The sequence below is a fragment of the Xenopus laevis genome, chromosome 1L (genome assembly GCF_017654675.1).
Source record: "Xenopus laevis strain J_2021 chromosome 1L, Xenopus_laevis_v10.1, whole genome shotgun sequence".
NCBI classification, from domain to species: Eukaryota; Metazoa; Chordata; class Amphibia; order Anura; family Pipidae; genus Xenopus; species Xenopus laevis.
The window spans coordinates 99950934-100095112 of NC_054371.1; the positions used below are offsets into that span (position 1 = coordinate 99950934).

At 40.2% G+C, this 144179-nt stretch overlaps 2 protein-coding genes across 2 annotated transcripts; one reads left to right on the forward strand and one right to left on the reverse strand.

Moving 5' to 3' along the window:
* The first annotated feature begins 5242 nt into the window (after positions 1-5242).
* Positions 5243-96946, forward strand: tmprss9.L (transmembrane serine protease 9 L homeolog). The gene is made up of 20 exons (XM_018253950.2): positions 5243-5387; positions 17199-17353; positions 17796-17923; positions 19202-19269; positions 20185-20357; positions 25442-25483; positions 25838-25951; positions 37252-37423; positions 38761-39035; positions 39325-39461; positions 44457-44802; positions 50170-50341; positions 50913-51184; positions 52475-52611; positions 52789-53212; positions 55885-55998; positions 62772-62943; positions 63183-63448; positions 82072-82208; positions 96571-96946. The coding sequence occupies exons 2-20, from the start codon at positions 17212-17214 to the stop codon at positions 96730-96732; spliced, it is 3453 nt and encodes a 1150-aa protein (XP_018109439.1). The 5' UTR covers positions 5243-5387; positions 17199-17211; the 3' UTR covers positions 96733-96946.
* A 3596-nt stretch (positions 96947-100542) lies between these two features.
* On the reverse strand, positions 100543-116141 carry timm13.L (translocase of inner mitochondrial membrane 13 homolog L homeolog). The gene is given in 3 exon segments (NM_001099757.1): positions 100543-101262; positions 101507-101575; positions 115995-116141. Coding segments are annotated over 3 exon segments (291 nt in total). The 5' UTR covers positions 116118-116141; the 3' UTR covers positions 100543-101163.
* Between the last annotated feature and the right edge of the window lie 28038 nt (positions 116142-144179).

Sequence of the window (144179 nt, forward strand, 5' to 3'; positions counted from 1 at the left end):
CTGATTATGTCCAATAAATCCTTATTGTCTCTCTTGTGGTGTCATGCATCTCTCTCAGGGGCTGTTATCCTTTGTTCGCTTGCTGTGTCCTGAGTTTGATATACCGGTAAGACCGACCAGCCTTGGAGTGTGGTGTCTGACAGTCTCTAGCTTTAGGCAGTGTTAGGCTGTGGGGTTTGCTAACTTGAGTCCTAATTAGCCCAGTTATACAAGTTTGTATACCGGATGGTTTATTACTTACAGTTTCGTGTCTAAAGTCAGGCTTCTCTTGATTCCTCTCCGTTAGGTTCGTTTTGGAGCGTAGGTTTGAGATCCCCATACAGGTACATCTGCCAATGGGTTAAATCTAGTTTCGGCAGCCCTATTCGCTCACATAGCTGTGGTACTTCTTGAGGATCTTTAATTATATGAACCCGTCCCCCTGCAAATACATGTAGGGCGAAGGATAAGGTTCATTTGTATCTCACTTGCTTGTCGTGTAGCAGTGTGGTGAGCGGTTTAAGGAGCCGTCTCTGCAGAACTGTGGCGTAAGATAAGTCCTGGTAAATCATTATGTCATCCTCCTCTACTTTGAGTGTTTTGGCCACCCTGGACTTCTTCAGAATACGCTCCTATATGGCGTAATTGTGGAGGCAGCATAGCAGATCCCTCGGTTGCCCTTTCTTTGCCGCTGCGATCCTGTGTATGCGGTCGACCTGTGTATGACCTCTCTGTCCATTAGATGGTTGAAGAGCTGTATCAGCAGTCACTTGGCCTCGGGTAGGCCTCGGATCCTCAGGTTGCTTCGCTGGCTGCGATTCTCTGCATCTTCCAGCAACTGCTTCCAGTGTTCTGTAAGTACCTTCTCTTGGGGCCCTATCCGTTCCGCTAGAGTTCGGTGGTCGTCCTCCATAACTTCTTGCCAGGTTGCCAGTGTGTGAAGTTCTGCCTTAATTCCGGCCGTCTCCTGTTTCTGCGTAGCCTTTATTTCCTCTAAAGGTGCTTCAAGTCTCCTTTTTGTGGCAGTGCTGATAACGCTTCCAATAATTCGGCTGGAAGTTGAAAGTTTGGCTGCTCCTGTTGCATTGCTCCTCGTGGTTGTCCAACTGGGTACCCATTTTAGCAAAAAAAGTGTTTGTTCACTTTGTCTTTCCTTGCTTGTGGGGTGTGCTGTGCCGTTCCTGAGTTCTTAGGGAGATTTTGTCTCCTCATTCTGCTATATTTTTATTGTAAAATCTTGTCCTTTCTGGGACGGAGCTTCCTTTTGGTGCGTCTGCTCACTTTGGCATCTAGACACGCCCCCCATCATGTCACTATCATATTTCTTTTGAAGAATCAGAGAAGCATTGGGTATGATCCAGATACCAATGGGCGCATTTAAAATATAGAGTAAATCAAAATTTTCTGTAGTCAGATTGGCTGAAATTTTAGTGGGGGAACTGCACACTTGGGCCCTATTATATAACAAAGGTCAAGGCGAAACAGCATTGTTAATTTCAATTTAACAAGCATACAGACCTGTTTGCAAATAAGAAGAGGAACCTTAAATATTTGTTGAGTTATGTGGAAAATGCATGATGAAAATGCATGTTGCAGACATGCAACTTTTGGCACAGTAGTTGCGCAAATTTTAACCATTCCTTGTACCTCCGTATGCCACAGCTCCCATCAACTGTTACATTTTTTTTACAAAGTGCATATATTTACTCAAGGGAACCCTGGAGCTACCGCTATCTGGATAATATTCAAAGTAACTGTGTCTGATCCATGTTAAAGAACACATATTAGTTGTGCTTATTTTAATGCGCTGGTTGCAACTGAGTCAGGCACATTGACTCTTTCAGATACAATTACACTGGATATACAGGGAAAATGCTGCATTGTGGGTAAAATACATGGTTATTGAGTCCAAATTTGCAATTTGCAGACTGCACTAGTAAGGTAGGTAAATGATCCTTACTAGGTCTGCTCAGGTGCAGTAGCCCATATGAACCAACTGGTAGCATTTAATAGTCACATGTTTAAAAGCAAGCACCTAATTGGTTGCTGTGACTTACAGCACCTGTGGGACAACAATATATAAAACAACCTATAAAAATATTGATTAAATTGACACTGTAATATAAATTCCAAGATTTAAATGGAAAGCAAAATATCTACAGCATAATAGGAGTTCTGTCTTGCTTTGTTGGGATCAAGAGTTCAAATCTGGCCTGGGTGCTATCTACAAGGAGTATATATTTCCCCCCATACCTGAGAGGGTTTTTTCCGTTTATTCCAAATTCCTTCCTCAAAAACCATACAGGTAGATTTGATGAAACTGAAACTTGTGTGTGTGTGAATGTAGATATTGCTATATTTTTTTGCTGATGCGTGTCAGGTGACGTTTGCCAGTACAATAATCGGCATGAGGGCAAATGTTGCCAGAATAACCATGCATTTAAATGTGAACATGACACCATAAGTAGCTTTTGCAAAATATAATTTCATGTTACTTTGATATATTTATGTTACTTTATGCTTATTCAGCTATTTTAAAACTGCATCTTTACTTTTATATAATTAATACAAAAGTGATAAACATTTCTTGGTATTAAAAAATATTTTTTTAACCTAGCATTACGCTATTTGGAATTTTTTAATTCACCTTTCATGAAAGTACAGGAAGTGCAGGTGTTATCAGGTTAAAGTGAGAATTTCACAGGTCTTTGTTATTCAGTTTTACTCCCCTGAAACTCACTTACAAACAATACAGCAGTGAAAGCATAGAACTCTATGTCTACAATATTTAAACAAAAGGTTGGCAGGAATATGAATTGAGTCTGGAATATTTTAACAAGTTTTCTCTCAGGCACTTGGTATGTTTTATGGTCTGTCCCATTAATGTCACAGTTTTCCTTAGTACTGGGTTTAGGCTTTATATATATAAGCCAACAAAACCAGGGTTTCCAATTATTCGTGACCACAGGGCCAGAAGCTTTTCTTACTTTAGCCAAATGGCTAAATTACTCACTCACCTCCTCACCTCACTCACCTTTGTACTGACTACAAAAACAGAACAAATCTATATCAAATGCAAAAAAATATACTTTTCCACCTTTAAGGAGAGTAATATACAAAGGGGTCATTTATGTATCTCAGGAGTACAAGTGCTAAAGCAGTAAAAGGTACAAGAGCATGAAATGCTACATTCTGTCAAAGTCTGGCACCAGGTGCAAAGAGCAGCACCTAGTAGCAGTGAATTTTTCTAATTTGTAATCCCTTGACCTGCTGGCACCATGTGTGTCCGGGCAACTAACATTTAAGTGAATGGAGGGGCAAGTGTATTTTGCTGCCTGTGGTGATTTCGAACTTGGTGGGGGCCACAGCAAAATTCTCCAAATTGCCTCTCAGCTAGCATTTTGCTGCCTGCCCATTGAGCTGTCCTTCAGTTGGTCTTTTACTATGAGAGTGAGAGAGATTAAAGGTTACCTAAACAAACAAAGCCACTTAACTTTATATAACAATTAAATAAGAAACCAAAACAGTACTATTAATGGTTGGTTAAAAATGATTTAGAATAATAAAACAGGTACATATGTTAACTATATCCCTTTGATATGGAAAATGCATTTCAATGCATTTTGAATCGTTTTGATATATAACTGAATATTTATAAAGCATTACAATGTATTCATTGATAACAATATAAAGTTAAATAGCTATTGATAGGCAGCACTGCATATATACAGCTATGTTAACTGTGGCCATTACACACAAATCTGGTACTTTGTGTGTAAACATGGGCAATAAAGAGCACCAACAAGACATATATTTGTGAGTGGTTCCATAAAACAGACTGTGGAATATTGTTTGATTGCATTTCTTTTATTTCTGCAGTAATATGTAATTTGTGACATTAATTAGCATTGTGGTATGAGGGAAGTCAAAATTTGGGCGTGGTCTAAGTAAAACATTTTGGGCCATGGTTAGTATTCTGCACTTCTATATCTATATCCAGTTAAAATCTAGTAGCCTCATGGGGTGGGGAATACAGCTCTGCTTGTTAAACCCACACAAAAAGGCCCGGGCCTAGGTCAACAAAATATTAGTGGCAGTCTGCTGCCAAACCGCCTGCTGAGGAGCACTAGTGACGTGGAGCTCCCCAGTGCTCCAGAGCGTGCGATTGCATGGGGGTGTGCGTGTGCTAGGACACACGCCTAGGGGTGCCTGTGCATCAAAATCCGGCCCTAACACAAAGGCGGTCCACGTCATGTTTTTTACAAAAAGCAGACCGTCGTGTAAATATGCTAATCGGTTTCAAGTTTAGGTAATGGCACACTAACTAGCGCATTTAAGCGGTGGTCGGCTTTTTTAAAAACCGCGTTGTAAAAACGGATGTGTGTCCATGCCCTAAGGGCTGTCTGGGGGATAAATACCAGCCATACATGCTATGCTGAACAGAAGATAACATGAACACATAAACTGTTAGTTGGAACACCAAGGACAGGTTCTGTAAAGGTTCTGTAAAGTATTGTGTTGTAAAGAATGCTAGTAGTACCAAGCCCAGCAAGCCTTCTTCTATTTTTCATTCTATGACATAGAGGTACAAAGTAAGCAGTATGTCAGGTCTAACTCATAAAAGATACAAAAATGAAATTAGGCACATTCATCTATACCTGTATTTTAATACTTTATTGAAAATGCACAACAAATAAAGTATTCATGTCTATTTGAAATAGAGAAATGCTAACAAAAGCAATAACTAATTTTTTTATTGCCATATAATGCAAGTACACATTAGTGCCATTAAATTATGGTACATTTTTAACTACTGTACTATTGTATCGCAATAAATATGGTTACCTCTGAGTATAAAAATACAGATAGGTTCAGATTTACAAACTTATTCTCTGCACTACTTACAATCTACAATCTTATCCATGCATTGCCCTAAAAAATTTGCAGCAGGCATAAGGGAACAGTTCACTCCTTTGTGAGAGCACAGGTAGGCATAAGTGTTAAGTAAATACTATTAAATATAATGAAGACAAAGATTCAGTTATGAAAATGCTACATGTTTATAGGTAATCTGCATTTTGATAAAAGTATATTTCCTTTAGACAAGCAAATCATCTATGTATAAACCTTATTCCATGACAAAGGTGCTCCCCTCCACCCACCTTCCAAAAAAAAGGGGATTTGTTCTTTTTAGCAGCCAATCCAGGAAATCCTCAACTCTGAATATTCATAAGCCCACTAGCTCTCCACCCCCCTTCACCTTTCAGGACAAAAAGGATCGACTCAAGTAACAGAGACAGTCAATATAGAAGCTGACTTTTTATGGGACATAGCTGTGGAGTTAGGAACTACCCTTTTAGGATACAAAGGGGGCACCAGTAAACTGAGCACAAACACCAAAAGGATAGGTAAGAATATTGCTATTGTTATAATGTTTCATATAGGTACTTTATTGCACCTGTTCTGCCTTTTTATTTCAAGTTTGATGTGACTCTTAAAATCAGAGTCCATTTCTGTTTTCTCTACTATTTTAGAGTTTTTATTAGTAATCCCAGCTAATGTTGTACCAGCATTACATATTTTATGTGATGTTAAAGCAAAGTTCATGTTTTACATATCCAATTACAATGCTTGGTAAAGAGGCCAGATATTGGATTAGTTATCTGATTAAGCATTAGAGTAAAGGGAAGATCTGATTGACTGCTCTGTCCTTCAGTTTGTTCATAATCTGAAGAATAACATTAAACACACAACTGAATGTAAAGCTGTGCATTGCACTGGAGACAACAGTACAGATTACTGAACTACTACTGATTACAGAAGTAAATAAGAAAAACATATGTACTAATTCAATTCCAGAATTCCCCTTAGACTTCTTTTAAGTTTTCATGAGATAAACCAAAAGAATCTGGCCCAAAGTGAGAGAGTTAATTATAGTGCTTTGTAAGAATTAATTAGTTATTGAGAAAAACATCTAGAGAAATGTTGAGAAAAAAATCTAATAAATGTTACTTATAAGAACATGATATAACATATTGATGTGAAATTATACCCTTTTATTTTTTAAAGCAGCCTTATAGCAACGTAGAAATCTAGTATTTAAACTGTCTATCTCTTTTTATTTTAATTGAGCTGTCTGTCTAGGCTCCCCCCTCCCTAGCAGACATAGAAATAAAGTTCTATAAATGTTTATGTTTTTATTTGGGGTCAGGCCATATACCCTCTTAAGGCTAGAAGGGCAAATAATGGCATTTCCATAAGCAGCAACATCAATAGCAGCATGCTGGGGAGCACAATGGCACCGTGATAATACTGCAGCCTTGTAGTGCTGGGGTGCTAGGCTAGAAGTTTGTATGTTCTCGTATGTTGGTGGGGGTTTCCTCTGGCAACTCTGGTTTGTTCCTACCCTCCAAAACCACACAGGCAGGAAAATTGTTTCATATTGTGTGTGACTGTGAATAGTAGATAATTACAATTTTATTTTGGATTGGATATCTCAAGAAGTCTCTCTCAGAATTCGACTGAACATCATTATACATTATCTGTACTATTGTTTAGCTGTATTATAAATGTAATGAGTCTGCCAAGCCTTTATGGCCTAGACCATAAAATATGTTACATTTTATAACTAAACCAGTGAAGGCACAGAAACAGAAACATGAGGAGCACCTAGCATAAAATATGACATGGAGCCAAAGCTAAAGTAGTACCCAATATCCTCTAGAGCTCTGAGCAACAATTTCATGTATTTGAAATTAGATAATTTTGCAATGCTTAATTTTCTGGTGATGCTCTCATTCATCTAACTATACATCTTATTTATCAATCCACCAATAAACCCCTTAAATGGAAAGAAAACGAAATTAGTAAACAAAACAAAAACATACTATATATGGTCATTTTATACAGGTCACTGAACTGATAGTTATATTAATAAGCTTATGCTTTAGGGTAAGGGCAAACACTGTTATTTTCATGAAATTAGTCGCCAAGTGACAAATCGCTTCTTCTTCGGAATATTTTATACAGGTCACTGAACTGATAGTTATATTAATAAGCTTATGCTTTAGGGTAAGGGCAAACACTGTTATTTTCATGAAATTAGTCGCCAAGTGACAAATCGCTTCTTCTTCGGAAGATTTTATACAAGTCACTGAACTGATAGTTATACTAATAAGCTTATGCTTTCTGGTAAGAGCACACGCTGTTATTTAGGGAAATTAGTCGCCCATCGACAAATCGCTTCTTCTTTGGGCGACAATCGATTCTTTTCAGGCAATTTTATACAGGTCACTGAACTGATAGTTATACTAATAAGCTTATGCTTTAGGGTAAGTGCACACGCTGTTATTTCGGGAAATTATTTGCCCAGCAAACAAATCTCTTCTTCTTCGGGCTTTCATGTATTTGAAATTAGATAATTTTGCAATGCTAACAAAACAAAGACATACTATATATGATCATTTTATACAGGTCACTGAAATGATAGTTATACTAATAAGTTTATGCATTAGGGTAAGGGCACACGCTGTTATTTCGGGAAATTAGTCACCAATCGACAAATCGCTTCTTCTATGGGCAACTAATCTCCCTGAACTGCTTTCCCGCCGACTAGAATGTAAATCGCCGGCGGGATGGCACTCGGAGTGCTTCATTTTCCAAAGTCGGCCGAAGTTGCCTCACAAGGAAACTTCTTGCGACTTCAGAAAGCCGATGCGATCCGACTGCCATCCCACCGCCATTTACATTCTAGCCAGTGGGAAGGCAGTTCGGGGAGATTAGTCACCAAAGAAGAATTGATTTGTCACTGGGTGACTAATTTCCCGAAATAGCAGCGTGTGCCCTGGCCCTTAAATTATGTGCCACACCTTGTGTTTGTAACTTGTTTGGATGAAGTTTGGATAAGCAGTGGAGACACCTATGACTAAGTCCCGGAGGGTACGAAACGCGTAAGGTGGACCATGTGGGGTCAGTATGTATCTAATATTTTAATGCAATCTTGAATAAACATTTTGTTTTTACTAATGAAAAGCCTTGGGACATATATCTTTGGATATAACCTTTTGTTTGTTGATTGCCTGGGAACTGGGGCAAGTCCCTTTGGTTTGACTAACGATATACAGAGATCAGGCATGGATTCCCGACACAATATTGATGGATAAACAGTGGCACAATTAACCAAGCATTGATTACAATTGATGACATAATTAAGAATTAGTTATAAGGATATATTTTACAGTATATGCAGTATTCTTGGGTGTTATATACACAACTTTACAGTAAAACTAAACAGGTATACTTGATTAAAGTATAGTCAAAACTGTAGGTGTCAAGTGTTGGACTCCAGTGCGCAGTAGGCTCGACACATGGTTAGTCTGCCATACACATCTTTACTTCCTACATTATCCTCTGCTGCTTAATGTGGAGCTTAGCCAACTTGTGCCTAAATTATTGACATAAAATTTGGCAACGAATGCAGTATAAAAATATATAGAATAAGGAAATGCACGTTGGTTAAAAAAAAGCACCACAAAAAATACCTATCTATATATTATGTGCTAGCTGTACAATGGCCAGCACTGAAGTAATTTTAAGTTAGCTGTTACAGTACTATTCCTAATGTGCCAGTTATTGTATGTTTTGTATGTTCAACACAGGACAAAGTAAAATACTCTGATATGAATATTACAGTCACAAACATGGGAACTTTCTTGGATTGACCCTGAAATATAGAAGTTTAATCAGATATTTAAGATAGTGGGTCTTAAGAGGGCCTTCATAATTCCAACAGCTTTTTCATCAGGTTAAAATGTCATTTTTGTTAAGATCATCACAAACCCTGACGTGCACTGGGGTTCATTTGGAAGGGTTGAATATGATGGACTTTTGTATTGTTTCAACCTAAATGTACTATGTAACTTGATGAAATTACTGTACATTCCTTGGAATATAAAGTGTCTGGTGTGATTTATCCTTGTAGTCTAACTCTAATTTTCTATTTTTAAAAGAGAACTAGAGAACCCCCCACCAACAAAAGCCCCCATTCACTGCCCTCCATCAGCCCCCCTCCCTTCCTACAGAGTCTATTACAAGAAAAAGTCACATCCGGGTAAACCTGACATATAGATGCTTCTTCTTTATATTTTAATCTTCCTTTGTCGCTTTGCTGATGGACAGATTTTTCTGGCACATGCGCAGTAACTAATCCTGGACTATCTTGCGCATGCACCAGAAATCTTAGAGTTGGTAATCCAATAGAAAAAAAACTGCAGATACAGAAGATGGTGCCTCTGCACTATTCTGCTTTTATATATTAGGTTTACATACAGTGCAGCTTTTTCACGTAATGGACTTTGTGAGGAGGGAGGGGGTTGATGGAGGGCAGTGGATGGGGGCTTTTGTTTTTTAGGGGGAGGTTACTTCTCCTTTATTAAAGGGGTTTAAGTTAACTTTTAGGGGGTTATTTACCTGAATGCAAAAATCCCGAAAAATTCATGATTTTTTTAATAAAATCAGACTTAAAAATAATCACAAATTTTTCGGAATTTATTAAACCCCGAGGATGGAAAAGTCTGAATCTGAAAATCCGTCATCTCAGACCTGTCGAGGTTGCATATAAGTCAATGGGAGAAGTACCAATGATGTTTTGATGTGCACTGGGTTTCAGGCAATACCTCAAATTTTTCGGGTGAAAATTACGGAAAAATCGTGAAAATCGGATGATGTTCGAAAAATTCACGAGAATCTGATTTTTTCCCGCAAAGCAAATTTTCGGGAAAATGTAACAGTTTGAGTGAAAGACACTTGCTTAAAGAAAATGGACAGAGTGATCAAACCACTTGTGTACTATGAGTAATGATATGCAATGTAAGGGAGAACAAGGATTGGCCAACTGGTATACACTGTTTTAAATCAAACAAAAATGCTTAGAAATATGTGTCACGGCCCAAAAATAATGTTTGTGCTACTTCATTTTAAAATTCTAAATTGAGTAAGTTAGAGATAGGACCATTGTGAAATGCCAGTATAAATAAATAATCCCATAGAGAAATGAAAATATGCCATGTAAAAGCAAGCTATTAAATCACATACATTAGTTGTACCTTGCTGAAAGGCTTACAAAATATCTACAATATATGCAAAATATAATGCCATAATGCTAAGTGGAGAACTATACTTATTGTAGGGAAACATACGGTATATACAGTTTTAAAGGAAATACCAGGTATAGCAATATAGCAGGTAAGGAATAAATAGCATAGCACAGTATACTGGTAAACATAACATGAATATTTACACTATTTATTGCACTGTAATGTCCTACCTGTCCATAAGTATAATATAGACCTTTAGGGGCAAATTTACTAAAGGGCAAAGTGACTAACGTTAGCGAAAATTCACTTCGGATTTTAGTGAATTAGCAGTGCCCTGGCGAAACTTCGCCTGGCGAAGCCAACACTGGCTCAACTTCGAAGGTAAGTAAATTTGCCCCTTAACCTTTATTATTAGATGCAACATTGCAGACTAATTCTAACCTATCCCAAAAAAAACAACTGTTTTATATCCAGTAAATATATATATATATATATATATATATATATATATATATATATATATATATATATATATATATATATATATATATATATATATATATATATATAGAGCTCCATGGAAGGCAATCTTTTTGTAGCTTTTAGAGCTGCACGATATCCTGGTTGATGGGTGCCTATGTAAGAGAGTTATAGCAGTAACATACATAGCATGCTAATAAAAAAAACACATTTGACCAATTAAACTTAGACAAAGATTAAAATGTTTTGTACATTTTTTATAAACACATTTGTGCTCACGTTTGTATTCAGTTTTTTTGTGAATGTTTCCCAGGAATTGGGACATGCTAAAAGATAGCAGCCAGTTCCAGACTGATTATTGTCAGTGGTCATCTTAAACTCCCATAGGGCTTCTTGGTAAATATACTTTGAACTAAACAGGTTAAAATTTTGTACCAAAGAGGAGTTCCCATGGGTTTTCAGTTCACTCTCTGTTCTCAAACAAAAGCAATTGATGTTGAAAGGACTGGGATCATAATATGGCAGCCACAGATCCTGCCTCATCCTTTTGTTTGATGATATTTAGCTTCAAGGTTTCTTTTTATCTGAAAATAGGTTTTATTTCACAATCACTCCAAGATAGCTGAGACACAGGACCAGTGTCCCCATGATGATTAAAGGGCAATTCTTGAGTTAAGTGACCAGTTCAGTCTTTTATTAGAGAGTAGAATGTAGAATACATTGGTTATTAAGATGACCTTTTCATTATGAAATTCATGAGATAAAAAGAGGTAATGACAAGTGATGTTCACAAAATAAACTAAAATTGTAGACCAGGAAAAATATATCCTGTTTAAGTAGAAGTGCATCTTGTGTGTCTTAAAGAGATATTGACATATGAGAGCAAAACATAGTTTTGGAAAAAGTCCATGCTCTAGAATAGATATTTGTATTCATAAAACATGAACAAGATCTAAAATTTAGCTTGTCTTGGCTAAAGCCTTTTAATGCCTGTTACCATAGTGTTACTGTTCTACTAAAGCAACTATTCAGAAAAAAAAATTTGCATGCACTACAAGCAATGTGCACACATTTTACTTTCTAAAAGAAATAATAAAATAGATTATTCCCTGTTTATAAATTGCAGTTATACTGTTATATTATTGTTATTATTATTATTATCTCTAGGAAGGTCTCATTTATATTGCACATCTGGCATCTGGTAAGATGGATTTATCATGTTCATGATAAATTCTGAAAGGCGTAGTTCACATTTTAGTTAATCAGTAGCATGTTATAGAATGGCCTATTCTTACCAACCTCCTTATTTTTTACCTTTTATATTGGCTCCCATTTAAATATTGGAAAGTAGCAGACTACTTTCCAATATTTAAATGGGAGTTACTGACCCCAGCAGACAAAAATACTATTACTCTATGAGGCTACAGTTTTAGTTACTTTTTATTGCTTATTTTTCTATTCAGGACTTTTTGTTTTCATCTTCTGGTGTCTCACTAAAACCCTTGCCTGGTTGCTAGGGTAAATAGGATCCTAGCAATGAGATAGCTACTGAATAAAAAGCTAAATAATTTAAAAAAATATACAAAAATAGAAACTGAAGACGAACTGCAAATCATCTCAGAATATCACTGTATGCATAGTGCTTAAAGTTAATATAAATGTAAACAAGCTGAATTTAATTAATAGAAAAGATTTGGTAATCACATCGAACTGTAACCAAAATATTATGTAAAGAAACTTTTAAAGTGTATATATGTACTTTATTAAAATCAAAGGTTAAGACAGATTTCAGGTTTCAACAAGGACTCATTTCATCTTGTACACAATGTTCTTTTTGCCTTTATCGGCCCTAAATCCTTGTGATATTTCCATATAAGCTTCCCTTGTGTGCATAAATACAAATTGTCAGCTCATAAACTGTAGACTGTAGAGCTATATAGCAAGAGGAATTCAGCTGCAGTCTAAGGTTTTATATTACAATCATTTGCAAAATGTGAAAGAATGTGTAGCAATGCACTTTATGGTCTGTGACTTTAGGTAGTGCAAATACCTGCATCTCAGAATGACCGGTTTAAAATTTCAATATCTCATGCCCGCACAAGTTACATATTTGTAATATTTGTAAACATTGTTTTAAATTACCTCAATGCCATTGAGGTATTAATGTATACATAATATACAATAATATTATAAAAAGTTCATGAACATAGGTAAAACTTTTTGCCATGCTTAAACATTGCACTAAAACTCCTGAATTTGAATTATGCTATCAAAAACTCAAATGTACAATATTTTTTAACAGAAATTTTCTTTTTACAATGCGAATGTAAAACTTACGAATCTAAAAGCTGTTGAGTTGATGTAGAAGTCAATGGGAGCTGTCTATGGCAAATATAAAGTATTTGTTACAAATTCAAAGTATTCAGGTTTTTTCCACAATTTTATTTAATCAAATTTTTTTAAATTCAGATTTTTTAAAAACTAAACAAACATTCCAGTTTGATGGAAATTCAAGTTTATTTGAAGTAGTTAAAACCTTTAACATTACACAAATCTGATTTTGCTAAATAGGCCTTCCAGTATTTTAAGCTGTGGATTTAGTAATATGAATAAAATATATCCTAAACAGACATCTTGGTTTTGTTAGATTTGTTTCTGAAAATTTCAAAAACTTTTTTTTATACATATTCCAAGTTAACTGGAGATTTTTAGCCTCATTGAAAATGAGCAACATTTCTTCTGCTACAAACTTTCAAATTTCAGCTTGACTTTTTTCTAAAATAAGTTAACATTGAAGGGGAGAAACTAATTTTATTTTTCTCAGCCTCAAAAAATAGTAAAACAGTTACATGTTCTATTCACACAATAAGCAAAAAGTACTTTTATTAATTATTTAAAAATAAATGATATGATAAAATGTGTCTTGTGGTGACCATGTTCGGCCTACTTTATGTTTATTTGTATAATTTGACTTGTATGGCCTAAATGCAGTCATCTGACCATTTAGTTTGCATGGCAATCAGGTCCATAGTTGGCCCAGTTTTTGGTTTGACTGATCACCTATTTTCTGATTAAAGAAGAGTTTGATGTAAAAAACAGGGGGCTATATAAGTAAACATAATTATGTTCAACATATGCAAAGCTTCATTTTTGTTGTTAAAGTACTGTACATTGGATCATATACTAAGCAAATCATTTGGGATCATAAACAGTGACATAAAAAGGTTGTATTACTATTTTAAAAGTCTTTAGTAGCTCAACGGGTTTTAGTTGGTGAGGTGTTTATTTCAAATGTCTCTTTAATTTGATAAATCTTGGTTTAAAATAATGGTAGTGCTTTTTTTGCAGCAACTTTCTCCAAAAATAATCCCTATAGTATACAGTAACTGAAACAAAATAAACATTGTAACAAGAATGTATTACTCACACTATAGTAAAAAACATGACTGGCCAACCTACCAATTTAGAAAACAATTAATAAAACAAGGTTTTTTCTATATGCATACACCATCTATATGCATACATTCTTGACATAATTTTTTTTAGTACAAAGCAATTTTATTTACCTCTTTATAGAGGTGAATAGTTTGTTGCGACGTAAGGTTCTCAAAAACCTGGTAGTTCACTTTAACTGGCCACAATATTTTTATATTTTTATTAACAATGTGCCTGGTTCAACATAATTTTAGGCAGTATGATAGCATTTTCATAGAATATTCATAACTGGAAGTCTTGGTCAGTGTTGAGTATGACTCTATTTATGAGTCTGTTTTATTCGTTTTTCATAAAATTAGCCAGGCAAGGGAAAGGTAGCAGACAGGAGGGGGGGAGGGTTACCTACGTGCCTCCCCATCATGAATACAGAGCTGCCCAATGCTGCCAAAGGGGTTATCTTGTCAATGGAACCATGGCTGCACAAATATGCACATGGATAAAACAAACTTTTCATAATAATCTAGGCCACAATATTATTATTATACTTTATCTATATTGCACTTATACTTTCCACCTTGCTTTACAAATCTGTAGGTTCTGGCAAATGCCAAAAGCTCTGCTTCAGACAATCACTATTTAGTGAGCTGGTAGGGGCTGTATGGGCCTCTGTGTGCTTGAATTGTCAGGGGTTATTTTGTATTCCAGTCCGGTCTGAATAAGATGCAATGGATATAAATTTAAAATATAAGTTTATATTATATTTATACAATAGTATTAATTAGTGTAGTTACTGGAGATTTCCTAAAGGTACAATGTTATTGTTCTACATCAGCACAAGCCTTACATCTGGCATAATTATGTTATTCAACCGTTAGAGGCCATCACTGCAAAAAATTTACTAAATAAAACTAGGACTCAATTAATTTTTCTTTTAAATATTGTGTATGCTTTGTAATTTCTAACTCATAAACAATTCATTTAACATTAATTGATTGTTAAATTACTAAAAATCAACTAAAACACCAATAAGGGTGATAAAGTGCCAACAGATTGTGATCAATTCACTTGTAAATCAACTAAAGTGCAAATATGCTATTTAATGCTATTTAATTAAGGTCAAGCACTAGCACTTTGTGGGACTACTTAACAAGGGGGGAACCAATATATATAGAATAACGAGATCAAATGGTTTAACTGAAATCAAATGATATAGTGATAACATATATTTTCTTGTGTGTTTTTTCTGATCAAAAAGACGGGGATACTTTCTTTCTTTTCTCCTATATAAAAATTCAAATACTGACAGAAGTCAGATTCCCTCCTTTTAATCAATTTTATATATCTGAAGATAGATCATTCCTTTTTTATTGACATATTGTAAGCCAATCTGCTATAATATCCAAATTCATGGAACATACACTCAAAAAGACCCAATTTAAATCTGATTTTCAACAATTGCTTGTACTGAAAATGATGGAAAACATGGTAGGATGGCTATTTGATTGCAAATACTTATTGAATATGATCATTGACCAAATGGTCTGTTATTGATCGGTGCCCCAGTTATCTGGTTACACTGCCAGATACTGCAAGTCTAGAACAGTGCATGTAAAGGCAAATTTGGCACTAGATATCTGTCAATATTGTTCACAAATTAATGTATTTGGTGATTAGGCTTAATTGAGCAAGTGTGACAGTAAGTGACCAATAATGACCTAGTTATGTTTCCTCTATTAGTTATGTGTGGCTTTTAGACATAGTCAATTAATCTCAATTTATTATAAGTTGTATGGTGCAGAGACTCACCATGCCTCATATAGTCAATGGATGCATTTCACTAGTGTCTCTAAATATAAAATAATAGTAATAATTAGAATTGCATGTAAACTTGTTGACCCAATCAGAGTTAATTAATGTAAAAATAACTACTAGCTAGTCCAGCCAACAGATACTGATATCAGATGGAATCATATCATTGTTGAGAAGGAACCAGACCAAACAAAGTCCTGTTTTTTGACCACATAATGTCTTGTTAAGTTTAATTTAACTCTGTCAGGTTAAGGACAGAATTCCTGTGATATAATGCCAACACTTTGACATGCTTCCTCTATTTGGCTGCAGTGTCAGAATATATAATTTTACATCTTTAAAAAATTTATGTCAGCTAATTCTAACTTCTAGTTCTAACTTGTCGAGCCTTTTCAATCTAATAATAAAATTCTTTACATTTATCTTGAGTGAGATAAAATTACAGTATGAAGTTGCCCCCATATACCACAGTTTTGTAAAAATGTGAGTTTGCAATGTTACTTGCTGGTCTGTAACTGCTCTGTGCAGTTAATAGATCCAACCCATAGTTCCCAATAGCAGGTGAATCTGCAATAATTCCTCTTTTTTTCTTGGCCTGTGATAAAATCTGCAGCAGAGGGGAGGAGATGTCTGGAATTTAGGTATTTCCATCGAACAGCACAACACTTTAACAAAGACCCTATTGTACCCCTATGGTCAGCCTCAATACAACTGCAGACTGTAAACAGAGCTGTTTTTTAAATACTTAAGTAGAGATCAAACATAGATTTTTCACTACTAGCACTACCACTAGCATAATAAAATGGAATTGGTAACCATATGTACAGTGACCAAGGACAGCCTTCCCATTAATTTGCTTTGTTTAATGCAATGTTATATGCTAAAACATCATCCCCAAACATACTGTTAAAAACCAACAGCAACCTGTTGTCATTTGCTTATTGGGTTAAGGTGAAGGTTCAGAACTGCCAAAAAAAAAATCTACCAAATTTTATTTTGAACATTTGGGCTGATTTCACATTTTGAAAATTGCCCAACAACATATGATCTTATTGCTCAGCCTAAGTCATTACTTAATTGGGGACTTATATTTTTTATATTTCATAATACTCATGTGGTTCAACTTTCTTTCAGAAACTAGCAGCCCTGTAATACCGTATCATACATTATAAGAGACTATCCGATAAGAGTGAAGCAAATGCTTTATTTACTTGCTTGACAAATTTGTACTTTGCACTGTTTTATTACAAAACTATGGATCTGGTTGCTGCTTCTAGTGAAAAAGTAACTGCAGCTAACTATATACAGTTTGCAATGTTAAATACGCCTTTTCCATAGAGTTATAAGGTAACAATGAGATGACATGAGCATAAGCAACAGTTATGTAATTTCCCTTGGTAGATCTCCTGTTACTATGGCAGAGAAGAATGTGGATATTGAGCCAGTGCTGAATGTTCAGAAGGCCAATTTTCTAGGCACACCTTGCTGCAGGTGGACTGTAGCCTGTCTACTTTTTGGAGGTGTTATCATCAGCATCACAGCAGCATTATTAATAAGTAAGTTGAAGTGCCTGAGTTACAACTGCTACTGTTAGTTGCCATTTGGCTAGGTCTACAGTATACAGGTATGGGACTTGTTATCCAGAATGCAGTGTACCTGGGGTTTTCCAAATAAGGGATCTTCCTGTAATTTGAATCTCCATTCAAGTTACAAAAAAATCATTAAAACATTAATTAAACCCAATATAATTGTTTATCCTTAAATAATAAGTAGTTCTGTATTATTACAGAAAAAAGTTTTTTGTTTTTTTAATTATTTTTATTAAAATAGAGTTTATGGGAGATGGCCTTCCCATAATTTGGAACTGGATAACGGATCCTATAACTATAGTGTAAAAGTACCTTTATTATTCTAGAAACATATTCTATGTTATTCTGATTCTTTTACCTCTTCTGTTAAGATAAACAATTTAAATATCACTGTACACCTCCATTTTAGTGTATTTAACAACTCATAGCCTCATTGTGACACATACTCTGGAGGTACAAGGACTTCAGTATGATGCCAGTCTACAGAATAGAACCTCATTGTACCACAGGTCATTAACCAATACACTGCAGAGGCTGGTAAGTGCAAAGTACCTACTATAGCTAACACAGATATTGAATGTTTTCCATGTATTATTATGTAAGTCAAAGCCAGTATTGTCTAATGTGAGGATTAATATTTAGTGCAAATATACAATAAACCTGCTCATAGCTTATTCAGATGTCAATACATCTATGTGAAAGGTGCTATCTGAGATATATATATATATATATATATATATATATATATATATATAATATATATATAGATATAGATATAGATATACACACATATGTTTTATTTTATAGTTTAGTTTTTTTGACACAAATACTGTATATGTTATTCCTGAGATGAAATCATGACAGTCTGCCTCTGACTTACAGGGACTATTCCCTCAACACCCCTTAAAGGAGATGTAAAGCCTACATTTTCCTACCATGTATATAAGTTGGGCACATCTCCCCCACCCAAATGGCATTATTTGTACTGCGTACATCCCCTCTGTTTGCCAGCGCCATTACATTTCCCTTAAACAAATAGCAGCTTTCACCTGGGGAACATTTTCCCTCGGACACATCATCAAACTGCACAAATGCGATGTAAAGTTCATGCAATTAAAGAATGCAGACTAACACAGCCAGAATTTACTATGATGACATGTTCTGCTTGGATTGAGCACTGTAATGGTTACTCAGGAGCTCAGGCGCTCAGGAGAGGGGTTGAGGGACTTGAAGTTCCTCTCCTTTCTATGTTGGGCACTGCACAGATTTTCTGGAAAGCAGAGGGGATTAAAGCTCTAAGTGTGGGAGAAGTTCAAGAGTGATGTCTCCTCTCTTTAATTTATAGGTTGAGTTTAGGGTGGGTTTCAATCCTGTAAATTAATGTCTTATTAGACAGTAGAAAACAGCTCATAACAGATTCTACTAATTCACTTTGGCAGTTTAAAAGTTGAAATAACTGGACATATTACTTTTTTAAAATTATCATCTACTGTGTAACACTGTCTCTATAGATTAATAAATAGTGGTGTTTATTCTAGGAAAACACTGACCATCTTCAGGCCTGTGAGGCCTACAGCTAGATGCTAGATGCATCGAAGGATGCTCATGGCCCCATGTCTACTCAGGAGCCTCTAATACTTCTACATGGCCCCATATATACTCAAGAGCTTCTAATACTTCTTTGTTTGACATAATCATTTTAATATAATGAAATTAATATTTGCCCAATAATCATCCCACCATATGCAAAAAGTATATAACTGTATGAACCTCTAACAGAAGGACAGTCATTGTGTTTCTCTAATGCTTTTGTAGTTAAGAAGCAGTTTCAGGAACACTGTTGCAGAAGAAATCTATGTTGGATGTACAATTTTACAATACAGGTAAGCAGATTTAATTCTGCTGCAAGCTAGAAACTGGAGCAACCAGGCTTGTGGATACGTATGCATATATTTTTTTTTTATTTGTATAGCGCTTCTTGAGGGAAAAGCACTGTACAATAGAGCAATAAATTAGTAGAACAAACAGGGGGTCATTGCAATAATAAATACCAATAAGTACATTATAAAAATACAATTCACATAAATATAAAGTATAGTTATAATACAGATAGGGTTGCCACCTGGCCGGTAAAAATGATGGTTAATCCCAATGTTATTAATAGGGAAAAAAGATAAATATATAGAAAGGCCGGTATTTTTTTCCAGAAAAGGTGGCAACCCTAAATACAGATTAAGTGCTCAGTGTCAAGGAGACAAAAGGATGGAGGTTCCTGCTCTGTAGGGCTTACAGTCTAAATGGCAGGGTAACTTACAGACACAATTTGAAGGGGTATTGCGCGCTGCAGGTTACAGTGTGTGACATTGCCATATAAGTGCCAGTTCCCAGTTCATGTGTCATGCGAGTGTTCCAAGAGGTAGTCTTTGAGTTTAGTTCTGAAAACTTGTCTCCGGAGAGATTCAGGAAAGGCATTCCAAATATAAGGAGCAGCAAGACAGAAGTGTTTTAATGCGGGAAACAGCAGTAGTAGTGGGGGTGCAACTAGAGGAGCAGAGCTTTCAGCCAGGAACATAGAGAGATGAGATATAGAAGTAACTAATGTTTCAATCTTGTGTACTTCACTAAAGGTATATTTATTCTGACAAAACTGCATACATCCCTCTGAGCAACAAACAACCTACCGCTATAGTTCCAATAATTATAGTTAAGAGACATTTATTTACATAAATATTATCTCATTTCTGATAGCACAGATGTTGTTGTCTCTGTTTCTCAGATTCAAACACTTTTTTTTGCAGACAAGGAAATGAAAGCATTATAGCTTACTTAAAGTTACAGTTCCTTGCTTCCATCCACTTCCCTGGCAACGAGGAGATAGAAGAACTTCTTAGACAGGGCCTGGCTTCTTTCTTAAGAGGGAACATTATTCCACTACCCACATTTGGAAACATCTCTTCAGCTGTACTTACAGGTACACTTAGTTATATTTGTTTATATGTAATTTTCTTTTTTACTACATATCCCTTAGAATCAGATGTACAATGACATTGTCAAGGAACTAACAAATGTTAAGACTTAATAATATTTAATAAATTGATCAATGGGATAGATAATTCTAAAACTGAACTTTGTGCCTTATGATTGAAAAAACAGGCCCAGTTTGTTTCTGTTGGAACACATATTCCTCAGTTACCTTTTTATTAAACATCTGGTATCTTTACTATAAAATCACCATTTTTTACCCACAATACAGCATTTTATCCAGAATTGCAGCATTATTGTGGGAGTGGACACCCACTATCCAGAAAGCTCTAAAATACAGGAATGCAAATATTTTACAGAGCACAAGAAAAGGAAGGACAAGGAAAGTTAAATAATGGAGGGGGGAGCAGTTTGTTAGGCACCTACCAGTTAATACAATTTCTAATTTTAGACCCCATGTCAAGTTTTTCTCTTTGCCGAAAAACACATACGCCTGGGGTACGTATTCTGCACCATCTCTGTTTTTTTTTTGCTTGTTTTTAATCACCAGGGATCCCTTGTGGCTGCACATGAAGTCAGTGCAGGGGTCTGAAACAAAAAAAAAGTATTTATATTCACTGGAATTGTTCCTAACAAATTAGCACTTCCAACAATTAAATCTTTCCATGTCCTTTTAAGGGCATTTAAAGGCAAAAAATAAAATCCCATTTTTGCTTTCTTTAATTAAAAAGAAACCTATCACCAATATACTTTAATTAAAAAATCTGTACCGTTTTTATAAGAAACCTATATGCAGTGAAATTCTCCCTTCATTTACTGCTTTGGATAGGAATTGTCAGATGTCCTGCTCTGCTCTGCAGGGAAACAATCATACTTATGAACAGTAGGGGAGCCCGAGCCCGCCCCCCCCCCCCCACTTTCCAGCCATGCAGAACTCAAGTAGCTTTAATTGTTCCCCTGTAAAGCAGTTGGCGACTGTGTAGCGATTCATATTGGATTTCATTTTTGCCTTTACATCCCCAGGGGTGCTTCGCCAATGAGGCAAGTTGAGGCAGCAGCGCCCCACTAGGTACCAGGGGCAGCAAAAATGCTGCTCCTGGTACTTTAAGAGCAAATTTCCGGGGGAGGGGGGCAGCAGAAACTGCTGCTGCCTCAGGCGGCGGAGGGGCCAGGATCACCCCTGTACATCCCCTTTACTGTTTCCAACTCCAGTTGCAGGGACAAAGATCATGGAGCCAGATTTAAACAGATAAACTGGGATTCTATTTGGAGGATTATTTTGCTGCAGCCACTGGTTCTGCAGAGTTGGAAAAAGTTTGTATGAAAAAATTACAAGATGGTGAACCCCCTGTGGCCAACTTTGAAAGCATAAATCATTTGTTTGATTAGGCTTGTGGTGCAGTAAGTTCATGTTTATGTTTAGTATATAAAATACAGCATTTCTAGCCTGATACTATTTTAGACTTTACTTCCCCTTTAATCGTACACGTCTTATTTCTTGACCGATTTCCTATTTATTTGTAACAATAAGACAGTACCTTGTACTTGATGTTAACTTATCTAGCATTATCTGAATTTTTTTAGTCCCATTAAGAAATATATGTTTTAAATGAGAGTATGATGCCTTTATACAGAAAACGCCATGTTGCAAGCATTTCAGATAATATATGCCATACAAATATAGGCCACTGATTTTAGTTATTTTTGTGTAGTTTGAGAAAAATATGCCTGAGCCTTTTTTTATATACTCTTTATCAACAATAGCCTTTTGGGCCTTTTAGTCTCCTTAATATAAAATGTAAAAAAGATTCAGTTTATGCTAATCTATTATAAATCTGAGGTACTTTTAGCTTGATCATCTTTCCTAATTTAATTTTTGAACCTTTATGTGTTCCTATCTTGTGATTTAATGCCACATTGTTTTACAGGTTAAAGACAGATGTAAGAATTTTCTTGTTTATGCTTCTTGCACTGAATCAGTGTGCAGTCATTGTTACTCTAGACTTTTAAAAATATGTCCTTTGTTTTCTGTCTCAAAGGAAAACAGTTTGTTTATATATTTGATTAGCATATTGTTTTTTTATTAGTTCTTTTCTTAGTTTTATGAGATTTTTTACTGCTGTGTTGCTTCAGTCTAACATTTGCTAGACATGCCAATCTCATTGATCCCTGATATGTGTCTCCAAAAGTCAGCTGGATGCAGCAGAGGAAACATAATTTGGCTGCACCAAGGAAACTACTGTTGACTAAGTAGACATCCAGTTGTGAACCAAGTGCCCTGTCCCTGGGAACAAATGCAAATCAAGCTTGTTCTTGCCAATTAATAGAAAGGAAAGACAGAAATATAGGAAGGCGGCTATATTTTTCCAGGAAAGCTGTCAACCCTATGAGGAGGTTAAGGTTTTTATATGTTGACTGATTGATCAACATTTCTGGTAAATCCTCAAATGTCTTTTCTACTTATCTACTGCCAATCCTTATCCTTCGTCTGCCTTTATCACACCTTACACTAACATGGTATGTGCCTACCATGACTGATGCAGTGTGACAGTGTAAGTGACTACTGGCATAGACAGAGAAAATTGAAAACTCTCCTCAAGGCTCTTTGGTAACCTTACCACACTAGACATTTTTTTGGCTGCAAATAAGAAGTTTGCCAGGACATTATTATCAAGAAGCTGATTTCTGGCCACACTTTAAATACCCAAAGCTATGCCTTCTTGCACACAGCAGAAGCTTGCTATTTGCCCAACTGTGGGTGCAAATAAGTCAGGGAGGTATAACTGCCAGGTCTGACATTAAACTGGTTAATGACCCTAAGCCCGTTAATTTAAAAAAAAAACCATTCATATGACTGGGCCATACTTTGTTTCTTGGGCCCTATTCTGTTACTCATGTTTGTCTAATATATTCCATAAGTAGGGTTAATTGCTACAAGTTCAATTTAGGAGTGGCAAAGTAGTTGATTATCAGCCAACATAGCCCTGTAATCCGAGTGATGGCAAAGTAGAGCGGCTCTTTTTACAGATGCCAAGAGCGATTGAAGTAAATGAAGAAAATGATTAAAAAAGGAGAAGGCTGAAAATTACAGAGAGATGATTAAGGACCGTCATGTACATGGGCATTTTGTATGGGAGAACAATAACTCTCTTTCTAATAACAGCTGAAGGAAGGTTAAAGTATTTGATGTCTGAGCACAGCAGTAAACTTTTTTTTTAACCTGCCCTTCTACATACAATGGATATAATAGCTAGTTTTTACATACAATTCTAAATAATTATGGAATTATGTTTATTATGTTTTCATAGGAATGATCATGATATTATAAGGGGTCATTTTTTAAAGGGATACTTTCATAATTACAAATGTTTACATTTGCCTGAAAATCTGAAATATTATATAAATAAAATCTTTAATGCAACAGAACATGATACATCATTATTAAACTTTAAAGGGACTCATTCCAGCATTTAAAATATTATTATTCAACCAATAAATGTATTTTTTTTGTTGTAATATTGGTGTGTAGGCAGCCATCTCAGGTCATTGTGCCTGGTCATGTGCTTTCATAAAGAGCCAGCACTTCATGATGGAACTGCTTTCAAATAAACAATTGTTTCTCCAACTCAATGTAACTGAAGGAGTTGCAAAATGGGTTAGCCGGACTTGGATTTTTACTATTGAGTGCTTTTCTCATATCTACCATTAGGTGGGGCATGGGAGTATTTTTAAAAATGCAGGTGTCAGGGAGCTGTTGAGGAAAATGAAGGAGGGGTTATATCAACTTGCCGTGCAGCAGAAAAGAGTGACTGAAGTTTATCAGAGCACAATTCCCATGACTAAGGGAACCTGGGAAACACGACTAGCCGTAGTCATATTTCAAAATTAAATATAAAACATTTGTCTGCTCTTTTAAAGGGGACCTGTCAACCAGACATAAAAAGCTGTGTAATAAAAGTCCTTTACAAATTGAACACGAAACACAAATATTTTTTTTTTATTAAGACATCCATACCTATTATAAACTAATTTAAAAATCTCAGCTGTCAATCATATATTGTCTGTCCCTCGGGGTGGGCAATTACTTTCACTTTCCATTCTGCACATCCTAGATTTCGCTGCACTCCTCACCTTCCCTCTCCCTCCTCATTGTCTAATTGTGCAGCCAGTGAGTGCATTGGCATGTGCATCAAGCCCCCCATTCTGACAAACAAACAAGATTTTGGGAGGAGGCAAAGCTTGCTTTAATAACAGTGTTCACAAAATAGCACCTGCTTGTTGTGATTGTGAATTCCGAGACTGAAGATTTAAGTAATTTATATGATGTAAGTAAAGTTTATTTTACTTGACCAACATGATAAAATAGAATTCGGTATTATTGCTTAGCGTAACAGCTCCCCTTTAATAAATGGATTTTAATGCTTGATTCTACTGGAGGGGCGCTATTAACTGATTTTATAAAAAAAACACTTGCAGAGCAGGTTTCAAATTGCAAAAAAGGGTGCAAATCACCATGTTCTTTGCACATTTTCAGAATTGCAGTGGCAGCACTATATTCCTGGTACATAGGAGCGCACTGCTGCAACCCTATCTGTGTCCTGTAAATTTGAGAACACCAGGGGGTGCATCCTGCTATAATAAACTTTCCACAAGTTTTTCAGATCTCAGCAAATGTGACCTCTAAGAAGATGATATGTCAAAAAGGATTCATGAATGCATGTTTTTAGATTTATACATAATTAATTTATCTCCAATGTAATGCGATGTATTGAGAACTTGTTGGTGCATAATGGAACTCATAATGGAAAATGGAAATAATGATATTACAAAATATGCTTTACAAGTGTAATTTATGTTAATTAAAATATGATCATCAGGAAAAAACTTTATTTTCTAATAAAGTGTTTTTGGAGATTGATACTGTATATCAACCCTCAGGAGAAATTGGTAAAAAAAAAACTTCCTTCCTTCTTTTCAGTAAGGGTGTTTTACTTGTATAATAGCTATCCCATGTCTCATTGCTGTAAACTAAATATGTGGCTTAACCTGAGCAGGTTCTTATCATCATTTTAGATAACCACGGGCTGTCCTTCTACTCCATAGGCCTCAAGTCAGGTAAAAACTTTCCCAGGCTCTGATTAATGATGATTTAATATACAGTATAGATATGCTTCCCTCTTTAACTTTGTAACCCACTTTCAGTCTTTTGCCCTTTTTATAATCTCATTAATTCTAATAATTAATTATGTGATTTTCTTGCAATACTAAAACGAGCTTTCTTTTTGCATTTTTTGTCTTTATCTCTGTTTTTTTCTGGGTTTTTTTCTGTATCCACTCATTTATCTTTTTTCCTACTTGCACCCTTCTAGCATCACTATTTTTTCACTGTAGGTGGATGATCAGCATGCCAAGCCTTTCCCTTGCACTGGACTAACTGCATAGTGATTCAAATTCTGCCTTTTTACACAGGAAGTTGCCCAGCTCATGTTTTTGCTTGCAAGAACACTCAGTGCATTGTAAAGCAAAACCCAGAGTGTGATAATAGTCGAGACTGTAAAGACGGATCAGATGAAAAGAACTGCAGTAAGTGATGAATCTTTCCTTCAATGGTGGCTTTGACAAGCAGCAGCTAAAAGTCTGATGATCTCTGCCTACACACAGAATAATAAAAAATGTTTGGTGCAGATTGTTGCTCTGACCCTACTACTGAATTTTCATAAAATGTTGCTGATAATTACTGCTGATAAATATTTATATATTTTTTATAGTGATTCACATACTGTATATAGGTATATTTATTGTTTATTTAATAAGTTTCTTGTAATTTTAGGGATAACATTAGGAGGCACATTTATCAATGGTTGAATTTCAAAATCATGTGAGTTTTAAAAACTCCTCTAAACTCCCATAAAATCGAAATTCAACCAATTTATTATTAAAATCGAATTGAATTCGGATGAATTGAAACACGAAAATTCAAGTCAAATTCGATCAAACTTGATTCGAGTTTTTTCTCCGAAAAGTCCTGTTGACTTAAGCAACAATTTGCCAGGATTTAGGTGGTGAATAGTCTAATTTGAATAACTCCCTAGTCGAATTTGACAGTTTTGACCATAAAAAAAAATTAGAAAATTCAAATTAGAATTTTCAAATCGACCCTTAATAAATCTGCTGCATAATGTGAATAACATATAAACAATTTTTATTTCAGATATTTTAATATATCTACCAAGTAAGTAATTACTACCCCCACTCTAAGATGAAATCACTTTTGCTTATACTTCGCCTTCAGAAATAATCTGAAGTAAGCCAAAGGTTAAGCACATACAGACCTAATACATTATCATATTCTAATATTCCCACTTGCAAAAATATAATTGACACACCCAGTAGAACTAGAGCTTTGCACTGAAAGCAATGCAGACTATACACATGGGATCCAAAATGTATTCACTGCATCAGTATCATGAGATAAACTTTAACAGTGTGGAACACAGTGTAGCAATGTGTTATAGGGCCCCATCATTGTTGCCTACATTGTATACAGCACTAATTCAGGAATATCAACAACTAAATGAATATCTCTGGAACACCTTTGTCCCATGGCTGTTGTTCTGCAAGTGCTTTTCATTTACCTTTAAAATTCTTTTGTTTTTGGTTATATTTTGGTACCCGAGGATGAGTAGAGTATAACAGTGCTTTATTAACAGGTTCATGCAGCCATTACACTTCAACAGTAACTTAAACTCATATACTTTTAAGCAGTATAGAAAGTACTAAGTATACTCAATATAACTATTGTGCACTATAAAACCTACAGGCCCTTTGTATAAACACCACATATTCCCCCTACAGTAGGAAAGCATTTGGGCAAGTGTAATAAACAGCAACAATTAAACAGTATGCATCTTAAAGCAATATTATGCATTATTTACATCACATAGTCCTTGGTCCATGCAGGTAGTATTTTGATTCCCTCAGTATGCCTTATAGGTTCATTTTCTTCGGGTCTATTGCAGTTGGCATCAGGAGTAGGAAAAAGTCTATAAGGCTTTATGCGGATCAGTTAGTAGAAGAGGGCTCACAAGCAGCTTTCACCAGCGACAGACTAACCTGAGGATGGAACAGGAAGAATGCGCTGTGAAAAGAGGCCGGAGAGTCCAAACGAAGTAACAGGAGTATGAAGGCTGAGGTCAAACAGGTCCGGGTTAGAGGCAGGCAGCTCAGGTTCATAAACGGGCTCGGGCCGGGGTCAGATGCAGGCAGAATAGGTTCGTAGTCAAGTCAGGCCGAGGTCGGGTGCAGGCAGAGTTCAAGCGAGTCAGGAATAGCCGGGTCAACAACAGGAGATCAAATCTATAACGCTGGGGTCTCTTGGAAGTGAACTAAGATAACCTAGCAGTTTGTTTGTATGTCAACTGAGTTGATATAGGCCTGGCGTGAACTCGCATGCACAAAAACGCCGGGCGACGCAACGCACGCACGAACATACGCATCGCGCGCAAAGACGCGCGCGCGACAATGCGCACGCCCGCGCACAGACGCACAGGCGCGCTTTCGCCGGTGACTGCGACAAACTACTTGCCTGCAAGGACGGACAGAACCAGACATCCCTTCCACACAACGGTGAGTGGCCTTACAGTGCCTCCCCCCAAGGAGCGGCCTCAGGACGCGAAACGAACCTGGCTTCTCTGGATGAGCTCGATGAAACCTCTGAAGAAGACTGGGAGTATGGAGATTAGATGCGGGTTCCCAAGAGTTCTCTTCCATACCATAACCCTTCCATTTGACAAGATACTGGATTTGTTTACCTCGAAATCTTGAATCCAAAATTTTCTCCACTTCAAACTCCTCCTGACCATCAACCAAAACCGCAGGAGGAGGAGGAATAGTCCATTCTTGAAAGATGTTAGGAATCACAGGTTTAAGAAAAGCCATATGAAAAACAGGATGTATCTTCCAAGAGCACGGTAGCTCAAGTTGAAATGTAACAGAATTAATCTGTTTAATAATGGAAAAAGGTCCCAGGTATTTCTGACCCAACTTCTTACTAGGGCAAGTTAGTCTCAAATTTACAGAAGACAACCATACCTTATCTCCGACTTTGAAGTTTGGCCCCGAAGAACGTCTACGGTCCGCATAATCTTTATAATCACGTTGTGCCTTGGCCATTGTCTCCTGTAGAGTTTTGAAATTTGAAGACAAAAAAGCAAGGCGATCCTGGACTGCAGGAACAGGTACTTCAGGTACAGAAGCTGGAAACATAGCCGGGTCAAGACCAAAATTTGCAAAAAATGGTGATTGTTGTATCGAAGAATTCTGCCAGAGGTAATAACGTTACCCAATCATCCTGAGCAAAGGAAGAAAAACATCGTAGATACTGCTCAAGAGTCTGGTTAGTCCTCTCCGTCTGTCCATTAGATTGTGGATGAAAGGCAGAGGATAATGAAACTTTGATCTGAAGTGCCTTACATAGTGCTCTCCAAAATTGGGAAGTGAACTGAACACCACGGTCAGACACAATTTCATCAGGAACTCCATGTAGACGAATCACCTCTCTAATGAAAGTTTCAGCCGTGACTGCGGCCGAAGGTAATTTATGTAATGATGAAAAATGTGCCATCTTGGTTAATCTGTCGACACAAACAAAAATCGTAGTTTGTCCTTGTGAAGGTGGCAACTCAGAAATAAAGTCCACTGAAACGGATCCCCAAGGACGCATTGGGATAGGAAGAGGTTGAAGTAACCCCAGTGGCTTGGAACGTGGACTCTTGAATCTAGCACAAGTCTCGCATGATGCCGTGCAATCTTTGGCTAAAGTTGGCCACCAAAAGAATCTTTTAGCTAAAATAATAGTCTTTTTAATACCAGGATGACCAGCAAGTTTTGAATCATGAACAGTTTTGAGAACATCGAGCCGAATCTCACTTGGTACAAAAATCTTTGCTCCAAAAAATAATAAATTAGACCTTCGAGACAAGAAATATCGACCGGAAATAACATCAGGTACCGAAGATGATGCTCTCTTTAAACGATCCATTAAAGATTCTTGAAGGAGAGAGAAAAAATTACTTGATTTCAGAATTGTTTCAGAAGAGGAGTTTGGAGTTGGGTCTGTGGAAAACATGCGAGAAAGGGCATCAGCTTTAACATTTTTACTACCTGGACGATAAGTAATGTGAAAACAGAATCTCATAAAAAACATTGCCCAACGAGCCTGTCTTGGTCTGAGACGTTTAGCGGAACGTAAATATTCAAGATTTCGATGATCTGTATATACGATGACTGGATGTTTAGCACCCTCAAGCAAGAATCTCCATTCCTCAAATGTGAGTTTAATCGCCAACAGTTCTCTGTCAGAGACATCATAGTTTTGTTCCGCTTTATTCAATTTCCTAGAAAAAAAAGCAACAGGATGTAGCTCCTCCTTGACTGTAGTTCTTTGAGACAAAATGGCTCCCACTGCAGATTCTGATGCATCTACCTCAACCACAAAAGGTAGAGTTGGATCAGGATGACACAAAATAGGGGCAGAAGTAAAAGTCTTCTTCAGAATGGAAAAGGCTACTTGTGCTTCGTCAGTTCAAACAAATTTTTTATTGGAACATGTAAGTTTAGTTATAGGAAGAATAATTTGAGAAAATTTTTTGATAAATTTCCTATAAAAATTTGAAAATCCTATAAAACTCTGAACAGACCGGCGATTAGTAGGGATTGGCCAGTCCAGAATGGCAGAGACCTTCTTGTGATCCATTTGAATTCCTTTAGACGAGATGATGAAACCCAAAAATTCCACAGATTCTCTTTCAAATTCACACTTCTCTAATTTCACATACAGACGATGGGTTCTGAGACGAGTGAAGACTTTTTTCATATGGATTCGATGCTCCTGAAGTGACTGTGAAAAAATAAGAATATCATCCAAATAAACAACTGCAAAAATATCAAGAAAGTCCCGTAAAACATCATTTGCAAAATGCTGAAATGTTGCGGGCGCGTTGCAAAGCCCGAATGGCATAACCAGATATTCGAAATGCCCATATCGGGTACGAAAAGCAGTCTTCCACTCATCTCCCTTGCGGATCCTCACTAAATTATAGGCTCCTCGCAGATCAAGTTTTGAAAAAATCTTTGCACCTCGAAGCTGTTGTACCAGTTCTGGAACAAGAGGAAGCGGATATCGATTTTTAATGGTTATTTTGTTCAATTCCCTGTAATCAATACATGGCCTTAATGAACCATCCTTCTTCCCTACAAAAAAAATACCAGCTCCTGCTGGGGACGTAGAATATCTTATGAACCCTTTGGCCAGGTTCTCGTCCACATAATCCTTCAGAGTCTTTAGTTCTGGCTCGGATAGCGGATAAATACGTCCAAAGGGTACTTGACTGCCAGGCAAAAGTTCAATCGGACAATCATATATTCTGTGAGGAGGTAATATGTCCGCACCTTTCTTGTCAAAAATATCTGCGAATTCTTGGTACTGTTCCGGAAGAGGATTAAGTTGGATACTTGAAGGCACTGCACATAACTGTTTCCCAAGGGGTTGTAGACAAGACGTTTCACAAAGTTCAGAGTAAAAGGTTACTTTTCCGGAGACCCAATCAATAACAGGATTATGCTTACGAAGCCACAGAAGACCTAAGATGACTGCAAATAATGGGGAGGCCACAACATCAAAACTCAATTGCTCAAAGTGAATTTTATTCAAACAAGTGATCAGGCAAATAGTCTCTTGAGTCACAGGTCCGGAGCTTATTGCAGAACCGTCCGCGACTCTAATAAAGACAGGACTCTCTTTAGACAGGGAGGAATGTGAAGATTATCCACTACTTGAGAGTCAATAAAGCACCCACTTGCACCAGAATCAACAAGGACTGGAAGATTCACCTGTTCCTCTCCCCACTGTAAATAAAGAGATACAATCAGTAAAGGGGAGTAGCTTAATGACTGATTAGTAACGGAAAAGGAAGTTCTTTTACTTGGGGAAGCTGGACGAATAGGGCAGGTTCGAAGAAGATGTCCTGCTTGCCCACAATAGAAGCATAAGTTAAGCCTTCGTCTTCTCAATCTCTCCTCAGTCGAAAGAGTGGGTCTGATAGTCCCGATTTGCATTGGCTCAGGGTCAGGAAGCACAGGAATGTTTCTCACTGGAGGAGGAGCTCTGGGAGTGACCCAAGAAGGAGAGGTCTCAGCAACTCTTTCAGTTCTCCTTTCGCGCAGTCTTATGTCCAATTGTACGGCCAGAAGAATCAATTCCTCCAGGGAGCCAGGAATTCCCACACGAGCAACCTCATCTTTTAAACCTATGGATAATCCCAACCGAAATTGATGTTTGAGTGCTGCATAATTCCACTCAGTCTCCACAGCAAGTTCCCGAAACTCCATAGCATAGTCCTCTACAGGCTGTCGGCCCTGAGAGAGAGCTCTTAATGCAGCTTCAGCAGTCTCAGTACGATGTGGATCGTCATAAATGACAGCCATGGCAGAAAAGAAGGTTTCCACAGATGAGAGTGCAGGGTTTTGTTGTTCCATAAGACGAAAGGCCCAGGACTGAGGTTGACCTTGAAGCAAGGAAATAATAAACCCCACCTTCACTTGATCTGTCGGATAAGATAAGGGTTTTAACGTAAAAAACAACTTGCAATTGTTAACAAAAAGTCTGAATTTCTTCCGGTCACCGGAAAATTTCTCTGGGAGAGATAACTTTGGCTCAGCAGCAGCGGAAGAGGCAGAAGTACTGGGTTGCTGTATATTTATAACAGGAGGTGGTCCAGCAGCAGGTTGCACATTCTGCAGCTGGTCCTGGAGTTGATTGTATCCTCCTTGTAGTTCTTGGACTGCTTGGGTGAGAGCAGCCAGTTTCTGTGTCATTTGACTTAACACAGATTCCTCTTCTTCTTGATCCATGGCTAGGTTATACTATAAGGCTTTATGCGGATTAGTTAGTAGAAGAGGGCTCACAAGCAGCTTTCACCAGCGACAGACTAACCTGAGGATGGAACAGGAAGAATGCGCTGTGAAAAGAGGCCGGAGAGTCCAAACGAAGTAACAGGAGTATGAAGGCTGAGGTCAAACAGGTCCGGGTTAGAGGCAGGCAGCTCAGGTTCATAAACGGGCTCGGGCCGGGGTCAGATGCAGGCAGAATAGGTTCGTAGTCAAGTCAGGCCGAGGTCGGGTGCAGGCAGACTTCAAGCGAGTCAGGAATAGCCGGGTCAACAACAGGAGATCAAATCTATAACGCTGGGGTCTCTTGGAAGTGAACTAAGATAACCTAGCAGTTTGTTTGTATGTCAACTGAGTTGACATACAACTCGCATGCGCAAAAACGCCGGGCGACACAACGCACGCATGAACATACGCAGCGCGCGCAAAGACGCGCGCGCGACAATGCGCACGCACATCAAAGCGCACGCACTACTTGCCTGCAAGGACGGACAGAACCAGACATCCCTTCCACACAACGGTGAGTGGCCTTACAAAGTCCTTCATCAAATGGAGCTTCTCCAAAGTCATTCCTCACAGGAGCAAGACGACTTGCATTCCATATGCGTCCATCAAACAGTTCATATGTGTATGGTTACTGGCGTCTCACGTGGTGTAGTAAATTTAGATTGGCCTTGTTTCAGTATTCCTGGTTTCTTAATTCTGACTAAAGATCCAGGCTGAAAGTGCACTTCATTGCACTACATTTTCTGTCCGTATAAGCCTTGCATTTGGCTTGTTGACATTTGACATGTCAGCAGTATATGATTTTGTAGGCAAAGTATTTCGTGGAAGTTTGATGTCTGCAACATGTAACTTAGTGTGCATCTGTCTGTCATGTAATAATTCAGCTGGAGATGATTGGGTTGCTGCATGGCGCGTTGTGCTGTAGTTATGTAGGAACTCTGTTGTAAATACTTTCCAAGATTTTCCAGTAAGATTTGCTGTCTGTAGTGCTTCTTTCAGACTTCTGTTGAATCGCTCGATTTCTCCATTTCCAATGCACAATATTCCTCTCTCTCAGAAAGAATTCAAACTCAGATAAGACAAACTGTGGTCTGTTGTCTGATATTAACTCCTTTGGATTACCTCCTCTGCTGAAGACTGTAGACAGAAATGTTATTACTGTAGTTGATGTTATATGAGAAACAAATGCAATTTAGGCCATTTACTGTAATAGTCTATCAAGGTTATAGCAAATCTACAGTCTATAGGAGCATCTGTAAAAGAACCCACAATATCAATAGCAAGTTTTCCCCATGCTGAATCAGGAACTGGTACTGGCTGAAGTGGTGGTGTATGTATGATAGCTGTTTTGCCATGATTTTGACAAGTAACACAAGAATGAATGACAGTTACCACATCAGCATCCATTGTTGGCCACCAGTATAGTTCTCATAGTCTTTGTTTTGTACGTACAATTCCTTAATGACTCTTATGTGCAAGTTGTATGCGCTTTTTTTGCAAGGTCTCTGGTACCAATAAGCGTGAGCTCCACGGACAACGCAGCCATCTACTAAGGACAGTTCATGTCTAATCCTGTAGTAAGGTTGAAGATCAGGACTGAATTTCTTCTTAGCATTTGGCCATTTGCTTTGTAAGATGTCCCGTAGTTTTACTTGAATTGGACATGTGAGGTAAGCTTGCTTAAAATCAGCAGCTGTAACTGTAAATGATAGTAAATCAATAGTCAATGCTACAACTTCTATGTCCTCACCCAGTATATCAGAAGCTGCAGGTAAAGGTAAACATGACAAACAATCAGCAGTAACATTTTTCAAACCTGGTTTGTATTGCATTTTGTAGTTGAAATTCGTAACCTTGCTGACCTAGCTATACGCATTCCAGCTCTTCCTAGTCCCTTTGTTGTAAGCAGTGTAGTTAAAGGGCTATGATCAATGCATAAGGCAAATTCTCTACCCCATAGGTGGGTTCTCCATTTTTCTGTTGCCCAAACACACGCTAGAGCTACTTTTTCAACAGTTGAATACTTACACTCTGCCTCTGTAAGTGTTCTGGATGCAAATGCAACAGTTTTCTCTGCATGATCAGCATGGATCTGTGTGAGAATTGCACCAACGCCATAGTCTGAAGCATCTGTAGTAACCATAGTGGGTAGTGCAGGATCAAATAAAGCTAGGGCTGGACTGTTCACAATTAGCTGTTTCACTATTTCAAAGCTATGTTGAGCAGACTCTGACCACACCAGACTTAAAGTTCCACGTAGTAATGCTCTTAGTGGCTCCACAACTGAAGAATAGTTGGAAATAAACTTAGAATACCAGGAAGTAAGACCTAAGAAAGCTCGTAAGGTCTGGAAATGAGGTGGAGTAGGTGCTTGTGAAACAGAGTTGACATGGTCAGGGTCAGGCAGTAATCCATCTTGTGAAATTATATGACCCAGAAATGACAGCGGAGTTTGTCTGAAGTGGCATTTGGAAAGGTTCCGTTTCCGTTCAGAACATTTTTTAGGTACTTGTCATGAATATCCATAGTTGGAGCGCAGAAAATTATATCATCCAAGTAGCATTGTACACCAGGTATGCCATGGAGTATATAAGACATCAGTCTTTGAAAACAACTTGGTGCTGAAGCCAGTCCATAAGGTACTCGCTTGAACCGAAACAAACCATCATGGGTGATAAATGCATCAATACTTGATGATAAGCACTCTGAAGATCCAGGGTAGAAAATAATTTTCCTCCTCAGAGTTCTGAAAATATTTCTTCTATGTGTGGCAACGGATGATTATTCATAATAACTGTTTCATTAGGTTCACAGAGATCAACACACAATCAATACCTCCAGTTTTCTTCATTGTTACAACAATTGGTGAAACCCATTCGGAGGATTCTGATTTTTCAATCACATCTTGCTCTACCAGTTTCTTTAGTTCCTGTGAGACAGTCTTCCTTATAGGGGCAGATTCACTAAAGGGCGAAGTGACTAACGCTGGCGAAAATTCGCCAGCGTGACGTCTTTTTGACACTTTGCCAATTTACTAAAGGTAGCTGGCATAAATTTCGCTAAGGAGATAGATTCTGGCGCAACTTCGCACTCTAACGCCAGGCGAATTTACGGCCTGGCGAAAGAGCGTTACTACACAAATTCACTAAGTTTTTGATTTTACTGACCCTTACCTCTATCGCCAGACTTGCCTTCGCCACCTCAGACCAGGCGAAGTGCAATAGAGTAGATAGGAGTTCCTCAAAAAAAAGTTTAAAAAAAAAGTCCCAAAAAACACTGGCGTTTTTTCCTATTTAAAGGGTGATAAACTGAAAAAGACCGTAAATTTTTTTTCCAGGTATCCTCCTTCCCCCCTACATTTGCTAACATATGGCACCTAAACTATACTGTGGGCACATGTGTAGGGCATTGTAACAACTTTTATATAAAGCCATCGCTGGCTATTGAGGCGATTGCCCCATAGAGTAGGGCAATCACCTCAATTTCAGGCAAACTGTTTTTACATCTGGTCTCAACTTAACTTTGTGTACAAAGTTCTTTGCACAGCCCAGTGAAGTGTTGCTTTGTGGATAAATGTAAAAGTCACATTTTGCAGTATTTGATTCAAATTGTACAGTCACTGGCAAGCAACCAAGAACAGGGATTGGATCCTTTAAGTAACTGACCAGTCTCAGGGCAGGTGCAACAAGTGGATCTTTTGCAAAGTATTTCAAGAAAACATCCTTTGGTAGTATAGAAACAGCTGAAGCTGTATCAAGCATCAGGTTAATGGAGTGTCCCTTGTCAGCAGAAGCAGTATTGACATTGACAGTGCATATAAACTTGTCTGAAATAAATGTATCAGCTTTAGCCACACTTAATACCATAAAATTTGAAGCAGTGACTTCATGAACATGTTTAGCAGAACTACGGCAGATCTCAGCAAAATGTCCTACTTTTTTGCATTTGCGGCACTGTACAGCTTTTGCAGGACATGTAACATGATTTGCAGTATGTTGTATTGAACCACAGTGGAAGCAGTATTTTTTTATTTGTATTTGTTGCAGTGTATTTGAATCTCTTTCCTTAGCACTGTATTTTGCCTGTGACTGTGCATTATTAGGCCATATTGCTGGATTCACAATCTGTACATTCCCAGCAGTTCCCTGACTGAGAGTTTTAGCCTGTGCAATTTGTCTAGCAACTGTAATAGCCTTTGCAAGGGTTAAATCCTGCTCTAGGAGCAGTCTCTCTCTCTCTCTCATGTGAGGTGAGTTTGTTTTTTCCACTATTTGGAATTCATCTTAGAATTTCATCTGTTAGATTCCCAAAGTCACAGGTAACAACCAGCTCTCTCAAATCTGCTACAAATTATTCTGTGGATTTGCCATTATGTTGTCCATGTTGGTGGAATTTATATCTTTCAGCCACCACACTTACACTTGGCACGAAAAAGTTCTTTATAGCAGTAAGTGCAGTTTCATAAGTATTATTAGCTAACGGTAATGTATAGAATATACACTGTCCCTCTGCTCCCAGGCAGTGAATAAGTAAAGCACGCTTTCTAGCAGCAGAAATCTCCCCTTGGTCAGCAGCAATAATGTAATTTTCAAACATACGGATCCAAGTAGTAAAAGGTATGGTAGGCTCACCAGGGTTTGGGAGAAAAGGTGCAGGCTGCGGCAGAGGTAGAAGAGACATCTCATCGCCAATTTGTTATGTTTTGGTAGCCGAGGATGAGTAGAGTATAACTCTGCTTTATTAGCAGGTTCATGCAGCCATTACACTTCAACAGTAACTTCAACTCTAATACTTTTAAGCAGTATAGAAAGTATTATGTATACACAGTATAACTCTTGTGCACAGTGACACCTACAGGCCCTTTGTATAAACACCACATTTTTCCTTAATATATTTTCTTGATTATCTGGTAATCCCTGTGCCTCTTTTAGATTGCGGTAACCGGCCCGCCATGCAGAAAACCAACAGAATAGTTGGTGGATCAGATGCTACTAAAGGAGAATTTCCTTGGCAGGTCAGCCTAAGGGAGAACAATGAACACTTCTGCGGAGCAACCATTATTGGTGACAAGTGGCTGGTGTCTGCAGCTCATTGCTTCAATGAGTAAGCACCAAAAATCTAAATACACCTTTTCATATTCCAAGAACTATGCCTTTTTACCCTTTCCTTTCCTGCTTGTGCTCCATTTCTCATCAAATGAAGTTTAAGTATACAAAAGTTAATTAACTGTTAACCTTTAGGGGCATATTTATTATGTGGTGTAAAAAACAGAGGAATAATTTGCCACACATCCCCAGGGCTGGATGTACATAGACGGCACCTGCCATAGTTTGTTGCCCCATCCCTTCCCTTTATTCACACAATTTTTCAAATCGTATCTCCTGTGCATCCACAGTGTTTCTGAACCAATATGCCACCCCCTAAAATCCTGCCCTAGGCCCTGGGCCCTGGTGGCCTTTCCACAAATCCAGATCTGCACAGTGCCATCACAGCACCACTGTGTAAAAATGGCATAAAAATTGTGTAATTTTTTTTGCGTTTTTCTTTGAGCAAAATCAAGAGCAAAAGTAAATCTGGCATTCACATGGCGTAAAATAAACCTTGATAAGTTCTCCATTAATTTTACACAGCTTTTTCCAAAGTTTTCTCTGCAAATTTCATTTTACACAGCATAATAAATAGGCCCCTTAGTGTATGTATACCGTATCTTAAGACTGCTCAATCACATGTACTTGTAAGATAATTTAACCATACTTTCAACAAGAAATTCTTTCATTGTCTACCTATTTAAAACATAGCAAAACTAAATGACATTGATTGATCTATGCCATGCTCACTTCATAATTACCAAATCTTGTTTTGTGCAGGTTACTTCTACCCAAAAATGTTCTTTCTATTCATGAGCAACCTTATTTTGAAAGTCCCATATTGCCCAGAGGGCAATGTGTCCATTTTAGGGAGTATTTTTCCACAATCTATATTTTGAACTAAAAATACAAAACATATTATTACTTATTATTACAAATAATTATACAATTATTATTATATAAACATATATATATATATATATATATATATATATATATAATTTCCATACATATACTATCAAACACAATCGTGGATTGATAGATAGATAGATAGATAGATAGATAGATAGATAGATAGATAGATAGATAGATATACTTATTTTTTATATCTATATAATAGAAAACTCACATGTAGCACTATGTGCTCTTGGACATTCAAAATAGTATTTGCTGCACCATGCTACTGATATGAACCAGACACTCATGAGATAAGTCTGCAATTTTTTGCTTGGATTGTGCTACTACTTTATTTCACAAAAAATCTTACACATACTAAACACTGAGATATCTCCCAGTACATGAAAACATTTTGCAGAAACAAGATTTTGACAATGTTTTTTAAAACTTTTTTAGCTTCCAGGACCCAGCAGTGTGGGTAGCTTACATAGCAACTACCTCTCTGAGTGGCACAGACAGCAGCACAGTTAAGGCCACAATTAAGAACATCATCAAGCACCCTTCTTATAACCCAGACACAGCTGATTATGATGTGGCTGTATTAGAACTGGATTCAGCGCTCAAGTTCAATAAGTACACTCAACAAGTCTGCCTCCCAGATCCAACTCATGTATTCCCAGTTGGCAAGAAATGTATTATCACTGGATGGGGCTACCTTAAGGAGGACAACTGTAAGACTCTTTCATTTGTTTCTCATTTTATTTTTCAAATTATATTCCTCTGCAGTTAAAAATCTCTGTCATTGAGTAGAACTATTTGTAAGGAAAAAGTGTAAGAGATTATAGCGTTAAGCACTGTTTAATCGTTTATAAACTATGTGAGATAAACAGTATTCAAGAACTGTAATATTTTTAGTGCTTAACTTCTTCAATTAACAGTTTTATTTCTTAATACAGTGAAAATATGCGGCAATAGTGGTCTGAAGGAAAATAATGACTGTTTTGTTTTTTTTAAATTAAGTGGTAAAGCCTGAAGTTCTACAAAAAGCAACTGTTGCCATTATGGACCAATCCCTGTGCAATAGCCTCTACAGCAATGTGGTGACAGAAAGAATGCTGTGTGCTGGTTACATGGAGGGAAAGATTGATTCCTGCCAGGTAAGACAAGAACAAATCTGTTATTAAATATCATTTACTAGGAAGGTGAATAATTGTTTGACATGAATACAAAAGAAAACAAAAGTAGTGGGCAGTAGTGTATAACTGTAACAATGTGTGTTTAATTATAGATAAAAAGGAAGCATAAAAAAAAATAAAATAAATGAAAGTCATGCTGACACATGGGGAAAATAGCCAAATACTAAACTGTATGTTCTAAGTTTTATTAAAAACATATAATTAATGACTCATAAAATAAACTCTCACTTAATGCAGATTTCCTTTAAACTCTATCCCTTGTCAGTTCATCACACACATCCTTCAAAACAAATAACAAAAAAGGCATATATATATATATATATATATATATATATATATATATATATATATATATATATTATTCAAAATTATTTTAAAAAACTCACTTGCTTTCTGTTTGACAGACTTTTCAATACTGTATGTATAACACAAGGCCAAGGTAAAACTGAAGTGGCCCAAGAACAGGTGATGGTAAATGCCCTACAATGTCAAAGCTTTGAATCCATCTAGGAATCTATCTGTTCTGTCTGGCATGCACAACTACCATCAAAATAACCTAACAATCTAATTTGAGATTTAATGCTTTGAAATAAAAATAACGCAGAGTACAAAATTTAACTGTTGCATTTGATATTCAGTAAAATTAGAGAATTGGCCAATGGTCTAAATACTTTTGCAGTTTATATAACAGAGAAAAAGTGAATTTGAATAACAGAGTAAAGAATTAAGAATTGTATGTGAGAAAGCAAAGACACAAGTAGATAAGTAATAGCTGTATAAAAGTGTGGTGTACAGACAAAAAGCCTCCAAAATTGTAGAGTAAGAAGCAATGTACAAGAGGCAGTGTGTACAGTATGCCAGAGAATGCAAGAATAGGTGTGAATAGAACTGTAAGACGAGCAGGGACTGCCCTGAATCTGTGACCCTGCTGTGCACTGGGGCTGTGAATTCAGCAAACGAGCAGCAATGCCAAAGACAGCTGAACAGCTTCCTCATGATTACCGAAGATGAGGCCCATGAAACTGCCAAAAAAAACAATGGTTCTACTGAACATTATTTGTGGTAGTCAACTACAATCCCCCCCCTTATGAAAAGTAATGTGTTTATTTGTTGCTTTGTAGGTTCATGTGTTTCTATAAACTACACTTCTCTGTGTGTTTACTTTTGGTTTTTTTTTTTTTTTAAAAGATTTTCTTTATTGATTTTCAATTAACATAAGATAGAAGAAAGAAGGAAAAAAAGGAAGAAAAGCAAGCAAGATGAACTTCTCCATTTACATAGAATTGCATCCCCTTTAAGTCACCCATATCTTACATTTGTTCAACCACCGACAAGTTATCATATCCATTTAAGGAATAGCCAGCCATTTGTCCCAGAGTTTCCCAAATTTTTCAGGGCAAACTCGGGCAGTATATGTCAGTTTGCCTAGGGAGGGTGTCATCTACTAATTTTTTCCAGAAGCCAAGAGTAGGAGGTTCAGGAGCTTTCCAAGTCAAGAGAAGGGCTTTCCTGGCATAGTAGAGCAACTGCTGTAAGCATAGTCTATCACTGGAGGGCATAGGAAGTCCTTCAAATAGTCCAAGAGACAAAATTCCGGAGACCTTATGTTAGGTAGTCCCAAAAATGTAGACATAAATCTAAGTACTGCGGCCCAGTATTGTTGAATCTTAAGACATACATCTGGATGCCCCTGATACATACGTGCCAGCCTGTATGGGGTTAAATACACCCTGTTTAAGAATTTAATGTGAATAAAGCGATCTCTGATACATATATTAGTTTCTGAAATCTGTTCAAGTATATCTGCCCATGTTTCTTCATCTAGTGATGGGAAATCAGAGGCCCATTTCCTACACACCTGACGTATGGGATTAAAGTTCCCTTGGAGCACAATTGCATAGAACCATCTAAGGGGCTTTGTTAATTCGGGCCTACGGAGGTAGCGTTCAAGGGTAGACTCAGCTATCCATGGGGACCCCTCCGGAAATTGGGTCTGAAAAGTGTGTCTTAATTGTAGGAATCTAAAGAACATCTGGTTATGGGGGCCATATTCCTCCTTGAGCTGAGCAAACTGTTTCAGTTCACCAGCTCCAATTATATCCCCTAAGTATTTCACTTTGGCATTAGCCCAGAAACTAAACTCAGGCAAGGTTCTGAATTCTCCTAGTGCATTGTTACCCCAGAGGAGGGTTCATCTGGACCAGGTGTGAGATTTTTTATGCCTGACACTACAATCTTCTGAAACACCTGGATTACTGTTTTCATGGGGGGGGGGTCAATGGATACAATGCGGATAGACCTCTATAGAGCTGGTTGGCTAGAGCTTCGAAGGAAGAAATGACTGCCGCTTCTACTACTGTAGCTTGGTTACTGGGGTCCGGATGGAGCCACCACCATGCATATACCAACTGGCTAGCATAGAAATAATGTTGGACGTCAGGAAGAGATAGTCCCCCTTTCCTTACTGGAGCCTGCAACATTTGCATGCTAATCCTAGGCCTCTCCCCTGCCCAAATAAAGTCCCTGATACATGCCTCAGGCTGCTTAAACCACACTTTCAGGAGTGTAATTGGTGCATTGTTTAACGCATAAATGAACTTTGGGAGGAATATCATTTTAAGGATATTGACCCGACCTGGGAGGGATAAGGGTAAATTACCCCAATGCTATATTTTAGTTTTCAGGCATCTAATTATCAGGGCTAAGTTCAGTTCTACATATTTCTAAGGGTCATTGTGGATTCTGATCCCCAAGTAAGTGAATGAGGAGACCCATTGAAGTTGCGTGTCTTGGTCTCTTTGGATGCCCGAATCTATCGGGAATATAATTGACTTCGCCCAATTGACCCTGAGACCTGAAAGCGTTCCGAACGCAGCAATTTCTTGCAACAGTACTGAGAGGGAATTTTTTGCGTTTGCCAAAGTCCCTCAATATTAGGGTTATTCCGAATTCTAATGGCTATTGGTTCTCTGGCCAGCACAAAGAGCAGAGGTAAGAGCGGACACCCCTGTCTCATGCTCCTCGCCAACGCAAACTCCTGTGACAGTTCCGCATTCACCAATATTCTGGCTCTGGGTGAGTCATACAGTGCTTTAACCCAAGTAACAAACTCATCTCCCAGCCCATATCTAGTCAAAAGTGGCCATAGATAGGGCCACTCCACAGTGTCAAAAGCTTTTTCAGTGTCCAGTGACACAACAACTCTTTCATCCATAACATCATGCGTAGCGCACAAATTTGTGAATATGCGCCGTATGTTGACATCAGTGGCCCTGTTCGGCATAAACCCTGTTTGATCTGGGTGGATCAGGCTTTCAATAACCCCCTTCAGTCTATTTGCAAGTATTTTGGCTAATATTTTAACATCTGAATTTAATAGGGAAATGGGCCAATAGGATGCACACTTATCCGCTGGTTTCCCATCCTTTAGTATTAGGGTGATTGTAGCCAGTTTGGAGCTATCCGGCAACTGAGCCCCCCGTGGGATTGCATAAAAATTGAACTGAGCTTGGGTCCCAATAGTTCCTTATTAGCCTTGTACCATGGGGAGCCCGTCTGGACCTGGGGTCTTACCATTGGGAAACATTCCTATTGCCTCAACCACCTCGTCAGAGGTTATCTGTTTGTTAAGACCCTCTGCCTCCTCCGGAGAGAGTCTAGGAATAGGGGTACTACGTAGGAAATGGTCCAAAGTATCTGGCGTACTCTCACTCTTAGAACTATATAGCTTAGTGTAGAAATTAACAAATTCCTCTAGGATCTGATCCTGCCCTCGAATTTCATGGCCCCCTTCAGCTATCAACCTAAGGATTGAAGAATGTCTAGAAGTTTCCCACTTTTATCCCTTTTATCATACCAGAAAGCGGCTCTCTGAAGTTCCCCCTGCAAATACTTATTGACATATGCCAAATTAACCTCCCTCTGCGCAGCCGCCAGGACTGCTCCCAGTGAATCATTCTTTTATAAATTCTGGTTCTGCCTCTCCCAGCTTCCCTTGAAGAGACTCCAGTGCAGCATCCTGTTTAACTCTAGCTGCCTTAATTAGCGAGACATAGGCCCCTCTCACAAATGCCTTGCCTGCGTCCCAAACTACTTGGTCTTGGGTGGAACCCTGATTAAGTGTCCAATACTCTTTAAACTGTATTTCGAAGGCGTCCTTAACCTGCTCATGACTAATCCACTTTGGAGGCAGTCTCCATTGCTGCAGTCTACCCCTCCCTCCCAGCTGCAATTCTACCTGAAGGGGAGCATGGTCAGAGCAAATTCTTGGGATGAAGGAGATGGAATGTATTTTAGAAAGAGCTTGAGGAGATGCTACAGCCAAATCTATTCTGGACAGCACTGAGGTGGACGTGGTATAACACAAATATTGCTTCTCTGCTGGATAAGCCCATCTCCACACATCCGTAAAATTTGTGGCATTAAGCCAGTCCCCCAGAGCCCCAGACTCCACCGAGTGGCCTGAGCCTATCCATCTCTGGGTCCGGAACCGCATTAAAGTCCCCCATCCAAAGGTTGGGATGGTCCCCTAAGTCTGCTATCTTCAGTAGTATGTCCTGCAAAAGAGATATCTCTCCGGGTGGGGGGGGGGAGTACATTTTAACCCATAACAGGGTCTGTTGTACAGTAGTTAATTTGAGAATAATGAACCTCCCATTTCTATCAGACACCACAGTTTCAATGTTAACTCTAACTGTTTTCCTGATGAGGATGGCCACCCCCCGGGAGTACGGAGAATATTCTGCATGAAGAGTATGACTTAACCACCTTCTTTTCAACGCCTGGACCATTTGGCCTATCAAAGTGTCTCCAGGAGTAGAAGAATATCTGCCTCCTGTTTCCTAAGAATTACTTTTGTTTCTGATTTTGATTTCTTAATTAGCTAGTACAGAGAAACACACATATTAAAACAGATGCATATGAAAAGATATTATAATCTTTTGCTTTTTCTTACAGGGTGATTCTGGTGGTCCACTGGTGTGTGAGGAGCCATCAGGAAAGTTTTTTTTGGCAGGAATAGTGAGCTGGGGTGTAGGCTGTGCAGAAGCCAGGAGGCCTGGTGTTTACGTGAGAGTAAGCAAGATCAGAAACTGGATTATGGATATCATTTCCTCATCTGTTGCTCTAGATCCACAAACAAGTTTACCAAGCACTACGACTACCACCACCACCACCACCACTGGTGGAAAGAAAACAACTAACGCAAAAGCCACCACTGCCCGACCATTCACCAAGCATTCAACTACCAGAGCCAAACCGGTGATCAGCACTTTACCATCTAAACCTACACAAAAGCCTCAAGGTATAGTGGCCAGAAGGAAGTGAAGACTGATCTAGATGAGGGATAGCTGGCTACACTTGCTGTGAGTTATAGTTGACCAATGGCTGATGTGCAACACGTTGTCTTGTGTTTGGCAGCAGTAACCTAATTCTTTGTACACTAACGTTAAAACACTGTTGGCAATATGTTAACCAAGGGATGAGGTGAATTGTACCCTCTGGCCACCAGCCATGTAAAATTGATAGCTATGTTGCTGTTTCATTCAAGAGACAGAGGGCAATTGCATACACTGAAAGGTCTCAAACAGCACAATAACATTTTAATTCAAGAGAACCCTTTTTTATACTGTGGATGTTAGCCTCATATAATATGTTCTTTTCAGTTATAAAATGAAAGTATCCCCCATCAAAATAGTCATCACTAAACATTCTCACACTTCAAAGCAATCTCAGAAATACCTGGCAATACTGCATAACAAAGTCAGCCAAGAAACACAGCCTTATATGCTGTAAAAAAAAAATTCGATTTTTAATTTAGTTAATGTTTAATTACTGAACAGGCTTAATATAGACTTCACTGTTATATTAAGCCTGTCATTCTCAGATGAGACCATTCTCTAAAAGTTTACAGAGCTGTCTCAGTCACTAGATCAGAATTGTTATATGGCTGACACTCACAAGCATATATAAAGCACCATCATGTTCAATAGAATATTGCTTTCATATAACATATAGTTACATATAATAACTATCAGGAAGTAATGAGGATCCTGTTCATTACAACGTATACAGGCCCTAAGTCCTTTATGTTCATTATTTGCAGAACACTTTACAAATTGATCCAGATTAAGGTAAACAAACACTTGGGGGGTTATTTATCAAATTTCGAATTTATGTGAATTTTTTTTTCTCTAACAAATTCGAATGTACTCACAACTCTAATGGGAGGTTATTTATGCTAATTCAACTTCAAATAGGGTGGCTGGGGGAAATGATCCCCTCTTCCTAAATAGCAAAACATTATGCTGTGGATCAACTATTACCACTACTTATTGTAACCATGTAATTTTGGGGTAAGGATGGGTTTTTTCGTTGTGAGGTTGAATTGGCAAATGTCTTCTTTCCCTCGCATCTGTTTGCTGAATGCTTTGGACAGACTGAATTCATTGGACAAAGTTTTAAGCATGGTGGATTCCAAATTGCGTTCTTTTGAACTGGCTGACATATTGACATCTGTATGGGACCAAAAACAATAAGCTTTTCGACGGATATTTAATCAGTGTCTGCTCAAATGTGAAATAGGCAGTGCAGAAAATATATTAAGCCAAGTAGCTCTTCATTGGCCATTCATGTTATCTGATTTTTGGCCATAACTTCAAAAATTTCAATCAACCTGATTAGACCCAATGCTTAGGTTGCCAGTATGGGCAGCTTTACAATGATACTGTGTTAATAAATAAGTCCCTTTTTCCCATTTCAATCACTTTTGAACATAAAAGGTGAATCAGCTGTTACCACCTTAGTTTAAACAAATTATTTTCCCCATACTGCAGAAGAAACTTCAATGGTGTCGTCTTGTCCCGTGCAACAAATAGACATTTTATATTATATCCAGTTTAAGGCACACATTTTAAAGTGAGAATACAGTCATTTGTCAAGCCTTTCTTTGTAAATTACAATAATCATCCAATCTTGTAATTAGTATGACTGCCATTTTTTAAATCTTTAAAATTTTTCTAATACTGTATATTTTTTGCAAATGGTGCCCAAAACTGTAACCATCTTTACAATGCAAACCAACCAATTATAATGGTGTTATTTATTAAAAATAAGATCCACTGATACTTCTAGTGCAATCTGCGCTTACATAAAATTACTTTTATCCTACACATACTTGCTTGAGAAAAGTATTTATACAATATTGGTGGCAAACCGTATTCAGAAGCACAACTGCACAAATACTCATACAATTTATATTAACGTTTCAATTATAGGGGCACATTTATAAAATCACGTTTATAAATATAAAAATTATTTTCCATTTGAATTGGTCCTTATGACTTCAGCGGGTTAGTGGTAAGTCTAAAGCGGATTATTTGTGTCGTTCTTATGCAGGCCATTAATTAACATGTAAGGACAAGAATGGAGCTTTTATAAATACACGGTTTATTTTACACCAACTTTTGACATAAAATATTTTCCACACCTTTTTAAATATTTCCCTAAATGCACAGTTTTGTATAGAATGTTCATTTTGAATTAGTCTTGTATTGTATCTATTTGAAAAGACTTTACATGTTGCACTACCTGATCCTTGGTTGTCTATCACTACCTTGTTAATAAAACTGTATATATCTTGTTTATATTCATACATGTGCTTCTGCATATTTATAATTGCAAAATTGCATGGTGTTTAATTATTTTTGTTATATATGTATAGGGGTCTGTTTAGTAGACTGCAATGTAATGTGGGCTAAAGTTCTGCAAGAATAGAAACACGCTGGCACACAAGAATCTTGTTGCTGGTTAAACCATGCACAAATTTTTAATGCGTAAGTCCGTTGCAACGTTTCGGGCCACGCCCCTTTCGCAAGCATGCTTGAGAAAGGGGCGAGTACTCTTCCTTTTACATTAAAATTCTGCAATACATTGCTGCTGTATTTTGTTTGGCACTTATTGCACTTGCAGGATTATTAAACTGAGCTTTAGCAGATTCTCTGTGTAATATCAGTATTTATTACAGGCAGTGTTCCCTCCGTCTTGGCTATGTGTGCAAAAAAAATTTTGTTCACACATTTTAAACGGGTGTGTGCATTTTTAATAAATGTACTCAGGTCAGAATGGATATAAAATGTTGTATTTTCACACAAAATTCTTTGTGCACACCACAATTTGTTGTTTGGGCTGGCCTCAAACTTTGTGTGCACACACATGAGTGCACAGCTCAGAGAGAACATTGATTGAGGGCAGGTTTTTACATTTACCACACAAACTTTAATATTCCAAAACGAAGACTAAGCAGTACTTTTAATCAGTCACTTCCACACAACCCTTTCAATGATATTTGTTGAGAATAAAATGGAAGGGAGAATCATTCTCTTTAAACAACCATTTTTTTAGTGGGTAGTAAACATTTTTTCACCTCTACCCAATGTCTGTTGAGTTTAATTAAATACCTAAAAAAAGAAGTGAGCCCTAATTGTTATCTTAAAGGAGAAGGAAACCCCCTGGGCGCAAAACCCCTCCCCCCCTCCCCTGTGTTGCCCCCCCTCCCTCCTCCCCCCTGGCCTACCTGTCCCCCTAGGCAAATGCCCCTAACTTGTTACTCACCCCTCTGCGCAGGTCCTGTCCACGGAGTTCACAGTCGGCATCTTCTCCCACGCGCGTCTTCTTCCTGCTTTGACCAGCGTCTTCTGGCGCATGCGCAGTAGGAACATGCGCCAAATGTCACTAAGTGAAATCGGAAAACTTTGTGACATTCGGCGCATGCGCAGTAGATCCGTACCGGTAACTGTTCCTACTGCGCATGCGCAAGAAGACGCCGGTCAAAGCAGGAAGAAGACGCGCGGGGGAGAAGATGGTGACTGTGAACTCCGTGGACAGGACCTGCGCAGAGGGGTGAGTAACAAGTTAGGGGCATTTGCCCAGGGGGACAGGTAGGCCAGGGGGGAAACACAGGGGAGGGGGGAGGGGTTTTGCGCCCAGGGGGTTTCCTTCTCCTTTAAGTCTGTGAACATGAGGGGTCATTCACTGACTACCTCATCCCCTGGTACCTGGTTTTTGGGAGAATAGAGTAAATAGTTGTCTCCCCATCTATATTAATGATATGGTAAAATAAAATCTAACTGTATTCTCCTATCTCTATATTTAACCACAAACTCCTTGAACTTGGTGAAGAAACGATAGCTTCAAATAAAGTATAAAAAAATTCCTATATTTCGTCATATGACAACCTTTTTGTTCCCTACCTATGACTCCATCCCCTAAACTAGCTAAATACATGATCCATCCTTACTTGGGACCCCATATACCCCTAAGCAGATGGGCCAGTGGTCCTACAATGAACTACTAAAAAGCTATTTTGTCAGCCAACAGTTAATGAATTACCCTGCAAAGGCAAAGTTTAGATGCCCTTGTTTGATAATGGGTTGGGGGTCAGGACCAACCCCAATTTTATTTTAACTGACTCTTTACCCCTGTTTGTGTGTGGCTTCATACCTGTGGGATAATTAAAGGAAAACTATACCCCCCCAAACAATGTAGGTCTCTATTAAAAGATACTGAGTAAAACAGCTCATGTGTAAATGAACCATTATCATAATAATATACTTTTTTAGTAGTATGTGCCATTGGGTAATCATAAATAGAAAATTGCCATTTTAAAAAATAAGGGCCACCCCCTGAGATCGTAAGATTCACTGTGCACACATACAAACCACATGTAAGGTCACATGAGCCAATTAACAGACAGAGTTCTGCCTTTTGCTTCCTCACTTCTTCCTGTTACAGTTAGTGTTGTAGTATTTCTGGTCAGGTGATCTCTGAGGCAGCACAGATAGAGTCACAAAATGGTAGCTCAAGGCAAGAGATGTAAAAGGGCAATATTTATGTAAATATACATTCCAGTTTGGTAAGATTCTTTAATATGTCATTCAATTTGATATAAACTATCTGTTGCTTAAGTATTCATTTTGGGGGTATAGTTTTCCTTTAAGAATCCCTAATACCTTGGGGTTGGCAACTATTAAGTAGCCCAGCACAAGTATTAGGTACAGGAAGAGTACTCAAGGGTATGAACCCATTAGGGTTTTTATTCAATAGGTAAGTGTTTAGCAACCATGTTTTACATTCACAACCTCTGAGATGGATGATTTTAAAATTATTTGAAACGTGGTATTTTTGTTGGCCATGCTATATTGTCTATATCTGTAGTACAAATACTTTTTGTTTTGTTTTGAGCAATTTAGTAAAGGCTGTAAAAAGCCCCCCCCCCAAAAAAAGCAGAAAAACAACAGAGATAAAATTAGAATTCTTTGTGTATTTTTAAGCTGCTTCTTTTGCAATTTATCTAGATTGTGCTGTATCTTACATATGACACTTTGACAAACAAACACCAAAATGGTAAGACATATTTTAAAATGTTATGGTGTAAAATGAGGCAGTGATGGTAGGTACATTATAGCTTCACTGCTTTAAGAGGAACCCTCAGAAGGTTTCACCAAGCAGTAGCCATTGTTGTAGCAGTTATATATGTTTAAATATGCAGGCATTTGTTGAATTGTTGAAGGTAATCAATTAAACATGTAAAGTAACATTAACTAGTATTATTTAACTTTATTTGGTGTTAACCCTTCATTCTCTCATGGTTTTTTTTGTTTTTACTTTGCAGAATGTGGCAGCCGTCCTGGCCTTACAAAACCCAACAAAATAGTGGGGGGACTAGATGCTGTCAGAGGAGAGATTCCATGGCAAGCCAGCCTAAAAGAAGGTTCGCGGCATTTTTGTGGGGCCACAATAATTGGGGATCGGTGGCTAGTGTCTGCTGCTCACTGCTTTAACCAGTGAGTAACTTTTAAACTGTTGTGTGATTAACTAAATATCAGTTATGTGCATGGGATTATACCACAGATTTTATGATAAATACCTTAAACTGTCCAAACACAAGCCAATCTTTTAGAGCAGGGTCCCCAAACTTTTTTACCCGTGAGTCACATTTAATCATAAAAAGTTGGGGAGCAAGAGAAGAATGTGGTGAGCAATGCTGTAAATTGTTATTTGGTAGCCTCTCTGTGAACTGGCAGACTACAGCTGGTTCTGTTGGCAGTAAACATGGTCTTTCTGCCTCCAAATCAGAAATTTGAAACTGAATACCTGCTTTGAGGCCACTCGGAGCAACATCAAAGGACTTGGTGAGCAACATGTTTCTCACAAGCCACTGGTTGTGAATCACTGTTTTAGAGAAACCTGTATTGTTTATATCTTATTAAATTTTCAGTTATTTTAAAACGTAATCCTGTGTTTCTTCCTAATCTGGACAGGATAATTAAATGTATTTTATGTTGTAGTTCTTTTGCTATTAGCTTGTAATTTATCTTGTGATTGAGAAATCATTTAACACTTATGTATCTCCAGAACTAAAGTAGACCAAGTCACAGCTCACATGGGATCCACCGCACTAAGTGGAGTTGACACGATAGCTGTGAAGATCAATTTGAAGAGGGTAATCCAACATCCTCACTTCAATTCATTGACCTTGGACTTCGATGTGGCTGTGTTGGAATTGGCTAGCTCATTAACCTTCAATAAGTATGTTCAGCCTGTTTGCCTTCCCTCTGCCCTGCAGAAGTTTCCAGCTGGTTGGAAGTGCATGATATCTGGATGGGGAAACATAAAAGAAGGCAATGGTAGGAATACCATGTATGTGGGATAAGCTGGAAAACAGTTATTTGCACAAGTCTAAAAGAGCTAAAATAGTTTGTCATTGTTGTGGCTGAATGGCCAAAGTAGAAATCACATATTTTTATGTTTATTCATAAAAACTTCTGTGTCCAAAAACAATTTTGTTAAAATCATTGGTACTATTTAAATTCCATATGGGCACAACAGACTAAATGCAATGCATTTTTAAGATAAGACATTCTTATCACAGTAATGTACTAAGCATAATTTTGAGAGGAATTGTGTTACTAAAAACTTACCTTAAAGGGATACTGTCATGGGAAAAGAGCACCAGTTAATAGTGCTGCTCCAGCAGAATTCACTAAAATCCATTTCTCAAAAGAGCAAACCGATTTGTTTTATATTTAATTTTGAAATCTGACATGGGGCTAGACATAAAACTGGTACATCTAAGAACATCACTCAATAGTAAAATCCAGGTCCCACTGCAACACATGAAGTTACATTGAGTAGGAGAAACAACAGCCTGCCAGAGAGCAGTTCCATCCAAAATGCTGGCTCTTTCTGAAAGCATATGACCAGGAAAAATGACCTCAGATTGCTGCCTACACTCCAATATTACTAATAAAAAAATATACTTGCTGGTTCAGGAATTAAATTTTATATCGTAGAGTGAATTATTTGCAGTCTGAACAGTGTTATTTAGAAATAAAAACTGCATCATACAAATCAGGACAAAAATCCCTTTAATGCTTTAAACTAAAATGGTTCCTATGACATCTGCAGTCCCGTATATGCCACTTAAGCCTAACAGGTAAGCCACTTACAACAGTAACAGAATAATGGCCTCCAATGGCCATACGTCTTTGAATGGAAGGCTGCAAGGCATTATTTATTTGAAAAAACAGTGGAGCATCTTACCCTGGGTTGTTGTAACATTTCTTACTCTAAGCTCTTGAATCATCTTAATAATTGACACAGGCCAATTATTAAGCAAGAGGCTCTTTTTGCTGGGCATACAAATAAATATTTATACAACAAAACAACTGTTCTTAACAAAACTGTATGCTTCTTAGTGAGTATGCGGATACCCTGGCTAAGCAGTTTGGCTGATGAAACTCTGTGCCATAGATAACAAGCCATAAAGAAAACCAGACCAACAGATGACCATATGTGTGCATTCAGACTTCTACTGCAAATGGCATGCTGTGTGTCGAGTTACAGCACATCCTATCTGTATTTTCACATATTACTTTTTGTTAAACTGCTAATCAGATTTTTTTTTTCTTGCTCAGTGTCCAAACCTGAGGTCCTACAGAAGGCCTCTGTAGGGATAATTGACCAGAAAATATGCAGCGTCCTTTACAACTTTTCCATTACGGAGCGGATGATTTGTGCAGGGTTTCTAGATGGAAAAGTGGATTCTTGTCAGGTGAGAGATACTCAAATGCAGGGAGAATGGCTGGGGTCAAAACCACAATTGGCACTAGGGCCCCTTCACAAAGAACCAAAGAATGCCGGATATAAGTGTCATTGTATGTAATTCTCAATTAGTTTGGTTCTGTCTTATGATTTTTATATATTCCTTCATATGTTCATCTTTTTAAAGGGTGACTCTGGTGGTCCTTTGGCATGTGAGGAAAGTCCAGGCATATTCTTTCTGGCAGGAATTGTAAGCTGGGGTATTGGATGTGCTCAGGCAAAGAAACCTGGAGTCTATAGCCGAGTCACTAAACTTAAGGACTGGATTTTGGACACCGTAGCTCCTGTCTTGAGGACAACAGACAGTGGAATGAACCTTCCTAGATCATCATCCCTACCTATTACTACAATAAGACCATCTACTTTTCAGCCAGCAACCTCCATTGGTCACAGAACAACAACTTTATCAAGGCCCACTTTGTCTCACACCAAAAGCACAAGGAGCACACCCAAGTCCACTACAAAATATACTAGCAAAAGGACAACTACTGCCAAGACCAGCACAACAGCATTAAGAATTACAGAACCTGCCAGATCCACACAAAGACCAGGTAAGGCAAAATCATCTCCTAGTTTACTCTTGCAGATATACAAGGCCGATGAAAATATTACCAAACACTCCGGTGTATGTGATTGCCATTTACCATGGAAATGCATAGTTAAAATTTGCCAAGCAATGTGTATAGTTTCTTCCCGAGAAATAAGAAATTGTTTTCCATAGTAAGGCACAAATTTTTTTTTTTTTTTTAACTTTTGCATTTTACAAAAAAAAGTAAAGAATGAAGAGAGAAAGCAGAAGGGAAAAATAGAGTAGAGCAGGGGTGCCCAAAAGGTAGATCTGGATCTACCAGTAGATCTCAAGACACTGCCAATAAACAGCTCATATAAACCACCCTCCTATTTCATGCTTTTTGTTCAGATATTTATTACATTAGGGTTACATAAGAAATAGTTATTTGTTAAATATAGCAATATTCTTTTTCTCATAAATCAATATTAAAGTAATATTTTCCATGAACCAATGTTTTATGGATGTAGATCATAATAGGACAACATTACATAGCGTAGACCCTGTATTAGTAAATTATGGGCTCTCCTGGAGTAGTGTGAGAAGAAAGGTAGTCACTGGAGCCGGTGAGTCATATAACCAAAGTTATACAGTTGGGGTACCTCATGGGAGGCTAACCAAGGGCCCCAGGCAGTCTCAAACATTTTGGGGCAGCATCCTGCCAGATAATTATGCTTTTGGTTTGGAAGGCTATTGTTTCTCTAGAAAGAAAAGAGGAGCTGTGTATTTTCAATGGAGTAAAATAGCCTTTTTGACATAGTAGAGAGGTTGAAGAAAGCAGAGTTTGGCGTGGAGTCCAAGGTTGTTGCTCAAAGCAACCAATCAGATCTTTGCTTCTATTTTCTAACTATTGAAATCTAATTGCTGATTGGTTGCTTTGGGCAACAATGCTTCATTCCACTTTTTACACAGCATTATAAATAGGCCCCATGGTGTACAACATCTCTCCAAAAGCACTGAATAGTTGGACAGCTCCAGAACACATGGATATATGAGCAACAATTCAAAAACAATCTGGATGTACCTCTGTATGTATCTCTTACTGACATATTTATGTAAAATTTGTTTAAAGCACGCATTTGCACATGTCGCAAACCCCTATATATCTCCAAACATAGACCCAGAAAAGGTATGGCATTTGAAAAGTACTAATAAGGATTTAAGTCTGGCATTAATATAAAAAAAGTATAGAAAAATCTAAACTTATGCACCGTTAACCATACATATGGTTCGATACTGTTTATATCAAATAGGTTCTATATAAATATAATTAAGACATAGAAACCATATTGGTGAAAAAGTTATGGAAAGTATTTACATTTACATAAAACATTCTCATTAATCTGTCAGACTGATGAATAAATAACCTTTTCATTAACTGGAATTGTAACTTACTAGATCATTAAATGAAAAGGGGAGTAAAAATTATACAGATGTTTCAAGACAACTTAATTGTCTTACATTTTGAAAGTACAAAATTGAATAATAAAAAGTACATTGCACTTGATACTAAGCTGCAGGAATCCATCCTGGTGGCAAAACAATCTCTATTGGGTTTATTTAATGTTTAAATGATTTTTAGCAAAGTATGTTGACAAAAATTCTGGAAAGATCTCTTATCCAGAAACCCCCAGGTCCCAAGCATTCTAAATAATTGATTCTAAACCTCTTTCAATGAATGTCGGTCTCTATATACTGTAAATAATTTTTGCCTATTTTAATGTTTAGATGTAATTTAATACACGTGGCTCCCATGTAACTCTGTAAAAGTACATATGTCTACTGTACCCATAAACGTCAAGTGATTGCATACAACATTGATATAAGTTAATGCATTACACTGGCCAGGACAGGAAGTAAAACAAATTAACAGACCACATATAAGTCTGTTACAGAGGTGTGACACATTACTTAAAATAGCAAAAATAAGGAAAATATTATTTGTTCAATTAGAAATAGGCAGAATACAATTTACATAGGTGTATACTGCAGAACGTGGAGAATAGGAGACCCACCAGCTGTGAAGGGACATGCAGTATAGTCCTGTAATTTGCCCATTACCCCCACACAATTGCACCCACAAGCCCAGTAGTGGCTTAACTACAATACAGGAGACCCTGCAGTCATGAAGGGATCTGGGGGCAGGATGCCCGAATTATAGGGGTCTGTAGTAGTAGTCTCCCCTCCCGAGCCCCTCTCCTACCTTAAACCACTAGTTTCCAACCGAGCCACAAACTAGTTCCTGTGGGAGGTTAGGGTTAATATCAGCAGACTGTGCGTGCCAAAGATTTTTATGTGGGGGGGAACCAGCACTTTCAATTAAGCCACTAGAGCCAAGCAATATAGTTTGCTAGGTGGAAGCAGGGTGCAAGATAATACCCCTTTATAGCTGGAGGACTACATTTGGTGGTAAACACACATGCTAACATACACACATGGAATTTTCACAGCTTTCTCTTGACTTGGGATTTTACAGGCCACATTTTTGAATATTAAAGTGAAAGTTTACTATAAATACGCCCATAATAATTCTCTACAAATTCTGTGGAATTTCATTCTGGTGAACTGTGGTAAACTCATTTTTTAACATTTGATAAATATTCCCCACAATGATATTTATTTGAACTTAACATTAATTTACTTGTGTTTTCATAGTTCCGTGCTCTGCCTCCACCTATAAATGCTCCAACAGAGTCTGCATAAGCAAATCCAATCCTGAGTGTGATGGGATCCAAGACTGCAATAATGGATCTGATGAGCATAACTGTGGTGAGTAACTTTGCTTTGTAGTAGACATTGAGACATTGCAGAATCCTCAGAATGTTAGTGACGTATTGCAGGAGTCTAACTTGTCATTCACTTTTAATTTTATATATATATATTGTTATTTAATGTGGATTTTTAAAGTTTTGTATCATCCTTGAAAAAGGTCCAAATGTGGACCGAAACGTCAGGTATTTGATACTACGCAACAATAAAATTACCAAGTTTTTAAAGGGAGTGCTGGTCTGAAGATACAGTATATATATATATATATATATATATATATATATATATATAATATATATATATATATATATATATATATGTATATATATATATAGGACCCGTTATCCAGAAAGATCCAAAGTACAGAAAGTTTGTCCCCCCATCAACTCAATTTTATCCAAATAATCCACATTTTTAAAAATAATTTCTTTCTCTCTGTAATAATAGAACAATACATTGTACTTGATCCAAACAAAGATATAAATAATCTTTATTGGAGGTATGAAGATCCAAATTACGGACAGATCCTGTTACGTTCACAGCGTGAAACCGCTGCAACGGGAGTTAAATTCACACTTGTGGTGGAAGCCCAGGGAAAAAGCCACAAATACTTGAAGCAGGCATGGTGAAATATATAGGATTTAATGGAACCGAAGCAAAACAGGAACAGGTCAAAAATAAAGTCTTTACCAGGCAGGCAATGAAAAGCTGGAACAAAAACACAGGAACAAGATTCAGGAACTTGGAATATCCAGGAACAAAACCAAACACATTCAGATTCACACACATTCAATGACTCCGCCCTGAGCGAGGCTCAGGGCGTGGTTTATAAAGGGCAATTGATTAGGGAACAGAAAAACAGGAAATTGTTTATACGTACCGTAATTTCTGTTTCCTGGTCACTTTCATGGCAGCATTCACCACATGGGTTAATTCTCCCTGCTGGCCAGCAGACAGGACCTCCCCCTAATAGTTCAAAGTTCTGCTTCCTCCTCTCCCCTTCGTCTTAGTATAAAAGCTGTCCCCTATAGGGTGGGAAACTCCCGCGTGAATGCTGCCATGAAAGTGACCAGGAAACAGAAATTACGGTACGTATAAACAATTTCCTGTTTTCCCCAGTCACCATGGCCAGCATTCACCACATGGGAAATTCCAAAGCTCAAGACAAAGGGCCGGACACAATATGCTTTAACAGAACTTTTTAATCAGTAGAATACACTACAGACTGCAAAACTTTTCTCCCAAATTTAGCTTCTTGGGAAGGCAAGATATCTAATTTGTAATGCTTTACAAATGTATTCAGTGACGACCATCTTGCTGACTTGCAGATGCTTTCTGGCGACTCCCTGGCTTGTGCCGCCCAGGAACTTGCCAATGCCCTGGTAGAATGAGCCTTTAACCCTTCAGGAACTCTCCTACCTGCCACATTATATGTCTTTGCAATCGCTGCCACGATCCAGGAACTAATCGTCCTTTTTGATGGGGCTTGACCTTTCCTGTATCCATTAGGAACTATGAACATTCGCTCTGACTTTCTCCAGGCTTTTGTTCTTTCCGAATAGATTTTTATAGCCCTTACTAGATCCAGGGTGTGCCACACTTTCTCTTGTGCAGACCTAGGATTTGGGAAGAAGGAGGGCAGAATTACCTCCAAATCCATATGGAACTTCGAGATTACCTTTGGTAGGAATCTGAATGCAGGTTTTAGTACCACTCTATCTTCAAAAATCACTGTATGTGGTTCAGACGCTGGCAAGGCTGATATCTCCCCAACTCTACAGGCTGATGTTATTGCCACCAAGAACACCACTTTCAATGTCAGATTCCAGACAGATGACTTTTCTAATGGCTCAAATGGAGCCTCAGTTAAGATCTTTAGCACAAAGGGAAGATCCCATGGTGGCAAACAATTTCTTTTCATTGGTCTAACTCTTAACATGGCATTAAAGAATCTCTTTACCAATGGCTCTTCTGCCCAGGTTTTCCCAGTTAGGGCTGAAATCGCCGACATTAGGCTTCTCAGTGTGCTGACATGTAACTTCTTCTCATATCCTGAGAATAAAAACTCTACTACCATTGTGGGTGATGGAAACAAAGGAATACCATCCTTTTCCTTGACAAATTCCACAAATTTTTCCCACACTTTGTAGTACTGACTAGAAGTGCTAGCTTTTCTTGATTTCAGGAAAAAATCAACGACTTCATCCTTCAAAGAGAGACGCTTAAGTCTCTCCCTCTCAACCGCCAGGCCATCAAGGACAGATGATTTCCCTCTTGAATCTGAACTTATCCCTGCGACAGCCAACCTGGAAAATTCGGAATCCGTATTGGTTCCTCTATGGCTAACTTCCAGAGAAGAGGAAACCAAGGTCTCCTGGGCCAGAAGGGAATTACTACGATAGCTTCCGCTCTGTCTCTTTTTATTTTCTACAATACTCTCCAGATTAAGGGAAAAGGTGGAAAGACATAAATCAAGTTTCCTGACCAATTCTGTCTCAAACCATCTATTGCCACTGCCTCCTTGCAGGGAAGTCTTGAGAAGAATCGAAGACATTTTCTGTTCTGTAGGGATGCCATCGCATCTATGTCTGGTAGCCCCCATTTTTCCACAATTTCTCCAAAAATGTCTTTGTGTAAACTCCACTCTCCCGAGTCTATTGTTGCCCGGCTGAGGAAGTCTGCTTTCCAGTTTTCTCTCCCTGGAAGATGTACTGCAGTTAACCCTTCTCACCAATTTTCTGCCCACTGGAATAGTGGCTTCACTTCTTCCATCAGAGTTACACTTTTGGTGCCTCCCTGTTTCACTATATAGGCAACTGCCGTTGTGTTGTAGGTCATGATCTTTACCTGTTTGTCTTTTAACAGGTGAGAAAAAGAAAAAAGGGATTGTTTTATGGCTCTTAATTCCAGAATATTTGAAGACACGTCTTTTCCTTTCCAAGTGCCTTGTACAAATATCTCGCCTATGTGGGCTCCCCAACCCACACTCGATGCATCGGTGGTCACTACCACCCATTCTGGTTCCTCCAGAGGAATTCCTCTTGCCAGATTTTTCCGACTGCACCACCAGGCTAGGGTTCTTTTCACTGGCTGTGGTACTTTTACTCTTTCCTGTAGGTGTAAGTGAGGCTGTTTGACCTTTCTTAGAAGGAAACTTTGTAAGGGCCTTGAATGCCATCTTGCCCACCTCACTATTTGAATGGTCGCCGACATGGATCCCAGTACCCTTAGGCATTGTTGCACGGATACTGTTTCCGGTCTCCTGAAATCTTTTATTAACCTGATCATGTTGTCCTGCCTTTCTACTGGCAGACTGACCAGATTTTGATCTGTTTGAAAAAGAGCCCCTAGATACTGTAGGGTTTGGGTAGAAATCAGATTGCTTTTTTCATGATTTATTATCCACCCATGGACTAGCAAAAAGTCTTTTACTCGAGCAGTATGAACCTCGGCTTCTGAGCTTGAATTTGTTACTATCAGGATATCGTCCAGATAATGGTATACAGCTAGACCTTCTTTTCTTAATTCCGCTATGAGCGTCACCAAAATCTTTGTAAACACTCGTGGGGATTGAGAAAGACCGAACGGTAGGCATCTGAACTGCACATGATGATCGTCCACCGAAAACCTTAGATATTTTCTGTGTTCTTGAGCAATCGGAACATGGAAATAAGCATCCTTTAAATCTATGCTTGTCAGCCAATCCCCCACTGAGACTGCTTGCATAATGGATGTTAAGGATTCCATCTTGAACTTCCTTGTTTGCAGGAATTTGTTCAGATTTCTCATATCTAGTACCGGTCTCCATGCACCTGACACCTTCTTTACTAGAAAAAGTCTTGAATAGAAGCCTTTGTATCTTTCCTGAGGATTTACGGTTTCTATTGCCCTTGAGTCGAATAACTGCTTTAGATATTCTTGGACAATCTTCATCTTTGATTTTTCTTTGAAATCGGACTCTACGAAAAAATCTTTTCTGGGTACTGACTTGAATTCTAGGGCAACCCCTGATTCTATAACCTTCTGTACCCATGCGTCTTGAATAGTCCTGGCCCAGACATGAGGGAATTCGGCTAATCTGCCTCCGACAATGTTCTGGGCCCTGCCACCTTCATTGTTGACTGGAGGTAGAAGGGGCGGAAGAAAAAACTTCTGGTCTCCTTGATGTTCCTCTAGAACCTGCACGACCTGATCTCCAAGAAGACTGCCTGGAGAATTCCCTACCGGGTTTGTACTGTCTGGAAGTTCTGAACGATTTATCCTTAGCTTTACCATAGCCGGAATCGTAACGAGCCTTCTTGGGCTGGTTTTCTTGAGGAAGAAACAAACTCTTGCCCCCTGATATTTTCTTGATGATAGCATCCAGCTTCTCCCCAAACAACATCTCTTCTTCAAATGGTAATTGACATAAGTTAGCCTTAGATGCTGTATCGGCTGCCCAAGACTTCAGCCATAGCGCTCTTCTGGCTGCCACTGACAACGCCATAGATCTAGCTGAAAAATTAACAAGATCAATTGAAGCTTCTGAGACGAATTCTGTTGCCATTTTACAATCCAATAACATTTCCAGGAGCTTTGGTCTTTTCACATTAGATGAAATTGCTTCACCTAATTCTGACAGCCACACCTTCAATGCTCTAGACACTCTAGACACTGACGTCAATGCCACGGCCAGCTTACAAGCTGCTCCTGCTGCTCCAAATGCTTTTCTTAAGTTAAATTCCATTTTCTTCTCCATTGGCTCTCTAAAAACAGCCGCATCATCCACTGGAAGAGTAGTTTTCTTAGCCAGCCTTACTACAGCTGCATCCACCTTTGGAGGGGAATCCCAGGCTTTTGACTCCTGCTCATCAAAAGGATATTTTTTATTAAATTTTCCTGCTGTCTGCGCTCTTTTTTCTGTTTTTTTCCATTCCGTTGCAATAATCTTCTTTATTGAAGAGTGTACCGGAAAAAATACAGATTTTTTCTTTGAAGAGGGAAAAAGCTTATCCGCTGATGACATCTTCGCAGATTCTGTGGGAAAAGTCAAGGTTTGCCTCACCGCTTTTATTAATGGATCAATTACGGAAAGATCAAATGAGGATTCTTCTTCCGAATCAATTTCTCCTTCCTCTGACCCTCCTTGCGACGGGATATCTGAGTCATCTGACAGATCTCCTTCAGATATATCTGACATAGGCTCCCCCTGTCTTGCATGATGTCTTGGCCTTTTTTTTAGAGCCAGATACCTCCTGGAATCCTTGTATGACTGCTTGCTTAATAACTGAAGCTAAGGACTCCGCAAACAATTGGTTCTCTTGTGACAAAGAAGGTCCAGCTTCCTGCTGTTTTTCACCAGACACTGTCGACTTTTCTGGAGACTTGTCTTTCCTAGCATCCGTGGCAGGAAGGCTATATAAAAAAGAATAACAATACTGTTAGTACTCCAGCCCCTGCTCTAGTCAAGGTCTCTGTCTCTCATACTTCACCTCTTTCCCTTAGGGTGTGAAGCTTTCCCCGTGCCAGGTTCTATTGGTAACTAATGAAGAGAGCAGACAAATTTAATCAGCTTCCTATCATAGTAAAAACTAGATTTTTTCAAGCTGAAAATGCCCCCACACATACCTGTAACAGGTGCTCTATCCTTTCAGTATTACTGCTTTTGAAATGGCACCCCACAGGAAGTGATCGATTTTTTAAATAGAGGCAGCAGCACTCTGGATACTTAAAACATCTTATTCCCCATGCTGCATAATTTAAAGTGAATCCTGCTCACAGGTAATGAACGCCTAATTTGGCGCCAATTTTCTGCTTCTGGCACTTCACACTGCTTAAGCGCGTATAAGCGCTATTTGCCCATAAACAAAATGGCCGACAGGCAACTTCCGCCGATGACGTAACTTCCGGCTGCGCCACAGTTACCGCACTCGCTCCAGAAACGGACCGGCTTCACAGCACTTACCCTGGCGCAGTCTCCCGAGCTTTCAGCATCGCCTGACCCGACAAGCGGGAGGACTTAGCCTTGCTCTTGGTCCTCCTAAGCGGCGCTCCAGCCTGCGACTCTGCTCAGGCACCCTTCCTGACCCGCAAGCGGGAGGAGGGTCCCGCTCTTGTAAGTAACCCAAGCTAACCCCAAACCTAGGGAGCTCTTTTAGGCTCTTCCTGAACTTGTGCAGAAAAAGAAATTTTCATTTTCTCTTCTCCTCTCCCTGGCCCAGACAGGACAAAAAAGACGAAGGGGAGAGGAGGAAGCAGAACTTTGAACTATTAGGGGGAGATCCTGTCCACTGGCCAGCAGGGGGAATTAACCCATGTGGTGAATGCTGGCCATGGTGACTGGGGAAACACATGAGGGTAACAAGAAGGGAGGAGACAAACTGGAAACGTAACAAGATACAGGATCACTACAACAGGATCAGGACCAGCCCCAAGAGCCTCCAGTGGCTCACTTGGTAAGTGCACTTAAAGTCCAGCAACCCCAGTCCCAAGTGTTCAAATCCCAGATGGTCCTTACAGATCCATTATCCAGAAAGGACCTGGTCCTGAGCATTCTGGATAACAGATCCCATACCTGTGCGCATATATATATATGCAGGTGACGGCACTCCCAGAGAAAACAAAAAATTTAAAAAGGCAATGTTGCTGATTATATCAGGTTTATTTTATCCGACGTTTCAGTTCCATACTAGAACCTTCCTCAGGGAAAAATATATACATGCATACATACACACATTTGTCTTAAATAAGCTCTTGTTTCTCTTTATTTCTCTATATCTACCCCTTTCTTTTAGATTGTGGCTTTGCACCTGTACTACCGTATAACAAGATAGTGGGTGGAAGTGGTTCTGTACGGGGAGAATGGCCTTGGCAAGTCAGCCTCTGGCTAAGGAGGAAGGAACATAAGTGTGGAGCAGTTCTGATTTCTGACCGTTGGCTGCTTTCTGTTGCTCACTGCTTTGACATGTAAGTTCAAAAGAGATTATGGTTGAAATAGATGGCCTGCAGAGCTAACAAAAATAATAAGCAAAATCAGTGAAAAAAAACCCAATGAAATAAAATGTCTGTATTTCAACAATATAATAATGCATTTTTTCCTTTTGTTATGATTTAATGACTGCAACAGGAGAAACCTCTATAGTCTGCATTGAGAGATTTCATAATATATATCTTGTCTTTTTTTTAATAAACTCAATCAATCACAGTTACAGTGACCCTAAGCTATGGGCAGCATATCTGGGTACTCCATTTCTAAATGGAGTGGAGGGAAGAGTAGAAAAGATCTTCCGCATTCACAAGCATCCATTCTACAATGTCTACACTCTGGATAATGATGTTGCCCTTCTGGAATTGCCTTCACCTCTCACCTACACAAACCTCATTAGGCCTATATGCCTTCCAGACACCAGCCATATCTTTCCAGAGGGAACTAGATGTTTCATCACAGGCTGGGGCTCTACCAAGGAAGGAGGTAAGCAAGAAAAGCACCCAAAGGCTAGCTATTCAAAGGTAATAGAAAGCTGTTAAAACAAAGGAGATAAACTTAGATGCCACCACTATAATTACGCAGTAGATGGGTTTATAATCATTTAGGCAACAAGTATTTCACAGTGCAAAAAATAGTTTTTTAACCATACTGCATTAAAATAGTTTTAAGCCAGAATGTGTTACATAGCAGACAGGTAGATGGCATATCCCACAAAACTGTCCTATTAAAACTATTTTAATGGCGTATGGTTATTAAAAAAAAATAAAAAAAAATACCAGGTCAGGTTTTCACTAATTTATACCATAGACATACAAAAATAGTTTTTACAAAATGTTGCATCCAACTTTGAGTCATATTTAACAAACAGTGAAACTAGCAGTCCACCAAAGGGTTAAAAGGGTTGGTCACCTTGCAAACACATTGTTTTTAGTTCCTTTGTTTCAATTAGAACAATAATTACTTTATTCAATTGATTCTTATTTTTTTTACCCTTTTTCTAAAACAAAAGTAACACGTTTTAATTTTTCACAATTTTATGTTTCCCAGGAACAGTTAAAGGACAAGGAAAGTGTATACATAAATCCTGCTTCAGATATAGGCATACCTTTTGTGTAGTCAGCCTTGCCTTCCAATCGTCTCTGTGTATAGCCTTTGGTGACATCTGCAGGCTGCTTACAGAAATAACCGCACAGTACTGTGTAAAAAAATCCCATGATGCATCCGATCTCAACACAGACAAAGGCAGAGGATTCTGCGCACTGAAAGCGTTCAAAGGGAGCGCATGCGCAGTAGAGCTCATATGTGAACAAGCTAACAGAGCAGGAGGACGTGCAAACTGTGCACGAAGCTTGTCCTTGTGCCCTCCCACTTGTATGCGCGCACCAATAGCAACACGTCTAAACGGTTGCTATGGTGACGCCTTGCCGGACTGCCTGTTACTTGTTAGGATCCGTTTTTTTTTTTTACTTTACTGTGACGCTCGCGCACGTGATGCGCGTAATAGATTTGGCGCATGCGCATATGAACAACCGGCGCCATCTTGAAGAAAGAAAATGTCGGCGCTGATAACGATGTGCTTCATTTACAGACTAGGATGCGGAACAGGAGAACAGAACGGATTTTGCACTAAAAAACCTAGCGACCAGGTACTTCATAGGGTGGACTTTACAATCATGGGGGATAAAAAAAAATACTTTCCTTGTCCTTTAAGTAAGAGGGAGTCGCTGACTCTCCAACTGTTAAAATTTGATACCTTCGTATTTCTTAAATGGGTTGTTCACCTTCCAAACACTATTTAGTTTAGTTGTTTTCAGATTGTTCATCAGAAATAAAGTGTAAGACGTGCCAGATTGGCAAGATCTCTTACCTCCCAGGACGTCTCTTCCATGCTGATGGTGCACAGGCGCGCACTTCCGCATTTCGGTCCCCAGTGATGTCTGCAATTGACGATAAGCATCATGACGCCTGCGTCGTGACGCAGAGCGCCATGACGTCACTTAAAGGCGCCAAATTTGAATTTCTGGTGCCAAAACTGCTTTAAAAGGCCAGTTTTCCATCTTGTAAATGCTCTAGCTGGTTCCAGTTTCTTCTGATCCTGCTGAAGCGTTGTATGTTTTTGAATTCCTGGTTTTTGCCTGACTCTTGACTATGATTTCCGCTGCCTGCCTTGAACCTTTTGCCCGACTTCGACTACGTCTTCTCTTCAACCCTGCCGGCACCTTGCTTACGGTTTAGCTCTGCACTTCCTTGTTGGATTACGCAGCAGAAAGCCCGGGGGCCCAAAAGAGCGTCGGTGAACACCTGTGCGTCCGCAAAGTACAGTCACTGAACAAGGTTCCTGACAACATGGTCATTACAGTTAGCTTGGGCCAATATGGAACCTTTCCAGGCTGCTGCTTCCTCGAAGAAGCGTCTGGACAGCCAGGAGACTCAACAGGCTCATCTCACTCAAGCATTACAGCACATAATGTCTCGTCTTGAGTCACTTCATATTTTGGGGTCTGCGGCTCACTCTTCTCAGTCTATGCCTGCTAAAGTACCCAAGATTCCTGCTCCATTTCATTTTGGGGGTGATCCGGATGTTTGTTGTGGTTTTCTGACGCAATGCAAAATCCCGTTCGATATGGCTCTGGATCAATTTACTTCTGAAAAGGCTGAAGTTTCCTATATTATCATCCTTCTGAAGGGGAAGGCCCTTGCTTGGGCTTCTCCGTTATTGGATAGAGACGACCCCCTGGTAAATGACTCCACGGCCTTTCTTTCCACTTTTCAGCAAATTTTTGATGTCCAGGGTCGGAAACTTAATGCCTTAGACAGGCTCGTGAAGATCGATCAAGGATCGAATACGGCCTCCGAATATACTATAAATTTCTGGACTGTGGCTGCAGAAGTGTCATGGAACAATGATGCGCTTATTGCAGCCTTCTGGAGGGGGCTTTGTGAGGACCTTAAAGACGAGCCAGTTACTCAAGATCTACGTTATTTTCATTGTTAAGATTTATTCCAGGATGAGGGAGAAGTCTTCACTTAAGCTTTGTGCCTGCAAACCTCTGGTTACAACCTTTGATCTGAGTTTCCTCCTCATGTGGCTCCCACACCACCGGTTTGTGATGAACCTATGTAGATTGGAGCTACGCACTTAACTCCCGAAGAGAGAATCAGTAGGAGAAACTCTGGTCTCTGTACGTATTGCGGCCTTACATGACATGCTTAGATCCTGTCCTACCAGACCTCAGAATCTCGTTCATTTCTCCCTGCTTCCCTGTCCACCTAATCTGGTACATTTTCCTGCCAAGCTCTTCTGGATTCCGGAGCAGCGGGAAACTTCATTGATAATTCCTTTGCTAAATCCTGTGGTCTGTGTCCTATTCCTCTTTCTGCACGGGCTGTGGATGGCAGACCAATTTCACCAGGTGTTCTCACCTTTGCCACTGCTCCTGTCCTAATTCCTGGGCAGTCTTCATGAAAAGGAGATCAATTTAACACCTGCGGCGCTCCTAGAGATGAGGTTACTGGGAATCACTGTTTGTTTCAATAATGTTAGTTTCCCCGCTCTGCAGCTTTTAGTGTTGGAGTACTCCCGCTCCAAGTATATAGAAATCTGTAGTAAAAGAAATAAAAAGGCAAAGAGACAAAGGATCTTTTCTAAGTGCAGTATTTAGTTGTAGTTCAACATACCCCTGCATAAAAAGTTACACTCACAGGATAAAAAATTTCAATATCGCATATAAATTTCTTATCTGTCCGTATGTGTTCTTCTCAGTCCCACTCTGTGTGTGTCCAGTGCTCGGAATCAGAACTGTGCCGGCAAATAATCTTTCTATGGTCAGGATCTCGAGCTCTCTTGTTTAACACTCATTTGCGGAGGGACTTCAGACAGATAAACGGACTCCTCGCTCTTGTCCAACGCGTTTCACGGAATTCGATCCGCTTTCTCAAGGACTGCATGTCTTCTACATCACTTTCTTTCCCCTTATACTGGTCATCATTAACCCTTACCATTGTTAACCCTTCCCTAAAATATTTTTATACATTTTATTGAATATCATAACCCCATCATAAATTAATTTAAAACCGATTAAATTCACTATTACATTTTCTTAAAACCATTTTAAAACATGTTCAAAATCAATTCATAGCACTAAACAATTAACTCACACCATACATGCTGCTAGGTCTATATCCACATTTAAAAAATATTCATATTCAATTACATAACACTAAACAATAAATTTAAACCATGGATGCTGCGAGATCTATATCCACATTCAAACCATTCGGCACCATTGTGTTTAATTTATAAATACAGTGGGTTTCCTGTCTCCTCAGCCTATTAACCCTATCTCCACCCCTCTCATTCTCATCAACCATTTCAATGCCCATTATTCTTAACCCCTCAGAACTTCCATTATGGCATTCTCTGCAGTGATTTGACAAGGAGTGGGTTTTTAGCCCTTTTTTTATATTTCTTAAATGTTCAGAGAACCTCATTTTCAGTTTCCTAATCATTCTCCCTACATATTACAGACCACACACACATTGTATCAAATATATCAACATACTATTACAATTTATTCTCTCCTTAATCACAAATTCCTGTTTGGTTACATTTGAAAAGGAGATCTCCTTCCTGCTAATTGATTGTCCTGAGACACCCATCATCTTGGGATTTCCTTGGCTCCAACTTCACAATCCTTCCATTTTTGGTTTTGGTTTGATTGGTCTACTGGGGAACTTATGGCCTGGAGCTCATTTTGCCTTTCCAATTGTATTTTCTCTGCTGTTATTCCTGTAGCCGTCTCTTCGCTGCTTCCAGCATCAAATCCTTCTCTTCCCGATGCCTAAAAAGATTTGGGGATGTGTTTGAGAAGAGGAATGCTGAAGTCCTACCTCCTCATTGTCCATATGATTCGATTGTCCTGTAGATCTGATTCCTGGCTCCATTCCTCCTAGGGGAAGGACATATCCCTTTTCCGTGCCTGAGACCTAAGCCATGAAAGAATACATTCAAGAAAATCTTTCTAAAGGGTTCATCAGGAAATCCACTTCTCCAGCCGGAGCTGGTTTCTTTTTTGTTCAGAAGAAGGATAGTACTCTTAGACCATACAATGATTTCCGGGCCTTGAACAAAATAACAGTAAAGAATCGTTATCCGTTACCTCTTGTTTGACAGACTAAAAGGAGCCAAAGTCTTCACCAAGCTAGACTTACGGGGCACAATGAACGTCGTTGCAAAGCAAAACCTTTTTGGTTCAATAGAAGTGTTGGTGTTGAGGAGGGTAAGAAAAGATGTGCTTTTAAGGCTTTCAAGTTAGCTGGGACAGGCGAATCATTTATAAGGTACAAGCAGGGCAATAAATCATGCAAAAAAGCTATAAGGCAAGCTAAAATTGATATGGGAAAGGATATTGCAGCAAGCAGTAAAAAGAATCACAAATTTTTTAAAAATATGTTAATAGTAAAAAAATGAAGCAGGAAGTGGTGGGACCTTTAGTATCAGAGGGGGGTCAGCTGTTTGATGAAAACAAAATAAAAGCGCAGATTCTGAAATATTTTTTTCTGTCTACACAAATGAGGAACCAGTTAATGAAGCTTTCCTTCTTAATAGTCCCAATTCTAGTAAAACAACTAATGATGCATGGTTCACACATGAGGAAATTCAAAAGAGACTAGAACATGTTAAGATAAACAAAGTCCTGGGGCCAGATGGTATTCATCCCAGGGTACTTAGCGAGCTTAGCTCTGTGATTGCCAAACCTCTTTACTTAATTTTTCAGGATTCATTGAGGTCTGGCATAGTGCAGAGAGACTGGCGAATTGCTAATGTGGTGCCTCTATTCAAAAAAGGATCCAGTTCACAGCCTCAAAACTAAAGGGCAGTTAGTCTGATGTCAGTGGTAGGAAAGCTTTTCGAAGGGTTAATAAAAGATAATACTGGACTTTATAGCAAATCATAATACTATGAGTGTGTACCAGCATGGTTTTATGCGTAATAGATCTTGCCAGACTAACTTAATTTCTTTTTATGAGAAGGTAAGCAGGGACCTTGATTCTGGGATGGCAGTGGATGTGATTTACATAGACTTTGCTAAAGCATTTGATACAATGCCACTCAAAAGGTTACTGGTTAAATTAAGGAATGTTGGCCTGGAACATAGTATTTGTACCTGGATAGAGAACTGGCTAAAATATAGACTACAAAGAGTGGTGGTAAATGGAACATTTTCTAATTGTTGTTAGTGGAGTACCGCAGGGCTCTGTACTAGGTCCCTTGCTTTTCAACTTGTTTATTAATGACCTTGTGATGGGCATTGAAAGTAATGTTTCTATTTTTGCAGATGATACTAAATTGTGCAGAACTATAGGTTCCATGCAGGATGCTGGAAACTGGGCAGCAAACTGGAAAATGAGGTTCAATGTTGATAAATGCAAGGTTATGCACTTTGGTAAAAATAATATAAATGCAAGTTATACACTAAATGCCAGTGTGTTGGGAGTTTCCTTAAATGAGAAGGATCTAGGGGTTTTTGTAGATAACAAGTTGTCTAATTCTGGGCAGTGTCATTCTGTGGCTACAAAAGCAAATGAAGTTCTGTCTTGCATTAAAAAAGGGCATTAATTCAAGGGATGAAAACATTATTATGTCTCTTTATAGGTCCCTGGTAAGGCCTCGTCTGGAGTATGCAGTGCAGTTTTGGACTCCAGTCCTTAAGAGGGATATAAATGAGCTGGAGAGAGTGCAGAGATGTGCAACTAAACTGGTTAGAGGGATGGAAGATTTAAATTATGAGGATAGACTGTCAAGGTTGGGGTTGTTTTCTCTGGAAAAAATGCGCTTGCAAGGGGACATGATTACACTTTACAAGTACATTAGAGGACATTATAGACAAATAGCAGGGGACCTTTTTACCCATGTGGATCACCATATAAGAGGCTACCCTTTTAGACTAGAAGAAAATAACTTTCATATGAAGCAATGTAGGGGGTTCTTCATAGTCAGGACAGTGAGGTTGTGGAATGCACTGCCAGGTGATGTTGTGATGGCTGATTCAGTTAATGCCTTTAAAGGACCAGTAACACCTTTCGAGAACCCAGACAAAGTTAATGTACTTACATTAATAACACCCAATTTGCAGCTGCATCCTGCTTTCTAGTAAGGAAAATGGAAAAAATTCAAACCGCAGCTTTCTCATGGAGTCCAAGGGGCCACGCCATCTTGTAGCACTAGAAAAGCATTTTCAACCCTGCCTGCGCGCCGCCGTGAGCCTCTTCCTGTTCTTTGGGTTCCAGCTTCCTGATTTGTGATGTCACTTCCGGAAGTGACGTCACATAGCAACCATTAGTTACCTGTAAGCATCTTATTGGCTGTCAAAGTCTAAGTGTTCTCCTTATACAGCCTTTCTCTCTACAAAGTGTTTCCTCAGCATTCCTCTCTCTCTCAGTCTTTCCCTCCACATACCACAGCTCCCCCCCTCACTCCATTCCTGTCTCCCAGCAGTTCCCTTCACAATTCACATACAGCAGCCTGCCCCCACCTCCGTTACTGTCTCTCTCAGCCTTTTCTTCCGCATGCTGCAGCCTTCCCCCACCTCCATTCTTGTCTCCCAGCAGTTCCCTTCACATACAGCAGCCTTCCCCCACCTCCGTTCCCTTCTCCCAGCAGTGCCCTTCACATACAGCAGCCTGCCGCCACCTCCGTTACTGTCTCCCTCAGTCTTTTCTTCCGCATGCTGCAGCCTTCCCCCACCTCCGTTCTTGTCTCCCAGCAGTTTCCTTCACATACAGCAGCCTTCCACCACCTCCGTTCCTATCTCCTAGCAGTGCCTTTCACATACAGCAGCCTTCTCCCACCTCCATACCCGTCTCTCTCTCAGCCTTCCCCCACCTCCTATCTCTCTCAACCTTCTTCCACATACTTTGGCAATCCTTTAATGCAGCCATTCCATCAGCTGTGCCTCTCCCCCGCGATCATCTGAAGCAGCCCTTACACGTGTGTGCCTCTCCCCCAGCCGTTCCGTGATCCACTGAAGCAGCCCTTCAATTTCCTTGTTCATGAAGCGACTTCCGGAAGTCCTGTGAGGAGACCTGTCGGCTGCGCGCTGATCACCTTTTCGCCTTTTTTCAAAATGCATTGAAGAGCATGGAGGCGATATTTTTTGGTCAATTTTATGCTTAATCTGAGGTAAATATACAACATGCAGTGGGACATAAGTATTATTTGGAGGGTGTAGTTTTTATTTTTTAAATAAAAAAAAATGGTGTTACTGGTCCTTTAAGAATGGCTTGGATGATTTTTTGGACAGACAAAATATCAAAGGCTATTGTGATACTAAACTCTATAGTTAGTATAGGTATGGGTATATATAATTTATGTGAAAGTATGGAGGGGGTGTGTGTATGGATGTTGGATTTTCATTTGGAGGGGTTGAACTTGATGGACTTTGTCTTTTTTCAACCCGATTTAACTATGTAACTAACTATGAAACTATGCATACAACCTTATTCGTATCTGCCAAGGCGATGAGTGGAAGACGGCCTTTAATACCCGGGATGGCCATTATGAGTGTCTGGTCATGCCCTTCGGCTTGTGCAACGCGCCCGTTGTCTTTCAAGACTTTTATTAATGATGTCCTTCGTGATTTTTTACAAACTTGTGGCATTGTCTATTTGGACGATACTCTGGTTTATTCTTCTTCTATATCTAATTATCTTTTCCAAGTAAAACAAGTCCTTCTCAAACTAAGGGAGAATTGTCTTTAAGCCAAGCTTGAAAAGTGTGAGTTTCACAGGTCCACTATCTCGTGATTTCTTCCTCCGGATTTGAGATGGATCCTGCTAAGGTTTCTGCTGTTCTGGATTGGCCCATTCTAAGAGGTTTGAAAGCTATCCAACATAAGTTCATCAAGAATTTTTCATCAAGACTGTGGCTCCTATTATGGCTCTCACAAAGAAACCTTTCAAACCTTCTTGGACTTCACAAGCTCAGGAGGCATTTTTGACTCTTAAAGATTGTTTGGTTCTGCTCCAATTCTTCTTCATCCTGACCCTGCCAGGCCCTTTATTTTGGAGGTCGATGCTTCTGAGTTGGGGCCGTTCCAAGGGACTCTTCATCCGTGTGCCTATTTCTCTCACAAATTGTAATGTGGGTAACCGCAAACTTTTGGCTGTTAAGCTTGCACTGGAGGAGTGGCGTCATTTGTTGAAGGGGCTAACGAGCATATCACCATCTTGACTGACCATAAGAACCTCAAATATATTTCTTCTGCTAGAAGACTCAATCCTCGTCAGGCCTGTTGGGCTTTGTTCTTCTCAAGACTCAATTTTTTCATATCGTCCTGGTGTGAAAAACACAAAGGCGAATGCTTTGTCAAGGTGTTTTGTTCAAGGTGAAGTGAATCCAATCCCACCCGCACCTATGATCTCCCCTAACTTAGTGGTGGCACCTACTTCTTTTTCTTGGTCAGACTTGTCTAATGCGGAACATCCTCCTGAGTGTCCTCCAGGCAAGATTTTTGTACTGCAACAAAGGGTTGCCCAAGTCCTCGAATGGGCACATTCTTCTAAAATTTCCGTACATCCTGGCATCAAGAAGACTCTTGACTTTGTTTCAAGGTATTGTTGGAGGCCTTCATTGACCAAAGATATTAAACTTTTTGTCTCAGCCTGCACTGTGTGCGCACAACAGAAGACACCTCGATCCTTACCTTGTGGTTTTCTTCAACCCTTACCCGTACCCACTCAACCCTTGTGTGATGTTTCCATGGACTTGCTGAAATCCTTGGATATGACTACTATTCTTGTAGTCGTTGATAGATTCTCTAAGATGGCTCATTTTATCCCTCTGAGAAAACTTCCTTCTGCTGCTGGGTTGGCTAAAATTTTCATTAAGGAGATTTTTCGTTTACATGGTGTCCCACAGTCCATTGTGTCAGATCGGGGGGTACAGTTTGTATCCAGATTCTGGTGTGCTTTTGCTAAACATTTGGGGATCAAATTTAATTTTTCCTCAGCTTACCATCCTCAAAGCAATGGCCAGACTGAAAGGACCAATCAAATCGTGGAACAGTTTTTACTATGCTTTATCTCTCGTAAACCAAGATGATTGGGTTGAACTTATTCCTTGGGCTGAGTTTGCTCACAACAATTTACGACATGACTCTCTGGGATCTTCTCCATTTTTCATTGTCTTTGGCTACAATCCTTCTGCCCTTCTGACTGAGATTACTGCGGCAGATGCTGTTGTTCGTGATTTCAGAACCATTTGATCCCAAGCCCACCAATCTCTTCTGAAAGCTTCTTCTTCTCAGAAAGTTTCGGCTGGAGACTTTGTCTGGCTTTCCACAAAACACATCAAACTTCGTTTACCTTCTCCCAAGTTTGGACCTTGTTATGTGGGTCACTTCAAGATTAAGGAGGTGATTAATCCTGCATCTTTTCGTTTAGAATTCCCTTCCACATGAACATTTCCAATTAGTTTCATGTGTCTTTGCTCAAGCCTCTTGTTAGGAATAATTTTTCGGTTGATCAACCTCCTCCGGCTCCCATTATTCTTCATGATCACCAAGAATTCGAGGTTCAAGAGATTCTGGATTCCAGGAGGGTGAGAGGCAGTATCCAATATTCATTCCATTGGAAGGGTTTTGAACCCAAAGTGAGATCTTGGGTAAGAGCTGCTGACATTTTCACAGGAAGTTTCCAGACAAGTGTTGGGAGCCCCCGGATGATACTCCTGAAGGGGGGGTACTGTAAGATGCGCCGGGAGATTGGCAAGATTGCTTACCTCCCAGCGCATCTCTTCCAGGCTAAGGTGCACAGGCGCAGAGGCCGCAGAGCGTCATGATGCCACTCAAAGGCGCCAAATTTGAATTTCTGGTGCCAGAACTGCTTTAAAAGGCCAGTTTTCCATTTTGTAAATGCCCAAGCTGGTTCCAGTTTCTTCTGATCCTGCTGAAGCATTGTATATTTTTGAATTCCTGGTTTTTGACTTTTTGCCTGACTCTTGACTACAATTTCTGCTGCCTGCATTGAACCTTTTGCCCGACTTCGACTACGTCTTCTCTACAACCCTGCTGGTACCTCGCTTACGGTTTTGCTATGCACTTCCTTGTTGGATTCCGCAGCAGAAAGCCCGGGGCCCCAAAAGGGCGTTGATGAACACCAGTTCACCTGTGCGTCCGCAAGGTACAGTCACTGAGCAAGGTTCCTGACAACATGGTCATTACATAAAGGCTCTTTTTAATTGCTTTTCATTTTTTCTTTTTTTACTGTTTTTCCAAAATGTAAGTTTTTTATGTCAATAAGTTTTTATTGTTTTACAACATTGATATAGAAGACAATTTGTAACAATAAACATCTTGAAAACAAAATCGCGTCTAGTTGCAATCTTAAGAACATATCTGTTATGATACAAACAAACGTTTAGCAACATAAATGGTTGAAAAAATAAAAAGGAGACAGGACAAAAATTAAATAAGTAAATAAATAAAATTAAAATAAAATTTAGAAGCAAGACTTCAACTCTGACTTTGAAAATACCCTGGTAGACATTTACAGAGAAAAGGGAATATTAGATATATCGACCCCATGTCGATATACCAACCAAGGACCCCATGTCAACAAAAATTTCTCATAAGACTCTAGCAAAATGCTTGTCATTTTGTCTTGAGACATCATCCAGTCTACCCTATTTTTAACTGGATCTATTGGAATCAATCTTTGTTTCCAAGCCCCAGCCAAAGTTCTCTTAGCTGCTGTCATAATGGAAGTGAAAAGACGAAACTGTGCATTGTTTAGGTTTTGGGGTCTTAAGCCTAGCAAAACTATTCCAGGGTCTCTGGGAATGGAAACACCAAAAACAGAAAACATCATAGTGAGAATTCTAATCCAGAACCTCGGGGCGTTAGGGCACGTCCACCAAACATGAATCATTGTACCTGTTTCCCCACACCCTCGGAAACAGTGGGGGCTAGCTGAGGAGGAGAATTTCGCGATTCAAGCTGGGACCAGGTACCAACGAAGAAGTACTTTATAATTAGCCTCCTGTAAGGACACATTATTAGAAGATTTCCGAACTGTAGTCCAAATCTGATCCCAGTCCTCAGGGTTTAATTCTCTATTTAAGTCCCTATGCCACGCTAAAATGTACGGTAGCTCTTGGGGTAAAGAAGGGTCAAAAAATTTACTATATGGACATGAAACTGCCTTCGGAGGATTAGGGGATCGAAGGCACCATCTCTCAAAAAACGTTTCAAATTTATCTGGACTATTAACTGGGTGCCATTGAGAGTGGACAAAATGGGATATTTGCCGTAAACGGAAAAGCCCCCTTTCAGGGACAGAGAACTTCTCTAAAAGTTGTTGTAAAGTATAAGGCCCAGAGGCGGAACAAAGTTGACCTATAACCCGGACATTCTGGTCGGCCCACCATTGGAATTGACAAATCTGGATACCAGGAGCAAACTGTGGATTGCCAAATAGTGGGGCCACCGGTGTGTGAGGAGATCTCAGGTTTAATTTCGTGTGTAATGAGTCCCAAAGTTTTAAAGTGCATTGTAAGCATCTACTGGCTTCCGTAGGTCTCGCCTTCAAAGAGCACCAAATCAAGGCTACAGGAGAGACAGGGTAGGTAAAGGTAGCTTCCAAGGAAACCCAATGAGGACTGTCGTCCACTGTGTGAAGAGTCAAGATCTAAGACAGTTGAGCAGCTTTATAGTAATATAAAAGTTTAGGAAGTCCCAAGCCCCCCTTGTGTTTAGGCCGATAGAGAGTGGATTTGTTCACCCTGGGGTTTTTTTTCGCCCATACAAACTTTAATATTGCGGACTCAAAGTGATCCAAGTGGGCTCTAGGAATTAAAACCGGAAGAGTTCTAAACAGATATAATAGTTTTCCATTTCGCCAATAGGTCGGATAAAGTTTTAAACATCGCCGGATAATTAAACTTATAGAGAGAATCGTAAGAGTTGGTCAATTTAATTCCCAATAGAGAGATATAGTGAGGTCGCCAATTAAATTCAAAATTAAGGTGTAGAAGCTTTTCTATGTCTTTCGACAAGTTAATATTAAGGGCTTCTGTTTTGTCATGATTGATGTGGAGACCAGAAATTATGCTAAATGTGTCTAGTAGATTATAAAGGTTTGGTAAAGAAATTAAGGGCCTAGAGATAATGAGGGTTAGATCATCCGCAAAAAGGCTGATTTTATGATGAACTCCTCCGGTATCAATTCCCAGGATATCAGGATTAGCCCGAATTGCAACAGCTAATGGTTCAATTGCCAAATTGAAAAGTGTTGGGGAGAGAGGACACCCCTGTCGCGTTCCCCTATAGATTTGAAATGGTTGAGAAGAAAATCCCAGTATGTTGACTACAGCGGAGGGGAACGAGTATAAGGCTTGCACCCACTTTAATACCCCACATCTAAACCACCATTTGTTAAGGATAAAGTATAGGTAGTCCCAGGATAAAGAGTCAAAAGCCTTCCGAATATCTAATTTAAGAATCATAGACTTAATATCTGTTGTTTTAGCTCGCTCTATGAGAAGGATCAGCCGCCGGGTAGCGTCAGAGGCCTGCCGTCTCGGGACGAAGCCTACCTGATCTTTATGAATAATACTGGGCAAAAAGGAGTTAATTCGGGTAGCTAGGATTTTCCCCAATATTTTAATGTCTGTATTGAGAACCGAGATTGGTCTGTAATTCTTACAATCGGATAGGTTCGTGTCAGGTTTAGGGATAGCAGATATTTTGGCTTGAAGAGATTCCGAGTGAAATCTGGAGCCATCTTTAAGACTATTGAGCATAGTAGTGAGATGGGGGGCTAATTCAAGGGAAAATTTCTTATAATAGATGTTGGCTAATCCATCTAGGCCCGGGGCTGTATTTGTTTTTAACTGTTTAATAGCTTGTGCAACCTCTTCAAGCGAAATCGCACCATCTACAAACTGTGCCTGGTCTACTGTAAGCTTAGGAAGGTTCAGGTTATTGAAAAATTTCCCAAAGGTGCTATCTGAAACAGGAGGAGGTTTAGTGTAAAGCTTTTGATAAAAGGTCGCAAAAATATCAGATATTTTTTGCGGGTTACCAGTCAAAGACCCCTGGGGTGACTTAATTCTATGAATTGAGATGGGTTTATCCCTTTCATTCAGCTTGCGGGCTAACATTCTACCTGGCTTATCAATAGAACAAAACAATCTATGTTTGGCCCAACGCAGGGTTTTCTCTGCATTCGTCGTCATAAGAAGGTCTAAGTCCCTTTGAGTTTGTTGGAGTTGAGCTAAATGGGATTCTGTTGGGAAGCGCACATAGAGTTCAGATAGTCTGTCTAATTCACGAACAAGGATATCTATTGCTTTTTTCCTCAACTTTTTTCCTTTGGGCACCTATTTGGATAAATATCCCTCGGATGACAGGCTTATGGGCTTCCCATAATATGGTTTTTGAAGACACTGAGGGTAAGTTGTCAGTAAAATATAAGTTTAGGTTATCTCTAACTTTAGCAACAATATCCGGATAGCTCAATAAAGACTCATTTAACCTCCAATGACGTGGTGTAGAGTGAGGTGAAATATGTGTCAAAGAAACCATTACCGGGCAATGATCCGACCAACTAGTATTCACCATCTTCGAAAATTGAAGAGTAGTGACAGTTGTAGATGAAAGAAAGATATGGTCGATTCTAGTTGATAACTTGTGGGGCGCAGAATAATGTGAGAATTGGCGGACCTCTGGATTAAATTCCCTCCATGCATCTATGAAACCGTTATCTAAAATCAAGTTTTTGAAGCGTTGAATATCTTTGTTAGGGGACACCACCTTCTGGTTCCCTAAAAGAGATAAACGGTCTAGCCTTTGGTTCCAAACCATATTTGAGTCTCACCAAATGACCATATGACCTACTTGATTGTGTTTACATAGATCAAAAAGTCTAGTTAAAAATTCTAGCTGTTGGGTATTAGGGGTATAGTAGGAGACAATTGTAAGGGGGGAGTCACCTATATGAGTATTAGCAATAATATAGCGACCTTCACGATCAGAGATAACCTTATCTACCACCAAAGGAAGCTTGGCATGGAAGCAGATAGCTACCCCCTTAGTTTTAGTTGGGCTATTGGAAGTTAACACTTTCGGGAAACGGTTATGTAAATACTTGGGATATGAAGCATGAGAGAAATGGGTCTCCTGTAAACAGAGGATATCGGCCTCTAGGGAGGAATAATGGGCAAAGGCCTTAGAATGTTTCACTGGCGAATTAAAACCCTGCACATTATGGCTAAGAATCTTAAGAGACATCGTAGCAATAAACAGTAAAGCGAATACAAATGCACCTGAAACAGGTCCTAGTGCCCATATCTAACAGTAAGGGACCCAATACCACAGAGCCAACCGGTGGGATACTAAAAATCCCCTGGAAGAGTATTTTCCCTTTTGAGGTTTGTAGAGGTGAAAAAAATGGTAAATAACAAATGAACAAAAAAGAAAAATAAAAACACAAAATAAACTCCAAAGATATGCAATGGTTTGCTCCAGAATGTTCACACGGATACAGGAACTCCGGAATAGCCCCCTCCGGACCAGCCACTTGGGGCACCATATGTAGCCTGTACCTAAAAGGGGGGAAGCATCAACAAACCAATACTTTTGAACTAAGAAAAAGATCTATCCCTAAGAACTAATCAACCCAATAGTATATTAGCGAAAAGCTACATATCAATATAACCACAGTTACGAAAAACATGTAAAAGAGGGTTATATGACTATCATAAGCAAAAGTAACATAAACAGTTATTATCATATCTACCAACAATGTTCCGTAATATCGAGGGTACATCTCGAATGGATCTGTAAATGAGGCCAGTCAGTAAGAAAGAGAAAAACCCCCCTCCAATCTGACAGGACCGTAGAAGTCTCTTCAAGGAGGCATAGCTTCATGACGATTCTGAGAAGACGAACTCTGTGAGGAAGATTTCACCCTTTCCCAGATAGGGGTAAGCTTACATGGTGAATTGGTAAGCCTAGGAGCATCGCCCACAGTGGACTCCGACAAACCTAATTTGGTAAGAACAGCGTGGCCTTCCTTAAGGGTAGAAATAGACTGTTGTCTATTGCTATATGTAAACAGTAAGCGAAATGGAAAAAGGCATCTATATGGAATCTTGCGTTGTTGTAAGATAGCGGTAATAGGAGCCATGTTCCGTCGTCGTTGAAGTGTTGTCGGGGACAAGTCTGCGTAGATCTGATAAGGATGGGTTTGGTAGCTCAATTTACCTTTGGCTCGAGCCGATGCTAGGATAGCCACCTGAGACTGATGGAAATGTCATCTCTCGGTGGGTCATCAGGCTTGCGAGGTCTTAGAGCTCGATGTACTCTATCTAACTCCAGTCTATTGGTAGGAATGTCAGGAACCAGGTCCTGGAGTAACTCTGGTATAGCCACTTTAAGATCTGTTATACTCTCAGGCAATCCACGAATCCGAACGTTGTTCCTTCTGGACCTATTGTCAGGATCCTCAATCTTGTCTTGAACCTCACGTAGTTGAGCTTGTAAAGTAATAATATCCTGCTCGTGGGAATCAATAACAGTGACAACATCATCTAGTTTAGTTTCAGTATCAGCAATGCGCTGGCCCAATTCAGCGACTTGTTTCGTAAAATCTGCTGTAATCTTGGCAGCTGTATGGTCAATTCACGCTGCAAAAGAGTTTTGAATTTGTCCAAAAGTACCTCGTCAGAGGAGTGAGTTTGTTGGATCCGTGGTGAAGATTCCGACTGCTGGCTATCAAATAGACTCGGTTCCGCATCCATATCGGCTGCAGAGGATGGTGACGCAGCTCTATTAGGCCCAGACAGGAAATCCTTTACTGAGCATGGCGGCGTGGGTCTGTTTGAAGGGGCTGTATTCCGACCTCCAGTGGGTCTACGGGACCGTTGACTAGCCATAGAAGAGCCCCGAGAGTGGAAAAGGCAAGTTCCGCCGGAAATCAGGGAGATGGGATGCCTCCGTTAGCGGTAAAGTATTTGGTTGCGGCGGAGCAGTCTCAAGCAGCGGCCATCTTGGACTGCCCCAAAATGTAAGTTTTAACGTTTCATGTTCAAGTCTCTGGTGGTTCAGTTTGGCAGCTCTGTAATCCAGGTGCAGATTCTGAACTGTTACAATTTGCTGCAATAGTGGATACATTTCTCAGCAGCATCTGTTGAATATTAGCAACTATTGTATCAATTCTAACTGCCTTTAATGAAACTCAGGGATTATGCTCAGCAAGGTATCATTTAGAACAGTTTACAGATATGGTGACTCCCCTCCTAGTAGTGATGTGCGGGTCTAGCAAATCTTGACCCAAACCCGACCCTAACCCACTGCTCCTCTACCCACATCTGACCCTAATCTGGCGTGTTCCCCTCTTTATATACTTGCACCCGCAACGCTATACGAGAGGGGGCGGGTTCTGTCCAAGAATATAAATTGAGGCACGCAGAGGCAGAAGTGGGGCAGAAGAAGGCTGCTGTGTTTTAAAGTCAACTGTTACAATGGATAGATCAGCTGGTGACATTCCTTTAATGCTGCTGAGAATTGTGTTAATAACTGTAGCATATTGTAACAGTTTAGACCAGGCGTGGACTGGCAATCTGTGAGTTCGGGCCAATGCCGAGGGGCTTCTCTTTTTAAATTGTAAATGGGCTGCTGGGAATGCCGAAAAGCCAGCCCACACTTAAGCTCACTAATCTGTTGGAAAAAAAGGTGCATGTTCATATTGATCAGTGCAGAGCAGGATGCTATAGATGAGGTGGGGTGTCAGGTGGAAGAGCGTTGGTTTAGAATGACGCATAAAGGTTGGCTATGGAGTTTTCAGCTGAGCTAAAATACTTTTTTATTAAGAGCAGCAGTTTCCAGAAGCAAAGACTAGCAGGGCAAGTAATAATATCTCCTACATTTTCTTTAGCAAAACGTCTCCTCGATAAGGTTCATGTTTTTGCTTTTATGCCACTGCTGCTTATTCAGAAACTATTTGCTATGTTTGCTAGTTTTTCTTAAAACCAATAAATATGCACCTAGTGTAACTGATTGTTACCTAGTTCTAACATATCTGTATAAATGTTTTCCTGTTATGCTGAAGATTCATAGGCTTGTAGCCATAATTTGGTGATGAACAGCAAGCACATTCTAGCATGGGAAACAGTGTATATTTCATGCGTGTACTGCACTCAATATGCCATATGTTCATTTTAATAATGGAACATTGTGCATATAGCACTAAATGCCATGTATGTAGCATTTTCTCCACTGGTAGAAAAACATTAGCCTTATGTTGATTACCCAAATTGTATTTAGCTTGTGCCCCACTTCAACATGGGAAGATTGCATCTACAGTATCTGCTTATTTCTTGAAAGAAGGCAATCTCTGTATAATGTGGTATTGATGAAGTGCACTCTGGTGGACAGGGGTAGGCAAATTCTTTTGGCATAAAGGCCAAAAGGCTTAAGGATCTTGTTTTAGTGGTCCAATGCAAAATTGCATGGCCTATTGCTTAGGAGTACTTCTTCGTATCTTGCCAAACCCAATTAAAGGCACAATTAAAGGTCACATAGGTGATTTAGGGCTCTTGCGTTTTTTTTCGTTAAACATGTAAGTTTGAGCGAAAATAAACATTCGTTAATTGATTCCATTATGTTCTGCCTGGTTGTACTCATGAGCATTCGGAGTTGCATTTTACTGTATTTGAATTTTATTTTGTCTAGACGCATGTTGCATTTTTTGCGATTGACGCCCGTTCAGCTATCAATAGAACAGAGTTGTGTTTGGAATGAAGAAAAATACACTCATTTAAATAAATGCATGAATGCTGAAAATGCAAATTGGAGAGCGGATGAATAAAAAGCTCAGAAACCACAAATAATAAAAAATTAAAACCATTTGCAAATTGCATCAGAATATCACTCTAACTAAAATTTAACTCAAAGGTGAACAACCCCTTTAAAAGGCCTATTATGTATCAAAGCTGACAGCCAGCAGAATAGAAGTGGAGAACAATAGAACAGTGTTAATGTTAAAGCTGTAGTGTCAATATCACTAAATATGTATCACACTTATTGTGTCTGTGTGTCTTTCAGGTTCAATGTCAAGGCAGCTTCAAAAAGCCTCTGTCAGCATTGTTGGAGACCAGACCTGCAAAAAATTCTACCCTATTCAGATTAGTCCCAGAATGATGTGTGCTGGTTTTATGCAAGGTGGTGTGGACAGTTGTTCTGTAAGTACAGATTATTTTATATATGTATATATATATATATTTTATTTTAATTATTATTTATTTTATTTTTTATTATTTTTTATTTTTATTTCTAAAGTGTTTTGAAACTGCTAAACCATAGTAAAATAGTAAGTTAGGTTGGAAAAAAAAGACACACATCTATCATATTCAACCTTTTAAGTCTATATTTTAACCTGCTTAACTGCTAGTTGATACTGAGCAAGGCAAAGAACCCCATCTGAAGCCTCTCCAATTTGCCTCAGAGTGGGAAAAAAATCCTTCTTGACTCCTGTCCCTGTATCAACTTGTACTATGAGCTATCTTCCATAACCCTGTATTCCTTCAATTGCTTAAAAACCATCCAACTCGGGGGGCGCTGGTGAGCAGCGATCCAAGATGGCCGCACCTTAATCGCGCTCGTACCGATCGGGCACTAAAACCCTTGGAAAATCACAGATTTAAGCCACGATTGGGCAAGTCGGGAACGGCTAAATATCACGGAAGTAAGGGGGGTCTCGGATGGCAAATAGAAGACGCAGACGGGAAAAGAAAGGCCCACGTACCTCATCTCATTACACCACGAGGAGCGTTGTGTCACAGCCGATTAGCCCCTGATCCCCAGCCTCGGCTTCAATGGCCTCGCAGGCGGATTCCTGGCTTGAGAGCGACTCCCAACAGCTTGCGCTCTCAGCTTCATCACAAAGCCCTCTGGATGACTCGGCCTTACTCGACAAGTTTAAATCCATGCTCCAACAAGAACTGGCGGCCATGGCGACTACTATATCAGCGGACATTGCTAAACAGCTACATGACTTGGGGCAAAGAACCGACGTTCTAGAGCACAAAGTAGACTATATTACAACTGACTTAGATGCTCATGAGAACGACATTCAGGAGCTTCAAGGACAACTACAAGAGGTTTGGGACAAAATTGAGGATGCAGATAACAGATCAAGGCACAACAATTTCCGCATAAGAGGCATCCCAGAAACGGTAATGGATCTCCCTTCTGCCATAGACAATATTTTTACATCACTGGTCCCTAATCTACCTGCTGAACGGTTAGAATGCGACCGGATTCACCGTGCTTTGCGGCCCCTACGGGAAGGTGACCTGCCTAGAGACATCATATTACGTCTCCATTATCACCAGACGCAAGTAGCGATACTAAAGGCCGCACATCAGAAAGAACGTCTAGAACATCAGGGCACTCAATTCCAAATCTACTCAGACCTGGCTCCCATAACGCTTCAGAAGTGTAAAGCATTGACTCCAATAACTAAAACTCTCCAGTAAAAGTATCCTTTTCCTACAATGGCCAAAGTCACCAAATTGCCTCTCTACAGAGCTACTATCCCGCCTAGGCCTGTCACCACACGGACAGCCCAACAAAATCACCCAGATTCAACCTCGTTGAGTCAGCCCTATCTGGGAGAGAGCAATGGGTTCACCAAGGCGGAGAACATCACCTACTTGAGAATTTGGAAAGACTTCTCTGGAGTCATGATTATGCTTGGGACAGTAACCTGGACGGTTGGTGAGATGAAGCCATTGTCTTAGTTCTTTTTTTTTTTACATGTCTTGGTTGGGCTATGCATCATTCATACCCGTTTTACTAGGTACCCACCACTTTGTTTCCCTGAGACAACCTAAATAACTACCTCCCCACCCAAATCTTCAATGGATGCGACTGCTTTGTGATGTTGTGGTTGGTGGGAGAAGGTCTCTGGACAAAACAAGGTAGAACTTGTTTGCGATATGCTAACACATTTATCCTTGACAATGTAGCACCATTGAGTTAACAAGGGTGGAACATCAACCCCCAATACTCCCAATTATGCTTGCCCATCGTAGTTCACTTCCTTCCAGGGTTAGCCCCTCGGGTTTATCTTGTTGCCCCCCAATAGTTTTGTCCCACTTTCCCTAACTGGCTGTAGGGACTGAGGGGTGAAACTCACCAAACAGTGGACGGTTCCACTGACAGAATTTCCCAAATTATTTTGTTTTTTGCTTTACTATTTAGTTCTCATGTTCTCATATTATGTTAAGATGTTTTATTTCATTGAGAGGGTGGTTTTCAAATTCGACAAAAGTCAGTATAATCTGTGCAGCCTTTGTTGGCTGATTGCCTTATTTTATACATGTATGATATTTGGTCTTTACATTCACAATGGATTTGAAAATCCTATCCCATAATGTCCAAGGTTTTAACTCCCCGGGGGAAAAGAAGGAAAGCTTTTCAGTATTACAACTCCCTCCAAATAGATAAACTACTCCTCCAAGAAACCCACTTTTCAACAACCTCCTACCTCAAGTTCGTGACAAGAATTACACGATGGTCTATATGGCTAATAGCACTACAAAAACAAATCTATTTGAGGAAAGGTTTACACCTGTAGGTATTAGACACCTTTGAAGATCCGGAGGGCAGGTTTATAGCTTTGAAAAGTTCTATGGGTGAGATAAAAATGACCTTAGTCTCTTATTATGCCCCGAACTCGGGACAATTCTTGTTTTTTGAAAGGTTGGTGGGCTTTCTGTCACACTGGGGGGAAGGCCACTTAATCATTGGGGGGGATACTAATAGCATTCTAGATAGGTACTGGGATAGACAAACAATTTCAACACCTCCTGATCTCTACCACCCCCACATTTCAACAGAGGGTATGAAAATTATGCTCAGAAGGCTGGGTGGATGTTTGGAGAGAGCTCCACCCAGGGGTTAGGCAATTTACCCACTTTTCCTTGCCCCATAACCTATATACTAGGATAGATCATGTATGGTCTTCACAAAGTTTGTTATCGATGCCCCAGTCCTCCAGAATCTTGAACATATCTTGGTCGGATCACTCTCCCATACTGTATAAACTCACTCTGCTGCATATACCCAAAAGTCAGGCAAGGTGGCGAATGAACAAATCTCTTTTAAAAGTGCCAGACCTATACAAACGCTTAGAAACCTTCCTCAAAACATACTTTCAGGAAAACACATCTACCATTCCTTCTTCTGCTATGGTCTGGGAAGCCCACAAAGCTGTTATAAGGGGGCTACTGATCCAGTGGGGATCACAGCGGAAAAAGGCACAAAATTTAGAGATCACTACTCTGACCACACAATTAAATGATTTAATGGTACGTCAAATGGACAATCCCAATATAGACCTAAGAACTCAGATCAACCAAACTCGTACAAAGTTAGATCTAGTCCTCACACATAAGGCAGAGAAAGCTTGGAAATGGTCTCAACATAGTAACATAGTAAGTAAGGTTGAAAAAAGACACATGTCCATCCAGTTCAACCTTTTTTTTTTCCCAAAAAGTTTTTATTGTGAAAAGAAAGAAACATAGTTATGAGTACAAGTCATATAGGAAGATTTGGTAACCACAGAATCCGGTAGCTTCCAGAAAAAAACAAAAAGATTATACAATAGCATCAATTGGGAAGCATTACATTTCCAGATATAACCATGGATAAAAGTCAGGGAGCATTGCCACATAATAAACCCGTACATCATGACAATGTAAAAATTACTTCAGAAGAGTAAAGAAAAGAAAGAAAGAGAAGAAGAAAAAAAAGAGAAAAACAAACATAAGTGAAGAGAGATATCGGAGTAGATCACTACCTACTCCTCCAGATTTTAAAGATAACAGCCAAGGCTTTACCCATCGATTCCAATAAGAATAAGGACAGTGGGTTATCAAGTAACTCCCACAGATCCCAGGCCTTCCGTGATACCCCTATAAGTCAACCATGGCAACCAAATTTTATGATAGAGTTCAAGTTTGTTGTTTAAAATATACGTCAGCTTTTCCATTATCATTATGTTATCCACTTTGTGTTTTACTAGGTTGAAGTCTAATACTGATGAGCGCCACGCCCTGGCAATGACCTGTTTAGTAGCGCTAAAAATGACCATTGCCAATTTAAACTGAGACTTGGTTAGGGCCTCAATTGGCTTCTTTAATAAAGCCTCATATGGATTATTTGTATCGTACAGTTGAAAACATTGTCAATCATAGTATAGGTACGGGTCCATAATCTTTTGACTCTAGGACAGTCCCACCATATGTGACCCATTATACCTGACGCATTGCATCCACGAAAACAATTAGGCGATTGCCCCGGAAAGCACTTTGCTAGTCTGAATGGAACCATATACCATCTCAACAATATCTTATAAGAGGTCTCCTGAACATAGGCATTAATAGAGCATTTGGTAGGTTGCCCCAACATTTTTTTACCTCCAACATTTGTGGGTCTCCCAGCTCCTGGAGCCAATCATTAATAAATTTGAGTTGTAACACCGGCATAACGGCTATCAGGTCTCTATATATCGCCAAAACACTTTTAGGACCAAATGGTTTAGAGATACAGATTTGTTCAAAGGTTGTTAAAGAAACCCTATCTTTGTCATGGCCCTTTAATAACGAAGAAATATAGTGATGTATTTGTGCCAGACGAAGTAATTCTTCTGGGGGGATATCGAACCTGGCTATCAACTGAGCATGCGTTGGCAGAGATCCAGTTTTAGTTAGGTCCCAGATCCTCTTTATTCCCGCATTTTGCCACCACTCAAAACTATCTGCTTTCCCCGGGGGGAAGGCAGGATTGGAGATCCAACTCAGTAGTGGGGATAAAGGAGATTTAAGCATACACCACTTATTAGTTCGATCCCACAAACCGACTGCTTGCTTCAATATCTGGTTTGTTATTTTTGATCTAAGCGTCTTAGGCACCCATAGTAGGTTTGAAAAAGAACAATCAGTTAGCTCAGCCCCTTCCAATTGTACCCACAATGGGGGAGACAAAAGAGTTTGCCATTTGGCTATATGACTTAACTGGGCGGCAACAAAGTACTTCTTAAAGTCAGGGACCCCTAAACCCCCATTCGAGTTATGATGGGACATATATTTCCATGCTGTTCTGGGTTTGGTCCTATTCCAAATATAAAACAAATTTTGGTTAGTGAAAAATGGTTTGTGGGACCAGGGTATTGCTGACAAATAATATAAAATTCTAGGCAAAATGACCATTTTAATCGCCTGGATTCTGCCAGTCCAAGATACCAAAGGATCTTTCCAATTGTTGAGGGTATTCCTTATTTGTAGATAAGTTGATGCCCAAGTATTTGAGTGAGGAGGCCTCCCATGTAAAATCGAAATTCATCTTGAGTAATTTAATTTGCGCTAGGGGTAAGGTAATATTTAAGGCCCGGGATTTAGAGGAGTTAATGACCAATCCCGACAAATTACCAAAGGTCTCCAAGATCTGATAAACATTTGGCAGTGATGTTAGAGGTCTTGTGAGAGTCAATATTACGTCATCCGCATAAAGGGTGCATTTATATTCTAAACCCGAAACTGTCAGACCAGAAACATTAGGGTTTTGACAAAGAGCACAGGCCAGGGGTTCTATCGCCAACAGAAACAATAATGGGGAAAGGGGGCACCCCTGTCGTGTCCCCCGTTTCATCACAATAGGACATGATTCATACCCTAACATGCTAACCTTTGAAATCGGTTCGTTATAAAGGGCACTAATATATTGCAGAAAATGACGTGGAAACGTATACTTTTCCAGAATAAATAAAAGATAAGGCCAACTCACGGAATCAAATGCCTTATTAATATCCAATGAAAGAAGCATTGTGGGAGTGGCAGAGGAGGCAGCATGGCTGATTAAGTGTACCAGTTTACGTATATTATCTGCTGTTTGTCTTCCTCTGACAAATCCACACTGATCTAGATGTATTATACATGTAGAAAGGTGTTCATACGTGTTGCGAGAACCTTCGCCATCAACTTTATATCCACGTTTAACAACGATATAGGACGGAAATTCTCGCAACAGGTAGTGTCTCGACCCTGTTTGGGTATGACCACCAATCTAGCCTCCAGGGTTTCTGGTCTAAAAGTTCCACCTTTTGGGATTTCTAAGAACATCAGATTTAAGTGAGGAGCTAAAGTAGTTGCAAAAGTTTTATAATAAAGTGGGGAATACCCATCAGGGCCTGGAGTTTTGGAAGTTTTTAACTCCTTAATTGCCGCGAGAATTTCCTCTATCGAGATAGGTTGGGACATTAATTCTATCTGTTCAAGCTCTAAAGTCTGAATCTGAACCTGAGATAGCCATTTCTCAGCTTTAGAAAGAGAAAACTCACCAGATTGGGTATAAAGTTTTTGATAAAATGTGGCAAATTCTTTAAAAATTTTAAAAAATAACCTTTAATCTTTAGGGAAGTAAACGGGCTGGAATTGTAGTACTTATTGAGTTTACGAGCTAATGGATAATCAGCCTTGTTTCCTTTGGCATAAAACTTTTGTTTGGCCCACCGTAGGGCTTTATCCGCCTGATATGTCAACAGTAAGTTAAGTTCAGTTCTAATTTTTTGTACTTTTTGTTGTTGATCTCTAGTAGGGGTATTAAGCAGAATATTTTCTTGCTCAGCTAACTCCTTAGTTAAACTTTCTATCTTTCCCTGTCTCAATTTTTTCCTCCTGGCTCCAATCCGAATAAATACCCCTCTCTCATATCCCAGGGGACATGTCAGATTGGGCATAGTAGCAAAAAATTGCTTAAAGGAGAAGGAAAGGTTAAAACTAAGTAAGCCTTATCAGAAAGGTCCATCTAAATATACCAGTAAACCCCCAAAGTAATGCTGCTCTGAGTCCTCTGTCAAAAGAAACACAGCATTTCTTTCCTTCTATTGTGTACACATGGGCTTCTGTATCAGACTTCCTGCCTTCAGCTTAAACCTCATTGCCCTGGGCAAGAGCATGCTCAGTTTGCTCCTCTTCCCCACCCCCTCCCTTCTCTACTGTAATCTGAGCCCAGAGCAGGGAGAGACTCAGGCAGGAAGTGATGTCACACCATGTTAATACTGCAGCTCCTATCCTAAACAAACAGAGTTTCTAGAGCTTTTTACTCAGGTATGGTAAAACATTCTACAGAATAAATATAGCATTCTAGCTTGCACTATTGCAGCTAATCTATTGGCAATAAAATGCCTCCGTAGCTTTCCTTCTCCTTTAAATTCCTGGTCAAGTTGAGTGACCACCTCCTTGTCACCCAAAAGAGTATCATTTAGTCTCCATTTGAATTTCCCCTGTCCAGCAGTTAAATTAGTAAGTACAGTCAACACCGGGGAATGATCAGACCACGAGCAGGTCAATATTTTAGCTTTGTCAATAGAGGGGCCTAAATAACATGAAACCATGATCATATCTATCCTAGAGAAGGATTCATGCACATTAGAATAGAACGTGTATTCCCTAGTTAAGGGTTGTAACTCTCTCCAGGAATCCAGCAATAATAGATCCTCCATTAATGATTTTAAGTGAGCCGATACCCTGTTATTCCGTCCAGCAAATATCTGGGGGTCTCTTGCTCTATCCAGCGAATTATTCAGTACCCCATTAAAATCGCCAACAATCAAAATTTTCTCAACGGCATACTTAGCAATCTTAGAAAACACCTTCTGATAAAAAGGGACCTGACCATCATTGGGAGCATTAATTGAAACCAGTGTAACCTTATTATCGTCCAGTTGACCCAGCACTAGGATAAATCTACCGTTAGGATCTTCGATAACGTTATCTATCTGAAAATTCAACCTTCTTGAAAGACAAATAGCGACTCCCCCTTTTTTAACCTTACTGGACGCTAAAAAGACAGTAGGAAAATAGGGATTAAAGTATTTAGGATACGATGAGGTGGAGAAATGAGTTTCTTGGAGAAACAGAATATCAATTAATTGTCGGTAATATTTAAAAGCAATAGAGCGTTTGTTTGGGGAGTTGAAGCCCTTGACATTATGAGATAAACATCGAATTGACATAATGCTAAACAATAAAACTATTTCAATCAGTCCAATAACCACTCTGTTTCCCTCCGAGCATGGTAATATTGCTCCCTTTTGTACATCCCACTTACAATAATATAACCCTTGTCCGATGGATAGAAAGGCCTTTGCCTCGAAAAAATGACTCTTCACTGTGAACGTCAAAAAAACAAAAAAACAAAAACAGTTAACCTGGGCACGCATAAAAAGTGCCAAAAAACCAAGATGCCGAACAGAAACCCAATATTAAAGGGGAACTCTCTCGGTGTCTTGTACCTCGGGGAGCCATTCCTTCCGGCTGGAATGGTCAATGTAGCAGATTCCTTCAGTTCACATAAACATCGCCACCACAAAAAAACAAGTAACTTATCTCCTTCTGGATCGAACCGAGCTCCAGATCAGCAAAATCGGTCAAGGGATCTGAGTGACTGACTTGGAGACTGTACATCCGCCGAAGGTACCGTCGGGCCTGCCTCCATTAACCCCAATTTTTGCAGCACCTCTGAGCCTTCCTGTAACAAGGTGATAGCATAGGATTTGTTCTCATACATAAACGCTTCACCGGAAATGCCCAACGGTAGCGCACCTCATGTTGCAACAGGATTGTAGTGAGGGGTTTCAGGCCCTTGCGTTTAGCAATAGTAGAAGTAGCTAAATCTGCAAAAAGCTGAAATTTGTGACCTTGATAGGACAAGTCCTCTTTAGTGGGGGCTGCCCCCATAATCAGCTCTTTTGTAGCATAATAGTGCAGGTGAACAATTATATCCTTGGGAAGTTTACTTGCGGTTTTTGGGCCCAGAGCCCGATGTACTCTGTCCAATTCAAGGCATTCCAACGGCAACTCCGGAACCAAGCTTTGCAGGAGTATAGGGATCTCCATAGTATGGTCCGATATCGAATCCGGAAGGCCTCTGATCCGGACATTATTGCGTCTAGAACGGTTCTCAGAGTCCTCCGCCTTTTCCTGTAGAGCAGTTAACTTTGCCTGCAGGTCCTCAATAACTGTGTCGTGTTCATTGACACGGTGAATCAAGTCATCCGTCTTAGATTCAAGCGTATCAGTGCGATGGCCAATCTCTTTGATCTCCTCCATTACCTGCGTAGTGATAGACTTTGCCGTAGCTGCAAGCTATGATTGTAGAAGAGACTTAAACTTTCCCAACAACACTGCGTCCGGTGAGTAACCTTTGGCCTGGCTGTGAGAATCCAGAGATGTTTCACTGTGCAGCGAAGGTGAGGAGGGAGTTTCCTCCAAAGCCTCTCCAGGCTCTATGTCCTCCGCTATTTTGGATCTAGGCGTCTGGGTTCCCTTCTGCGAAAATAAGTTTTTCAGCGACTTCTGACCACCTGTCCGACGTCCACGAGAACCCTTGGACATTCCTATACAGTATCAGTCAGTACCGAAGTCGCGTGCGATGAAGTGGTGGTGTTATAATTTAAATCCACCCAGCCGGAATACGGAGCTCGCCTAAGTGCATGTGTACTCCTCGAGCTTGCGCATGCGCTCCCCTTTTTTTCTTTTTATTAACTACGTATCTGCCAGTTGATCCAGAGGAAGGCAAAAAAAAACCCATCTGAAGCCTCCCCAATTTGCCTCAGAGGGGGAAAAATTCCTTCCTGACTCCAAAATGGCAATCGGACTAGTCCCTGGATAAACTTGTACTATGTGCTATTTCCCATAACCCTGTATTCCCTCACTTGCTAAAAAGCTATCCAACCCCTTCTTAAAGCTATCTAATGTATCAGCCTGTACAACTGATTCCACATCTTCACAGCTCTCACTGTAAAAAAACCCCTTCCGAATATTTAGGTGGAACCTCTTTTCTTCTAATCAGAATGGGTGACCTTGTGGGTGACCTTGTGTCATGATCCCCTTATATATTTATACATAGTTATCATATCACCCCTTAAGCGCCTCTTCTCCAGCGTGAACATCCCCAATTTGGCCAGTCTTTTCTCGTAGCTAAGATTTTCAATACCTTTTACCAGCTTAGTTGCCCTTCTCTGTACCCTCTCTAATACAATAATGCCCTGTTTGAGTGATGGAGACCAAAACTGTACGGCATATTCTAGATGGGGCCTTAGAATATGCCGTACATATTCAACAAAGATTATACTATCATACCAACAAACCTAGTCACCTTTTTGCTAGACGACTCTGAAATCACATAGATTTTACCCCAATCACCAAAATTAAAACTAATGGGTTTACTACCAATGCGCTACAGAGTATTTTGAGAGAATTTTAAATTTTTTTATAAAAAACTATATCAAGCCACACTAACTCCCCCATCCCACATATTGGATTAATTTTTTCAAGATATCACACTACAACCCCTAACCCCCTCTCAACTTCAATCTTTAAATGCAGAGATAACAGAGGAGGAAATCCAGGCAGCTATTAAACTATTGAAACTTCCCAAATCACCTGGGCCGGGTGGCTTTCCGGCGTAATATTACAAGAAATTCTTCCACATCCTCACCCCACATCTAGCCACAATGTTCAACCAACTGCTTAAAGATGATAAGTTACCAACCCAAACTTTAATGGCTACAATTACTCCCATCCCTAAACCGGACGCAGACTCAACAGATTGCAAAAATGACCGCCCCATCTCTATTTTGAACCTAGATATCAAAATCATGGCCAAAGTCCTAGCCACCCGTCTTAGTAAAATCTTGCCATACCTAATTCACAGGGATCAAGTGGGTTTGTTAGAGGCAGACAGCCCATAGATGCTATACAAAGATTAATTCTATTGGTAGAGGGAGCCGAAAAAACCTCCACCTCTTCCATGCTCTTGAAGCTTGATATTAAAAAGGCTTTTGATTCTTTAGCTTAGCCATACCTTTATTTCACCCTACAAAAGTGGGGTATAGGTGACAATTTCTTGACATGGATCCACGCTTTGTATGACCACCCTATGGCGAAAGTGCATATTGGACCATATTCCTCTTCCCCATTTAGCATTGAGATGGGGTGCCCTCTCTCTCCTTTGCTCTTTAAACTTGTGCTCGAACCGCTGGCCATAGCTATTAGGAACAACCTAGATATTATGGGGTTCAAAGATAACACCCACCATCATAAGCTCAGCATGTTCGCAGATGATGTGACACTGTTTCTAACCTGCCCACTCTTATCGCTTTCTAACCTGTACAGTGTCTTAAACAAATTTGGTGATATCTCTGGTCTTACACTAAATCATGCCAAATCAGAGGCCTTGAATATAAATCTACCAAAAGACTTAACCAAACTATTAACCTTACATTTTTTGGGTGTTAAATTAACTAACTCATTCGACCAACTGTACGCAGGCAATTACCCTATTGTATACCGAAAGTTATGTAAACTTCTGGAGGACTGGGGGAAATATCACATATCATGGGTGGGGAGAGTGTCAGCAATTAAAATGGTCCTGTTACCAAAAATCCTTTATTTGTTCAGGGTATTACCTATCCCAATAGTAAGGTCAGACTTACGGAAACTGGAATCAAATATCTCAAAATTTTTGTGGAACAATAAAGCTCCTAGGGTACGGCTTAACACTATGCAAAGATCTACTTCGGAAGGAGGCCTAGGTCTTCCGAATCTCTGGAGGTACTACATAGCTGCACCTGCCTGCCATGCATACCCAAGGTAATGCCCCTTTGTGGCAATCCCTGGAGAATTGGTTTGTGCACCCTTTTTCAGCCGACGCTATGATATGGTTTCGGGTAAAGCATAGGCCACCAATAGCTAATCGTACTTTACGACATTCTATTCGAATTTGAGATGCTAACGCACTCATTTTACTCACTATTTTCGGCCCATTCCCCAGTAAGGCCATTTTTCTGTAACCCTGAATTTATCCAGTGCCGCCCATTCCAGTGGTGGAGTGACTACAATCTCATAAGGGTGAAAGACCTACTCACCGTTAGGGGTCCTGCTACCTTTGACTATTTACGTGAAAGACATGGACTTCCAGAATCAGAATATTTTCGAGCAAACCAACGTTTACACTTTGTTACAGAATGTTTGAGACAACACTTACCCGAGGCCCCAGATAAGACCTTTTTTGAGAAATGGTGTATAGATGGTGTTGCACCCTTGAAAGTGATCTCCTTTCTATACGGACATATCAATTCCCTTAGTGGACATAAAATATGTTCAGTCATGGGAAAAAGAACTAGGGAGATCCTTGACTGATAAACAGTGGTCTAACTATGGTCTAACCTAAGAAGATGTTCTAATAATACAATTTTGCTAGAATCTGGTTACAAAGTCCTCTTTCGTTGGTATCTCACTCCTAGCAGATTAGCACTTATGTACCCGAATTTCAATAATGGATGTTTTAGGGGATGCAACAACCCTGAGGATAGATGGTGGAAATGTCCTCGTGCAACTAGGTATTGGATTAGGGTATATATTATACCTGTAGGTGTATAACTTAATTTTTGGTGTTCTAAATGTGAGTTTACGGAAGGATCCTTATGAGGCGCTGATGGGTGCTCCACCACAAAATGTAACAATGGCACAGAGGAAGCTAATTAACCACATATTTTTGGCTGCTAGACTGGTCCTAGCAAGGTCTCGGAAATCTCCACAAATAAACTTTAACCTACTAAAACCCAAAATAGACTGGATAATGGTAAACGAAAAGTTAACCAGTATTGCTTTGGACAAAGTTCCCCTGTTTTTGAAAACATGGCAACCCTGGATAGATTACAGATACGGGGGAACCCTCCCTCCTCACTTGCTGACACTCTAACCACCCAGATATAACATTGAGCATTTCTGTTATAAAAATAAACGGGAGCAATAAGATGGCAAAGTAAACCACCTTCTAGCTATAGTTATTTTCTTTTTTTTATCTAATAAAAGTAATTTCAGTTTGATCTACTTGTTGTACATACTGGTCAACTGTTATTTACAACATGTTTTATTATGTTACACGACTCATCTGATGGAACTGGAATGTATACCATTATAAGACTCAAAATGGAAACTGCTTACATTCCCTTTGCATAATACTATATGCTATATGTTGTATTTAACTACAATGTTATAATGACTATATGTATGTAACAAATGACAACACATTTTCTTTTTCTTTGGAAAAATAATAAAAATTTATTGAAAAAAAAAAAAAAAAAGCCATCCAACTCCTTCTAAAATCTAATGTATCAGCCAGTATGACTGATTCATGGAGAAAATTCCACATCTTCACAGCTCTCATTGTAAAAAAACAAAAAGCATTCCAAATATTTACACAGAACTTCATTTCTTCTAATCGTAATGGGTGCCCTCTTGTCAGCTGGAAGGACCTACTAGTAAATAAATCATTACTGTACTATCCCCTTATATATTTATATACTGAACTTATTGCACCAGCCTAACGGTTAACTTCTCAATAGCAGCAATGATCGAGGACTTCAAACTTGTCACAGGGGGTCACCATCTCGGGAAGTGTCTGCGACACCCACATGATCAGTGGGTTCTGAGTAGCTGTTGAGAAGCTAAGCTTAGGGGCTGTCGCAAATTATAAAGCAGAAAATTAAATTGGCCTGTATTATAAAGTACAAGAGAGGCTACAAGGCGGATTATTCGATTTTCATGCTAGTTGCATTGGTTCCTGTGCTGCCATATAATAATCTGTAATTATTACTAATCAGCCTTATATTGTGACATTTATTTATTCTATGTGTTCTGTATATTTTGAGTGAGTCCCTAAACTCAGTAACTGACAGCAGCACAGAGCATGTGCAGTGAATCAGCAGAAAAGAAGATAAGAAGCTACTGGGACATACTGTATTCAGAGACATAGATCAGCTCATATTTTAATGATGTATATAATTTAAAGCAGACATTTTTTTCAAAAGATTATAATTGTATAAAAGTCCCAGCACTCTAGTAGGACTTTCTAAAAGCTGGACGTACCCATTAAGGGTAAAATCCCCATATTCTGTCTGAAAGTGAATGGATTAAGTTTACATTTAAAACAAAATTCATGTTTTACAAGCAAAAGTATCCCAAATGCAAGGCCGCAATAACACTAGAGTGGGACAAAGACATGTCAAAGGCACAGACTAATCCCTGGTTTCAATACAGCTAAGATCCTGGGGCACAACAAATTTGCCTGGAATAATAATGTCAAACTCACCCTTGAACTTACCCTAAAATTGGCATTTGCTCAATGAAGGCAATGTTTGTACAAACAATAATCATTTTTCTTTGTTTCACTAACTTATACAAATACAAAAAACATTTGGCACCTTGAAGCATGTGAATTAGATTGTAAAAAAAAACCCTCATTAAATTCAATTCCTGAGGCAAACTGATGAGGCTTCAGGCTTTTTTTTTTTTTCTACCATCCTTTGGATCAATTTGCAGTTTTACTTGGACACCGGGTCATGTGAGAATAAACAAACTGAAGGCAGCTGCCTGTTGCCTCTTCACTGTAAATTAGTAAAAGTAATGCAATTTTATCTTTGTTAGGAACAGACAACTGTCCACTTCTAACATACATACTTTCTCTTCCTAGGGTGATGCAGGGGGACCCTTGGCATGTAGGGAGCCATCTGGCCGGTGGTTTCTAGCTGGAATAACCAGCTGGGGTTATGGCTGTGCAAGGCCTTACTTCCCAGGAGTTTACACTCGGATAACGTCGGTCCGCAACTGGATTGGACAGAATCTACGGTTATGAAGATTCTGACTCAGGGTGTGGCACAGATGGGCGGCCACTTGGAAAAAGCTAGTGGGACAAACTTGAAGGGCCATATTTACCACCTGGTTACAGCAAACACGTGCAATTAACCAAAAAACATTTTACTGCCCATACTGCTTTATTCACTTGTATGCTTTCAAAGCAGAACATTTAGAGTATATTTTCTATAAATAAAAGTGACCTGTTATTATGATAAAATAGAAGTGTGCTTATGTGTAACATTCATCACACATCTGCCTATTGTATTACAGATGATAGGGGGTGATGTAACAAAATACTGAAGAATTAAATTAAAGGGAATTACATTTCTAAAGAAATATCCATACTCATAAAGAACACTATTTGGGGAATGTAATAAAAGTCGCAAAATGCAAAACAATTTGCACAAAAAAATCACATCTTGCAATGTAATACTCTTTTTTTAAACTATTGTTGCATTGTGAATTTTAATTGCACAATGCCACTTTTAAGAAGTGCTTGAATGTGTTGTAATCTTTTGGAGCAAACATACCTTTTTCAGTAAGAAGTTTTATTACATTCACTGCACACTGGTGCAAACTAAAATTTGCAAACCTTCTTCCTCTGTTGGAAGTGGTCGCTAAACAGTTTCCAGGTTAACCAAAGCTATATTAAATTCACACAAAGGCAAATTTGTTTGCACAAAGGCATAACTTTTCGCGAATATTTTTTCCCGTTATCGACTTATCACATTCCCCCATATATTTTTCCCATACTCAAGAGAATCACACAGACCTGTCCATACAAAGGGGCAGATTTACATAGGGTCGAATTTCGAGGGTTAATTAACCCTCGATATTCGACTGCCGAATGTAAATCCTTCTACTTCGAATATCGAAGTATTTACCGCAATTCCTACGATCGAATGATCAAAGGAAAAATAGTTAGATCGAACAATTAAATAGTTCGAATCGAACGATTCGAAGGATTTTAATCCATTGATCGAAGGATTTTCCTTCTATCAGAAAATTGTTAGGAAGCCTATGGGGACCTTCCCCATAGGCTAACATTGGCCTCGGTAGGTTTTATTTGCCGAAGTAGGGGGTTGAAGTATTTTTTAAAGAGACAGTACTTTAACTATCGAATGGTCGAACGATTTTTAGTTCGAATCGTTCGATTCGAAGTCGAAGTAGCCTATTTGATGGTCGAAGTAGCCATATTCGACCATTCGAAATTCAAAGTATTTTTTCTTCTATTCCTTCACTCAAGCTAAGTAAATGGGCCCCAAGTGTGTTACACTTTCAGGTAAAGGGTAACTGATCCAACCACTTATATGTGTTTTGGCTGAAAAGGGGATAGTCACTTCAACCATGCAACAGCAAAGAACTCGCTTCTGAATTGAATTAAATTTTGACACAGTGTTTTACACAATATCTACATATTGTTTTCAGGAACAAGTAAATATATTTTATTTCAATCGTATGCATTTAAATGATTCATCAGGTTTTCCTGGCCTGCCTAAAAATTAAGAGAAAAAGTCAGGAAAATGCAAGGAAGGCCAAATTTACAGAGGGTACCAATATACCATGTAGCCCTACAGTGAATTCAGTTGTTAATTCCGCTCCCTGGCCAGTGCTCCATTTCTGAAGAAGTGCATCACCACCATATTTTTTTTTTAATTCTACCAGGCATCCCTCAGGCCGACAGACTTGTGTCTAAACACAAGAGAACAATGTTCAGCATGTAACATAGTAAGTTAGGTTGAAAAAAAGACATGTCCATGTCCAAGTTCAACCTTTTAACTTTTTTTAACCTGCCTAACTGTCAGTGGATGCAGAGAAAGGCAAAAACCCCATCTGAAGCCTCTCCAATTTTCCTCAGAGGGGGAAAAAATTTAGTTCCTGACTCCAAAATGGCAATTGGACTAGTCCCTGGATCAACTTGTACTATGAGCTATCTTACATAACCCTGTATTTCTTCACTTGCTAAAAAGCCATCCAACCCCTTCTTAAAGCTATCTAATGTATCAGCCAGTACAATTGATTCAGGGAAAGAATTCCACATCTTCACAGCTCTCACTGTAAAAAAACCCTTCAGAATATTTAGGCGGAACCGATTTTCTTCTAAACAGAATGGTGACCTCGTGCCAGCTGGAAAATAAAGCATTAGAAAAATTATTATATGATCCCCTTATATATTTATACATAGTTATCATATCACCCCTTAAACGCTTCTTCTCCAGCGTGAACATCCCCAATTTGGCCAGTCTTTCCTCATAGCTAAGATTTTCCATACCTTTAACCAGCTTAGTTGCCCATCTCTGTATCTTCTCTAATACAATAATGTCCTATTTGAGTGATGGAGACCAAAACTGTACAGCATATTCTAGATGGGGCCTTACCAGTGCTCTATAAAGTGGAAGAATGACCCCCTCCTCCCGTGAATCAATGCCCATTTTTATACAGCTCAAGATAGAGTCCTGCGTGGGTCCATTTTTTGGAACCCGTACCCACAACCTGCACTCCGAAACCCGGACCCGCATTCTTACCTGCTACCCGACCCAACCCGCAAGTGCCTTATCCGCAACCCGGACCCCTGACCATCAAGAATCAGGAAGTGCTGTAATTGTAAAAAAAGTGATATCATTGGAAGTAGGTGGATCAGAAAAAAAGGAGTAAAACAGGAAGCGCTGTCATTGTAAAGCGGAAGTGACATCATCGGAAGTAGGCGTGATCAGAAAAAAAGGAGTAAAAATCTATATTGAGAAGACCCGCGGCCTGACCCGCGACCCCACAGAACCGCCAACCTGCATCTATACCTGCACCCAGAAATTCCACCCGTAACCAGCAGGGTACCGCACGTTTTTGCGGGTAACCCGCGGGTACCTGACCCACTGCAGGACTCTAGCTCAAGACCTTATTTGCCCATGATGCTGCTGACTGGCATTGCTTGCTACAGCCAAGTTTATCATCTATAAGGACTCCAAGGTCCTTTTCCATAATGGATGTGCCTAGTGCAGTCCCATTAAGGGTATAAGTGGCTTGGATATTTTTACATCCTAGGTGCATGACTTTACATTTATAATCATTGAATCTCATTTGCCACTTAGCTGCCCAGATTGCCAGTTTGGCAAGATAATGTAGCAAAGATGCCACATCCTGGATGGAATTTATTGGGCTGGATAGTTTTGTGTCATCTGCAAACACTGATACATTACTTACAATAGGGAGACAATAGGGAGCACTCACAGACCCATCGATGTGCAACTGCTGTGCTGCAACGTGGAAAAATCGCTCCCGAAGCGTGTGTCCATTTTCGGGCTATCTATAATTTGAAATTGTATGTCTATCGCCCCATCATGTTTCTCATATATATGTTTCGCCACTGCTGATTTGAAGTCCTTCCTACCCAGGGCTGAAATATGTTCCAGGATACGTGTTTTACGAGTTTTACGAGTTTTACCCAGATATCCCTCCCGATGGAAGGACCCATAAGACTTGGTCTGAATGTTGAGGACATAAAATATTGGCAACCCCCATTCAACTTCACCTGCAAAGTTATGAGTGAGCTTGAAATTGGTGTGTGCTGGGCTCAATTTGTGCAAACAATTGAATGCAAATATATAATTTCGTACTTTGAACTAAAGAACCCTTTTAAGATGTTGTATGTTTGAGCTAAAGGGAGTACTAGGGTTGCTCACCACATCTATGTTAGAATAGCTCTTACCTCGTTTTCTTATCTAGAGCTCCTAAGATCAATTGCATAAGCAATTTAAAAGTCACAAACATATTAACATTCTAAAAGTAAAATGATGCATACGTATACCACTAATAAAGTGTACAATTTATTCAAAACAAGGCCAGAAGGCATTGCATAAAATCAGTTTTAGCATGTATGCAATGAATGTAACCACATAATTATTTCAGTTCCCAGACAAATTAAATCCTTAAATCCAAAGTGTGAAGGCTCTCCGTAAATTAATATGTTTTCAAGATCAATTTACAAAGATAACTACTATTTAAAAGACAATTCTGAATTAGAAGCCAGAGTGTGCTATGGAAAATGTAACAAGCTCTACAAAGGGGCCTCAGAAACAGCACACAAGGTGATTTCCATACACTGAGAAATGAGGTATACACCAGCAGCAATAAAAACTTGCATTATGGGATTTAACACCACAGATAGAAAGATTAATGGTGTTGAAACTGAAGTATCAGTATGCCAATCCTGTAGATTCTAGATTTTCTGGATCCTTTGAACAATATGGAAAAATGCTTTGACTAATCCTTAAACTACTGTTTAACCCTTGGAAATTGAAGTCAATATTGTACTTATTGATTCCTGCATGAACAGTTATTTTTAATTATAAAATATATTGTCTTTTAGTTGTCCTTCTTTTCTATATTTCTAGTGCTAACTTTGTAGATAGGTCTTGTAGTGCTTTCTTTCGTGTCACATCTTGGCACGCTCTCGCTGTAGTCTGGAGTTGTATGCCCGGGAAACCGTATTCCAGGCATCCATATATCTGTCCATGCACATTGCAATACATTTCTATAGAAAGAAAAATAATTAAATATTACAAAAATAAATCTGAACAGAAGATAACGATTGAGTGTTGTGGTTTTGTAAACACAGAATAATTTGTGGCTATGCAACAACCATATTTAGGTTAACTTTGGATTCTTTATTTCATGTGTTTTTAATATTGCTACACAATGGACTTTTCCCAACAGTACTGTAAACTAATCAAAGACCAGTTTTAAATCTGATGTATGGAGTATGGTGATGGACTTACCTGCTCAGAATTGTCGAGAGATCCGCCTGGCTTTCCAATACATTTTCGGAAACATTTATCAGTCATCCTCTACAAAAGGAGCATGTTTAGATCAGTTTTAAACAGAAAACCTTTAGCAAAATCATAAATACTTGATTATAAATCTACATTAGCTGTGCACAACCTAATGTTCACACACAACAGATTGAGATTGCCTATGACTAGTGCTAGGTAAGCATGAAAAGAGTTAGGCTCCATGAAGGGTAATAAATAGAGATGTATTTTAAATTGTTAAAAACATACTTTTTACAATAGCATGACTATTGAGAATTTTTTGGACTTTAATATATTCTGTTAATGCCTTTAAAGGGTTTGTTCACCTTATCAACACTTTTTTCAGTTAATTTGTTTTAAGATTGTTCACCAGATATTAAGATATATTTTTTTAATTGCTTTCAATATTTGTTTTTCACCATTTTCCAAAATCAAAGTTTAAAGTTTAATGTTACAGTCTGACAGCTCAGTAATCCAGGTGCAGATCCTGAACTTACATATAGTTACATAGTTAAATTGGGTTGAAAAAAGACAAAGTCCATCAAGTTCAACCCCTCCAAATGAAAACCCAGCAGCTTAGTATCACAATAGCCTTTGATATTATGTCTGTCCAAAAAATCATCCAAGCCATTCTTAACTGAATCAGCCATCACAACATCACCTGACAACCTGCATTCCACAAACTCACTGTCCTGACTGTGAAGAACCCCCTACGTTGCTTCAAATTAAAGTTCTTTTCTTCTAGTCTAAAGGGGTGCCCTCTGGTACAGTGATCCACTTTATGGGTAAAAAAGTCCCCTGCCATTTGTCTATAACTTCCTCTAATGTTCTTGTAAAGTGTAATCATGTCCCCTCGCAAGCGCCTTTTTTTCCAGACAAACAACCCCAACCTTGTCTATCCTCATAATTTAAGTCTTCCATCCCTCTAACCAATTTAGTTGCACATCTCTGCACTCTCTCCAGCTCATTTATATCCCTATTAAGGACTGGAGTCCAAAAATACACTGCATACTCCAGATGAGGCCTCACCAGGGACCTATAAAGAGGCATAATTATGTTTTCATCCCTTGAGTTAATGCCCTTTTTTATGCAAGACAGAACTTTATTTGCTTTAGTAGCCACAGAATGACACTGCCCAGAATTAGACAACGTGTTATCTACAAAAACCCCTAGATCCTTCCCATTTAAGGAAACTCCCAACACACTGCCATTTAGTATATAACTTGCATTTATATTATTTTTGCCAAAGTGCATAACCTTTATCAACTTTGAACCTCATTTTCCAGTTTGCTGCCTAGTTTTCCAATTTAGACAAATCACTCTGCAAAGTGGCAGCATCCTGCATGGAACCTATAGTTCTGCACAATTTAGTATCATCTGCAAAAATAGAAAAACAGTACTTTCAATGCCCACCTCCAGGTCATTAATAAACAAGTTGAAAAGCAAGGGACCTAGTACAGAGCCCTGCGGTACTCCACTAACAACACTGGTCCAATTAGAAAATGTTCCATTTACCACCACTCTTTGTAGTCTATTGTTTAGCCAGTTCTCTATCCAGGTACAAATACTGTGTTCCAGGCCAACATTCCTTAATTTAACCAGTAACCTTTTGTGTGACACTGTATCAAATGCTTTAGGCAAAGTCTAAGTAAATCACATCCACTGCCATCCCAGAATCGAGGTCTCTACTTACCATCTAATAAAAAGAAATTAAGTTAGTCTGGCAAGATCTATTACGCATAAAACCATGCTGGCACCAACTCCCGCCGGGAGCGCTCAGAGGCGAAAATCCAAGATGGCTGCGCCCATGCGTTCCAAATGGGTATGCTGCCGAAATTCAAATAAAAGGGCACCCCCTACACGGAAACCTTGCCCAATTATAGGTTTCTTTCTGCTAAAGTACCTGGGTGTTATTTTTGCTATCTATTCCTGTTTGCTGACCTCTGCCTGTTCTGGATTTTGACCCTTCGCTGCCTGCCTTGTGAACTCTTGCCTGTGAACTGACTACGACTCCTGATTAACCCTTTTGCTACCACGACTTGGACTTCTGCTCCTGGGCTTTCTCCTTGGTTAGGACTTCTCCCTTTGGAAGCTGATAGGCCCCCTGACATTATAATTGGCCCATGGACCTCACTGAGGAAGTTACACCCAATGTCGGACGAGTGCTACGCGGATTGGCGTCCCGCATGGAAGATTATGAAACTCAGCAGTTCCGCATTGGGCAAGCACTTGATACACTCCTCTCCCGGATGCCTCCAGTATCTCCTGTTGCTGGCAGTCCTCCCACAGCTACTGTCCCTCCTGCTGCTGTCTCTTCCGCTGGCGAGCTGCGCATTACTCCTCCACCTCGTTACAATGGGAATCCGCAAGCCTGCAGAGGTTTCGCTACGCAGTGCCAGATCCAATTCGAGTTTCAACCTTCGCAGTATCCCAGTGAACGTGCCAAGGTGGGGTATGTGATGTCTTGTCTGGAGGGCAAACCACTCGAGTGGGCAACATCTCTCTAGGAGAAGAATTCTCCATTGACGTCATAGCATTCCTCCAGGCTTTCCGTACTGTCTTTGATGCGCCAGGTCGAGTCACTAATGCTTCTTCTCGGCTCCTGCAACTCCGGCAGGGAAACCGCAGTGCCAGCGAGTACAGTATTGACTTTAGGACCTTAAAGGAAAACTATACCCCCCAAACAATGTAGGTCTCTATTAAAAGATACTGAGTAAAACAGCTCATGTGTAAAACCCTGCTTCATGTAAATGAACCATTATGATAATAATATACTTTTTTAGTAGTATGTGCCATTGGGTAATCATAAATAGAAAATTGCCATTTTAAAAAATAAGGGCCGCCCCCTGAGATCGTAAGATTCACTGTGTACACATACAAACCACATGTAAGGTCACATGAGCCAATTAACAGACAGAGTTCTGCCTTTTGCTTCCTCACTTCTTCCTGTTACAGTTAGAGTTGTAGTATTTCTGGTCAGGTGATCTCTGAGGCAGCACAGATAGAGTCACGAAATGGTGGTTCAAGGCAAGAGATGTAAAAGGGCAATATTTATGTAAATATATATTCCAGTTTGGTAAGATTCTTTAATATGTCATTCAATTTGATATAAACTATCTGTTGCTTAAGTATTCATTTTGGGGGTATAGTTTTCCTTTAATGGCGGAGACCTCCTGGAATGATGAGGCATACAAGGCTGTGTTCAACCAAGGTCTATCAACCCGACTAAAAGATGATCTTGCTTCCAGAACTGCTGGAGGATTTCATTGCTCTCACCATTAAAGTGGACACTCGTTTTAGAGAGCATCAAGTTGACAAAGAGCGCAGTAAGAGATTCCAACCTATGCTGGCGCCACGCTTTCAAAGACCTCTGTTGCCTGCACCTTCCCAGCAGTCTTCTGTTACTCCTTTGGAGGAGCCTATGCAAGTTGGAAGGTCCCGTCTCTCCGAGCAAGAAAGACTTTGAAGACGTTTGGCTGGTCTATGTCTGTACCGTGGTGGACAAGCTCACTTTGTCAATTCCTGTCCTGTGAAGCCTAAAGGTTCTACTCCCCAAGGTAAATCCAGGGTGACACACGTAGGTGGCGTAGCTCCCAAGTCTCAGGAAGATTCTCACAAGTTTCTTCTGCTTTTACAGATCCGTCCGGCCACTAAGACTATTGTCGGCTTTGCCTTCATCGATTCTGGGGCTGCTGGAAATTTCATGGGCGCTCTCTTTGCCAAATATATGGATGTTCCCCTGTATCCATTGTCTACTCCCCTTCAGGTTATGGCTACTGACGATAGGCCACTAACAGCAAGGAGTTTTATCTCCATTACGACAGGGGAATTGCCTGTGCAGGTTGGGACTTTACATAAAGAAAAGTTATCGTTCCTGATTATTTCCTGCCCTTCTGTTCCTGTGGTCTTGGTTCTACCCTAGCTTCGCCTACTTAACCCCACCATTGATTGGTCCTCTGGGCAGATCTCTCGTTGGAGTCCATCCTGTCAACAGCACTGTCTTCCTGCTAATCCTATCCAGGGGGTGAATATCTCTTTGACAGATCTGAAAACTCTGCCATCCCTCTACAAGGAATCCTCTGATGTCTTCTGTATAAAGTCTGCAGAATTCCTCCCTCCTCACCTCGTAATGTCCTTGGCCTCTGCAATGTACCCGCCGTCTTCCAGGAATTCGTGAATGACATCTTCCGGGGAAATCTGTGGTCATGTACCTAGATGACATCCTAATCTTCTCGAAGGACCTACAAAGTCATTGCTCCCAGGTGAAGGAGGTACTCTCTTGTCTGAGGAAGAACTCTCTCTTTGCCAAGCTGGAGAAATGTGTCTTAGAAGTGTCCAAGATCACTTTTCTAGGTTACATCATCTCCCCAGAGGGTATCGAGATGGATCCTGCCAAAGTGTCCGCAATTCAGGAGTGGCCTCTTCCGTTGGTTCGCAAATTATTACCGACAATTTATTAAGGGGTTCTCCTCTCGCATTGCGCCTATGCTTGCCCTCATCCAACCGGGGGTTACCATTTTTCATTGAGGTGGATGCTTCTGAAGTTGGAGCTGGCGCTATCCTGTCCCAAAGACATACGGCTGACGGGAAACTACATCCTTGTGCTTATTTCTCCAAGAAGTTCTCTCTAGCAGAGCAGAATTACAACGTTGGGAATCGTGAACTCTTGGCAGTAAAGCTTGCTCTCGAGGAGTGGCGTCATCTTCTTGAAGGATCTCCGATCCCGGTCACTATCTATACTGACCATAAAAATTTAGAATTCATACAATCTCTCAAGAGGTTGAATCCCCGACAGGCAAGGTGGGCTCTCTTCTTTTCTCACTTCAACTTCATTTTGACTTATCGCCCTGGCTCCAAGAATCGGAAAGCTGATGCTCTATCTCGAAGCTTCACTCCGGTGGATCGTCTTCCTGAAAGGCAAAAACCAATTATTCCTCCTGCCAAAATTATTGCTTCTCTGTTCCTGCAATTTGCTGAACAAATCTTGGCTGGCCAGTCTTCCGCTCCTTCTGATACCCCCATTGGAATGGCGTTTGTACCCTGTGAGCTTCGCCTGCCTATCCTACAACAGACTCATTGTTCCAAGTAAGCTGGACATCCTGGACCAGAAAAGACTCTTGAGCTATTAAGACGTCTAGTCTGGTGGCCGACTATCCGTAAAGATGTCATAAACTTTGTTACGGCCTGTACTATTTTTGCCACTTCCAAAGCTAGCCATACTTGCCCTAGCGGGTTATTACAACCTCTACCAATCCCATCTCGTCCATGGACTCACTTAGCAATGGACTTCATTGTAGAGCTTCCTCCCTCTAGAGAGAATACTGTGATCTGGGTTGTGATTGTTTCAGTAAGATGGCGCATTTTATCCCATTGTGGAAACTTCCCTCGGCGGTTGAACTTTCACAGTTCTTCATCCAATTCATTTTTCGTTTGCATGGCTTCCCAGCGGAGTTAGTCTCTGACAGGGGTTCCCAATTTACGGCTAAATTCTGGCACTCCTTATGTAAAGACTTGGGTTTCACTCTTCAGTTCTCTTCTGCCTACCATCCCCAAACCAATGGGGCAGTGGAGCATGTGAATCAAGCTTTGGAGCAATTCTTGAGGAATCATGTTTCTCTTTGTCAGGATGATTGGTCTGATCTCCTCCCGTGGGCGGAATTCGCTCACAATAATGCTTGCCACTCTTACACTGGAAGGTCTCCATTTATGACTGTGCATAAACACCATCCTCAAGCCTTTCCACAAGACTGTTTTGTCTGACGTCCCTGCTGCAGATGACCATGCAGCCCATATGTCTGCTATTTGGGCTGCAACCAAATCGAATTTGGAAAAGAGTGCTCTTGTGCACAAGACTTCTGCGCATCGGAGACGCAGACCCTCTCCTCCATACAAAGTTGGTGACAAGGTATGGTTATCCACTAGAAACATTTGTTTGAAAGTAACTTCTCCCAAATTGGGCCCCACATTTGTTGGTCCATTCTCCATTGTGGAGTTTATTAATCTCGTGGCCGTTAGACTTCAGATTCCCCCCGAGATGCAAATTCCCAACGTGTTTCATGTCTCTGGTGAAACCAGCAATTTCCAATCGCTTCTCTTCTGATCAGTCTTCCCCTTTAGCTATCTCTGTGGATGGCCAACAAGTGTACGAGGTGGAAAAGATCTTAGACTCCAGAATCTCCAAAGGTTCTCTCCAGTTCCTTATTTGTTGGAAGGGCTTTGGTCCTGAAGAATGCTCTTGGGAAAAACACTCCGATGTCCATGCTCCTCGCTTGGTGAAGTTATTTTACAAACAATTTCCCCAGAAGCCAAGACTCGGTGGTCCAGTGGCCCCCCATGGAGGGGGGGGGTACTGTCAAGGCCGCCGGGAGTGCTCAAAGGTGCGTCATCTCGCGGTGGCGGAAAATCAAAGAGGCAGCGCTCATGCGTTCCAAATGGGTATGCTGTGGCACCGGAGTGATGACGCAGGCGTGATGACGTCACCGCCGGCGACGAAATTTGAAATAAAAGGGCGCCCTGGACGCTGACACCTTGCCCAATTGTAGGTTTCTTTCTGCTAAAGTACCTGGGTGTTATTTTGCTATCTATTCCTGTTTGCTGACCTCTGCCTGTTCTGGATTTTGACCCTTCGCTGCCTGCCTGTGACCCGACTACGACTCCTGATTAACTCTTTGGCTACCACGACTTGGACTTCTGCTACTGGGCTTCCTCCTTGGTCCGGACTACCAAGATCTTGACAAACTGGCAATCTGGGCAGCAAAGTGGCAAATCAGATTCAATGTTGATAAAGGTAAAGCCATGCACCTAGGATGTAAAAATATCCAAGCCACTTATACACTTAATGGGACTGCACTAGGCAAATCCATTATGAAAAAGGGCATTGGAGTCCTTGTAGATAAATAAACATGGCTGTAGTAAACAATGCCAGTCAGCAGCATCAAGGGCAAATAAGGTCTTGAGCTGTATTAAATGGGCCATAGATCACAAGAAGAGAGGGTAATTCTTCCACTTTATAGAGCACTGGTAAGGCCCCTCTAGAATATGCTGTACAGTTTTGGTCTGGGTCTGGTTAAAAGGTATGGAAAATCTTAGCTATGAGGAAAGACTGGCCAAATCGGGGTTGTTTACGCTGGAGAAGAGGCGCTTAAGGGGTGATATGCTAACCATTTATAAATATATATCATATAATAATCTCTCTAATGCTTTATTTACCAGTAGGTCCTTCAAGCTTCCACATGATCACCCATTTCTATTAGACGAAAAGAGGTTCCGTCTAAATATTCGGAAGGGATTTTTTACAGCGAGAGCTGTGAAGATGTGGAATTCTCTCCATGAATCAGTGGTACAGGTTAATACATTAGATAGCTTTAAAAAGGGGTTGGATGGATTTTTAGCAAGTGAGGGAACAGGGTTCTGTAAGATAGCTCATTGTACAAGTTAATACAGGGACTAGTCCGATTGTCATTTTTGAGTCAGGAAGGAATTTTTCCCCCTCTGAGGCAAATTGGAAGAGGCTTCAGATGGGGTTTATTTTGCCTTCCTCTGGATCAACTGGCAGTTAGGCAGGGTCAAATGGAGTTCAAAGTTTGAACTTGATGGATGTGTGTCTTTCTTCAACCTAATTACCTTGTGCCTATTGTTCACACATGTAATCCCCCCTGCATTGTTCACACCCGAGACCCTGACTGAAACTGCCCACATTCATACAATCTGCTGAAGGGGCACCAGCACTGTGTCACTGTATGTAGTACATCTTAGAGTGGTCCTTATGGGTTTCCCTGTCTCCTGCTCTGTGGTGCACACCCCCACGCTGCCCAGGTATGTCGCGTTCTGCCCGCCCCACTCTGCCCAGGTGTGCCCCACTCTGCCCAGGTGTGCCCCACTCTGCCCAGGTGTGCCCCACTCTGCCCAGGTGTGCCCCACTCTGCCCAGGTGTGCCCCACTCTGCCCAGGTGTGCCCCACTCTGCCCAGGTGTGCCCCACTCTGCCCAGGTGTGCCCCACTCTGCCCATGTCACATATGAGTGATGAGTGATATCCCTGCAGTGAGCACCAACCACTTGGTTTTTTGGTGTGTTACCGCCATTAATGTGGATATGGTCTTGTGGTAACATGGGTGTCGTTTAAAAGCAGGGAGTGGTTAGCACTGGCTTCCATTATCGGCCCTCCACCTTGTAAAACAGAAAAATTCCGGCCCTCGGTACCTCAGAAGTTGGACAGCACTGGTTTACACGACACATTCTGAGCTGTAGTAAACCATTCATGCTTAAAGGAGAACTAATGCTTCGCTTAAGAAGTAGGATGGAAACGTTGTACATTATGCTTTGGGCTTGTTTACCAGCCCAAAGCAACTAGAGGCCTTTAGCAGTAAATATCGGTGCCTATGAAGATGCCCCAGTACCTCCCATTGTCTTCTGCCGATTCCCCGCACATGCTCTGTGCTGCTGTCAGTTACTGAGTTTAGGGAGCCACTCAAAATATACAGTACACATAGAATATAAATGTCACAATATAAGGCTGCTCCAGGGTGGTGACCCCCTGTGACAAGTTTGAAATCCTGTATCATTGCTGCTATTGAGAAGCTGGAACTTTAGGCTGGTGCAATAAGTGCAGTATATAAAATATTGCTTTTTTTAGCCACATTCATTTTTATGGTTTAGTTCTCCTTTAAAGGAGACCTTTCCTGTAACCTTCATATTCAGATATATAACTCATCCTTTCTCAAAACATGTAATGATGCAGAAAGAAAAATGTTTTGAAAGCATTTTACCTAAAACTGTCATTATATAAGAGCTTCAGAGAGATCTTTACAGGTCAGAAGCTAGGCTGAAATAAGGAGTAGGCGTGTCTCCTCAACCTCCCACAGGAAGTGGTCACAGCACTTACGGATAGGCTGAACTCTGCAGGGAAACCCCTCTCCTCCCACCCTCTGTCCTGTGTTCACAGCATGCACATAACTGTCTTATGGTGCTGCCTGATCATTAACTTATAACAATATACCTTAAAGCACAAGGAAAGGCAAAAAAATAAAATCCCATTTTTACTTTCTTTAATGAAAAAGAAACCTATCTCCAATATACTTTAATTTAAAAATGTGTACCGTTTTCATAAGAAACCTGACTGTATGCAGTGAAATTCTCCCTACCACTCCCTGCTGTGGATAGGAATTGTCAGATGGTCCCTAACTGCTGAGCAGGGAAACAATCATAGTTATGAACACCAGGGGGAGCCCCCGCCTTACTTACCAGCCATGCAGAACTCAAGCAGCTTTGTTTATGACGATCCCTAAGCAACCCAGTCCACACTGAGCATGTGCAGGGTCAGGCGAAGATGTTTTAACAAAGTTACAAGATGACAGCCCCCTGTGGCCAACTTTGAAAGCATAAATCTTTTGTTTGATTAGGCTTTGTGGTACAATAAGTTCATGCTTATGATAGTGTACAAAATATTCTATTTTAGACTTCCTTGTCCTTTAAATGCTCAAGATAAAGCAATAGATGTGAAGTTTAATTCAAACTGTAAAAAATGTAATAGTAATATTTTCTTTCATTTAAAGTAAAACAATATGATCCTGTGTTCCACAGCAAATAGGCATTATTCACAAATAACTGGCCCAACTGGACATAATCTATAGTCCATAATATATTGTTATACACTATGCCAGGGGTCCCCAACCTTTTTCACCCCGTGAGCCACACTCAGATGAAAAACTTGTCCGTGAGCAACACAATACGTGAACAGTACCGCAAACATAATTTTTATTAATATTAAGCATATACTCTAAATTAAAATGATATATAACATCAATCAATGTGAGATCTGGCACTGTATGTTTGTGACAGTCAGCCTCATGCATTCGCAGGAGCAAAAAGGTAGAGGAGGATTGTGGCACATGAAAAATGGGAACAGATGAAAAGGGGAAAAAAGAAATGTAGGATGTTGAACTTCTTGGAAATAGATTCCATAGGTGCAGTGACCAGGGCCAGAACTAGGGGTAGGCAGAGTAGGCGCCCGCCTAGGGTGCAATCACGGGGGGCTGCACTTTTAATAGTCATTTTTTCTTTGTTTTTTTTAAACCTTGGTTTGCTTGGCCTTTAATAGTTTTTCAGTTTTATAAACCACCTGTTCCAACCCCTTCTTGCCCGTGATTCATACTGCAAGCAGAAACCTCCCTCTTGGCAGCTGCTGGCACAGGTATATATTTGTGGGCAATATCTTGACTGCTGCTTGCACAGATAAACAGATGATTGTGGCAATATGATGAATTTTTGGCTGCTGCTGGCACAGGTACATATTTGGGGACAATATCATGGATTTTTGGCTCCTGCTGGCACAAGTTCAAAATAGGGGTAATATGATAGATTTTTTTGGGCTGCCACTGGCATAGGTACAGATTGGGGGTAACAATATGATGGATATTTTGGCTTATGCTGGCACACATACAGATGGGGGCAATATTAGGAATTTACTGTCGTTGGCACAGGTACAAATGGGGGCAATATGATAAGTGCTGGCAGAGGTACATGGGGCAATATGAATGGTAAGGTGGGAAATGGTAATGCAGGACCGGGTGGGGGGGGCACTGATTGCAGGCCTTGCCAAAATACCTTGGCCCAGCCCTGGCAGTGATAGAAGTGGATGAGAAGGTGGCACAAAGAAGACTGGGCAGCACTGAAATAGTAATCATGTGGAGTTGGAAATAATAATGGTACAACAAGGTAATAGGTGAGGGAGAAGGAGTTACAGAGAATGTGGAATTATCAGAATTGGCACAGTAATGGCAGGGACTAGGGAGAAGGGCTCACTGTGGGCTGGCATATGACATCAAGGCGGCAGAAAAATAGTGTGCTGGGCTGGGAAGGGAGGGAGGGACAGAAACTATTGCGCTGTTATTAGTGCTCAATGCTGGATATGCAAGCATATAATTTCTGCCAGCAATAAGATTATTGTTAGGCTACAGAGCACTCCCTTCTTTCCAGCCCCATACCAGTACTGTTTCACCCAGTAGATCTGACTCACTAGCCCTGTGTAATAGGAAAAATTTTAATAGATTGTGGGCCAGCGAGATCCCTTCTCCCTGACTCACCATAAGAAGCGTATATCACAGTTTCAGTTCAAGCACGATCCTTTCCATATAGCCAACCTTCTGAAGTACGGGTAAAAGTTTCAGTGTGATACTTTCCAACCAGCCCTCATAGTCTCTCATAAATTGCCAGTGTCTTCCCCCGATCAGTTCTCTGAGCCTCCTGTCAAATCGATCAGTGAGTTATAACAGCGTTATCTTTTCTCTCCATTCTCTTCCTGCGCTTCCTACTCACTGCTCGCTCACAGAAGGACTAATCGCGAACACGCTGTTATAACTCACTGATCGATTTGACAGGAGGCTCAGAGAACTGATCGGGGGAAGACGCTGGCAATTTATGAGAGACTATGAGGGCTGGTTGGAAAGTATCACACTGAAACTACACTTCAGAAGGTTGGCTATATAGAAAGGATCGTGCTTGAACAAGCTTCTTATGGTGAGAATGGATTTCGCTGGCCCACAATCTATTAAAATGCTTCCTATTACACAGGGCTAGTGAGTAGGAATCCACTGGGTGAAACGGTACTGGTATGGGGCTGGAAAGATGGGAGCGTACTTGCACAGTGCTGGAATCCACTTTGCTAAATGGACACCTGCTGATAAACTTACGCGAGCAACACCAAGAGGAGCTGCGAGCAACATGTTGCTCGCGAGCTACGGGTTGGGGATCACTGCACTATGCAATGCTCTGCCTCTATAACATTATAAATGTTATATAAACAGTGTACATTAGTATTTACGGTTATGATATTCAAGAACAGCAGCTGTAGGTTTGTTTTCCTGCATATTGATATATGATCAGGTACAGAGAGTTGCAAGGGAATAAATGCAGCTGATGTTCTGGAATTGTATAACATGTAATAACAGATGTGGGGAGTTACAAATGAAAACCTAAAAGATGTTGATTGCTTTTTGCATACAACATAATACTGTGTAGATTAGAAAATGACTGGTATTTACACTAACTGCTGATACACATTGCCCCCAGAAAAGAATAAAATACTTTTAGTAACAGATTATGTTTTATATATACAGCAGTTTACTTTTCTTTTTTTTCCCAGTCATAGCAGGGCAAGGGAGAGGAACAAGCAATGAAGGGAGGGTGGAGGAGAATGGACAATGAAAAGGGCAGAGAGGGAGAGAAACAAACAATGCAGGGAAGGGTTAAATGAACAAGGCAGAGAGGGGGTTAAATGAACAGGGCAGAGAGGGGGTTAAATGAACAGGGCAGAGAAATGAACCGAGCAGGGAGGGGAGGGGGGAAAGAAACAGGACAGAGAGGGATAGAAAGGAGCAGTTTAGGGAAAGGGTTATCTGACATTTGCAGAGAAGGACTAAGGGTGATATGACGTTTGCAGAGGACGACTAAGTGTGACATCACAAACATGCCCACTCCTCCCTCATTGGCTACTGCGGCGGGCTCTATAGCCTGATACTGGAGACTGCCGAAAAGTAAGCGTGAAAGGGGGAGGGCTGAACACAGTTTTCAAGCTAATAAATCCTTGCCCTGGTTACACAATTAAACGGTAAAGAGAACGGGGGAATGTAGGAAGAGCAGTGACATCTAGGAAGTGCTGAATGGAAAGTGAAAGTAATTGTCTGCCCCGCCTCTATGCCACTGGCATAGAGGAGGGGCAGACAATATTTGGTTGACTGCTGAGAATTTTAAATGAGCTTACAACAGCTTTGAATGCTTTAATAAAAAATAGAAATTGGATTTCATGTTTAACTTGAAAAGGACTTTTATTATACAGATTTTTGTGTCTGGATGACAGGTCCACTTTAATAAAGGGCAAGAGCCACAAAAACTAATCAAGCATAAGGATGCTGTGTTATATATAGGGATGCACCGAATCCAGGATTCGGCCTTTTTCAACGGAATTGGGATTCGGCCGAATCCTTCTGCCCAGCCAAACGAATCCAAATCCTAATTTGCATAGGCAAAGTAGGGGCGGGGAGGGAAATCGCATGACTTTTTTGTCATTTAGGATTCGGATTCAGTATTCGGACAAATCTTTTGCGAAGGATTCGGGGGTTCGGCCAAATCCAAAATAGTGGATTTGGTGCATCCCGTGTTATATATGCCTACCACTAAAAGTCTGCTTTATAACAATTTTTAACTGTGCTGCAGATAAAACAACTGCTGTAATTTGTAATAAACGGAACAGTGTATGCTCAAGTGCATCTGTCAATTGCTTGCAACAACTACTTAGAATTGTAACACATTTTGCACCTTTTCTTACATAACCTCACTGCGATTTTTTTTTGGAATAACAGTCATCCGTTAACTAAAGTATTGCTCTCGGTTGTGCATATCTATAGAGTCCTATGACTCAAAAAGACAGCATTGGTGGAAATACACACTAAAACTGACATGTAAAAAGGGTGCTGCCTTTTTGTGAAACTGACGATTTTAATGATTGAATTATATATGAGTGACCACAGAAGCTAATTTTCCCACTTCAAATGTGGGGTGAGTAGAGGGCATAATGACCCATGGGAAAAAAAATTAAAAAAATAATAATAATAATAAAAAAAAAACACAGGTAGGCAGAAGTACATCTTTTTATATGTTGCATAGCATCAACTGTTATATTTTGTATAACAGAGGTTTTCATAAAGATATTTAACCCACTACAGAAGTACCAAAACCACTGTACTTCAAATTGCATATCTGCGATGTATATGAAAAACAAGACAGCCCTAAGATTCCTGTGCTACAATAAGTTTATATTAAAAACTTGTATCCCCCCCCCCCATAAACAGAAATAGCTATATTCTCACAATTTTACTATATTCCAAGTAAGTTTTTTGGGCAATGCCAAACGAGGAGATAAGTTGGAGTTTGTTCAATTTATCCAGCCTACTAATCTTCTCCAAATGTTTTCCCACAGCAATAATGGAATTTCAAATTAAATTACCAACAATAATGTAAATAAAATAATTTACAGTAATGCCTGTGGGAAAGCATTTGGAGAAGATATTTACTGCAGACAACTAATCTCCTTGCCAGTCACTGGCTGGTGCTGTTGGTCACCCACATTTTGCTGTGGACACAATATAGCTGAAAATACACTTCTAAAACACTCAAATAGCATAATGGTTTGAAAATACCTTTGCATGAATGTTTTAACAGAGATTATTCTCAATATTTTCTGTGGCAGGGTATTTTCTGGTGTTGTAGCCAGACAAACACAGGGTACATTTTGCACCACATGTCACTGCCCTAATGCTATCATTAATGAGGCAAGTGATTAATAAGTAAATGTAGAAGAAAAACCGGACACACATTGTCTAAATAGAGACACAGATGGGCCAGGCCAAAAGAAATAGTGTTCTGCTCTGAGACCGAAGGTTGTCCAGAAAGCCCTCTTACCTGCAGAAGTTCCTGAGCGTTAGCAACTGCAATCTGCACCTTAACTTGTTCCATTATTGCCCCGGTATCAACCTTCCCAGCGCTTGATCCCCCAACAGAGAAGTCAGACCCGAACCCTTCCATTTCAACGTTGCTATGACCGGTAGCAGCTCAAAGTCACACACACGTGTGATACACTTCCTGTTACGCTTTTAACCGGAAATACGTATTACAGTAAGCACAGCATCATGGTAAACGTAGTTCATGATATTTGATAATGTTACTATTAGCAATAGACCTTTTGGAAAAAATATGAATCCTCCAGGGCAACGTTAATTAGCAACTAAAAGCAAGTAAAACTGGTGTTTAGACTGAAGTTCTGCGAAGTTGGCGAGCAGTATCGTTTTTGCATCATCCGCAAGCTTTCACAGTCACTTACTTTAGATATCATGGAATGATGTATTTCATTTTAACATAAACATGGGGTTTAAACAGAGCGGCCCGACAGGCAGTGCTACAGTGCTTTGCCCAGATTAGTTCTTCCTGGGCTTGAAGAACTCAAAGTTTTATTCCATGTTTTGGTTTATTTAATGCAATTCTGAGTACCTTTCAACAGAACAGATTAACTTTTTAATTCCGGTTTTTTGTATAGTTACATTACTTTTACACGTGTAGCGCTATGGTAAACTGACTTGTGAGACCACAGATGAGCTCTCTTTCTCAGGGGTAAGCCCTCGCAACGCGGTGGAGGCAGGGTGTAGTGTAACTGTAACCAGGTTCGATAGCACAATGATGGGCGCCAGTAGTTCTTTAACGGTTGAACAAATAACTGTATTTATTGAACAATAGCGCATAGATCATTCAGCACATTGATCCACAATGGAGTATAGAACATACATAAAGGAAGGAGGCATATACTCACAGCACGTATAGGCTGAATCCCCACAGGCTAGGGAATATACAGCAGAGAGGAAGGTGACAGCATGTGATGGGTATTGCCCAGTTTTCAGGATATCTTCCAGTGCCAGACTAGGGGAACTCCTAACCAGAGCCGGGCCAACCCGGCCAGGCGCCCTAGGCAACCTGGCCAGGAACGGCGCCGGCTTCATGTGCGCTAAATCGCGCATGCGTGATACTACGCGCCGGTGCGCATGCGCAAAATTCCGCGCTGGCGCGCAATCGCATTTCAAACAAATTACCAGCGCCAGTCAGGGAGACAAAGGACCGGACACGGGGTAGGCGACAGAGCAGGTACGTGCCTGGCGCCCCCTCAGCTTTGCGCCCTAGGCACGTGCCTACCCCTAGTTCCGGCCCTGCTCCTAACATCCCTATCTCAACACTTGGTTCCTTACTCTGGGTCAGTAATACCCTGGGATCTTAATCCCTCTAATCTCCTCGGCGGAGCCTTGAGCTGCTCAACTAAATAACCTCTCTATCACTCCTAGAGTGATCTATAAACAAGTATAGCTGTCTAATTACTAGGGCCAAGGCGCCTAGGGTCAACACTACCCATTCCCTTCCAGCCTGCTTGGTTGGGCTAAAGCAATGGACCCAGAACACATGGTTCCTAAACCTTTTATACTCTGGCACAGTGCCATCTGGTGTTATGTGAACTACAGGGGTTACATAAGCACAAGGTCCCCATAAGGACCCACTGAGGTGTCCATATTACTAGGGATGTGCCTGTCTGTAAAGTGTAAGGCTGTCAAAGATTTTCACATCACTACACACGTTTGACGATTATTATAAGAACCCTTCAAAACGTGACACATGCAGTGAACGCCACTTCCTTAAAGGAATAGTTCAGTGTGAAAATAAAAACTGGGTAAAAAGATTGGCTATGCAAAATAAAAAATGTTTCTAATATAGTTAGTTAGCCAAAAATGTAATGTATAAAGGCTGGAGTGAACAGATGTCTAATAAAACAGCCAGAATCCTACTTCCTGCTTTTCAGCTCTATAACTCTGAGTTAGTCAGCGACTTGAAGGGGTGCCACATGGTACATTTCTGTTCAGTGAGTTTGCAATTGATCCTCAGCATTCAGCTCAGATTCAAAAGCAACAGATATGACCCATGTGCCCCCCCCCCTCAAGTCTCTGATTGGTTACTGCCTGGTAGCCAGGGTAACCAGTCAGTGTAAACCAAGAGAGCTGAAAAGGAGTGTCTGACTGACATGTTATACATCAAATCACTCCAGCCTTTATACATTACATTTTTGGCTAACTAACTACTGTATATTAGAAACATTTTTTATTTTGCACAGCCTATTTACCCAGTTTTTATTTTTACACTGAACAATTCCTTTAATAGAGAAAAATAAAAAAAAATAGAGGTTTTAACTTTCACCTTTATGTCCCTGTGGCCAACTATGCATCGAAACTGGTGGTTTCATGGCACAGACACAGTCTACTAATTCATGGCCATATATCCAACATCTAGACAGCTTGTTTCATTTCTTTGCATCTTATCAGTGCTAGATATTGGAACGGCTATATACATATCCATATATTAACTTACAAATGTGTTCGGATACATTCAACATGAACTTGAATTGATGCATGTTCAAGCCATCATATATACTTATAGAGTAGAGTACAGAATGCATTTTACATTGAGATCTAAGCAGGCATTTAAAGGGAACTATCGCAAAAATGAAAAATTAATATTAGCTTCGGCATACTGAAATAAGAAATATTCAAAATAAAATTCTGTACTGTTTCTGAAATAATCAAGTTTATCTTCACTATTCTCTCTGCATCCGTTTCTCCTCAATCTGTCTTTATTCATGAGTTGGGTGTCAGATGAATGATCCAATATATCTAATAGGGGGGGCTCTTTTTGCCTAGAAGATGTATTAGAGCTCACTCTATTAAAATCACCAGAAATCCTGTCTCTCTACATGCAGAATTTGTGCAAAAGGCAGTTATTTTGTTTGTACTGGAATCAGTAGCCTTTGAGTCAATTGTCCAATTGTGTTTGTGCCCCTGAAATTAAGTGATTGTGTTAAAACAGGCTTTAGTTCCTCACATTTTTATGCAATCGTTTTGTTCAACCCACTGAATTAAAGCTGAAAGTCTGCAGTTCAACTGCATCTGAGTTGTTTCATTTAAAATTCATTGTGGTAATGTACAGAACCAAAATTAGAAAAAAGTTGTCTCTAGACACAAGGGAACGGACTTGTGGCTGTGACGTCTGCCGGCTTCAGATTTAATCTCTGCACACACAGACCAAGACCACAGTCGAAATAGTGTTTTCGAACTAGTGTTTTCGGAGTGCCTACTCTTGCATGGAAAGTTTTGTAAGTTCAATACAATTTTATTAACTAATTAACAAAAGTTTTTACACTATTGGCTGCTTCCCTATTTCTAAATGTTCCAGTTTGAGAATAACTGAAGCTCCTTTCCCTCCCTACCACTCTCCTCACCTAAGGCTGCTTCGGTCTCTTCCCCTCTCTAACTGCTGTACAAACATCAGGTAGGGGTAAGAGGGGGACAGGAGCAGCGAGGGAGTGGTCCGGGTGCGGCCGTGGCCTGTGGCAGTCTGTGGTGAATATAGCTCCCACGTTAACCTCTGGCGCCCATTTTAATGCAGCAGAGCTGGTTTAAGAGCCGTGGCCTGTGGCAGTCTGTGGTGAATATACAGTAGCTCCCGTGTTAACCTCTGGCACCCATTTTAATGCAGCAGTGCTGATTTAAGAGCGCAGTGACATCGGTAAATAGCGAGATAGCCGTGAATTCCCACCAATGGCTATTTTCTTCTGCGTAGAACAGAAGTAGCACCAAATCGATCGCAGGTCACCTCAGCAGTTCCATTGGAAGGCGTAGGGTGATCAAGTACAGACGATACCTGACCGAAAGCAGCACATATCTGCTAACGGCCTCCAGCTCCATTCCTAGCACCTTCTCAAGACATGGCAGAAGGTAGGACATGGGGACTATTTACCCGAGGAGGACGGGCTGCATCAGCAGCATGTGGGGCACAAGTAACCTACTTCAATTGCACAAAATGCCAATAAAAAATTACAAATTACTGGAGTCAACCTATCAGAATGTTTCTGAAAAGTAGTCAAGCTATCAGACCATTTATTTCAATGCACACAGTCAAGCTATCAGACTACGCTTTTCCCACGCATTTCACCACTAGTGTCATGAAGCTGACCCCACCCTGAGTAAGTCCACTTAGTTTGGTGAAATTTCACTGTGGAAATTTGCCGCAACGCTTCGCCAAATTTTGCAAGTCACACTAATTTTTAGACCTCATATGCAAAGTTCTGTTATCCATAACAACAGCAAATCACATTTCCCGTGCATTCCACCACTAGTGTCATGAAGTACAGCACCACCTTACTCAGACCACTTAGTTTGGTGAAATTTCACTTTCGAAATTTACCGCAATGCTGCGCCAAATATTGCAAGTCGCACTAATTTGTAGTCCTCATATGCAAAGTTATTTTACCCATATGTAATGGAGTCCGAAATCGGTTTACAAAAGGGTGGCCAAGATGGCGGCTCCCTGGTTCCTCACGGACGCAGCCGGATGATGACGACCTCTTCCCGCACTTTGATTGGTCGCCGGCGACGGAATGGACGTCGGCGTCAATAATTGGCGCCGGCGTCAGTCGCACACGTCAGCGCGTCGGTCGCTGACGCCAGCGCGTCCGCGCACACGTTATGACGCCGATGCGTCCAAATTGGCGCCAAATCTGGGACTATATTAAGGAGCTCTGGGAATTCACCTGTGCCCAATTATAGGTTTTAGCTTGCTACTCCTGGGTGTGATCTTGTGAAATCCTTGTTATCCGTGTACCGACCTTTGCCTGAATTCCTCGACCTTGAACCTCTTCTGCCTGGACTGATCTTGTTGCCTGTTTGACCATTCTTTCGTCTCATCCTTATCTGTACCGCGAACTTGGACATTGTTATCTCCTCCCTTGGTCCTCACTACCTCTGAGGCCTTTGGGCCTTACATTATAATTGGGCCATGGACCCTTCGGAGGAACACCCAGTGCCACCTGATGTCGGTGGAGCGCTTCGTGGTCTGGCTTCTCGGATGCAGTCCTATGAGGTACAGCAGTCTCATTTTTGTCAGGCTCTGGAAACAGTACTGGCAAAGTTGTCGGCCCTAACACCTGCTGATCCAGTTCCTGTACCCATACCCGTGGCTCCACTCCAGGTCTCCGAGCCCCGCATTCCGGCTCCCCCACTCTACAGTGGTGACCCCGAAGCTTGCCGCGGGTTTATCAACCAGTGCGAGGTCCACTTTACACTCTCACCCAGCCAATTCGTCTCCGAACGTGCCAAGGTGGGCTTCATATTCTCCCGCCTGCAAGGGAAGGCATTGGAGTGGGCTTCACCGCTATGGGAGAAGGAAGATCCTATTATTGACAATGCCAGGTCCTTTGTTCGCGAACTTCGTGTTGTGTTTGATGCTCCGGGTCGTGCCACAGCTGCTTCCGCACGCCTGTTCCATCTTCAACAGGGAACTCGCCCTGTCTCGGAGTACGCCATCGAATTTCGCACCCTGGTTGCAGAAACTTCGTGGAATAATGACGGGTATCACGCTGCCTTTTACAACGGCCTGGCGATACGTATAAAGAATGATCTGGTGTCCAGGGAAATTCCATTCCACTGGGAAGATCTAGTCGCCTTGGCCATAAAGGTCGATACTCGGCAGAGGGAGTTTCAAGCTGAGCTCGACAGAGAGCGCTCCCCAACCAAGGTTTCAACCTACTCTGGCTCCTCGTTTTCAAAGACCCTTCCTTCCCAATCCGGCTTCCACTTTGTCTTCTCCAACCCCTGCGGCTTCTGCTTCTTCTTCCCTGCCTACGGAAGAACCTATGCAGATCGGACGGGCCCGTCTTACCGAACAGGAAAAGCTTCGGAGAAGGGCTGCTGGACTTTGTCTCTATTGTGGTGGAAAATCCCACTTCGCCTATGAGTGCCCAGTGAAGCCGGGAAACGCCAACACCTAGGTAAGACTGGGGAGACTTACCTGGGTGGAATTGGTCCCTCTCCCCATTCTTCTGCTCAACGCTTCCTCCTTCCTGTGCAGATTCGTTTTGGAACCCAGACGATTTCTTCCGAAGCCTTCCTTGATTCCGGCGCAGCTGGGAATTTCATGGATAAAGACTTCGCTGAAAGTCACTCCATTCCCCTGCAATCTCTGGCTGTTCCCCTTCGTGCATTGGCGATTGATGATCGACCGTTGTCTTCTGCTATTATTTCTCACGCCACCGATGAACTTTCTGTTATTGTGGGAACCATGCATCTTGAAAGATTGTCTTTTCTTTTAATTGACTGTCCATCCACTCCCATTGTGCTTGGTTTACCCTGGTTGAATACCCACAACCCAGTAATAGACTGGGCTTCCTCTCAAATCTCCCGTTGGAGTCCTTTCTGCCAACAAAATTGTTTACCCACCAAATCCATCATTAAAGTTTCATCTGTGTCTCCAAATTCTTCTCTGCCCTCTGTTTATCAAGCCTTTTCTGATGTCTTCAATAAAAAGTCGGCCGAAGTTCTGCCTCCCCATCGCCCCTATGATTGTCCCGTCGAACTTCTTCCTGGGACCATGCCTCCCAGAGGCCGCACCTATCCGCTTTCCCCTTCTGAAACCCGTGCCATGAAGGAGTACATCCAAGAGAACCTGCAAAGAGGTTTTATTCGTCCTTCTTCTTCCCCGGCTGGAGCCGGCTTCTTCTTTGTAGAAAAGAAAGATGGAGGTCTGCGGCCCTGCATTGACTATAGGGGTTTAAACAAAATTACAGTTAAAAACCGTTATCCCCTTCCCCTCATCTCTGAACTGTTTGACCAACTCAAGGGGGCTTGTCTTTTCACCAAGTTAGATCTTCGTGGGGCTTATAATTTAATCCGGATCAGAGAAGGAGACGAGTGGAAGACCGCATTTAACACTCGTGACGGGCATTACGAGTATCTTGTGATGCCATTCGGCCTTTGTAACGCCCCCGCGGTCTTTCAAGAATTTGTAAATGACATTTTCAGAGATTTGTTGGGCCAATACGTGGTGGTGTACTTGGACGATATTCTTATTTTTTCCAAGAACCTTGCTGAGCACCGTCTACAAGTCCAAGAAGTCCTTTCCCGTCTACGGAGAAATAATTTATTTGCCAAGTTGGAGAAGTGTTCCTTTGAGGTTTCGTCCATCTTCTTCCTTGGTTACATCATTTCTCAACAAGGCTTCAGAATGGATCCTGCTAAAATTTCCGCTATCCAGGACTGGCCTCTCCCCACCAGTGTTAAAGCTATCCAAAGATTCATTGGCTTTGCCAACTATTACAGACAATTCATTAAGGGGTTTTCATCCAAGGTGGCTCCCATTCTTTCCCTCATCCGAAAAGGGGGTAAGCCTCAGCATTGGCCACCTTTAGCTTTGGAGGCATTCAAGACTCTTAAAACTTCTTTTTCTTCCGCTCCCATTCTCAGACACCCAGAACCCCTCCAACCATTCTTCATTGAAGTGGATGCTTCAGATGTCGGTGCTGGAGCAATTTTGTGTCAAAGAGCGTCTTCTGATGGAAAACTACATCCCTGTGCCTTCTTTTCGAAAAAATTCACCTCTTCTGAACAAAATTATGACGTGGGAAATCGTGAGTTACTGGCCGTCAAGCTTGCTTTAGAAGAATGGAGACATTTGCTGGAAGGTTCTTCTGTTCCTGTGACCATCTATACAGACCATAAAAATCTAGAATATATTCAGACACTCAAACGCCTCAATCCTCGTCAAGCTAGGTGGGCACTATTCTTCTCTCGCTTTAATTTCATTTTAACCTTTCGGCCTGGTGCTAGGAACAAGAAGGCGGACGCTCTTTCCAGAAGCTTTCTTCTCGAAGATCTCAATTCTGCAGAACCAGAATCCGTTGTGCCTCCTACAAAGATCATCGCTGCTCTATTTCCCTCTTTGGCCTCTCAATTATTGTCTGTTCAATCTTCTGCTCCTGTTGGAACTCCTGTTGGTGTTGCCTTTGTCCCTCCTGAACTTCGTCATTCCATTTTGGTTCAGTCCCACAGCTCCAAGCAGGCCGGTCATCCGGGAATCAGAAAGACCACTGAACTCCTGTCTCGTCTTGTATGGTGGCCTTCTCTAAGAAAAGATGTCAAAGACTTTGTTTCTTCTTGCTCTGTGTGTGCTGTATCCAAGTCTGGACATTCCCCTCCTAAGGGGTTACTCCTACCACTACCCATTCCCTCCCGCCCATGGACTCATCTATCTATGGACTTCATTGTGGATCTCCCTAATTCCTCCGGTTACACAGTTATTTGGGTGGTGATTGATAGATTCAGCAAAGTGGCACATTTTACTCCTCTTCGGAAACTCCCCTCTGCTCCTGAACTTTCCTCACTGTTTATTAAACACATTTTTCGCCTCCACGGTTTCCCTGCCGAAATTGTCTCTGACCGTGGATCGCAATTCGTTTCCAAGTTTTGGAGGTCCCTGTGTAAAGCCCTTGGTGTTTCTCTTCAGTTTTCCTCTTCTTACCACCCACAGTCTAATGGAGCGGCAGAGAGGGTTAATCAGGCCCTTGAACAATTCCTCCGATGCCATGTATCTTTGTGCCAGGACGATTGGGCTGATCTACTTCCGTGGGCTGAATTCGCACATAATAATGCCTTACATGTTTCTTCTGGAAAATCTCTGTTTTTCTGTATGTATGGTCTTAATCCTTTGGCTTTTCCTCAGGACTTATTACTCACCAATGTCCCTGCCGCCAATGACCAAGCTGCCCACATGTCGGCCATCTGGCACGCCACTGTCGTCAATCTGGAGAAAAGTTCCTTGGTCCAGAAGAAATTCGCCGATCAGAGAAGAATTCCTTCCCCTCCGTATGCACCCGGTGACAAGGTTTGGCTGTCTACACGGAATATTCGTCTCAAAATCCCCTCTCCTAAACTTGGTCCCAAGTTTATTGGTCCCTTCTCCATCGCTGAGATCATCAATCCGGTGGCGGTCCGTTTACAACTTCCCCCGGAAATGCGGATTCCGAAAGCCTTCCATGTCTCCTTGCTCAAACCTGCAGGTACTTCTTCTTCTTCTTCTTCCTCCTCAGCTCCTGTCATGGTGGACGGTCATCAGGAATTTGAGGTGAAAAGAATCCTGGACTCCCGGGTTTCAAGGGGTACCCTACAATACCTCATTGAGTGGAAGGGGTTCGGCCCTGAGGAGTGTTCCTGGGTAAGAAGTTCGGATGTCCATGCTCCTCTCCTGGTCCGAAAATTTCATCGGCAGTTTCCTTCTAACCCAGGTGGTCCTGAGGCCCCCCCTAGGGAGGGGGGTACTGTAATGGAGTCCGAAATCGGTTTACAAAAGGGTGGCCAAGATGGCGTCCAAGATGGCGGCTCCCTGGTTCCTCACGGACGCAGCCGGATGATGTCGACCTCTTCCCGTACTCTGATTGGTCGCCGGCGACGGAATGGTCGTCGGCGTCAATAATTGGCGCCGGCGTCAGTCGCACACGTCAGCGCGTCGGTCGCTGACGCCAGCGCGTCCGCGCGCACGTTATGACGCCGATGCGTCCAAATTGGCGCCAAATCTGGGACTATATTAAGGAGCTCTGGGAATTCACCTGTGCCCAATTATAGGTTTTAGCTTGCTACTCCTGGGTGTGATCTTGTGAAAATCCTTGTTATCCGTGTACCGACCTTTGCCTGAATTCCTCAACCCTGAACCTCTTCTGCCTGGACTGATCTTGTTGCCTGTTTGACCATTCTTTCGTCTCATCCTTATCTGTACTGCGAACTTGGACATTGTTATTTCCTCCCTTGGTCCTCACTACCTCTGAGGCCTTTGGGCCTTACACCATATCAACAACATATCACATTTCCTGTGCATTCCACCACTAGAGCCATGTAGTACACCACCACCTTACTCAGTCCACTTAGTTTGGTGAAATTTCACTGTCGAAATTTACAGCAGCGCTTCCCCAAATATTGCAAATTGCACTAATTTCTAGTCCTCATATGGAAAGTTCTGTTACCCTTAGCAACAGCAAATCACATTTCCCGTGCATTCCACCACTAAAACCATGAAGTACACCACCACCTTACTCAGTCCACTTAGTTTGGTGAAATTTCACTTTGGAAATTTACTGCAACGATTCAGCAAATTTTGGAAGTCACACTCATTTCTAGTCCTCATATGCAAAGTTCTGTTACCCATAGCAACAGCAAATCACATTTCCCGTGCATTCCACCACTAGTGCCATGAAATACACCACTACCTTGCTTAGTCCACTTAGTTTGGTGAAATTTCACTCTGGAAATTTACTAATTTCTCCTCATGTGTGGATGTCTGTTACCCATAGCAACAGCGAATCACATTTCCCGTGCATTCCACCACTAGTGCCATGTAGAACACTGAAAACTCAATTAAGTAGAGTTTTTGAGTTGTTAACCCAGAACTCACTCAATCGAATTTTTTCTTAAATTAGAAGCGATTTGAGTTGTGAGTTTATTCGAGGTATATAAAACTCTAAGCAGCATATGTATCAAGGGTTGAATTTAGAGTTCATGGGAGTTTTTTTTAAAAACCCCATAAACCCCAATGATCTCGAAATTCTGGCAAAATTCGACCAACTGCGATTTATTACAAAAAATCTAATTTTTGAATCACGGGTGTATGGGATGGACCCGCAAACTCAAATCAAATTCAAATCGATTTGAATCTAATTCTAATCAAAGTTATTTCTCTAAAAAAAACTTAATTTTTAAGTGGTGTTGGAATACATGCAACAGCATTCATGCTTAAACACTGGAGTATTAAAATGGTCACAAGGTGGCGCTGTGAATATTGTTAATGTATGATTGCAATGATCTTTGCTGTTGTTTTTCTGCACTCTGTTGTTTTTCTTTTCTCTCCACCATATTGGTTTTGATCTTGCATACTGCATACCTCCCAACATTTTGGAAGTAAAAAGAGGGAGAATTTTTTTTTCCACATATAGCGCAGCAATTTTTTGACCACACCCTTTCTGTGGCCACACCCCCTAATTACCATGTTTGTTTTACAAAATTTGGCAGGTTTATGAAAGTTTGAAAATATTTCTCCTTATCTAAACTGTGTTTTTGTGTCTCAAAATTGTTACAAAGTATCTTATTTGCACCTGTTACCTGTTCTGGGCTCTCTGCTAAAAGCCAATTAAGTGAGAAACTTTGTTCTTTTTCTGGCTGTTCAGTGCAGAGAAAAGAGGGACTTTCCAGTACAAATGAGGGACTGCAGGTTGAGCTGTCAAAAGAGGGACTGTCCCTCCGAAAAAGGGACAGTTGGGAGGTATGATACTGTTAAATGTGCTCTGTATTATCCCTGAGTGATTCACAAGTAAATCCTTTTCCAAGTTGCTGTGCTGAGTGTTCCCTGTGTGATCATCACAAAGACCACCTCTGCCAACAGGTTATGGGCCCAGGCACAATCCAACTCAGTGAACAGACTGGCACAAGAAATCTTCCAGAGGTACTGTGAACTACAAAGCACAAGTAGGAATCACAGCTTTATACAAGGAAGTGAGGCAGACATGGCTAGAAGCTCAGAACTTAAACTAGCATAATGAGAATTATCAACTGTGGAAGTTTAAAGTAGAAATGCTGCTATCCAGAGATGACTTGTGGGAAGCTATAACTACAGATAGACCAGATGTTAATCACCAGGAATGGGATAAGAAAAACAGACAGGCACGGGCAACAATAAGTCTGTTAGTGGAAGATGAACAGCTTATTCATATAAGGCATCAGAATATTGCTAAAGGCATGTGGGATGCATTGCAAAAACTACATGAAAGATCCAGCCTGAATAGCAAACTATTCCTGCTAAGGAAACTATACCTGATGAGATTAGGTTCATTAAAAGACATGCAGGAGCATATAAATGCAATGTTGCAGGTTGTGGCACAACTCCAGGCAATTGGAGAGGATATAAAAGACAGCCACATATCAGCCATACTTCTGTGCAGTTTACCTGAATCATACAGTGCACTGATTAATGCCCTGGAAACAAGGCCTGAAGCTGAACTAACACTAGAATTTGTCAAAACCCAGCTCATAGATGAATACATGCGCAGAAAGGAGCAAACATTTGACAATACAGAAAGTAATACTGAGGCAGTTCTTAAAGCCACAGACATAAAGCTACATAAGAAAGAGAGCAAAGTTTGCTTCAGATGCAAGAAACTAGGACACTTTAAGAAAGACTGTTCAATATGGAACGCAGAGCAAAGAGCAAAATTTCCAAGAAGTTTTAAACAAACAGTCAGAACTACAGTGAATGAATAGAGATCAGTGGCACGGAACTTTTAAAGTAACAAACACCCTTTCAAACCAGAACTGGTATATAGATTCAGGAGCAACAAGTCACATGACAAGCAACAGAAACTTCTTTACAGAGTTTAATCCAAATAACAAAGAAACTATTTACCTTGCAGATGGAAGTAGCACTACAGCTAAAGGAATTGGGCATGGAATTCTTATATGTCACAATGCTGACGGACACAGATTGCCTATACCGATAAAGGATGTTCTATATGTTCCAAAACTAGAAGGTGGGCTCTTATCTGTAAGGAAACTGGGATCCAAAGGACTTATCACAAAATTCCAAGGTGACAAGTGTACAATCCAGAATGGAGAAAAGGTCATCGCAACAGCCATAGTGGATAAGCATCTATATCGACTGGACACAGTAAAAGAGCAGGCAAGACTCTGCTCATGTGGCGTAGACGTCTAGGTCACAGACATCCAGATGGCATACAAGAACTGATTAGGCAGAACCTGACAAAAGATCTAGTATTGTCAGCCTGTCCAACTACCGTGAGATGTGAGTGTTGTATCAAAGCCAAAGCTACAAGATCAACTCCTCCAAAGGTAAGCAAGAACAGAGCTTCAAAAACGCTTTGACCTTATACACAGTGATGTGTGTGGTCCTATGCGAGTGCCCACACCAGGAGGTAATAGATACATAGTGACTTTTACAGATGACCATTCAAGATACACAGTCACATATATAATGAAACAAATCAGAAGTGTTTGAAAAACTGCAAGATTATGTGACAAAGGCAAGTAACAAATTTCAGAGAAAACCACTTGTGTTCAGAAGTGACAATGGAGGAGAATTCACTGGAAACAAAGTAGAGAATTTCTTAAAACAGCTTGGGATAGGGCATCAAAAGACTGTCCCATATACACCAGAACAGAATGGGGTAGCTGAAAGGAAAAATAGAACCCTAACAGAAATGATCAGATGTATGCTGACTGATTCAGGACTATCTGAAAAATACTGGGGTGAAGCAGCAATGACAGCTACTTACCTGCAAAACAGATTGTACTCCAAATCTGTCATGAAAACACCATATGAACTGTGGCATGGTGAAAAACCCAGTGTTAAGCATATCAGAGTTTTTGGGTGCAAAGCATTTGCTTACATTCCAGAAGAGAAACGCAGCAAACTGCAAAATCGGGCAGTGGAAGGTATCCTTGTTGGATATGCAGAAAATTCCAAAGGATACAGAATTCTGGATCCAAAGATTGACAAGGTAGTGATCAGTACCAGTATAACATTTATGGAAGACCTAAGAGATGGTGTAATGACTTCACTAGAACAAAGACGAGAAAAGGTGAAAGATACTGAACAAGAAACATGTACATCTCCAGAACAAATAGTTGAAGTTGGCACTGAATTTGACACCACAGATGAGCAGACACAACCAAGCACTGACAATGAACCAAGGCGTTCAACAAGAGAGAATAAGGGCAAGCCACCTGCTCGACTTTCATACAAAGCAAATACAGCCTGCATATGTGAACCTACATGTTGGAAAGACGTATCACAACTTCCAGAAGGGGAAGCCAATAAGTGGATAAAGGCTGCTGAAGAGGAGATAAAATCTCTACATAACAACCACACCTGGAAGCTTACAGAACTACCAACAGGAAGAAAAGCTATTGGTTGTAAGTGGACTTTTAAAATCAAGTATAACACTGATGGTACAGTTGAGAGATACAAAGCAAGACTAGTAGCCAAAGGATATTCTCAAAAATATGGAGAAGACTATGATGAGACATTTGCTCCAGTAGTTAAGCACACTACAATTAGGACTCTGCTCACTGTAGCAGCTGCAAAGAAAATGCAGATAAAGCACTCTGATGTCAAAACAGCTTTCTTACACAGCGAGCTAACAGAAGAAATCTACATGGAACAGCCACAGGGATTTGAGAATCCACAAAAGCCAGACCTAGTATGCAAACTCCAGAAAGGGCTCTATGGCCTCAAACAGGCAGCTAGAGCATGGAATATGAAAATGAATGATGTGCTCACAAAAGAAAAATTTCAAAGGAGCAAAGCAGATCCCTGCTTGTATACTAAGAAACTGACTGGTAGGTGGATCTTTGTACTCATATACGTGGATGATCTGTTAGTATGCTTTGAGGAAGAAGGGGATCACATCAAACTATTACAAGCTCTAAATAAGGACTTTGAGACCAAAGACTTAGGTGACATAAAACATTACCTTGGCATACAGATTGAAAGAGAAGAAGATGGCAGTTATCTTAACCAAAGTCACAAAATACAAGAAGTAATTGAAACTTTTTGGATGAATGATGCAAAACCAGTAAACTCTCCTATGGAAACAAATTACTTAAAAGAAATGAACAATGAAGTTGATTTGCTACCAAATAACTGTCAATACAGAAAAGCTATAGGAAAACTGCTTTACATTGCTACAGTTGCAAGACCCGACATCGCTACAGCAGTGGGATTTTTATGCAGAAAGGTGTCTAAGCCAAGACAGATGGACTGGAATGCTGTAAAACGGGTCATACGTTACTTAAAGGGAACAATACATTTCAAGTTAAAGTTGCCTGCAAGGGGCAAATGTAACCTGATTGGATATGTTGATGCTGACTGGGCTGGAGACTCAAGTGATAGAAAATCTACTAGTGGATACTTGTTTCTACTCTCTGGTGGACCCATTAGCTGGACCAGCAGAAAACAGTCAACTGTGACACTTTCTTCAACCAAAGCAGAGTATGTTGCAGCAGCACAGGCAAGTCAAGAGTTAATTTAGCTAAGACAACTGTTAGCAGATTTGGATCAAAAGCAGATGGAACCCACTCAGATGTTTGAAGACAACCAAGGGTGGATTGCACTTGCACAGACAGAACGAGTCAACCCAAGAACCAAACATATTGATGTAAGGTATAATTTCCTAAGGGACTTGCAAGAGCAAAGACAGCTTGACTTAAAATATTGTCCAACTGAGGACATGGTTGCAGATATGCTTACCAAGCCTCTACATGCAAAGAGACACTTGGAACTGTTAAAGAAGAGTGGATTATCAGTTTAAGCCTTTCACTGTTGAGAAGGGGTGTTGGAATACATGCAACAGCATTCATGCTTAAACACTGGAGTATTAAAATGGTCACAAGGTGGCGCTGTGAATATTGTTAATGTATGATTGCAATGATCTTTGCTGTTGTTTTTTTGCACTCTGTTGTTTTTCTTTTCTCTCCACCACAGGGCCGGAACTAGGGGTAGGCAGAGTAGGCACGTGCCTAGGGCGCAAAGCTGAGGGGGCGCCAGGCATGTACCTGCTCTGTCGCCTACCCCGTGTCCGGTCCTGTGTCTCCCTGACTGGCGTCGGTAATTTCTTTTTTAAATGCGCTTGCGCGCCGGCACGTAGTTTCGCGCATGCGCGCCGGTGCAAAAGTGTGAATCAAAGGAATAGAAAAATACTTATCATAAAGGCTATAATTATTCATCAGGCCAATTTTATTATGTATTTAAATTTTGGTCAAACAAGTAATGTTTAACCCTTAACATACAACACAGTGTGGAATCTCACACTGAAGCACCGACACGCTAACACCGTTAATTCTGTGTTTTCAGGATTCCTTTTTATCAGAATATGGTTAACCATCATCTTTCTGCGTTGATGCAAGTATGCAAAGTTTTGCTTACAAACCCCATATAACTTTAATACGATTTGATATTCTTTTATATTATTTTCCATGATAGTACTATATCCGTATAGCATCATCTTTCTTAAAACCCTATATAGGTGGTACTGAACTCCAGCTAAAATACACACTGTAGACCCCAATGCTCCTAACTTGGAGCTTTGATAAAGGAACTGTAAAGATCTAGGTCCCCTACACCACATCTGGAGGCTGTGTAAGGACAAAAAAACCCGGATAATAAGCCAGATTAATTTCAGTGAGAAAAAGGTTTATCAAAGACGAGATTCAATTCAATAAAGTAAATTCAGGGGGGAAACTTTGGCCTACCTATCCAGAATCACAGCACCCAACACGTTAATTCCCAGAGTAAGGCTCAATACAGGAGACATAACTACATCCCCCAATTGAAATTATTCTATGCCAAACTTCTGTTACCTAGAAGAACTTAATTGTCCTCAACTGGATCAGCAACAAAGCAATTATTTGGATAATCCCATCACGGCACAGAAAATAGCTGAGGTGCTCCAGTCTTTTCCCAGTAACAAAAGTCCCGGGCCCAGACGGGCTACCAGCTGAGTGTTACAAGCAAGTGGCGTCAGACTTGATTCCAAAATTATTTACAAATGCTGAATGACAGTGTTGGAAAAGGTAGACTTCCACCCTCCCTATATTTGGCTCTTATAATACCAATTCATAAAACAGGCAAAAACACAGATTTATGTGACTCTTTTCGTCAGATCTCAACACTGATGCAAAAATACTGGCTAAAGTGCTCGCCACAAGACTACTGAAAGTCATAACAACAATAATACATCCTGATCAATCAGGCTTTATGCCAAATCTACGTAGGTTATATACAAACTTGCAAATTGAACATGACAACACAGGCTCAAGGGTGATAGTGTCTTTAGACTCCGCCAAAGCCTTTGACACCATAGAATGGCCCTATCAAGGCCTTCGGATTCGGACCTAAATTTATTTATTGGATACAACTGCTATATGCAGAACCCACCGCATAAGTCCGCATCAATAATAACATTTCTAAACCCTTCAAATTACATCGAGGCACTCGGCAGGGTTGCCCGTTATCGCCCCTGCTATTCGCTGTAGCGATAGAACCCCTTGCAATAGCGATCCGTAAGGTAAACACAATCCATGGTCTGCGCTACAAAACTAGTGAAGAGCGTATAGCTTTGTATGTGGACGATTTACTCCTGTTTTTGGCGGACTCCAGCCCATCACTTCAAGCAGCTTTGAGTATTATTCAAGACTTTGGTAGATATTCTGGTCTAAAGAGCAACTGTGACAAGTCCCTTATAATGCCAATTGACAGTATTCCCTCTCAGCAGCGTACAACAGATACAAACCTTAAATGGGCATCCAAAATAAAATATCTGGGAATCCAAATATGCCCAAATGAAGCAGCGTTTCGAGATCTTAACCTGTCTCCACTATTGGTGAAATTCACAACAGCAATCACACAGTGGCAGAAACTTCCACTCACCAGGTGGGGAAGGATCAACATTTTTAAAATGATTTATCTCCCAAAGTTTCTGCATTACTTCAGAAATGCCCCTATAGCTATACCCAAAGAGGTTTTTTTAGAAAGATCAACACGGTGCTATTAACCTTCATATGGGCTGGGAAACAGCCTAGAATCTCTTGGAAATCTCTCACAACTCCTACATCAAGTGGGGGTCTTCCTGATCTATGGATGTACTACATAGCGGCCCAACTGTCCCACATTCAAGAGTGGTTTAATCCCAACGCTGAAAATCCTAATATGCTTCTACACGCATTATTATTAGGATCAATAGAGTCCTTAAACCACTGTCCTATGCGTAAACTGAAGGATTCAAACCCACTGCCTCCTGTCCTTCAAACGCCATATATGGCCTGGCATATCGCCCTGCCGTGGTACAAAATCTCCCCATTTCTGATTTCACCATATACCCCTCTTTGGGGCAACTCAAACCTCACGCACTTCCGTAATCTCCCAGATTTTATTTATTGGCCCAAGCTACAAATCAGAGCTTTAGGTGATTTACTGGAACAAGGAGACTTTCCATCCCTTCCCCAGCTACAAGAGCTGGGGAAGGGATGGAAAGCTGGGTACTCCCATAGACCAGTTTAGATACATGCAACTGAAGCAGGCATTCAATACTTAATTTAGGGGATACAACCCAATAATTCACAAATTTGATACTGGAAATACACTCCATAATGCAACCTTTCTGAAGTTGGTGTCTTCTCTATACAAAAATCTGCAGGAGGCAAAGGCCTGTCCCTTCCAACTGGCCCATCGCAAATGGCAAGGGGCATTATCAACAATCTCAGAGGATATCTGGGAAGAAGCCACCGATAATGCCTATAACTTCCTTGTCTCAACAAGAGACAGCAGCGTATTAGAGGCGGGACGTGCAGCCGGGCCCCACCCCCCTCCGTACACCCGGAAACGGCTGCATTTACAGCCCCATTTAGGTAAAAACACAGTGGTGCGGCCCTGAGGGGATGCGGGCCCTAGCCCAATCGCACCCCCTGCTCCCCCGGTAGTTACGCCACTGACAAGAGACAGATTAATCAACTTTAAAATCTTACATTTCTACTACTACTCCCCTGCAAGATTACATAGGGTTTTCCCTAACAAATCCTCAGACTGTCCGAGATGCCACCAACTATCAGCAAACTTTATTCATATGCTTTGGGAGTGCCCAGAAATTCTAAAGTTTTGGTGGAAAGTGGTGAGATGCCTCAGTGATTATCTAGACTTACCACAGGTGTTGTCCTCAGAAGCGTGCCTACTGGGTGCTGTAGCCGAACTAGTTCCCTACAACCACACCAGAATAATGTATAGAACCTTATTATTTTATGCAAGAATTAACCTGGTAAATTGTATGCCTCCATTAATAAAATTAACCTACGAAGCAAGAGGGCTTCCCGAAAAATTTGAAAAGATTTCGGGTCAGTGGGTGGATGTGTTTCCCATGTCAACAGATGAGTAAGATTTTTGGATTGTGTACTGTCATGGTTCCACTGTTTGTAAACGGTTCAGAATGATATGCTATATGACCATTTGTGTGATTGTTATGTTGCACTGATTTGATGTATGGCCAAATGTTAAATAAAAACTTTAAAAAAAAAATAAAGTAAATTCAGAAAAATTAATCTTATGGTTCATCATGTGAAAACACTATTGAAGTCTATGGGGAAAAAACTGGAAGAGAATTAGTTTTCCTCTTCAAATTGAATCTCGTACATGACTTTTCATGTGATAAACCTCGAGATAACTTTTTCTCACTGAATTGAATCTGGCCCAATGCCATCTCCAAAACTACTCACTTTGAAAGAACATATGCAAAAACCATGGCTGCCTACCAAAAAAACCGAGCCAACTGCCAAATGGATTTAATGGGACTCCTATGAAATACTGTAACTCAAAAGGCCGTCTACATATATGCTCCTTCTTTTGTGAACTATCACAAAATTTGTGGTTTTTGAGTTATTTAGCTTTTTATTCAGCAGCTCTCCAGTTTACAATTTCTGCCATCTGTTTGTTAGGGTCCCAATTACCCTAGCAACCATGCATTTATTTGAATAAGAGACTGAAATATGAATAGGAGAGGCCCGAATAAAAATATGAGTAATAAGTAAAAAAGTAGCAATTATAATAAATGTGTAGCCTAACAGAGCATTTATTTTTAGATTTAGTCAGTGATCCCCATTTGAAAGCTGGAAAAAGTAAGAAGAAGAAGGCAAATCATTTAAAAATAAATAAAAATGAAGACCAATTGAAAAGTTGCTTAGAAATGGCCATTCTATAACATCCTAGAAGTTAACTAAAAGATGAACCATCCCTTTAAACAGAATTAATGATTCCATGTAATCAATACACTATTAATTTTGTTGAAGAAGCCTTCTTTAAGAAGCCTTCTTTCAGTCTTTTAACTTTTAATATGTTATAGACCCGTAAAATTTGAAGCAACCTTTCAATTGGTCGTCATTTATTTTTTGTCGTTTTTTTACATTTAAATCTTTCTACTGATTCTTTATAGCTTTCAAATGGGGGTATCTAAAAAAACAAATGCTATTGTTATTGACACTTTTCATTACTCTTTTTATTCAGGCTCTTTCCTATTAATGTTACAAGCTCTTATCCAAATCAATGTATGGTTACTAAGGTAATTTGAACTCAAGCAACTATATTGCTGAAAATGCAAATTGGTGAGTGGATGAATAAAAAGCAAGATACTGAAAACCCTAATGTAAAAAACAAATTAAGACCAATTGAAAAGTGTCTCAAACATGAAAAACTTATTTTAGACAGAACATATTCATGCAAAATCACAAATTAAAATAGTCCATATGTGAATAATAGTGTCAGAACACTGGGGGAAAAAATAACTTACAGTATACACCCCTTTTCATCACATACTTTTTGTCTATTGTTTTTATCACACAAAAATATTTTTTGTTATTTCTTGAGCTGAACGGGGGGGATGAAAGCAGTGGCGTAACTAGTTGTTACTGGGCCCCATAGCAAATTCAATTTAGGGCCCCAAATATTTATAAGTTGGCCTATTTTACCAAGATATATTAAAATTGCTAATTAATTAGGGTCTCACTGGGCCCCCTACACTCCTGGGCCCCCCTGCAACCGCAGGGTCTGCTTCCTCTATAGTTACGCCCCTGGATGAAAGGAAAAAATAAGCTACTCCAAGTTTTAACCAAGTGATGCATATACTGTATAAGATTACAAGTACACAACAAATTTAAAGTGGCATGACCAACTCAGTTAACAGCATATTTCAACTTTTTTTATAACACTGGTGCAACATATGGAAGTGGAGCTCGCTGAACTTGGAGAACAACCATAAACACTGCTATGATGAGGTGGGCCAAAGAGAGTTAAAAAAAAAGTTTATTACAGAAAATAAAGTAAAACTCTTCAGAAAAACAATAGTATCCATATGCTCCAGCTAAACACAGCTCAGAAAATGGGAAAATTATTCTCATTTAAACAACTATTGGCAGATACATGCAAATTTCTATTGCTATCTTTCCACTTCCAGATGTGCTGGTTTAACAGAACAAATGCAGCTGTAAAACCAGAGCCATCTGCAGTTTATCAATTTAGGATTATGATTATTATTATTTTTTTTTTTTAAGCAACTGAATGATTATATGTGGAAGTATGTCACTATCTTATATTTAAAGGCCAGTAAGAATTAAAAAAAAACATATACTTTTACCTATTTAGTGCCACCAAACATACAATCTATGGAGCCACATATAGGGGCAAATTTACTAAAGAGCAAAATGACTAACGGCGAAAATTTACTAACGGGCACTGGCGTAAGTTCTCTAGTGAAGGAGATAGACTCTAGCACTACTTTGCCCTCTGGCGAGTGGACTGACTACGCAAATTCACTAAGATGCGGATTTTAATGAATTTTACCTCTTGCACCAGACTTGCCTTCGTCACCTCAGACCAGGCAAAGTGCAATAGAGTGGATAGGAGTTCCTCAAAAAAAAAGTCCCAAAAAACGATGGCAACTTTTCAGTTTTTCAGAGTGATAGGCTGCAAAAGATCGTAATTTTTTTTTAGGGTACCCAGCTTCCCCCCTACATTTCCTTACATATGGCACACAAAACTATACACTGGGCACATGTGTAGGGCATTATAACAACTCTATTTTCTTTTATTAAGGTTCTCTGGGCTTATGTAAAAGATTCAGTGGAAGACAGGTTAGATGAGATAGTGGGCAAAGAAAGGGAAAATGGGGGAGGAGATTTGGCTGGGGGTACTGTTAAGGATAGGGAGGACCACATGTCATGTTCAATATGGTACCAGTATTAAATGTATGTTTACAAATGCAAGAAGTCTGACTGGTAAAATGGGAGAGCTGGAGCTGCTGGTGTTGGAAGGAAATTATGATGTGATTGGTGTGGCCGAAACATGGCTGAATGAGTCGCATGACTGGGCAGTAAATATCAGTGGCTATACTTTGTTTCGGAGGGACAGAGGCAATAGAAAAGGAGGAGGGGTATGTCTGTATGTTAGGCAGGATTTAAAAGCTCATATAAAGGAGGAGGTTATGTTAGAAAATGAGGGGGCAGAAGTCGTATGGGTGGAGTTCTTCACCAATTATAAAGAATCCAGCAAATTAATTGCAGGCGTATGCTATAGACCCCCTAATGTAAGTGAGGTGGAAGAGACAAAGCTCCTAATGCAAATAGAAATGGCTGCTAGTTTAGGTAAAGTAATGATAATGGGGGGATTTTAATTACCCGGATATTGACTGGAGCAACAGTACTGCTAGATCAGTTAATGGGAACAAGTTTATAAACTTATTGCAGGACAATTATTTAGCACAGGTTGTTGAGGAGCCTACCAGAAAAAATGCTATTCTTGATTTAGTGATCTCAAATGACCCAGTCATTGAACCCCTGGGTAATAGTGACCATAATGTTATATCTTTTAATATCTGGTGCAAAAAACAAAAATATGAATTTTGGAAAAGCTAATTTTAGTGCATTGAGGGCTGCCCTACAGAGCATTGATTGGAGCAATAAGTTTTCAGCTAAAAACACAGAACATAAATGGTTGTCCTTTAAAATGATATTAAACCATTACTGTTCTCAATTTATTCCCTTAAGGACTAAACGTAGAAGCTCTAAGAATCATCCTGTGTGGCTTAATACAGAAGTAAAGAAGTTAATGGGAAAGAAGGCATTTAAAAACTACAAATCTGTAGGGACAGAAGCTGCATTTAATGAATATAAACACTGTAATAAATGTTGTAAATCAGCAATCCGGAAGGCTAAGAAAAGAAATGAAGAGTTAATTGCTGGGGAGGTGAAAACTAACCCTAAAAAGTTTTTTAAATATATTAATAGTAAAAAGATGCAGGTTGAAAGTGTTGCTCCATTAAATAATGGTACCAGTATGGTTGTAACAGATACAGAAAAGGCAAATGTGTTAAATCAGTTCTTTTCTTCAGTGTATACAATAGAGGAGTCTGGGTTCACAGGCTCACTTTATAACTGCACTAATGGTTCAGCTCAATCTAGTCAGTGGCTGACTCAGGATATGATTCATAAAGTTTTAATACAAATTAATGTAAACAAGGCTCCAGGGCCTGATGGCATACACCCCCGGGTTCGAAGAGAGCTTAGTTCAGTTTTAGACCAGCCCTTATTTCTGATTTTCTCAGATTCACTGTCATCTGGTATGGTGCCTATGGATTGGAGAAAAGCTGATGTTATTCCAATATTTAAAAAGGGATTACGATCTCAGCCTGGCAATTATAGGCCAGTAAGCTTGACATCTGTGGTGGGCAAATTATTTGAAGACTTGTTAAGGGATCACATTCAAAATTTTGTCCTAATGAATGGCATTATGAGCAACAATCAGCATGGCTTTTTGAAGGATAGGTCATGTCAGATGAATTTGATTGCATTTTATGATGTGGTAAGTAAGATTCTGGACAGTGGGGGGGGCAGTAGATGTGATCTATTTGGATTTTGCCAAAGCGTTTGATAATGTGCCCCACAAACGACTGCTTTCTAAACTAAGGTCTGTTGGGCTTAATGAAGTCGTTTGCACGTGGATATGAAACTGGCTACAGCATCGGGTACAGAGGGAGGTTGTTAATGGGACATTCTCTACTTGGAGTAAGGTTCTTAGTGGGGTCCCCCAGGGCTCAGTATTGGGTCCACTTTTATTTAACTTGATCATTAATGACTTAGGGGAGGGTGTTGTAAGTAATGTATCAGTGTTTGCAGATGACACAAAATTATCCAGCCCAATTAATTCCAACCAGGATGTGGCATCCTTGCAACATGATCTTGACAAACTGGCAATTTGACAAACTGGGCAGCTAAGTGGCAAATGAGATTCAATGTTGATAAATGTAAGGTGATGCACCTGGGATGTAAAAATATCCAAGCCACTTATACCCTTAATGGGACTGCACTAGGCAAATCCATTATGGAAAAGGACCTTGGAGTCCTTGTAGATGATAAACTTGGCTGTAGCAAGCAATGCCAGTCGGCAGCATCAAGGGCACATAAGGTCTTGAGCTGTATTAAAAGGGGCATAGAGTCAAGGGAGGAGGGGGTCACTCTTCCGCTGTATAGAGCACTTGTAAGGCCCCATTTAGAATATGCCGTACAGTTTTGGTCTCCATCACTCAAACAGGACCTTATTGTATTAGAGAGGGTACAGAGAAGGGCAACTAAGCTGGTAAAATGTATTGAAAATCTTAGCTATGAGGAAAGACTGGCCAAATTGGGGATGTTCACGCTGGAGAAGAGGCGCTTAAGGGGTGATATGATAACTATGTATAAATATATAAGGGGATCATATAATAATCTCTATAATGCTTTATTTACCAGTAGGTCTTTCCAGCTCACACGAGGTCACCCATTCCGAAGAAGAAAAAGAAGGTTCCGCCTAAATATTCAGAAGGGGTTTTTTACAGTGAGAGCTGTGAAGATGTGGAATTCTCTCCCTGAATCAGTTGTACAGGGTGATACATTAGATACCGTATATACTCGAGTATAAGCCGACCCGAGTATAAGCCGAGGTACCTAATTTTCCCTACGAAAACTGGGAAAACTTATTGACTCTAGTATAAGCCTAGACACAACTACAGCCCTGTCTCCCAGCAGTGCACATTCCGCCAAAGCGACCCCCCAGCGATCAACCGGACTTCTTTGCAAAGTTGATGGTGACAGAGAATTGCCAAACGGATTACTGTGTGCATTGTCCCACTGTCCCACTACCATGTGCAGAGGGTGCTGTGTGATATTGCCATCACTGTTAATCCTTCATATAACCAACAGAGGGCGATGTGTGATATTGCCGTCACTGTTATTCTTTCATATAACCAACAGAGGGCGCTGTGTGATATAGCAGTCACTGTTATTCTTTCATATAACCAACAGAGGGTGCTGTGTGATATTGCAGTCACTGTTATTCTTTCATATAACCAACAGAGGGCGCACTGTTATTCTTTCATATAACCAACAGAGGGCGCACTGTTATTCTTTCATATAACCAAAAGAGGGTGCTGTGTGATATTGCAGTTACTGTTATTCTTTCATATAACCAACAGTGGGCGCACTGTTATTCTTTCATATAACCAACAGATGGCGCTGTGTGATATTGCAGTCACTGTTATTCTTTCATACAACCAACAGAGGGCGCACTGTTATTCTTTCATATAACCAACAGAGGGTGCTGTGTGATATTGCAGTCACTGTTATTCTTTCATATAACCAACAGAGGGTGCACTGTTATTCTTTCATATAACCAACAGAGGGCACTGTGTGATATTGCAGTCACTGTTATTCTTTCATATAACCAACAGAGGGCGCACTGTTATTCTTTCATATAACCAACAGATGGCGCTGTGTGATATTGCAGTCTGTTATTCTTTCATATAACCAACAGAGGGCACACTGTTATTCTTTCATATAACCAACAGATGGCGCTGTGTGATATTGCAGTCTGTTATCCTTTCACATAACCAACAGAGGGCGCACTGCTATTCTTTCATGTAACCAACAGATGGCGCTGTGTGATATTGCAGTCACTGTTATTCTTTCATATAACCAACAGACGGCGCACTGTTATTCTTTCATATAACCAACAGACGGCGCTGTGTGATATTGTAGTCACTGTTATTCTTTCATATAACCAACAGATGGCACTGTGTGATTTTGCAGTCACTGTTATTCTTTCATATAACCAACAGAGGGCGCACTGTTATTCTTTCATATAACCAACAGAGGGTGCTGTGTGATATTGCAGTCACGGTTATTCTTTCATATAACCAACAGATGGCGCTGTGTGATATTGCAGTCACTGTTATTCTTTCATATAACCAACAGAGGGCGCACTGTTATTCTTTCATATAACCAACAGAGGGCATTGTGGGATATTGCAGTCTCTCCCCAAGTGAACTGTTGGTATAGGAATGATTAAAAGTGACTGCAATCTCAGCTGCTGCCCGCTGACCCGAGTATAAGCCGAAGTAGACTTTTTCAGCACATTTTGGATGCTGAAAAACTCGGCTTATACTCGAGTATATACGGTAGCTTTAAGAAGGGGTTGGATGGCTTTTTAGCAAGTGAGGAAATACAGGGTTATGGGAAATAGCTCATAGTACAAGTTGATCCAGGGACTAGTCCGATTGCCATTTTGGAGTCAGGAAGGAATTTTTCTCTCTGTTTCCTCTGGATCAACTGGCAGATAGTTAATAAATAAAAAAAAAAAAAGGTTGAACTCGATGGACATGTCTTTTTTTTTTTCAACCTTACTTACTATGTTACTATGTATATAGTGTAATGTATTTGCTGCAACATATACATCCATTGAAATTTAACTTCCCGCCGTATGCAAATTAGCCAACACTAGCGCAACTTCGCTTTGCATGCAAAATTAACGCTAGTGGAGCCATGGACGCAACTTCGCATGAATTAGCGTTGTCCTTGCGAATTTTCACCTGGCGAAGTGTGGCAATGTGAGCGAAGCCATCGCTGGTGATTTTCCGGAGGTTAATGAATTTGCCCCATAAAGTCCATGCTGCTGATAGATTCTGTTTCTGAGATCTATGTCATATATGACAGCAAGATGACACATGGTACAGATCATTGTGATTCACCACTGACAAACAAAATGTTAAATATGATGCATTCCTATCCTGTAGTCTTTCAAAAACACTTAGAAACACAATTGCTTTAAAAGTGCTTTTCAATGGAATTTAAGGAAAAGTGAAATTTTAGCATTTGAGACCTGCCTGAATGTGCCTGAAAATGCCCAGTGTGCCTTTATCCTCACTACATCTGTTGCATTTAAAGGGGCAGATTCACTGATGGGTAAATCGTCGCCAGCAACACTTTGAACCACTTCACCAGGTGCAAATTTGTTACCACTTCGCTAGTTCATAAAATGCAAGGTTGCGTCCTGGCCGCCGAATGCTGGCGATTTTTCGCTATCAATACTTCTTCAGTGCGAGCATTTCATAGTGAATATTCGCTAGCGTTCATTTGTGCCTAGCGAAAATTCTTATGCTTAGGTCAATTTGACTAGGGGAGGCGCATGAAAGTCGTATACAATTTTTTTTAAAGATCTTGGTGTAAATACTTTAAGTGCCCACCTTTTATTACAAATGTCCAAGGGAGCTTAATAAAGACATAAAAGCTCCTCTAATGCCTTAGACATGAACCCACCCTAAAATATATGTGGCATGCCCCTCGAATGTGTTCGAGGCAATCCCGCTTTAAAAATAGAAAAGTCGCCTGCGTTTTTTATACTTTTTATGACTTTCCGGGGTACAAGATATGATGTCACTGACATCAGATTGAGGAAAATGTAGCTTTATTTCAGCAGTTCACCTGGTCTGAGGTGGCAAAGGAAACTCTGGCAAAAGAGTTTCAGTAAAATCTAAAATTTTGTGACTTTTCAGAGCAACAACCATTCACCAGAGCGAAACGTCGCTTGGTGATAAAGTGTGAATGAACACTAGCGAGGGTCTCTTTAGCTAGCGAATTGTCGCTTGCGCCTGTTAGTCCCTGTAGATGTGATTTCCAAAAGTCCTTTAGTAAATCTGCCCCAAAATTATCAACACAACAAGATAAATAAAAATATCGGAGAAACGTCCCAAATCATATTAATGCATTCTTAACACTTAAAATTCTATGTAATAGAAAAATGCAATAAACTTAGAAAACAAGAAGTTAGGTCATTGAAACATGTAAAACAAAATCACATAATAATGGCACAGATATGAAAATTCACAAAACCAAATAGAAAGTAATATAAATAGATAAATTCAAAAACATAAAGAATTAGTTATCAAAAATTGGTAATCTATAAAAAAAACAGGCTGGTATAAAATAGGTTCAAAAGTATCTTTATTATGCCAAGTAAAAAAGGCAGCATGTATCTTCACATACTTTCACAATCCTCCAAGAGTAATGAAAAGGTTCATATAGTGACCTGTGCACCAAGCAAATGTGGCAGACACATGTCACCACCACGGGTTAACGGGTTATTAATTAGTAGTGGAAACATAATAAAGTTAACGAGTTATTAATTAGTTGTGGAAACATCATGCAGGCAACTAGTTATTAATTAGTAGTGGAGACATCATTCAGTTAACGAATTAGTAATAAGTAGTGGAAACATAATTAAGTTAATGAGTTATAAATTAGTAGTGGAAAACATAATTAAGTTAATGAG

What these genes read in the sequence shown, in the direction of transcription:
- tmprss9.L (XM_018253950.2), top strand. Translation starts at nt 17,212, where the DNA reads ATGGCAGAGAAGAATGTGGATATTGAGCCAGTGCTGAATGTTCAGAAG. An exon ending in TGTACAATTTTACAATACAG is followed by an intron (nt 19,270 to 20,184) that starts GTAAGCAGATTT and finishes TTTTTTTTGCAG; the next exon opens with ACAAGGAAATGAAAGCATTA. An exon ending in GTTGCTCACTGCTTTGACAT is followed by an intron (nt 62,944 to 63,182) that starts GTAAGTTCAAAA and finishes AATCAATCACAG; the next exon opens with TTACAGTGACCCTAAGCTAT.